This window comes from Pinus tabuliformis, chromosome 5_2, assembly GCF_031772625.1.
Source record: "Pinus tabuliformis cultivar Carrire ecotype Pingquan chromosome 5_2, CPIR1, whole genome shotgun sequence".
NCBI classification, from domain to species: Eukaryota; Viridiplantae; Streptophyta; class Pinopsida; order Pinales; family Pinaceae; genus Pinus; species Pinus tabuliformis.
The window spans coordinates 99,985,892-100,130,070 of NC_142306.1; the positions used below are offsets into that span (position 1 = coordinate 99,985,892).

General features: G+C 38.7%; 1 long non-coding RNA gene and 1 pseudogene across 2 annotated transcripts; both read right to left on the bottom strand.

Moving 5' to 3' along the window:
* Positions 1-38,598: 38,598 nt before the first annotated feature.
* Positions 38,599-104,551, bottom strand: LOC149157707 (uncharacterized). The gene is made up of 3 exons (XR_016262004.1): positions 104,321-104,551; positions 104,124-104,202; positions 38,599-38,954 (listed from the first exon to the last, which is right to left on the bottom strand). It is a non-coding gene; the product is annotated as an uncharacterized LOC149157707 (long non-coding RNA).
* Positions 104,552-104,998: 447 nt separating this feature from the next.
* On the bottom strand, positions 104,999-108,865 carry LOC149157708 (uncharacterized; annotated as a pseudogene). Its single transcript, XR_016261633.1, has 2 exons — positions 105,251-108,865; positions 104,999-105,053 (listed from the first exon to the last, which is right to left on the bottom strand). The product of XR_016261633.1 is annotated as an uncharacterized LOC149157708 (transcript).
* Between the last annotated feature and the right edge of the window lie 35,314 nt (positions 108,866-144,179).

Consider the following 144,179-nt stretch of genomic DNA (forward strand, 5'->3'; position numbering starts at 1 on the left):
TCAATTTTACTTTGAAGATGGAAAATTGTCCACATGTTGAGTTGACATCAATTTTGCTAGAACAATGGAGGCTAGAGAGAGCAATTCATATAGAGACCAATACACTATTTTGGGGAAGAAATAAAAATGCAATGACTTCATAATTTTTTTTGTAAGTTGTATTTCCTAACACGAAAAAGTAGACAATGTTGTAACTATGAAAACATAATAAAAATAACTAGCACAAAATAGTCATTTCAACTCTAAAGTTTCCCCATAAGGGTTTCTCTAGATTATTTCTTTTGTTATTTGTATATGTGCAAATGAGTATTTAATTCTATTGGAAAAAACTTGTTGAACAAATCATAGTGGCTATAAGGTAAAATTTATTCTAGATTAGATTTTATAGTCGTTAATATTCTACATTTTAGCATTTTTGTTGGTGAGTCATTTTAGCCATGGGCCACATGATTACAAATAATTTAAGAAGTTTAAAACTAAAGTAGAAATCCATTCAAGGAGAAAATTAATAGTTCTTGGAATTAACGGAGTTAGTGAATACATCATCCACGATTTTCCCTGACACTACAAAGTGCATGGTGTAATAAAAAAACAAATTGTTGCCTATAATTCACACAAAATTGAGTTGTTGAATAGAGGAAATCAGACCATCCAAACTAGTTAGGTGCACGCTAAAAGAAAAAGGGTTGCCCAATAACTTTTAGGTTGAGGTTGTCAACCCAACTATTCATGTATTTCCCAAGCCAAATTGATCAAAGGAAAAAACCTGAAAAGTTATAATCAAGGGAAAACTCGATGTTCAACACTTTGGAGTGTTTAATTCTAACGTCGATGTGAATGGTAAAAATTCTTTTTATTAGTCATGCAATATATCAAAAGCTTTAAATTGTATGATCTTGTTGGGTAGTAGTTGGTAGGGATATGAAATTTGATGAACTCATGATTGTAGTGAAAAAGATGAAAGTTGTTAACTACAAAAGCAATGAAAGTATTGGAACTAATATTCCTCTAGAATCGTCAAAGTGTAGCAAGAAATCCAGTTTTTACCTACAATAGGATGAATAAATGGACAAGGGAAGAACAACAAGAAGAGAAACTAGATAAAGGAAGAGTGAAACATCAAGAACAAGAAGTAGACAAGGAAGGCCCAAAACAACTACTATAGCAATGAGAAGAGTAACAAGAAGAAAAAAAAAGTTACAATACAAAAACAACAAGAAGTAGAGAAAGAAAGCCAAGAACAAGAATATGAAGAAAATGAAGATGCTAGGACAAAGAAGGAAGTCCAGTGCCAAGAAGGCTAGCGTGAATAGAAACAATGGACAAACAAAAAGAAGGAAATGGTGTTTATTTTTCTCATATGAGTATGGTAGTCCTCCATTGCAAAAAAACAAGGAGCCGAAATCTATCAAGAACAATGACTCCAACTTGATGGGGTCATTTATTTGATCTACACTTGACCAATAGCTAGTGGAAAATCCACTTTAGGTAAAACCTTTGAAGATGAAAAAGGTCAACAGGTTTGTATTGGAATTCAATAGGTTGGAGTGACCCCTTGGTGAAAAAATCAATCTCCTTCTCAACTAGATGATATATTGATTAATCTATTATTCAATGACAAAATTTTAAAACTTAGACACAAAAATGGTGTAAAAGTTAACACGATGGTCATTAATGGAGAGTGTTAGATTTACGACACACGTTAGTAACTTTATGTAATAAAATAAATATAATGGATTGTTGAGATGTCATTGATGGCCATATGCATTGAATATAGCATAAGAACTATATATATATATACAGATAGACAAAATCCCAAGAAGCATTGGACCCAAGGAGCAATCCCAAGGAGCAAGAGGAGCAGTGCCAAAGAGAAGAGTGGGCACAGTTCAAAGAGAAGCCATTGAAAGCCAAAAGAAAGCCATCGGAAGCCAAGAGTAGGAGCCAAGACAAGCCAAGGAGGATCAAATCCAAGAGAAGACCACATATTCCCAAGAGAAAGAGCCAAAAACGAAAAAGCAGTGATATCAGCGTTTTGGAGCCCAAGAAAAGAACGAAAAGAAAAATCGGGAGGTTTATAATTGATAACACAACTGATGACATTTATCATATTAAACCAAAGATAAATTAGAGAAATATCATATCAGTGTTATATCATATCATCATTTTTATTGTGTGTCACAACTCCGATCTCTGATCTCCGACTCTGATCTCCAGTCTCCGACTCCGATCTCTGATCTCCAACTGCGATCCCTGATCTTCGATTTCTGATTTCCGATCTGCGACCTGATCTCCAATCTCCGATCCCGATCTCTGATATCCGATCTATGACCCGATCTTTGATCTCCGATTTCCAATTTTCTCTGACTTCTGATATGCAGACCCCACTTGATTTAAGTTAACGATTTAATTATTAAATCGCATCTGCCATTTTATCAGAAATTTGGCATGTGCACAACCTAAAAATCCCCGATATCCATGTGGTCCCGATGTACGGGAATAAAGTGATGATGTGGCATGTGGGACCTCCCAGCATCCATTATAATATGGTTTCGCATTGTTTAAATGTATTTGGTTGATTAAAAGTTATGGCCCCTCCTATCTTGCTATTATAATATGGTTTCCGTAACAATGAAACTATGTTATATTTGGTCGATTATTAACAAAGACCCCTTCCGACAGCTATTTAATATATTTTCAATGTTCCACCTCATGCACAAGTCGGCCTCTCCTCTAATAAATGTGTATTTTTGTTTATTGGTGAAACTCGTATAAACACAAGTCAAATACTTCATTTCAAGTATCGATCTTGGTCATCCATCATAGAGATAAATACACAGTTCACAACTCGTGAACTTAGAAGCAACAAGGAGAGGAAGCTTAAGGCTGAGGAGCTTGAAAATAATATTTTGAGAAAATTCTTTTGAGGACAATCTTGTGTTAAGGGGTCATATTTCTTGCACAAAACCACAAGCATAATCGGCAAGCTTAAGCTATGGGCAGTAGAACTCGGACAGATCTGAAGTATACATTTGTTGTAGATTATAGCTCGGTTCTTCAATTTGTGAAGGAACAATGAATAATTAAGCCTCGGTGCTCAGCCTCAGGGGTATAATCTCATACCAATTCTCACCTACAGTTCGGTGAGTGGACAGTTGTGTTGATTTGGCTTAAAATTGCTTATACACCTCGACTTAAGGTTGGACAGTGATCAAGTCTCTTGGAGTCACAGTTTTGGAGCTCACATCGTACCTACTACTACACGTTGTTGTAATACACTTGAAGAACAGTCTCATCTTGGAGAGACACACCTATAGTCACACTTGTACAGACATGTGTTTTTTGGGGGCTCGAACTATACTACAGCGAATAGAGAGCTCGAACTTGTGTAGACCCTAGACCAGTAAAAAGTTTGAAAGACTCGGATTAACAGTGACAATTATGGAGGGCTCAGACAAACATCCTTTGGAGTTAACTTAATACATTCATATTGAAAGAAGGCTCAGACTTGTTTCTTTGAAGAAACTCATAGTACAGTAGTATCATTTAGAAATATCTTTTTGTTGAAGCATTCGGAAGACTCCCTTAGAGAGTTCTTGAAGAAGCCCTTGAAGAGGCTTAGAGCAGGTGCAGAACTTGGGCTGCCTATTGAAGACATCTTGAAGGCCTTGGAGATATTATTGGAGACTATGATGTGTTGAAGAAATCATGAGGTGACTTTGGAGATATTTGTTTGGGTGACATGAAGAGCAATGGTGACACCTTCTAAGAAGACAAGGTTGGCATTGATAAAGTGATTTGGAGGAGGCATTGTTGAAGATAGATAGGGCTCGTTGAAGAGGTTATTGGGAGCCATGAACAATCATCAAACTTATTTTGACAAATTGAAGCTGAGGGTTTGAGCCTCACAGGGACAAGGTTGGTGCCTTAGAAGATAAGGGTTGGAGCCCTACAGGATAGGATTCCTCAAGAGATCAGGTTGGAGCCTGTACCAGAGATAGGGTTGAAGCCCTAAAGGTCAATGCCTCAAACTGGCAAGGTTGGAGCCTTGGGAAGTCCAAGTCAATGCTTGGCATAATACAAGTTGGAGCCTGGGAAATTGAAGATTGGTGTTTTCATCTAGGGGTGGATCCCTACACTATTATTGTACTCAATATATCTTATTAATAGAATTATTTATTCTATCATTGTTCATTTTGTGTTCTAATTATAAGTTATCTAACTAGTAAAAAATCAGAATTGAAAAGAAATATTGATTAACCCCCCTCTCAGTATTTCCAACAATTGGAATCGGAGCTAGTACCTTCTCTTAAAGACTAACAGCTTGAAATTTGATCCTTAGAACACAAATGGAAAATAAAAGGAAGAAAACCTACAATCCTTCTAAAAATGTCTCTTCCTCAACTGTGAAAACTGAAGAGAATCAAATTGGGAAAGTTGCATTGTTCAATGGAAACTTTGATGTATGGAAGGTAAGGATGAGAAATTTATTAATGGCTCAAGGCATTGAAGTCTGGGGATCAGTGATTACTGAAAGCATGATGGAAGGATAATCCAAGGAATATAATACAAAAGTGATGAAGGCAGTCTTGAATGGGCTATCGGATGCTATAAAGACCAAAGTGGAGAAATGTTCATCATAAAAAGGTATGTGAGAAAAACTTCAATATCTTCACTCAAGAGAAGCATTAACCTTGACTGCTAGACAAGAATATGATGGAAAGAAATAAGGAAATCCATTATCCATTAAGGAAGTTGAAAACACGAGTAAAGACATCAAGGCCAAGGAAGACCTAGAAGATGAATAGAGTAAAGATGACTTCGAAAAAGATCTCATGGTGAAGCTTGTAGTTGCCCTAGAAGAGATAAGCAGATTGACAAAGGAGAATGAGGAGCTCAAGAAGAAATCACAAGGTGGTGACCATGACCTTGACAAGAAAAGGAAGGAAATTAACGTATTCAAGCTTCAAGTTCAAGAAAGAGATGAGGAGCTCACCAAGCTTAAGGAAGAATTTCATCAAAACAAGAGAGAGCATCATGAAGAAGTCATGTCCATGACAAATCAATTGGATAAGGCAAAGAAAAGGGAAGAAACTTTGTCAAGCCATCTTAAACAAAGACATGAATACTTGAACAAACTTAAAGCAGAAATTGATCAATACAAGGAAGAGGTATCCTCCCTCAGACCTCAACTAGAAGAAGAGAAGAAACAAGCACAAGGATTTAAGAAGGTGATGGAAGCTTTGGCACTTATAAAAGGACAAGTTGATGAAGCAAAAAAGGAAATAAATACCATGACATGCCAACTAGAAGAAAAGGATGAAGAGATCTTCAAATTAAAATCAAATATCACCTCTCTCAAGGCCAAAACATGTGAAGCAACTAGGTTGAAGGAAGAAATGGAGATCATTCTAGAAAAGAAGGATGATGAATGCAAGAAAATAAAAGAAGAAATTGATATCCTAAAAAAGGAAGTTGATCATCTGAATAAGATTCTAAAGAGCTCCCAAACCCTAGATGACATCCTAAGTCATCAAAGATCTCCTCTTGATAAATCAGGTCTTGGTTATGCAAGTGAACCCTCAAACAAGAATGATGCAAACCCTAATGCTTCAAACAACAAGGATGTGGAGAAGATTGGAAGAAATATCGATGCTCCAAGTTCCAGCAAAGGCAAGGAGAAGAGTCAAGATGACATTGGAAGAAATCCTACTCCAAGAAGACTTGTAGATGGTGTCAAGACTACAAGAGGCAATAAATCTGATTAAAGGCTTCCAAGACAGAATAAAGTTAGAAGTACATTGAGACAAAATTGTGCTGAAAGTGTCAAGGATGCAAGAGGAAATGGATATCATCAAATAATTCTAAGGCAGAATGCTTTCAAAAGTGCATCAAGGAAATCATCATTTCCCAGGTACCAAAATTTATTTCATGGTTATTGTTATTCCTGCTCAAATTTTGGACACATGGCTAAGCACTGCAAAGCATATGAAGATCCCTATTAGTTCTCCAGAACAAGATTTACAAAAAGAAACTATGCTCTCTCTTTCATGTTTAAGACTGAGTGCTTCAAATGTCATAACATTGGACATGTGGCTCGTGATTGTAACTTATCTTGGGTTCCTAAACAAGCTCAAAGCATAACTACCAAGCCAGAAAAGAAAGTCACACAAGTCTGGAGAAAGAAGAAGATTGGATCAGAAATCCTCTTGAACACTCAAGCCAACAACACATGTTGTTGATCTGATGAATACATCTTTGAAAAAATTTGATAATGAGATTCTACTAAGAAGAGACCGTCCATACTGTCAAGGGGAGTTGATTGATCATCTACAATAGAATTGTAGATAGTCACTAGTGTTGGAAAATTACGAGCTACTTGTGTTGAGATCAGACTGATAGCAGAAGGCAGTAAATGCTTGGTAAAGACAGAAAAATGAAGTTGATCTCAAAAGATTCTGAACAGAGCTAAAATCTGGAAATGACATTTGTGGAAGCAGACAGCAGTTGAATCAGAAGGATATACAAACAACTACAAAGTATTCGAACTGGTATTTGAGTCTCTGCAAAGAAGAATATACAACAAAATATTATAATACTTGATGGATGGAGTAAAATAGACCCAGATTAGTATAACACCATTGGAGAACTATAGAACAGAATGATAGAGGTGACTGAGCAGCATGATGATGACAGAAAAGGGAGCACATGTTCAGGGGGAGTTGTACAAGCAACTGTGTAAGAAACAGCAGAAGAAGCAACATGATAAGAAAGAGTAGCAGGTTGAGGAAACACAACTATTATTGATATCTCCATCAAATAGGCAGTAAAACTCGTTAAGAAATTGTTGAGTGCCCCATTTTCCATTGATGCCAAAGGGGGAGAGAACACAAAAAGGAGAGGATCCACGAAAAGGAGTATATTTCCATCAATGACAAAGGGGGAGATTGTTGAGATGTCAGTGTTGTCATTGATGGCCATATGTATTGAATATAGCATAAGCACTAAATATATATATACAGACATAATCCTAAGAAGCGTGGACCCAAGGAGCGGTCCCAAGGAGCAAGAGGAGAAATACCAAAGAGAAGAGCGAAAAGCAGTTCAAAGAGAATCCATCAGGAGCCAAAGGAAATCCATCCAAAGCCAAGAGTAGGAGCCAAGACAAGCCAAAGAGGAGTATATCCAAGAGAAGACCACATATGCCCAAGAGAAAGAGCCAAAAAGGAAAAAGCAGTGATATTCGAGTTTTGGAGCCCAAGAAAAGAACAAAAAGAAAAATCAGGAGGTTTATAATTGATAACACACATGATGACATATATCATATTAAACCAAAGCTAAATCAGAGAAATACAATATCCGTGTTTTTATTGTGTGTCACAACTCCAATCCCTGATCTCTAACTCCAATCTCTGGTCTCCAATATCTGATCTGAAACTCGATCTCTGATCTCCCATTTTCAATTTCCGATCTCCGATCCTTGATCTGCAACCAAATCTTCGATCTCTGATTTCTGATTTGCTTTAACTTCCGATATGCGGACCCGACTTGATTTAAGTTAATGATTTAATTATGAAATCACATATGCCACTTTATCGGAACTTTGGCATGTGCACACCCTAAAAATCCTCAATATCCATGTGGTTCTGATGTACGGGAGTAAAGTGATGATGTGGCATGTGGGTCCTCCCAGCATCCATTATAATATGGTTTCGCATTGTTTAAATGTATTCATTTGATTAAAAATTATGGCCCCTCCTATCTTGTTATTATAGTATGGTTTCCATAACAATGAAACTATGTTATATTTGGTCGATTATTAACCCCTTCCGACAGCTATTTAATATATTTTCAATGTGCCACCTCATGCACAAGTTGGCCTCTCCTCTAATAAATGTGTATCTTCGCTTATTGGCGGAACTCATATAAACACAAGTCAAATACTTAATTTCAAGTATCGATCTTGGTCATCCATCACAAAGATAAATGCACAGTTCACAACTCGTGAACTTAGAAGCACTGAGGAGAGGAATCTTAAGGCCGAGGAGCAGGAAAATATTATTTTGGGAAAATTATTTTGAGGACAATGTTGTGTTAAGGGGTCATATTTCTTACACATAATCACGGGCATACTCGGAAAGCTTAAGCTACGGGTAGCAGAACTCAGACAGATCTAAAGTATACACTTGTTGCAGATTACAGCTCAGTGCTTTGATTTGTGAAGGAACAATGAATAATTAAGCCTCGGTGCTCAGCCTCAAGGGTATAACCTCAGGCCTGTCCTCACCTACAGCTCGATGAGTGGACAGTTGTACTGTTTTGGCTCGAACCTTGCTTATACACATCAGACTTAAGGTTGGACAGTGATCAAGTCTCTTGGAGGCACAATTTTGGAGCTCACCTCATACCTATTGCTACACGGTGTTGTAATACGCTTGAAGAACAGTCTCATCTTGGAGAGACACACCTACAATCACACTTGTACAGGCATGTGTCTATTGGGAGCTTGGACTATACTACAGCAAATAGAGAGCTCGAACTTGTACAGACCCCGGACCAGTAAACAGTTTGAAAGACTCAGATTAATAGTGACAATTGTGGAGGGCTCGAATAGACGTCTTTTGGAGTTAACTCAAGACAATCATCTTGAAAGAAGGCTCAGACCTGTTGCTTTGAAGAAACTCAAATTACAGTAGTAGCATTTAGAAATATCTTGTTGTTGAAGCATTGTGAAGACTCCCTTGGAGAGTTCTTAAAGAAGCCCTTGAAGAGGCTTATGTTGAAGTTTCTAAGTTTACTTAATTTAGAAATCTTTCATGCAATTTTCATGATTTATTCCAACCTACTTGTTAATTTTTCATTAACAAGTTATTTACAAAGTAAATACTAAAAATAAACACCAATGCATGCTCAACATATCACAGATCAACAATTAAAAGAAACAAGAACAAACACACCACATGACACCATTATTTTTAGACCAATGTCCTCGGAAAAACCCAATGTGGGAAAACCGGTGCAGCTATCTGAGAGTTTTCTTATTAGGAAATATAAGAGTACAATCTGGGTGCCAAAACTGGCCTACCCAATAGAGAATTTCCTTAGCAGCTATACCTCACAGTTTGAGAAAAATATCCTGGCTGAAACCCCGGAAAATCCTTCCGGCAGCTCCTCAGCATAAAACTGCTTTGCAACCCCAGCGTCTGCCCAAACTAGACTGCATCAACCCCTCTCTATCTCACGTTGGCCTTGCGTCAGCCTTTCTAGGCCTGTGTCAGCCCCAGGAGGCCCTGCGTCAGCTCTGGGAGCCTCTGCGTCATCTGCGCTGGCCCCTCTGGTGCTCTGTGCAGCACTTCGCTGCCTTTGTGTGGCCCTGCATGAGCCCTCTCTGGCTCTGCGTCACCCTCCTTGGCTACTACGCTGCTCTCTCAGCACAATCTCTGCTTTCTCTGTTTCTCTGTACTCAATGCCCCTCGGCTGCTCTCCCGATCACTGATTCTATCTCTCTTAGAAAACCACGATTTACAGAATAGAATGACTAATCACTCTGGTGTATTCTCCAAGTGACCCTCAAGCCTCCTCTTATACTTTTCATGTTGACATCTCAACATCCGAGATTAAGTCCCTATTCAATGGCTAAGATTATATCTGGATTGATCCATGTCTTTTGGACCATTCTAACACAGATTCCTATTAATACACATTAATATTTTATTTTCCCTAAGTTTAGACTTAGGGACTTAAAAATATTAATTATTTTAATATATCCTAATCTATTTAGAATCTGCCCAAACCCTTTCTGGGTATTGAAGATCTCATGTGCCCTAACCTCTCAACCAAATTTCATGGCTAGAGAACATCCGATGCTACCACAAATCAACACTTCCTCTTAGCGAGGACTGTGCTCTAGCAATATTCCTCACTGAGTATTACTTTGATCATCTGGCATCGGTACCTGTGTTGATGCTAGGCCTTCTTGCCCAACATCCTCTGCACTGTTGCCTCTTGTACTGCTTCCCATGGTTCTACCACTGCCATTGTTGCATCTGTACGACAGCTCCCTCTGCATCCGTGTTGTTGTTGGTCCTTTCTCCTAGCACTGCATCCGCACTGCACCTCCTCTCATCAAGTTGCATCGTGTTGCCCACTGTTGCACTGAAACTCAGTTACTGAGAAATAAGTAACTGATCTCCCAACTGACCTCCCTGTTGAGCTAGAAACACCCACTGATGTTGAAGCTCCCTTTGCCGCTGACAAGTGCTCCCTCTCTAACCTCTACGCTTCTGAAACAACTCTCCTGCATCTCGCACCATTGCACACCTCTCTGTGTCGTCCTGCACTGGTGAAACACTCTTGTGCCTCTCGCACTACTGCAACCTGCTAGATCTGCGCTATCTCGGGACTCCTGCACTGTAGCTCTCTTTGTCACTCCATCCGCATCCGTCTCTACCCACTCAGCCAGTCCTGCTACTCCTCATTGGGGCTCTCGTAACAAGGTCTAATCCAAGAGGCTGGGTACCTCAAGGATCCTGCCCCTCATCACCTGTAGTTTGCTTGACTACAGCTCGATTTCTCCCCACTTCTGCTGAAGTGGCATGTGTTCACTCATGGCACATTCATCGTCTATATCCACCTCCTTCTCTGCCCTTGTTGGCGCTGCCTTAGTCTCGCAAGACTCTCCCTTACTCTTCTTCCTTGGGCACTGGGTCCCATAATGACCCATATCCCCACAGTGGAAGCACTTGATCTTGGAGAGATCTTTCTTCTTCCACTTCTCTTGCTTTCCCTCAGATTCCAGGGCCACATCCTCCTCCTCCTGCTTGACTTTGATCCCTTTGCTGCTGCTACTCGTCTTCGACTGTCGTCTGATCTCTTCCTAGCGAAGAGTTGCCCACATCTCATCCCAAGGTGGGAGAGTCCCTCTGCCCAGGATACTCTGGACAAACACTTCCCAATATTCTGAGACAACATTCAAGGTTGTCCTCACCATAAGCTCTTGATCTGGTGTCGCTCCTATAGCAGTCAACTGGTCTCGGATCTCATTCAGTCCTTCGAGGAAGGTGTCAATTGATTGACCCTTCTTCATCTGATATGACCTCATCTGGTTCTCGAGCAGCATTCTTCTCTGCACAAAAGTACGCTGGTACAGGTTCTTGAGAGCCTCCCACACCTCAACTGATGTTTCCTTCTCGGCTATACATGGTACCACATGATCCTTGACCCCGTCAAGGATAATGCACTTGGCCCTCGCCATTGCCTCTTTATACTTGTTGTTATCATTGGGGTCGACTGAGATAGCTATAACCTTGAAGGCGAAGTTCTTGACATGATTCCTATCAAGCACTAATAAGATTCTAGCCTTCCAAACTGCGAAGTTCGATGCTCCATCCAGTCTATCCTGGTCTCTTACCCCATGAAGTGCCATGACGCTCCTCTACTCCCCTCCTGGAAGTTCTATGTTCAACTGCTCTGAGTCTCTACTTCCCGTCTAGAAGTTCTCTTCTGGACTCCCTCTGAGTCCTGATTTCCCTCCTGGAAATCCTTCTGCCGCTTGTCGAGATGTCCCCTACTCTGATCGTCTTGTGCAACTACATTGTTGATCCAGGTTCCTCAGCTAGAAACCCTCAGTAACAACTCCTCTAGCCCTGTTATGTCGGGTATTGTTATGACTACAGTACCTCACCAGCTCCACTCTGCAATATTCCTACAGCCTTCTAGACCCCAGCAACTACCTCTCTGTGAACTGCGTCAACCCCTCTCTACCTCACGTTGTCTCTGCATCACCCTAGATGGGTCTGCGTCAGCCCTGGGATGCCCTGCGTCAGCCCTGGGATGCCCTGTGTCAGCCCTCTGGCCCTGTGTATCAGCAACGCTGGCCTCTCTGAGGCTCTCCGCATTTCTCGGCTTCTTCTGCGTGGCTCTGGCTAGCTCTACGTCACACTTCCTAGGCTTCTGCGCTCCTAGAAACAGCTTCTGTCACCTCGAGACAGTTGTTTTCTGCTGATATTGCTCTGCTCGGCCGATGTATTTTAGTCCTCTGGTGATCTACAATTACTCTCCAATACCACGTTGAAGTTTCTAAGTTTACTTAATTTAGAAACCCTTCATGCACTTTTCCTGATTTATTCCTACCTACTTGTTAATTTTTCTTTAAAAAGTCATTTACAAAGTAAATACTAAAAATAAACACCAGTGCATGTTCAACATATTACAGATCAGCAATTAAAAGAAACAAGAACAAACACACCACATGACACCATTATTTTTGGACCAATGTCCCCAGAAAAAACCCTATGCAGGAAAATCGGTGCAGCTATCTGAGGGTTTTCTTATTAAGCAATATCAGAGTACAATCTCGGTGCAAAACTGGCCTACCCAACAGAGAATTTCCTTAGCAGCTATACCTCACAGTTTGAGAAAAATCTCCTGGCTAAAACCCCAGAAAATCCTTCCGGAAACTCCTCAGCACAAAACTGCTCTGCAACCCCAGCATCTGCCCAAATTGCACTGCGTCAGCCCCTCTCTGTCTCACGTTGCCCCTCTGTCAGCTTTTCTAGGCCTCCGTCAGCCCCAGGAGGCCCTGCGTCAGCACTGGGAGCCTTTGTGTCAGTTGTGCTGGCCCCTCTAGTGCTTTGCGCAGCACTTGGCTGCCTCTGCGTGGCCCTGCATGAGCCCTTGCTAGCTCTATGTCACCCTCCTTGGTTGATGTGCTACTCTCTCGGCACAATCTCTGCCTTCTTTGTTTCTATGTACTCAATTCCCCTCCGATTCTCTCCCGATCACTGGTTTTATATCTCTTAGCAAACCCCACTCTAGAGAATAGAATGACTGATCACTCTGGTGTATTCTCCAAGTGACCCTCAAGCCTCCTCTTATACTTTTCCATTTGACATCTCAACGACCGAGATTAAGTTCCTAATCAACAGCAAAGATTAGATCTGGCTTGATCCATATCTTTTGGACCATTCTAACACAGATTCATATTAATACACATTAATATTTTACTTTCCCTAAGTTTAGACTTAGAGACTCCATTAAAAATATTAATTATTTTAATATCTCCTGATTTGTTTAGAATCTGCCCAAACCCTTACTGGGTATTGGATATCTCATGTGCCCTTACCTCTCCACCAAATTTCGTGGCTAGAGCACATCCGATGCTACCACAAATCAACAGCTTAGAGTAGGTGCAAAACTTGGGTTGCCTATTGAAGACATCTTGAAGGTCTTGGAGATATTCTTGGAGACTATGATGCGTTGAAGCAATAATGAGGTGACTTTGGAGATATTTGTTTGGGTGACATGAAGAGTAATGGTGACACCTTCTAAGAAGACAAGGTTGTCATTGATAAAGTGATTTGGAGGAGGCATTGTTGAAGATAGAGAGGGCTCGTTGAAGAGGATATTGGGAGCTGTGAACAATCATCAAACTTATTCTGAAGAATTGAAGCTGGGGGTTGGAGCCCTAAAGGTTGGAGCCTCATAGAGATAAAGTTGGTGCCTTGGAAGATAAGGGTTGGAGCCCTAGAGGATAGGATTCCTCAAGAGACCAGGTTGGAGCTTGTACCAGAGATAAGGTTAGAGCCCTAAAGGTTGGTGCCTCAAACTGACAAGGTTGGAGTCTTAGGAAGTCCAAGTCGGTGCTTGGTATAATATAGGTTGGAGTCTAGGAAATTGAAGATTGGTGTCTTCATCTAGGGTTGGAGCCATACACTATTATTGTACTCAATATATCTGATTAATAAAATTATTTATTATATCATTGTTCATTTTGTGTTCTAACTATATGTGATCTAACTGGTAAAAAATAACAATTGAAAAGAAATATTGATTCACCCCCCTCTTAGTATTTCCAACAGGGATAGTAAAAAATGTAACTTAGGCAACGGTAAATTTCCATGGTTAAGAGAAAAAATTGGGCTCAGGAGAGATTCGAGCGAATGGAGCTCCTCTTGGCTCCTCTGTGGCTAAGGTTTCCCTAGCTGCCTAGGTCTTTTTGCATAGGTGAGCCCCCTCGTTTAATAGGTCCATGCAGCCATTTTTGGTGCCTTGAAGGATTTCCCACTTGGTTGACAACTCGATAGATATGAATTTGTTCAGCACCTGTTTCCACAACTTGAGAAAATTTCGTTGCCACCTTGATATCAGATTTAAACTTTTTTAACCTTTCACTGCCCGTGGTTGCAGGGGAGTTTATATTTGTCGTGTTGAAGGGTAGATCGGATGCAGTATGTGCACAAATTCATGCCTTTTGCTACTAGAAGTTTCTTTCCTAGGCTCTCTCCTTGTGGAAGCACAATGAGTGTCCTAAATAAATTTGTAAAAATGGAAACTATTCCTTCTTTGAATATGTGGTTTTCCTCCCCAACAAAACAAAATGTATCCTTTTGAAGGAAAAATGGTTATTGGGAAAGTTTATTGGCCTATGGCCAAGCTATGAAGTCGTTAAAGATTGGGTTTTTAACAATTGGAAAATTCATGAACCCTTAAGTATTCTCTATTGTGGAAATGGGTATTGTGCATTTCCTTTTTAGAACCAAGAAGACATATACCAGATCTACAAGTTGGGTCCTTGTTTCATGGGTAACATAGGCGTGTTCCTCACCCATTGGACTTTGTAATTTAATCCCCGGATGGAAATTTCATTTGCACTTGTGGATTAGATTGCCATTTTCCCTTTTTTGTTGGGGTGTTGGTATTTTTAAGGTAAGAGGAGATAAAGTGGGGTGTTTTATTAAGAGTGATACAAACACTCGGGGAAATCTTCCGTGTGCTAAATTTTTTGTTGAAATGGACCTCTCAAAAAGACTTCCAAAGGCGATTCAACTAAACCTGGATGGTTGGTCTCATATCTAGTTTCTTGATTATGAACAGATTCCTTTCAAGTGTAATTTATGTCATGAGTATGGACACTTTGCAAAAAGTTGTCCAAAAGCTCTAGTTTCATGAAGCTCTCCAAATATGAAGCCTCCCGAAGAGCAAGACAAATATAAGCAAGGATTCATTCTAGTTAAAAGAAAGCACAAGAAGCATGGAAATAAGAAGCAGCAACCATATAAGGCATAATCATAGCACCAACCCCTTTCTAAAAATAGCTTTGAAGTCTTGAATTATCTTGAGACAGAAGATGAAAATTATGAGGCCCAAGCATATCATCTAGCTCCCAAGAGAACTCCCATTCCAAAGATACCTCCTAATTAGAAAGATGAAGAAGGCTCAGATCAAAATTCTCCAAAGAAAACTTTTCGGGTGGAAAAATCTTCTCCAAAGGAACCTTCTCCTCTAAAAGATATAGAAGGCGGTATGGTGGATGAGAAGAAGTTCACCTCTATTGCTCCTTCTTATTCAGATGTTCTTAAAAAAAATAGTGTTCTTCCCCGTCAGTAACAAGAAGTAGAAAGAATCATATAAAAAATAACCTTGGTCCTAAGAACTGTCTTGCCTCCCAGGGTCATCTTTTTGCATTTTATAGAAATGTTGTGTTTCTGCATTTTCTTGTGTAAGCAATTCGTTAATATTTACTCTTTCTCCTACGAAGCAGTAGGAAGAGAAATTTGAAGATTTAGTCTTGGAACTTTTTCCTCCCGGCCATATTGGGAGGAGGCTAGTTTTTCAGTTTCTTTTATACAAGTGCCACTAGATGAAGCTAGTCAAAAGGGCTCATTTGAAGAAGACCATATGGTAAAAATCCACATTTATTTGTTGTGAACGACACATATTTTACATAAACTCTATTTATTTTTATTAAAAAATAATAATAATTTAGGCTTAAATCACATACAAAAGTTATTAGATAATGTTGTTTGAGCTTTCTAGAAATAAACTATGTAGAAATTTATGAAACATATGAGATTTCAGCAAACACTAAGCATGGAAATTTTCTACATAGTTTATTTCCAAAAAAGCTAAAGCGATGTTATGACTAATTGTGAAAACTTACACTCTAAGTTATTACAGAGTTAGATATTTATACATGCCCATACCTTTAGGGAGTTAAATATGTTATGTTTGAATTGTGTATTTATTATCCTTCTCATAATGAATCACATTGCCTATGGTGCAATATTTTCTCTTATTCACACTCTTTGATACTATTGTTATAATTTATCATATTTGTGTCGAACCCCTAGACACTTGGAATTAGTTTGTTACCTTCTCAGTTGTACCTAGAAAATAAAGGAATAAGAACCATCAAGTTGGATAAGGCACTTGTCAAATTTGCATATCCAGAAATCCTGTAGGGCAAATTTTCCTCCTCTCTTTCTACAAATTTCGTGCCCCCAAGGGGAACTGTAAAAAATGTCACTAGCATGATGAATTTAATAAAAGACTCAACCCCTTGGAACCTGGTTACTAAGGAAGTCACTCGAGGGTGATTTTTTTACTTAATTAGTTATTTTTTTCTTTTTAGGAATAAAATATTAATTGAGTTTTTTCACTCACATCCACCAAAGATAGAGTGTGTATTAATAACTAGGCCTTGAGCATGTTTTATAAGTCTAGGATCAATGTATTTTACCATGCTAGGAATTATCTTGAGTCTCACAGAAATGCATGGTTTTAGTAGCATCTTTTAATAATTAAAAATTTCTCGCTTTAACGGGAATTTTTAATTAAAAATTATATAACAAATAAAAAAGTGGTACTATGAGACTCATATGGCATATTTCTACTCCTTTTCTATGCTCAGAGTACCAACATTAGCTTAGTACCCACTTTGGGGTGGAAAATATTAATTTTTCCTCATGAAAAAACACTTTTACTTAACCAATGAGGAAAAAGACACAAAAATCAAGATATTAAATAACTAGGAACATGTCGGAAACATGTTTTTAGTCAACTGAGGGTCTCAATCACTTGAGTGGAGTGAGTAAGCACTCAAGATGGAGTTAGAACAAGTTAAGCGATGGAATCAAGCCCCGCGACTTGAGGATGAGTTGGCTGCCAGTTTGAAGGACGAGTTACACTCAAGTGAGGTCGAGTTGAGGTCTAGTTGTCTCACGAGTTGGAAGATGAGTTGGGAGGGAGTAGTGGGAGTTCACTCCCTTTTCTTACATGTTGCCTCCTTGGAAACTCATTTCTCCTTCATGAGCCTATGCATGCCTCCTTGAGGAGATATGCATGGCCACTTGGAGCTCGTACTCTTGCCTTGGGATTATCACTCCTTGGGATCACCAATCTTCTTGGGATGTCCTCCCTTGATTCTTATAAATTGAATTGCTCCCCCATTGTTCAACTTAGTCTTGGAGTGTGGGAGAAATTGGGAAGATTTGCTGCTATTGTATTGCTCTATCATTTTTAATAAAAAATGCTTTGGAGGCTACATGGTGTGTTGTCTTGTGTGGTTGGTTGGATCTCTCATGAGGCAACTTTGTGTTGATTCTATTACATTGATTTGAATTTGTTATTGTAGGCCTTAATAGGGGCATTGTTGTCCAAAGGGGAAGACATACATTCTTGGTTTTTTGTTTGTCTTCTTGATTGGTTTGTATCTTGGAATTGAAATGCACACATGTTTCTAGTTTAATTGATATGTTTATTCAATCTCCATATGCAAATATTCACCTATGATCACTAATATCTTGGCAGGATACTAAGAATTTGCACGTGTCTCAAAGCTTGAAGACTTGGAATCCTCCTTGATTGGAGTATCTATCTTCAACATACAAAAGAAGCTCTATTCCCACTTAGCACCAAGTGTCTCCAATTGATTTGAAGAATCCGTTCTCTCATTTTCTTCTTGCACATTCTCTAAAAAAATTCTCAAAGATTATTTGTTAAATTTTGTGAACTTTCATTGAAAAATGTAGCATATTTGAAGGCTAAGATTATTGTTGTCTTAACAGCAAATAGAAAATCATCCCAAAAAAGCCAAGTTACTTTGGTCTTTCCTTGATTTCCTAAAGAAGGAATTTATATATTTCATGCTAGATTTTTACTTCAAAAAAATTTAGCGTTTTGTACTAGCAATTGTAGGTTTTCGAAAGCAATTTTGGGCATCTTCACCACCTTTTGCTTGTTGGTTTCTAGCACGTCAATGATAATACAAGGGCAGGTGATGTCTATTTTCACCAAATTGGAGCATTCAAGGACCCAAGAAGGAACAAATAACCATCCCTTTGTATCAAATTGATAAAAACATATTTTCCCTTTATTCACAAGGGATATCCATCACCACAAAGTCATTGTAATCTTGAAGGAGCTAGGAGAGTCTCCTAGACATCCCATTCCCCCTTACCCAACAAGGGGCCTCTTTTGTTTTTGTCTCATTTTCCTGGTGTGCTTTTATTGGGCTTAAAATTAACCTTGCACTGCAAAACATTGGATTAGTTTAATTTCATTTTAATAGATTAGATTTAAATTTTGCTTTAGATTAGGTTTCATTGATTGCAAAAGTAACGAACCCCTTCAACTCCTGTTATGCTCTCTACCATTGCAAGCCTAGCTTGATCCTTGCGCATGACCAAAGAGGACTTGTTGGTTGCATAGTTTAATTAGGGAAAACCACTTTTACCATTTATCGTGAGTTTGAGGGAAAGAAAAGGTTGACTTGTGAAATTAGAGGTGGAGCTAGTATATCCTCCTAATGGATCTCCTTGCAACTGGTCGACTTGTGAAATTAGAGGTGGAGATAGTATATCCTCCTAATGGATCTCCTTGCAACTGGTCGACTTGTGAAACCAAGGGAGTACTCATTGATGTGAAGCTCCCTCCCGTTGGATCTCCTTGTGACTTTCGCAAATCCATTCAAAGGATAAAGGTGAAAGAGAAACACACATTAGCATAGTTTTGTTTCTTCTGCAAATCACACGGATCACCACATATGTCATTTCATTAACTAATAAATCCCCATAAATTTAATTTAATAAAATGTATCAATAGCACTCTACAAAACATTATTGTACCATATATCATTCTAGGCTACAATCACATTGTGGGGATTTATTTTCAAGCAACACAAGCATTCATTTCTAGCACTAGTCTTTATCATTATATCATTTGTTTATAAATGGTTATTTGTGCACTTATGATTGTTATATCATTTTCTTATGAATTGTACTTACATGCTTCCAAGTTACATGTTGTGAATTATATGTTGATGGTTGAATGTACTCATGTAATTAAATTAACTCCTAGAACAATTTCTTATTTACTATTGTTTAATCAGCCTTAGTCATTTTTAGGGACTACCACCCTTGGCTTTGTTAAGAGTTAGCCTAGACAAAGGAGCCAAGATTCAGTGACAACTCAATTCGAGACTTGCCCCCAAGGCTACACTAAGTGGATTAAAGATTTCTTCCATGCAGCCCAAAGGTGTGGATTAGTCATCTTTGTGTCGAACCCATAGACACTTGGAACGGTCCAAAGTGCAAGACACTCACAAGAATATGGCACATGCTCCACGTATATTTGAATCACCTATCATGTGTGCTCAACATCAAATGATAATTGTCTCATGTGATGTAATTGGTTGATTATTTTTATAGGATTAATATGTGGATCTTAATGCATCAGCCCTAAAGCCAACCACTTTTTATGATCTTGATCCTCTTAAAGGGTTATCTACCACAACATCAGATGCAACACTTGGACTCAATATGTTGGAGGGATAAGAATGTAATGGAAAGCACAATGAAAGTGGAAGTGGTGGTGATATTGATGATTTCCATTATGAGATCTAAGAGGATGAACTAGGAAATTATTTTGCCTTACTTTGTAATTGTCATTTGCATTCTCAATTATCATCTTACCTATGTAATACATTTTGATGACATCTATATATCGTGGTTCTACGTATATGATAGATGGGGTATTCATGTGTGATTGATGTACTGTAGTTTTATTTTCTAAATGTTCAAACAAAAAATATTTAGATTTTATTATGTAATTTTAATACTTTTAATGTTGTGCATATATAGTCAACCTATCCCAATGAGTTAATTCAAGATGAAGTCCACATAAGGTATCTAATTCTATAACAATATCCTAATGAAGAAGTTTGATTGGCTCTGTTATCACCCCAAGAAACTCTCCTAGGTTGTATCTCAGAGATGCTCAGGAACATTACAAACTCAACAAAATGTTGGAAATGGATGAATGGAAGGAATGATGCTTGTTCAAACCAGATAACCACTTCTACTATGCATAACTCCAGACATGGGTGAACACCCCCAGACTAGAAGGCTTTAGACCACCAATTACTCACAGTTTGAGGATTAGGTGTACATGGAGAACACTGACCACACCAGCAGATGCACAAGACAGTGTGATGGTCGGCTGCAACCAATACAGAGGCCTGCAAATCTATTTCCTAATGCACAGACAGGATAACAGCTCTCTGCCATTAGGTAAACAGAAATCTGCATAACACATTCAATGATACATACTAGACTTCAACACAGAAGTGGGATGACAGCCCCTCTAATGCTAAATATCAAGAGCACATGAACAAATGCATAACAGGCACAGCCTAGAACAGAGTAGAAATGGAAAGTGAGAAATTAACAGCAAAAGAAGCTTGCATTAGCTGAAAATGAAGACCAGATGCTGCAAGTATCAAAGTAGTTACAGTCTCCAGGGGTTGAACCTTACATCAAAACAACAACCATCAACCCATCCCCTAGATTACATCTATTTTCTAGGTATATATAGAGTTTGATTACAAAGATATTCTGTTGCTCTATGCGTGGAGGGGTCATAATGAACCACCAACTGCTTTAACTCTCTGATGGTGTCTCTGCTACAATCTGCTTGCTTTAACGAATTAATTTGACATTCTCTGGTGCTCTGTTGTACTCCTCTAACAGGTGGAGTGTCGTATGAAAGAAGCCCCATAACTGATAAATGCTTTGCTCTGCTCGAGGCTGGTCCTTCTCGTTCTCGGCCATTCTGTTTCTTGAATGCAGTGGTTGGAGATGAAATGCGTCGGGTACTAACACTGGCCCCCTTCTTCCTTCGGATGCATGGGACAGGCTATGGACGCGGACAATATGGCGGAGGCATGAGTATGACGGGAACAAATATCAGCCGTTGGATCGCGCAGATGAACGGCGGATATGACTCGGCAAGAGATATCAAGAGGAAATGGGAGCAGACAAACGTGAGCCGTCAAATCTCTAGCGAACAGATCCGATGGCCATCGGGCAGGAAAGATACATGGGAGATAACGAGCGAGGGCAAGGGAATGGGTGGCAAGCGGTATGTATCGCACCGCTTTTGGAGGGTGAGCGGTAATCGTTCAAGGCAAGCGATGCAAGTTATCGGTCGACGCGTGGCAGACAGAAACGAGCAAAAACCGCTTTATCGCGAGCTAACGCGTGGGCGGTTTGTGAACGTGGGAAAGCGGATGTCGTTGGATCGAATGAATAGACGGCGGAGATCTCTCAGTAGGAGGTATCGGGATATATGAGAGTGAAAAGGGCGTGGGCCGTTGGATCTTGTCGGGACTGATCAGACGGTGGAGGAGCGATTGCAATATCGCATCAGCAGAAGTCAAGGGGTTTGGGCCTTATACACACATGGATGCGATTGCGATCGATAACTAAACCCGGACCCGATGCTACATTACAATATGGCTTAACCTATCATCGCATCCGTCGCAGATCGCAAGCCGAGAAGTCTTGCCATATGAAAGTGCCGATTGCGATTGTGACGTGGCATGTGGGACCTGAGGGAAAGCGGGTTTATCCAAGGTTTTTGGAAGAAAACGGAGATAGCGAGGCTATGGGAGTATAAGGAAAATGAAGGAGGAGAAGGAAATAGACTGCTGCGAGCTCCCTTTTTACATAAACACACGGCCAAACTAGTATTTGGTGCTCCAAATGCTGAAGTACGTAGCAGAGCTAACACTGGCTCCTTCTGGGGATGAGATCCTCCCTGTGAGGTCTCAAGAGCTGCAGACCAATGCCTTCATACAAAACAAGCTTAAAAACATTGCATAGTATTCCATTGGGCATGGAGTCTAAATAAGTCTACACTAAGACTTGTAAAAGAACATGCTTACAATCATTAAGGCTCGAAAACCATAAACAACATAAATCTTCAAAAACTGGCTATCTGCTGGACCATCAAAACTGTTTCTCCTCCTCTCGGCCGGCCTATCAGTTGGCTCATCAAAGATCTGCAAAATTGGGTTGATTTGATCCTCTACCTCAAAGAGTTTAGAGCATTTGATCTTATCAGGTAGAGATAGTTTATACTTCAACCCCTCTTTGTGTGTTCTCATCTGGACTGTATGGGATGCTATCTTTGGACTAAGATCCAAATGGGAACTAACGAGTAAGGAGCTTTATGAATCTCTGCAGTTGATTCTTCACTGGCATCCAACGGCCGTATATCTTCAAATTGTATATTTTCAACTATAACCTTCTCTTGCAGAGATTCATAAGATTTCTTGGGCTTACCTGATCCTGATGCTCCTTTCTGTGATGTTTTCTTCGGATTAACAATCTTCTCAGGTTCAGGTACTGGAACAGCTGGTGATTTCTAAGGATTTCTTTGAGTGTGTCTCACGAACTGAGCCAGGACTGAAATGTGGAGTCGTCAAAGGTTGGTCTTCCTCCAATGGAGTCGCCAGATAGATGATTACAACCAGAAATGTGTCCAGATCTTGTCTATCATCAAAATCTGGAACTGTGTCGTTCTCCCAGGGAAGCTGAGCTTCAATCTCCTCTCCCCAGCAACGACGCCAATTAATGTTATCACCCCAAGAAAATCTCCTAGGTTGTATCTCGGAGATGCTCGGGAACATTACAAACTCAACAAAATGTAGGAAATGGATGAATGGAAGGAATAATGCTTGTTCAAGCCAGATAACCACTTCTACTATGCTTAACTCCAAACATGGGTGAACACCCCCAGACTACAAGGCTTTAGACCACCAATTACTCACAGTTTGAGGATTAGGTGTACATGGATAATACTGACCACACCAGCAGATGCACAAGACCATGTGATGGCCAGCTGTAACCAGTAAAGAGGCCTGCAAATCTATTTCCTAATGCACAGACAGGATGACAGCACTCTGGCATTAAGTAAACAGAAACCTACATAATACATTCAATGATACATACTAGACTTCAACACAGAGGTGGGATGACAGCCCCTCTAATGCTAAATATCAAGAGCATATGAACAAATGCATAACAGGCATAGCCTAGTGTTGTTGGGAAAAGTATATATTCAGAACGCCCCTATCCCACTCTAAGGTGTGACAGTGCCTTAGCAACAAACAAGGAAAACTGCTTGAGTATTCTTCTTTATGAAATGTAGATGAAGAGGAAGGATGTAACTAACCTGTGTCTTTCGCTAGTTTGTTGATCCAATCGCTCTTCCCTTTGTTCGCTTCCCGCTGCCTGCTCCCTTACTGGCCCAGCTTCATTAAATTCCTGCAAGATCACAGAAGAGAGAAACTACACGAAGATATAGATTTACATTCATAAAAAGCTCAGGATCAGATTAAGCTAAACATGCAAATATAACAAAACATCACTGATATACAAGCATGTAGAAGAAACTCAAATAGTTTTATTGATATGATAAGAAATTCCAAGAGGAGATACAACCAAGTGAGTCCCAATCCAGCATCTACCTCCTAGCAAAGGAATCCCTTCCTCACCTCCAACAAAGCATAAATCACCCAATGTACTAATCTCAATCTCAAACCAACAGCAATTCTCTGCAAAGTACAAAATTCCAGCCTCTGGATCTCTGGGATGAGGGATCCATATATAGATGTAAGCAGAGAGGATGAGTCAGCTTATGTTTTGACTTGTGGCTTCTCTCTGTCAGTTCTTGCTTCCACTTGGAGACTGAGAGCCTCTTACTCATCACTGGTCGAATTCAGTGAGGCAAGTGTCATTGGAGAAGATTCTGGAAGCTTCCATTGTCTCTCCACCTCGTTGAATGACTCTGCCACTTGTCCTTTCCCGCTCAACGCACCTGGGTAGTGCATTCAAGTGCGTTGCAACGCACCTAGCCAGTGTATTTGGGTGCTTTGTAACGCAGGTAGCTAGTGGAGCTTCTGAATTGATCCTGATTTGACTAGTTTTGAGCAGTTTCTGGTGGAGAACTTCTGGGAGAAGCTGTCATTGGTTGACCTTGTTCCTTTAGGGGCAGGAACAACACTTTTAGGGACTTTGGATCCCTTGGATTATGGACTTTTCATGCTCAAAGCTGTAAGGCACAAAAATGTCTATAACAGTTGCCCCCTAAAGTATGAGGCCGTTTATCGGGTGAAATGCTTTATTAGGAGGATCCGAAGTTCTTTCAATGCTGGGAGGAGACCTGTAATAAGATACAATACAATACATTATTTTTCATACTGTTTTCATGATCTAGCTGAGGCGGGCATTCCCATGCTCAGCTTTATAAATTCATTTTTATGTACATAGGACAGACCATCGTCTGATGGTAGACTGATGATTCTGATGAAATCATCATCCTTTTGGTAGGATGATTATCTGTTCTGCAATGCTGTACATGTCAATGTCTTTATTTTTCCTGAATATATATTGCAGCCCGGATGGATGAAACTAGATCCGGGGTCTTCAAACTCGTCCGATCTTCACTCTAAGTACAAGTCGATCCATGTGAGAAATGTTCTGAAGTTGAACATGGAAAGACATCGCTTGATTACCAGTCAATGATGTAAATTGTTAACAAGCGCGAGAGGAATCACCGATAATGATAATGACCCTCAAGGTACTGCAGTACAATTCACGTGGTGTGAATAAAGGACTTGGCGTCGAACACCACGCAAAATCTTTCGGTCGAAGGTCATTGATGTATACCTGTCGCCGGAAGTGAGAAACTTGCCATTGAGGCATGCAAGCTTCAAAGTACTGAAGGGGGTGTTCCTAGATCAACTTCTTGGATAATGAGCTGATGTCGACAAGAAGCGATCCGTCAAAGGAGGGCCTTAATGAATCCCACATCAATGACACGGAACGGAGCAAATGATTTTGATGGAGGTGAAAACGATCTGATGATATATGGTTCAGGGTGGCGGTCATGAAAGAATGAAGTATAATGTAAGGTAGTGGATGGGACACGGTTGACTTCTCTGGATGACTTCTCTTGAACATATCGGCGACACTTATATGATGGATTGGTAGCATTTACCCCAAAGGTAGATGGTATGGCGAGACCATGGTGATGTGACCGGTGAATGAAACAACCCAACCCGACTCAGGCACGGAGTGGAAGCGACTTGCTACCAATAAAGGTTCTTTGAGTTTCTTCCCAATTTTTCCCCAGTCATTACTGACCAGTACCTCTTTATTTTTGTCAAGCTTGAGGAGGATAACATATGCTTGTTCTATAATTTGCCCTTCGGGCAAACCCATCGCTATGTTTTAACGAGCCTAGCGATAGTGAAACTCGTTCTCGTCTAAAGACAAGTTTGTCGCTATTAATGTTTTAAACGAGTCTAACGACAAAGATAACTCGATCCTTTTCATTTTTAGAGAGTCTGAAAAGGTACGTAAAGTTAACTCCGGAATTCCTTTTTCGTCATCTAATCCCTTAAGTCCGAAAAAGTATAAAATAATACATAAGGGATGAATTTTCGATAATTTTAACGAGCCGAACAAAACAAGCGCTCGATCTTTTTGTGCAATAATCCCTCAGGTCCAAAAAGATTAAAATCTAGAGGAGGGATAGCTCTTCCGGTCGCTTTAACGAGCTGGAAGGCCAAAACTCAGCAATCTTTTCATATTTTACGAGTCAAATGAAAAGAGCTTAAAGAAGACTCGTCTTTTGAGGAACGAGTGATAAAATGGGTAGCAGCTGATTCCAGGTAAGGGTTGGAATTTTCCAAGCACGGCAGTGTCACACGGATGGCTAGTGAAATCACTCTTCGCAGCTGTTCCTCAAAATGGGTAAACAATCAAATGGAGGTGAATGATCGGCCAATGGAAAAGTGGAGGTGACGGTGCAAACACGACCAAGGCTTTAATGGCTGACAATGTTACATTCATGGTGGTTATTTACCGGAGGATAGTTCATTTTTTAACGAGCTTAAACGCGGGTTGAAACACTTGCTCGATCTTATGTTTATTTTTTAACGAGCATGAACTATGTGCTAAAACTGCTCGATAAGTTTGCATGCCCCCAGCATAATAACGCAAATCGAGGTGCATGCCCCCCAAGCTTCATTGCATTCAACTCGGTGGTTGGAATGAAGGTTTACCTTTGAGATTTGGAAAGGGGATTTGTTTCATTTTTTAATGAGGTTGACACAGTAAAAGAACTATCCTCATGACTCCTTGTTTCATTTTTTAACGAGGTCGACACGAGATAAGAACCATCCTCGAAGTCCAAATCCATCAGATATAGAAGGTTTCATATTCCACTGTGGCCACTTTCGCCAGATTACTCGGAGGCGGTAGGGAAAAAGTACCCATTAAGGCAGGGTCTTTTAGGAGACCTACTCCGATATTTTGGAGCGAATGATTGCTTCCATGGATCATTGGAATGCTTCCAGTAACTTGAGAACCATTGGGGAGGAAGTTTTGTTGATCGACGATTGTAATCCCTCCTTGAGAGGGAAATGCAATCTTTCTGAAATAGGTCGACACAACAGCTGCCATGGCATATATCCATGGTCTTCCTAGTAGGATGTTGTAATCAAGATTCCCATCTATGACTTCAACATCTATTTCTACTATTTTTCCTCCTAGTTCAACTTTCAAGTTATTTAGGATACCATATGGGGTATATGTCCTTCCGTCGAATGCTTTTAACGTCGTCGCAAACCGCGACAAGGTTGGAGATCCTAAAGTTTTCCAGCAACTCATCGACATAATACATGTAGATGCCCCCTCATCAATAATTGTTCGATGAACAGTTTTGTTGAGGGCTTTCACTTGAATAAGGAAAGCTAGTTGGGCTGGTAACTGAGGATCGTATCCTTTGTGGTCGAAGGATACAAGATTGGAATCCTTAGGATCAACCCCACCAATGGCTGATAACAAGGCCTGCATTTGGGATGGACAATTTTGTAGCACCTCAAGAGTCGACATAACGGATGGCGATTGGGCCAAATCTTCCACTATGTTATAATGCTACGCCGCTCTAGCGTGGGGATTAAACGTCGACATGTGTACTACTCCCTTTGGCGGTTTTATTGTTAATTCAGGAATGATGGGTGGTACAACTTCTGTCGAAGTTGTTGTCGAACTACTTGGTTGATCTTTATCCTTGTCGTTCGACAGCTGCGGATTCCCGTAATCTTTGTTCCTTGTCGAAATCAAAGCATCATTTTGCTGTTTCGAAATCGACAGCATTAGCACTCGCGACGGGGAAGCACTTCCACTATCAACCAGATTTGTTCCTGGATTTGGAAACGGATCAGTTAACACAGCTGAGGTTTTTGAACTTTTAAAGAATCTTTTAAGCTCAGCTCTGTACGGACATTCTGCTGTCCGATGATCCTCATCACATATTTGACATGGATATTTCAGTTTCCTATTTCCAGGAGGGTTTGAAGAAGGTTTTTCAGGAGATGACTCATCATGTTTCTTCTTCTTCCCTTTGCTTTGCTTCTTCTTGCTTCCTGGTTGTTTGGTTTCTTTGCCTTTATCTGTCGATACGACATTTACTTCCGAAGCAAGAAGTTCGTCTTTTGCATTTTGATCTGAAATCTTACGGGCTTTCTTGGACGTAGCCTTTGTCGATTTCGCGTTTGTTGTGCCAATCACGCCATCGCTTGCGTGAGAGTCATTGTTTGATTTAGGAGGAGGAGGAATTGAGAATTCCAGTCTAGGGGCGTCAGGTATTTTGTCGTAGAGCGTGCCAGACTGAGTATAGACCAAGTCCAGATATTGCGCACGAGCGATGACTTGCTCTTCCGTTACGACCCCCCCCCTTTGCCACATCTTCTGTGATTGTAGGAAGTAAGGACTTGATAAACCATTCAGCTAATAGCTGATCGGGAACATACGTTTTTACCATCCTAAGACGACGTCGCCACTCATGTATATGATCAGATATGTGAGTGGCCGTTGTCTGTTTGAAGTTGGTTAGGAGTTCCGTTCCCGTTTCATACCTTATCGGTAACTGAAAATGGGTTAAGAAAGTCGTGGCTAAGGTACTGAAGTTGTCGAACGAAGCTCTAGACAATTCAATATACCATTTTGCCGCTGGACCTGTTAACGTCCTCTGAAAAAGGTGAAGCCTTATTGAATCATCGTTTAGGGTGTTTGATGAACACCATAGATGAAATGTCATCACGTGATTCGATGGATCTTCACCTGGATTTCCATTAAATTTAGGAATATCTGATGGAAGTTTATGAGGGATCGCTAGCCACCAAGGGGCGTAAGCAATTGGATCGTTTGTTAACCGGTGTAAATCAAGTAACTCTAAAGTTGCCACGAATGGTAACTGTTGATTCAGGTTAGGTGAATCATACCCAGGATATGATGGAATTGCCTGAGCAGTTGGCCTTTGCATACCAGCATAATGTAGTTGATGCTGGTATGACTGATACGGTTGGTGGACATGACCATTGTAAAGTGGTTGATTTTGACCGTTTTGAATGTACGGTTGTCCACTGTTCGCAAAGATCTGCTGCTCAGAACCTTGGTACACTTGTTGGAATTGTGGTTGCTGGTATTGCACCAGCCACGGTTGTGAAGCCATGTTCTGTTGCGCTATACTAACCGTCGGACCAAGATGTGGGGTAATTGTACCCGTTTGGACCTGTGTCGCCCCACCGGTCGGCGATTGTGGTTGAGTCACAGGGTCAAGGGGCTGTTGCATTACAACTTGAGAAATCTGAGGTTGACATACAACAGGCAGCGTTTGAACTTGTGACACTGTCACAATAGCTGGCGTAGTCAGGATGTTCGACATAGGTACACATTGTTGCATAGAATACACAACTCTTGGTTGTTGGGGTAGTATAGGTACCCAACCACTTGATGTAACTCAAGTATAACCTGAATACTGTTGTGAACTCCCGTATGGATATCCTCCCGGAGGGGGTAATGAAAGGGCATACTGCCCCCCATACGGTGGTAATCCGGAACTCAAGGGGATTGTCTGCCCTTGGGGACTGGATTGCCCAAATTGACCTCCAAATGGATCAATTTGGCGAGGCTCAACATAAGAGTTGTCGGATATTATTCTGGAGGAACAAACAGGAACGGACCATACTGTCGAAATAGCCCCTGGATGGACTCCTTCTAGCGGGTGTGAGCTAGTCGGGACAGATGGTACGCCGGCAAACATTGTAGGAGTGACAGCAGGGAATTCTGTTATCGCTGTGTCAGTCGACACAGTCCTAGATGTTGACGGTTGTTCAGACATTTTGAGTCTATCCAAAAGATTACCTAGCGATTCTACAGGAACTTCCACTGGTGGTAGACTAACTTCTGATGTCGAAGGAAATAGAGTGACCCCGACTCCAAAATGTGTTGGAGTACTTGCTTGCGGATCTTCTACAATTTCTTCTATCGCAATCAAACCAGGTGGAAGGGGAAGACCGTCAGGTCCGTAAAATATTTCTGGTGCCGAAGAAGGGGTTGAATCGACAACGACAGATGTTTGAGGAGCAAGACTCTCCGAACCGGTTGCAGATGGAACTGGTTCAATAACACAAGTGTTTGCTCTCAGACTAGGATCAGTATCACTGTCCCTTTGTGGCTGTTGAACTTCTTCTGTAGAGGCAGGGTTTCCAGAAATGTTTGGAGTAACCGGAATCTCGGATGTTGTTGGAACACTTGTTCTAACTTTAATAGGAGATTTCGAACCGGTTAAACAAGTTCGCTTTGTCCGTACTGTTTTCGATTCCGGAGACAAAGACGGTTGACTCGTAAGCCTCCGCGAACGACGGGGTTTCAATTGACTTTCTTCCACGATTGCGGATTACTCGATCAACTAAAATACAAAAGGGGAAATATGTTTCCGAATTAAATGAATTTTAGACGCTTTAGACACAACTTGTTTTTTCAGTTTTTAAGAGTCGAGAAAAAACAAAAGATGACTCTAGTCTCCTTCGATTTTTAATGAGCCTGAAGTGACAAGTGCTCAGATGGACCTTTTCCGTTAAGGAGTCTGAAAAGGAACGAAAGGGACTGCTCTGGAGTTCTAGGTAGAGGGTGTGCCAAACCAATCGCAAAACCGCAGAATACTTTTTAGGGTACGGGCGGTCAATCTTCCCGAATGTTGTGTTCAGTGCATTGCGATCAATAGGGCGGCCGACACGGCTTCCTATGGATAAAGGTTTTATGCCTATAGGGGTCTCCCAATATATACTCGACGGTACGTGGGAGCACAATCCGTACTGGCACTTATCGTCTCTCAGGAGGAATCACCCAACCATCAGTGAGGCCGACAGTCACCAGGTTTTACGACGCCGGAACACGTCTCTAGCCTAGACCTCTATGTTGTGCGTTAAGTTACAAAGCGTTGTTAAGTTCATTCAATTTATTTTAGGTTGATCTTTCTTAGAAGTTTGCCTTTTTGGATCACCACGAGATGTAGATACAATTCCTAAATGCAGTCTAAAGATGATAAGCAAGTTTTTATCTCTTTTCAACAATGAAAATCCTAGCTACAAGGGGAAAAGAAAGACACAATCTTTTCTCAAAGAGCATAGAGCACATTGTAAATGCACTTTTCCTAAATCAAACCATACAAACTGTCAAAATGCAAATGCACTTGTGCATGTATTTGTTTTCACTTTCTTAATATTGATGCCTAAAAAGAAAGTTGTACAAATTTGAATTCAATTTCAAGTGAAAACACAAACAAGTTTCTTTTTGAAATCAAAAAGACGATTACGACACTTTATGATTTTGAAGTAAACGCTTGTTTCGACACTAGAAATTCACAAATTCAAACCAAAAGACAAAAGTAAAAGCACAATCAACTGTCAACAGCAAACAAATTTACTCCTAAGATCAAAACGACACTTACGACAGGTCTAGATCTAAGGGCGACAGTATGCAAATGATGTAACAAATACACAAAAACAAATACAGTTTCTTTTATACAACTGAGGCGGAATTAAGGCAAAGAAAAGGGGTTTTCAGATAGGTACACACACTGATAACAGGCTGCAAAAATCAGAGATAAAACTGAACAAAATGAAGCAAAGAACCACAGCTGCACAGGGCAAAGGCTGATCAGCGCACCTGTTGCACAGAGAAACTGAATTGCAGCGCAGGTAGCCCTCTCGGGACCTACGTTGAAATGCAGAACCTCTTCACAGAGCCTGCGCTGAAGCAGAAACGAGAATTTTCTCTGGGTTCTGGGTCACGGTTTGCAGTTTAATCTATGGTTTTTGGCCGGATAAAAGCTATCAATAAGGTACAATTAGAAGGATGATTTAAAGGAGGACTAAGAGCTATCACAAAGGGCAGTTAGAACATTTGTGGATCAGCTGTTTAGATCATAAACAGGCCCAGTGAATGGACTAGAGTAGCAGATCTCTACTTTGCATTTGTAAATGGCAAATGCAGTTCGATTCGCCACTCCTAAGTTTATGAGAAGAACAACAATAGAAACACAAATAAACTAACTAGATACGCTCCCCAGCGGAGTCGCCATTCTGTTGTTGGGAAAAGTATCTATTCAGAACGCCCCTATCCCACTCTAAGGTGTGACAGTGCCTTAGCAACAAACAAGGAAAACTGCTTGAGTATTCTTCTTTATGAAATGTAAATGAAGAGGAAGGATGTAACTAACCTGTGTCTTTCGCTAGTTTGTTGATCCAATCGCTCTTCCCTTTGTTCGCTTCCCGCTGCCTGCTCCCTTACTGGCCCAGCTTCACTAAATTCCTGCAAGATCACAGAAGAGAGAAACTACACGAAGATATAGATTTACATTCATAAAAAGCTCAGGATCAGATTAAGCTAAACATGCAAATATAACAAAACATCACTGATATACAAGCATGTAGAAGAAACTCAAATAGTTTTATTGATATGATAAGAAATTCCAAGAGGAGATACAACCAAGTGAGTCCCGATCCAGCATCTACCTCCCAGCAAAGGAATCCCTTCCTCACCTCCAACAAAGCATAAATCACCCAATGTACTAATCTCAATCTCAAACCAACAGCAATTCTCTGCAAAGTACAAAATTCCAGCCTCTGGATCTCTGGGATGAGGGATCCATATATAGATGTAAGCAGAGAGGATGAGTCAGCTTATGTTTTGACTTGTGGCTTCTCTCTGTCATTTCTTGCTTCCACTTGGAGACTGAGAGCCTCTTACTCATCACTGGTCGAATTCAGTGAGGCAAGTGTCATTGGAGAAGATTCTGGAAGCTTCCATTGTCTCTCCACCTCGTTGAATGACTCTGCCACTTGTCCTTTCCCGCTCAACGCACCTGGGTAGTGCATTCAAGTGCGTTGCAACGCACCTAGCCAGTGTATTTGAGTGCTTTGCAACGCAGGTAGCTAGTGGAGCTTCTGAATTGATCCTGATTTGACTAGTTTTGAGCAGTTTCTGGTGGAGAACTTCTGGGAGAAGCTGTCATTGGTTGACCTTGTTCCTTTAGGGGCAGGAACAACACTTTTAGGGACTTTGGATCCCTTGGATTATGGACTTTTCATGCTCAAAGCTGTAAGGCACAAAAATGTCTATAACACCTAGAACAGAGTAGAAATGGAAAGTGAACAATTAACAGCAAAAAAGCTTTTATTAGCTGAAAATGAAGACCAGACGCTGCAAGTATCAAAGTAGTTACAGTCTCCAGAAGTTGAACCTTACATCAAAATAACAACCATCAACCCATCCCCTAGATTACATCTGTTTTCTAGGTATATATAGAGTTTGATTACAAAGATATTCTGCTGCTCTATGCATGGAGGGGTCATAATGAACCACCAACCGCTTTAACTCTCTGATAGCGTCTCTACTACAATCTGCTTGCTTTAACGAATTAATTTGACATTCTCTAGTGCTCTATTGTACTCCTCTAGCAGGTGGAGTGTCGTATGAAAGAAGCCCCATAACTGATAAATGCTCTGCTCTGCTCGAGGCTGGTCCTTCTCGTTCTCGGCCATTCTGTTTCTTGAATGCAGTGGTTGGAGATGAAATGCGTCGGGTACTAACACTGGCCCCCTTCTTCCTTCAGATGCACGGGACAGGCTATGGACACGGACAGTATGGCGGAGGCATGAGTATGACGGGAACAAATATCAGCAGTTGGATCGCGCAGATGAACGGCAGATATGACTCGGCGAGAGATATCAGGAGGAAACGAGAGCGAACAAACGTGAGCCGTCAGATCTCTAGTGGACAGATCCGACGGCCATCGGGCAGGAAAGATACATGGGAGATAACGAGCGGGGGCAGGCGAATGGGCGGTAAGCGGTATGTATCGCACCGCTTTTGGAGGGTGAGCGGTAATCGTTCAAGGGCGAGCGATGCGAGTTATCGGGTGACGCATGGCAGACAGGAACGAGCGAAAACTGCTTTATCACGAGCTAACGCGCGGGCGGTTTGTGAACGCGGGAGGAGCGGATGTCGTTGGATCGAATGAATAGACGGAGAAGATCTCTCGGCAGGAGGTATCGGGATACATGAGAGTGAAAAGGGCATGGGCCATTGGATCTTGTCGGGACTGATCGGATGGCAGAGGAGCAATCGCAATATCGCATCGGCGGAAGTCAAAGGGTTTGGGCCTTATACACACAAGGATGTGACTGCGATCAGCGACTAAACCCAGACCCGATGCTACATTACAATATGGTTTAACATATCATCGCATTTGTCGCAGATCGCAAACCGAGAAGTCTTGCAATATGAAAATGCCGATTGCGATTGCGACGTGGCATGTGGGACCTGAGGGAAAGCAGGTTTATCCAAGGTTTTTGGAAGAAAACGGAGATAACGGGGCTATGGGAGTATAAGGAAAATGAAGGAGAAGAAGGAAATAGACTGCTGCGAGCTCCTTGTTTACATAAACACACGGCCAAACTAGTATTTGGTGCTCCAAATGCTGAAGTACGTAACAGAGCTAACAAGATCTATAAAAATCAGCCTTACATCTCAGCGTAACCTCAATGAATGAATTTTATGCCAATCTATCCCTTCTCAGCTCATCATCACTAGAATATGGCATTATCCATCAAAACCTTAAATCCACAGCAAACAGCGGTCACCCGCAAGTAAAATGATGACAATGTGTTGATTTCAGTTATTAAAATTTGTCAAGACTCATGTTATAGAACCTTGTGCAGAAGAACATAGGAGTCGTAGACAATCCCCCAACTAAATTCAGAGACGTGGTGGAATGTGTGCAAAACCAAGCCTTATGGTCCAAAAGTAACAAGAGACTCTCTGTTTGACATACTCATTTACAAGCCCATATGTACATCATAACTCTAATATAGCATGCACAGCATCATCCAATCTGGATGGAGTCAATGCATGTACAGAAGATTGGGACTACTAGTTCAATCCTGCCTAAGAAAAGTCGAAAATGAATATGGGAACTGCATATGAATTATGTACAACGTATTAAGTTATTAACCAAACGTCCATGGTTTGGACCAAGTCGAATATGCTTTTTGCAGCCAACATGGATTAGTGGACATCAAACTCATCAATCCACCACTCAAATTAATTACATCCTAAGAGGAACATGGAAGAGGTACCTACGAACTTGCTTGCATCGCATATGTTCTCTTTTGGAAGATCTGTTTACATGGACTGAAAACCTGCAAGGAAATAAACACCTTGAAAAAGATTAATTTGCAGATAATATATTTCCACAATTTACACAAGACGAGGCAAAAGACACAAAAATTGAATGAATCAAACTAATGCAAAGTTCGAACACGTTCAAAGCAACTGAATAGTACAGGAAACTCTAAGTCTTCAGTAAAATCAGGAAAACTAAGCACGTATCTGCTAAAGAGATGACACTGAACAAGTTGTGAACAACACTATTCAAATGCCTTTTTCGTCTCTCTTATCAGGTACAAACAATATAGGCAACAAGGCTACAATTGAGCTTCGGACATTTTATGCAAGAAGATCCCCGTAAGAATTAATATCTATGTTGCACGGGTCCCCGCACCCGGGGGTGGGGTTCTCAAACCCGTCCCGGGTTCCCGCACCCAAGTACCGGATTCGGGTACGGGTTCTTCCCAGACGAACCCAGAAGAACCGAGTTCTTCAAAAAAAAAATTGGGTTCTTTTCCTTTAACGGGTTCTTGGGTTCTTCGGGTTGGGTTCTTTGGGTTCTTCATAAAAAAACTATATTAAAAATTTAATTTTCAAATAATTTTTTTATGGAAATTAAAAAATAACTTATAACAAAGGTAAAAAACTTTAAAAACCCTAAATCTTTAAGACTTTAACTCTTTATGAACGCACACAAGCAAATATCTGATACGTGATTACTGATTTCATTTAACTTTTAAGTTTTTTCCATTTGGTTGAGGCTTGAGCCGTCCCCATTTACCATTTCCAGCGGCAGTGGGTAGCTTCAGCGACAGTGGATAGAGCAGCTTCAGCGGCAGTGGTATTTACAAGTTTTCGTTTTCAATTTTATTATTCCATGAAAAAGTTTCACAAGACCCGCGTGTGAAAAATATAGGTGCATTATATTACACATTTGAACAGTGAACACCCACAGGGGCTCAACTACATTAAGCAGAATTGCCGGAATGAATGTCACAATTTCTTGTTGTTTCGGACTGTCTGCAACATGAGCCACAACTGTCAGTCCACTTTTATACACTCAATTTGCCTCCTACAGCTGCGGCATAGTCCCTCCTCCTTGTTGTTGTCAAACGCTGAGCTGTAGGGCTTGATTCATGCCACTGTTTACACAAAACAGCTCACTATTCACTAAGGAACAGACCTCGGCCTCCCTATGCAGAGTCCTGTACCCAATCGAAGCCCTAAACAGAGATGACAATGCCACAAACTTACCTCTACTCAACCCAGACTTGTTAAATTTTTAATTTTTTATACTATATACTATAATATGAGAAGTATACGTTTCAGTTCTTTTAACCTGAAATAGTTGCAATTAGATTAATAAAGCGCAGAAAATCTTCATCATTTTTTGCATTAATGAATGGCATTACATAATTGCATTCATACACTGAATATAGCTATGTGCTATTCTTTACAATATAAACCGTTCAGTGAGAATGTATTTCAAATTTTCAACTCAATCATCTACACAACATTCAAGCCAGTTCATTATCTACCCTCTAACAATGGTGTTGCTTGCCCTTGCAATGTAATTTCACCATGGATCAACAAAATCCAATTAAATGGTTCAGAATTTGTTCAGGAAAAACAGTTCATAGTATATATATTTTAATTTTTGAAAAATTGAATCATTACATTTGTCATTAACATATAAATTTTGTGTTTTTTTTTTAGGCTTGTGGCTATATTAAAGTATAAATTATGGCTGCTGGCAGCATATATTTCATTGCTGTCCCACCAAACACACAAGGCAGCCCAATAAAATAAAGTTTAAAATGTTGAGTCTTTGAGAACTCAGAATACTTTAGGATTTTTGAGCGTACTCCTGAGTTTGTAGGAAACTTGGCTAGTGTATCTCAGTCAACTGTGTGTGACAATATCTATCCCATTTAAAAGATTATCATTAAAGTTTTCTTGTTTAAAGTTTCAAAAATATACAAATTCAAATTTCATATATATTATTAATTATAAATTTATAATTTATAAAATATAATTATTAAAATTTAATATTATTATATTACTTGACGAACCCACGCACCCTGTTTCCAAAAATGCCGTCCCCGTCCCCGTCCCCACGTTTCCTGGCAACATAAATTAATATGTTTTTTCTACAGTATACTGTTTTCTTAGCTGAATCTGATGCCTTTAGTCAAAAGGGTCAGATTTAGTCACATTGTAGGGTGCAGCATGAAATTAGCTTAGAACTCTCAAGATATAATCTGTATATATATCAGAAACACATGCATTATATGTAAAACGTGACTTGAGACTCAATTTATTACCTTCTATCTCTAAGATACTGTATTCGTTACATGACACAGGAGTTCCCAATTAGATCTACACGTCCAGATTGAACACAATAAATTTACAGTGATCTTTAGAATACAGATGTGAATTTGAAGAAAAGTTCTAGCAGACGATTCTGAGCTGCCTTCACAAGTAAAAATTATAGAGGTATCTCTTGTCAACCTGACGTAGGTTCAATTGGTAGTGTTTGCCTGTTTCTTTGGTTCCTTTGCCAACATACTGCTCAAAAGTTTAAGAATTGACAAAAGAGTTGTCCCTTCTTGACCCAATCTCAGAATAGCTGGCTATTTTCCCAGTACATATTCAACAGGGTTCTATCCGTTGTGTGATCTTTTAACTTTTAAGTTGACTATACATTTCAGTCCTCGTAAAGAATTTCTCTTCCGACTTAAGTCATCAAGACATTCACAAACCCCCATTATCCAGATTCGACTGCTCTTCAAGACTTTTAATCTAAAGTGCATGTTAGTTGAAACGTTAAATAGGGCATTCTTACGTGCAGTCATAAAAATCAGGTCATTTTATTCTTCCTAATGAAACTGCTAAAATCTAAAATGTTCCTTTGATAACATAACATGTTTTTATCAGTATTATAATAATGCAATTCATCATATTTGTACTTCTTAATGGTCCTACTCAAAATCTCCAATAGTAATTGTATTGTCACAAAGCATGAATGCTGATTCTTCAATTTTCATCATTAGAACATGGAATTCAGAATGACTAGTTAGGATGCATAAATTCAGTGTGAGAGTTGCACCCATTACCAAATCTCCAATAGTAATTGTACTGTCACAGCATGAATGCTGATTCTTCAATTTTCATCATTAGCACATGGAATTCGGAATCATAAGTTAGGATGCATGAATTCACTGTGGGAGTTGCACCCATTACCAATAAATTATACTAGCAATTTAAAACTTCAACAAACAACTATTCTAGTTAGAAGTTCCGAAATCAAAAAGAATTCTATAAGCCATTGCTAGTCATGCAGGGGTTTCCAGTCACTTTTAGTAGGTTGCAAAGGTAGGGCTTTATTATTCTTCCTAAAGCATTTCTATGACTTGGTAATTTAGTTGATAATTTCATTACAAATAGTTGGACTACAATCCCTCTTCCATGCTTATAAACCAAATGTACCGACATTGATACTTACAGAACATGCTATCCCATGCAGCATTCACGTTCTTGGTCTTAGATTCCTCTCGTCATAGAAATGAACAGATTCAACCTTGAGATACTTTCAAAGTCGCACTTAAGTCATAGATATGTTCAACATTTGCTATGTTGTTCAGATGATGGATCAAATTTTGTTAATATAATTCAAGAAAAGCTTTCATTTTATACCATGCTAGGAAGGTGTATGTAATGCATCTCTTGTGAGACTTTTGCACCATGGCGTGTATTGACTTTAGGTTTGGAGAAAAGATTCTCTCTTAAATTGTAAGAGAGGTTTTTTATCTTTACAAATATAATGGTTCAAAATTGTACAATTTTTAGGAAAAGCTTCCATTTTATCCCATGTTAGGAAGGTGTATGTAATTAAAGCAACTGAGCATCCCTTGTTAGAGATTTGTACCATGGCCTGTATTGACTTCAAATCTTTGAAAAAATATTCACTTAAATTGTGAAAAAGAGTTTTGATCTTTAGAAAAATCACTGATCAAAAAAGGATGTTGCAAGCCATTTTGCGATTTGCTAAACAATTTGGTACCGATGCTCGTGACCAGTGATATTAAACATCCATAAACCAAAAGAATACCATCGTGCAAAAGAAAGAGATAAAATTATGTCCACAAGGTCACATCATGTCTGTTATCACGCAAATCTGTGTCCACATATTTGCATGACACTTTTAGACAGTCAACCTTGTCACAGTTGAAAGTCTCTCTGTTTGGACTGGTGTTTTCCAATCGGAGGAGTCCCTAGATAATGTATGATTTTATCCACTTAATATCCCTGCGCAAAACTTCAATTTGATTAGTATACAACAAAGTGTCACTTTTAACTCCCCAATGAGCAACCAAAAGTAAAGTAATTCTTGAAATAAAATTTGTGATAGTTGAAATCAGATTTCTAGAAGTAATAGTAGCAATGAAATTGAAAGTGACGCAAGAAACGCATGTTCGCATCAAGTCAAATAATTCAAAACAAGTGCACTTCTATATACCATCACACTATATAAAAATTTATTCAATGTTCTCCAATGCATTCAAAGAATCAAACATAATTGAAAAAAATCACAGATTACCCAAGAAGTTGGTTGCACCATAATGAGTACTGAGTGACAAGCTGCCCTGAGTTCCTTCACTTACAGTGGCAGTGGTCTAAGAGACTAGAGCATGGAAAAGTTAGAACTCCGCTGCTGCTAAAGCATCTAAAAAGAATGTCCAAACCTTATACCACTGCTCCAATATGCATAAATGGAAGAAACATTTCCTCCCTCAAACTGGTCCATTTAGTGGGTCAAAGAAAGGAAAAGTTGGAGAGGCCAAAAGCTATGCAAGTACAGCCAACCTACCTTCTTTTTCCCCTGTAGAATTGCTTTGTATTTGTCTGAGTTGCTGTTTCCATTATGACTGCTAGCCTGAAGAATTTTTCCACCTTTTAACTAGCCTTCTCCTCATCCAAAATACATGTTTTCGTTGTTCACCTTTCATCAACAGGTGGTCTTTTCTTTTATGCGCCAAATAACGTCAAATTACCTCTTTATGCCCCCTTTTTCACCATGAAAAATATGTCTTTCAGCTGTTTGCTTTGGCCAAATTTGACTCATTCAACCTGTAGCTTTAGAGGATAGCATCGGACAGGTTTTTTATAACCTTTTCCACCCAAAGAAATAAATGGAATTTCATTGCTGTCTTTACAAAGCAAGCAATCAACCTTTTACTCTTTCAATATTAAGTATTAACAAGGCTATATCTTGACAAAGTCCCCTCTATTATTCCCTTTCCCTTATTCTTTATTTTCTTACTTGAGCAGGCTGGAAAGATGTCTCTCTGTGGGAAAACTGCTAGGTAAGTCATCATTCTACCCTCAACAACAGCATAACTGGTCCTGTAGGTGTGCTCATTATTCTGGGCACAATACTTCAATAAATTTCATTCTTTATAATACCTACTCTCACTCTCTGAATCAGCATTTTCTGTTAGGATATGGGCTGTTTATTCATCGCCCAAATCTAAATTCTGTAGCAGCTCATCAAACTAATAGTATGTGTACCATCCCTTTTATCTGTGCAACAATTTGATAGCATATATCATTAATTTAATGCTAGTTCACTGTGTAAAAACTCCTCTTTCTGACTGTGCTTTCTGTAGCTGGTAATTCTAATTTCGGACTGCTGACCTTCTAAAAAATATCTTATGGCAAGGCTTTTGACAATGGTGATCTTATTTAATTTTTGGTAGCAGTCATCCACATCCATATGCCCTTAATTCTGCTGCAACTCATTCACTGGCATGAATTATTGTACTATATAAAACTCCTCAAGCCTGGACATTGGGTAATTACAGAAATGCAGTGTGATTTCTACACAGGGATGAGGTATACCCACTTTCAAATGAAGAAAAGAAAATTTCTGTTTTGCAAACCACTTATCACACTTGACCTTACAGCACTACACTCAATTTTTCTTCATTCTTTAGGCAGGTTTTATATCCAGGACTTAAGGAAATTACAGTGGTTTCAATTTCCATAGTTATACAAGGGATATGAAACACAACACCTTCCTTTTATCTTGACATTTGTAAGTTTCCAAAATATTGTTGGACCTGCCACATTCAAAATCTTCCATTGCTGATATTGATTAGTATGCTGCTACCTCTCATATACCTAAGGCGTTGATACCTGGGTTGATAATGTGCATAATCTGCTTTTCCTGTCTCCTTCATGAAACGGAAAAATCTAGCTTTACTCATGAAGATATTTAGTAAAAGCTCAGAGTCTCATTAAAACAATTCCACCCCTTTTCCATGTGATTAAATAATTAAAAGAAGATATAATAATTTCACAACTTATGATTTTGAAGTCATAATCCTTAAAAATTTACCCAAATATATGATCCAGATCCCGGCCAAGTGTCAGCTTAACACAGAAACCAATGACAAAGACACCACTCAACTCCTCACCATTCCATGCAACTGAAGCTTAGACCACCCCTTCAATTGCTAGTTAGGGACCATGACCAATACGTACACCTACCAAATATATAAACTTACTAATTATTACCCACAAAGGCAATCTTCCCAAAAAAGCAAAATGAATGAAAGTAGAAATTTTGGCCAAATGACTTATTGGCTCATAATGACGAGAAAGAAAAAAGTTTAAAAGCACAGAAAAAAGTGTTATTTCAAATTTGAGTGAAAAGAGTCCCATTGGACTCGTTTTTTCACCATGATCAAGAAGTAGTCAAATCTGATGTGTGTGTCCCCGATACTCTGAAATTTGAATATCAAAAAAGCAGATCTGCCCATAATAGCAGCTTCTCGAAAACTGACAAAACTGAATATAAAAGGATCTCTAATCGATGGTTATGCCATGAAGCATCTAGAACTAAACCAGTGTGACTGAGTTTCACTAGACCTTAACCTTTCAATTGCTAGAAGTGCTACTGGGGTTAACATTGGCAACTCAAGGGGACAATATCCCTTTGTGGGATGTCGAGAACCATTGAATTTACATACTCTAAAACTGTGCCATTGATCAATGAGAAATGAACTACCAATAAGTGTTTGTCTACTGGTCTACGAAGTTGACTGCATGGAATCTCTGTTCAACTAAAAATATAATAATGACCATGCTTGCCAATTGCAACTCATCCCGATAGTACACTCCTCCCATTAGGAAATGAGCTGAAGTCAATAGTGGGGAGAAAGTTGCATAGTCAAATGCCAAAGATGAAAACATCTATTAGATGTGAAGGAACCCATCAATACGCTTCCAAAAGGAAGATCAACCAGCAAAATAGTATCTTTACCTTCAATGTTGAGCACTAGTGAAAAATCTGAATGATTCCTTTGCTTAACCAGCTAGGGTGGATGATTTCACCTCCGAAACTAGTCTTAGAATCAGCTAGGGTGGATGTCTCACAACCGAAGACCAATCCTTACTTGGGTTCTCACCCTTACACTCAAGCTCCAAGTGCTCTCAAATCAATTATCAAATACAATAACCAATGTATAGTCAAAGGGGAGCTTCAATTCTCTTTTTATAACTTTATCATTAAAATATCATGGGTCATTAGAATACCATGGGTCTCTTTTATAACCATTTTTAATTTAATTATTCAATGTCACTTTTATATGTTGCTTTTGTAAAGAAGATGTTGTGTATGAGATTGTCTTTCAGAATAATACATCATTGAGATTTGGTCTACGTTTCGAACCATCTAATGTGGTTCATCCTCAAGACAAAGGTGAAAAAATCAATCTTCCCAAATGTTTAAATAGCAGAGATGCATCCTGGTCCAGAATTAGCCATTATGAACTAGCTGTTAGGAATTGGTTGTTATGAATTAGTCGTTGGGAATTAGTTGTTAAGAATAAGCAGAAAAAAGGATTTATTATTTATTTATTTTTATTTTTTATTCTTTTAATTAGTAAATTAATATTAAATAGAATAAAAATTAATTAATTAAAATAGAATAAAGTAATATTAATTATAGAAAAAAGAAAAAGCCATTGGGTGAACCCAGTGTTTGAATTAGCCATTAGGAAATAGAATTTTAGAAGAAAATTTAATTAATTAATTAATTATTATTATTATTATTATTATTTTAAATTAAATTAAATTAATATTTAATAGAAGAAAAAGAAAAAGAAACCCAAAAAAGATTCTAATATTATTATTAAATATTAAACTATAAGGGAATAATTATTTAAGAAAACTAAAAAGGATTAAAAGAACTTGGTCAAATAATTAAATAAATCAATAAAAATAAAATAGAATAAAGTAAGATAAAATGAAATAGAAATAACAATAAAATAATAAAAGGCCATCAAAAGGAGAGGGAAGGAACCCAGCTCCTGCTTAATTTCCAACGATGAATAAGGGAATGATTATTTAAGAAAGCTAAAAAGGATTAAAAGAACCTAGTCAAATAAATAAATCAATAAAAATAAAATAGAATAAAGTAAGATAAATGAAATAGAAATAAGAATAAAATAATAAGAGGACATCAAGAGGAGCTGGTTATTGATTTATTTATTTGACTTAGTTCTTTTAATCCTTTTTAGCTTTCTTAAATAATCATTCCCTTATAGTTTAATATTTAATAATAATATTAAAATCTTTTTTTGGATTTATTTTTCTTCTATTAAATATTAATTTAATTTAATTTAAAATAATAATAATAATAATAATTAATTAAATTTTCTTCTAAAATTCTAATTCCCAACGGCTAATTCCTAACAAACAATGGGTTCACCAAACGGCTTTTTTTTTCTATAATTAAATATTACTTTATTCTATTTTAATTAATTTACTTTTTATTCTATTTAATATTGATTTAAGAAAAAAAAATTAATAAATAAATAATAAATCCTATTTTCTACTTATTCCTAACAACTAATTCTCAACAGCTAATTCATAGCAACCAATTCCTAACAGCTAGTTCATAACGACTAGCTCTGGACCAGGATGCATCTCTGCTATTTAAACATTTGGGAAGATTGCTTTTTTCACCTTTGTCCTGAGGATAAACCACATTAGATGGTTCGAAACGTCGACCAAATCTCAATGATGTGATTATTCCGAAAGACAATCTCATTATCAATATGGATCGTCTAAGATCTAGCAAGATGTTGTGTATTATGTCAAGTCCTGGTAGCCACTGACCACTATAATACATTGCTCAAGCTACTCACTGCACAATACTTCCCAAACTAATCACTGCACAATATCTCACATCAAACCCTGACTACCAATGTTGCCAAGTCAACTAACCACTACACAATATCGCACATCAAACCCTGACTGCCAATGCTACCAAGCCAACTAACCACTACACAATATCGCACATCAAACCCTGACTGCCAATGCTGCCAAGTCAACTAACCACTGCACATGCTGACCACTGCTCATCACTGTACAACCTGTTACCACTGAACACTACCATTGTTCAACTCCACATCACTATCACTGCTCAACTGCACATCATTGTCATTGCACATATGATCAATGCTCAACATCAAGATCTCACAACACAAGCTACCACCACCATACCAAACTGCCTGTACTACTACAAATACTAAACCCAAATGTCTGATAATGACATACTCCAAGATGCCTCAGGTCATCCCTATGACCTACTACCAATGCTCTCAAAACTCTATCCACAGAGAGCTACTAGCATATGCCAATTGCACTATTGATCACTACTCATACATTGTTATCCATTTTCACGTCAATAAACCGTACAACAATGATGCAGGGGCATTCGTAATTCTCTTTGACCGAGAGGTCAAAATTATTTACCAAAGGAGTTGGTTCCTCAAAGTGTGGTTTGTTAGATTAGGATTATTTAAAATTGCCATGTAATTTATTAAAATTAGACAATTTGTTGCAATGGTTGTAGTTTGTTTAATTTTCCCCAAATTGGTCTTCATATCCTATCTTCAATGATCTGAACCGAATTGATGTAATTCTTATATTTCTTTGATTAATGAGAAAGCCAGAGTGTGTGAGAGGAAATTTGCCTACGAGAGCTCTCTATTCGCATATCGGTCCTTCTGCAATTTTATTTTCTCACAGTCTGTAAACCCTGTGTTTCCAATTATAGAGCCCGAGCTTTTTGATCGCCCAATACTAGCATCAGACTGGTTGCAAGAATAGGGAGTAGAGAGAGGAGTTGCCTTAGAGGAGTCACAGAGCCAAATAGAGAGGCCCAAAGAGCACAGACTCGAGAGGAGCCAGAGTATCAAAACCAGTTTTAACACTGGAGAGACCAACACTTGTTTGTTTTTTTCGCTTTTGGAAGAGTCTGTGAATTGTCGAAGCCTGGAACCGTCTATCGACGAAATCCCGTGACAAAGATTTAGCCAGAAAACCCGGAAAGCCCAGACCCCATAACTTATTTTAATTGAGTGTCGAGGAGTCAATCAAGTGACAAACCAGGGATGTCAACTAACAGATTCCCGTAACAGAGTTTTAGCCTGGAAACCCAGAAAATCTGGAATCCTGGAATCTCATAAGTTATTTAAATTAAGCATCGGGGACCAAGGGACCAAGGATCGTCCAGTGACGACAGAAATATTTTTCGTTCCCTGGATCCATTAAGTGACGGGGTTGTGGGGGGCTCGTAAGGAAGTGAGCATGTTGGTGACATTTTCCCTTTGTAAAAGGTTAAGTGGGCAATCGGGCGAGCCAGAAGCCCATAACTAATTATAATTGCATTACTAAAGGGTTCCAAGGACCCAGGGTCACGGGATTTGTACAAAACAGAGAGCACATGGAATTGTTTTGCACCTATTTCCTTTATAATTTCTCCATTGTATTGAAGTATCCTGACTATGATTTTTAACAGGAATTTGACTTTGGGGTTTCAAGGAAGTGCATTTTCAAGGGACCAGTCCTAGAGGGACCAATTTAAGCAAATCTTTGCTGAGATTTGCATCAAGTGGTATCAAAGTAGACCCCATGTCTACTTCCAGAACAGGAGAAGGAATCAAGTTGCCCAGAGTTCAGATAGGCGTTGCACAAGGCACAAGAGAACAAGGACAAAGATCGGTCGCCAATAGAGAAGTGTTGAAAGCGATGTAGCGGCTGGAGGAAAGAATGGCATCAATGGAGACTGGTCGACACCAGGAACCAGAGCTTGAAGATGAGAGTTCAGAGGAGGAAGAAACTGCAAAAGAGGAAGTAGTAGAAGAACCAGAAAAGGCCAAGGTTCTAAGAGCAGTTTTGGGTTTTGTCAAGAAACCAAAACCAAATCTATCTTCCTACACAGGCGGTATGAATTCGGAGTTGATCGACTGGATCACAGAGATGGACAAGTTCTTTGAATGAGGAAATGGATGAAGAGAAGAAGGTCTAGTTTGCAGTGACAAGATTGAAAGGGCATGCAGCTCTCTGATGGAAAGGTGTGCAGACAAAGAGGAGAAGAAAGAATACGCAAAAGATCAAGAGTTGGGATAAGATGGGGGCAACGGTAAGAGGTAAGCTTTTGCCAAAGGATTACCAATTGACTTTGTTTAAAAGTATGCAGAACCTTAGACAAAGAGGCATGACAGTCAGTGAATACATAGAGGAGTTTTACAGAGTGAACATTAGAGCTGGATATGTGGAAGAGTCTGCAAAGAAGATTGCAAGGTATATCAATGGGCTCAGACTAGACATTCAAGATGAGATAAGCGTATTGTCTCTGAGGACAATAGAGGAGGCATACCAATTGGCTCTGAAAGCAGAGGAGAAGCTTGCAAGGAAATAAGCAGGCAGAGGTAAAGGTGTTCCTAGAAGCAAAGGACAGCAGCAAAGCAAAGGAAGATCTACTGCACCAAAAGATAGGCCTAGTAGCTCTAGTCCAGAAGCTGAATATCCTTTTCCAGAGGACGAGGAAGAGGCAGGAGAGAGGTTTGTTGCTATAGGTGTGGCAAGCTTGGACACATGGCGTATGATTGTCCAGAGAATAGAGAACCAGGCCAAAGGAATGTTGTTGTAGCTCCAGTAGAAGAGGTGGAGGCAGAGGTGCAAGAAGCAGAGAATGTGCCAAAGACAGGAGAAGCCCTGATGATGAAGAAGGTGTTGATCAAGCAAGAGAAGGAAGTTGTTGAGCCAGCTCATAGGAGAGCCTTGTTCTAGATTGTTTGCAAGGTTAAGTGTTGTAAAGTTGTGATTGATAGTGGTAGTATAGACAACCTAGTGTCCACAGAGGTTGTAGAGAAGTTGAAATTGAAGAAACATAAGCATCCAATACCCTACAAGGTGTCTTGGCTACAGAAGGGACATCAAATTTTAGTGAATGAATAGTGTGAGATAGAGCTACAAATTGGTAGCTACAAAGACAAGATTTTGTGTGATGTGATGTCGATGGATGTGTGTCACATTTTGCTTGGAAGACCATGGCAGTTTGACAGAAGTGTGGTGCATGATGGCAAGAGGAACACTTATAAGTTCCAGAAGGATGGCATCAAGCATACTTTGTTGCCATTGTAGGAAGAAGGGACTTCTGAAAGCAGTGATTCAAAGGCATTATTGATGAGTGACAAGGAGTTTCTACAGCAGATGAAGCCAAAAGAGGTAAATTTTGCTATTGTTTGTAAGCCTAGAGTAGTTCTTACTTCTAGTACTATCTTTGATTTTCCTATAGAAATTCAAGACATGCTGGAGGAGTATCATGATATTGTGGTGGATGATTTGCCAAGTGAGTTGCCACCAGTAAGGAGTATCAGTCATCACATTGACTTGATACTAGGAGCTAGTTTGCCTAATAAAGCTGCCTATTGCATGACACCTAAGGAGAATGAGGAGATCAGAAAGCAAGTGCAAGAGTTGTTGGATAAGGGACTGATTAGAGAGTCTTAGTTTATGTGTTGTACCCACAGTGTTGACTCCAAAGAAGGATGTAGTATGGTGCCAATTGGTTTTCTAAAATTGATTTGAAGAGTGGATACCATCAAATCAGAATTAGAGAGGGAGATGAGTGGAAGACTGCATTTAAAACTAGTGAAGGTTTGTATGAATGGATGGTCATGCCATTTGGACTATCTAATGCACCCAGTACATTCATGAGGTTGATGAATGAAGTACTGAAAGAATTCATAGGGAAGTTTGTGATTGTTTACCTAGATGACATTTTAGTGTACAGTTAAACAAAGGAGGAGCATCTGAGGCATTTGAGGTATGTGATGAAGAAATTGTAGCAAGAGAGGTTACTAGTCGATTTGAAGAAATGTTCCTTTTTTAAGTCACAATTGGTATATCTGGGATTTGTAATTTCCAGAGAAGGATTGAAGATGGATCCAGGTAAGGTGAAAGCTATCCTTGAATGGCCCTCTCCTAAAAGTGTTTTTGAAGTTAGAAGTTTTCATGGTTTGGCAAGTTTTTACAGGAAGTTTATTAAAAATTTCAGCAAGATGAGCACACCAATTGTAGAGACAGTGAAGAAAAATCAACAGTCGTTTAGGTGGACTAAAGAAGCTAAAAAAGGGTTCCAAATGTTGAAGAGGAAGATCACAAAGAAACCAGTATTTGCTCTTCCATATTTTAATAAGCCTTTTCAAGTAAAGACTGATGCCAGCAATGATGCAATTGGAGCAGTACTTAGCTAGGAGGACAGACCTATAGCCTATTACAGTGAGAAGTTGAACGAGGCCAGGAGAAAGTACACAGCCTATGACAAAGAGTTTTATGTAGTGGTTCAAGCTCTTAATAAATGGAGGCATTATTTGTTGTCCAAAGAATTTCTTTTATACACTAATAATAATGCTCTACAGTAATGCCGCAGCCTAAGTTGAACCAGAAACATATTAAGTGGGTTGAGTACTTGCAGAGTTTTACATTTGTTTTAAAGCACATCAGTGGTCAATCTAATAAAATTGCAAATGCTTTGAGTAGGAGACAACTTTTATTGCAAGAGAGTCAAATTCAAGTGTTGGGATTCAACTTTATAAAGGAGTTATATGAGGAGGATGCAGACTTCAAGGAGGCTTTTGAAGCTAGTAAGATTCAAGCTTCCCAAGATAGGAGTCCATGGCTTAATTACATGATTCAAGATGGACTGCTTTTCAAGAAAAACCAGTTGTGCATTCCAAATTGTTCCATGAGGGAGAACCTGATCAAGGAGAAACACAGTGGAGGCCTTGGAGGACATTTTGGGCAAGACAAGACTTATGACTTGCTGAGGAGACACTACTATTGGCCAAAGCTAAGGTCTGATGTGCAGAAATTTGTAAAGAAATGCAGAATCTACCACTATGCCAAAGGAAGAAGCCAGAACACTGGATTGTATACCCCATTGCCAATTCCAGAGAGGCCTTGGGATTCAGTAAGTATGGATTTTGTTTTGGGATTGCCTAAAACATAGAAAGGTAATGATTTTGTCTTTGTGGTTGTAGATAGATTTTCAAAAATGGCTCATTTTATTCCTTGTGCTAAGACTAGTGATGCTAGCCATATTGTTGATATGTTCTTTAAAGAAGTAGTAAGATTGCATGGAATTCCCAAGAGCATTGTTTCAGACAGAGATACTAAATTCTTGGGACATTTCTAGAGAACCTTGTGGAAGAAATTTGGCACAAAACTGCAGTATAGTTCAGTGTATCACCCACAAACTAATGGCCAGACTAAAGTTGTGAACAAAATCTTAGGAAACATTTTGCGCAGTTTAATTGGAGACCACCCTAAACAGTGGGACCAAATTCTAGCACAGGCTGAATATGCTTACAATGATACTTCCAATAGAAGCACTAGACAAAGCCCTTTCCAGATTGTGTATGGGATGAACCCAAGAGGAGTACATGAACTTAGAAATTTGGGAAGAACAAAGCAGAGGAGTGCAGCAAGAGAAGATTTTGCTACAACTATAAAGGAGATCCATGACCAAGTGAAGCAAAAATTGTATGACAGCAATTTAAAGTATAAAAGCAGGGCAAACCTTAGTAGAAGAGAGCATAATTTTGAGGTTGGAGATCTGGTACTTGCACATTTGAGGAAGGAGAGATTCCCCAAGGGCGAGTACAACAAACTAAAGTTTAAAAAGATAGGACCCTACAAAATTCTGAAGAAATTTTCTGCTAATGCTTATGAACTTGAACTTCCACCTGGAGTTGAAATTTCACCTATTTTTAATGTGATAGACCTATACAGGTGTGAGCCTAAGAAAGAATAGCCAACCAGTGACCAAAAACAGCAACCAGTACAATGGAAAAGCAGTTTCCAGCAGTAGAACCTTTGTAGCTATGAAAATCACTGATTCTAACACATCAGAAACCCCTACCTCAATTACTGGTTTACAATCTCCTACTTGTTCTTTACATTAACAAGTTATTTAATTGCATAAACATCGAAGTAAACACTATTGCAGCCTTCACAGATATACAGATCATGCACTAAATAAACAGAAACAATAACACAAGGGACACTGTTATTTTTGGACAATAGTCCCCAGAAAAACCCAATTCAGGAAAACCAGTGCAGCATATAGAGGATTTGTATTATTAAGCATATTTCGTGAATACAACGAGGGTGCCAGAAATGGCTCACCCAACAAAGAATATCCTTGGCAATAGTACCTCTATCCGGAGACAAATATTCCGGCAAATCAGCAACCGGATGATCAAACCCCACAATGACTCTGGTTGTTCCTTATGCTAGACAACGAAAGCTGCTCCAAGCACTGCTCTAGAACTGCGTCACTCCTCCAGGAGTTGCGTCACCCTATCCCGACTCAGAATCTACTGATCTACTCCCAGTCTGCCCAACAGAAACTCCCCAGCACTACCTCTTGGGCCAGCGTCAGCCTCTGCAGCTTCTGAGTCTCACTGCCTTTGCGTCCTCTGCGTCGACTTTACAGCCTCTGCGTCAGCCCTTCTAGGGTCTGCGTTGTCTCTCTCGTCACTACACTGCCTCTTTGCTATGTATTCTTCAGCCTCGGATGAAAATCCCTTGTTGCACTGCCCCTCACTGCAACTCTGATCACTAACTCAATTTCCTCAACGAACTTCGCCCCAGAAAATCAAATTCTTTGATCACTTGGTGTATCTCCAATTGACCCTCAAGCCTTCTCTTATACTTTTCCTGTTGAATCTTCAACGACCGAGATTAAGTCCTTAATCAACGGCTAAGATTAGAATTGGCTTGATCCTCGTCACTTAGAACTTTCTCACCCATATTTTATTAATACAAATTAATATTTTTATTTTCCTAAGTTTAGACTTAGAAATCCATCAAAAATATTAATTAATTTAATAACTCTTCATCCGGGTGGAATTTCTCCAAACGATTTCTGGGTCTTGGAGATCTCATGTGCCTTAGCCTCTCCACCAATTTTCAAGGCTAGAGCACATCTGATGCTACCCAAAATCAACACTCCCTCTTAGCGAGGAATGTGCTCTAGCAATGCTTCATCATAGAAGCATCACACTGATCCTCTGCATCGGTCCTTTGTGCTAATGCTTGGCTTGCTGCCCCGCATCCATTGCACTGTTGCTTCCTGTACTATTGCCCATGACACTGCCACTACCACTGCCACTGCTACATCTATATTGCAGCTCCCTCTCAACATGCTGCATCACACTGCCCATAGCACTGCCACTACTAACTACTGCATTGCAACTCAGTTACCGAGAAGTAAGTAATTGACTTCACCCAAACACTGACATCTTGGTCAATCTGGAAGCCTTGTGACGCTGAAGCCACCTCTGCTGCTATCATGTGCTCCCTCTGCTGCCACTATGCTGCTACAACTTCTCTTGTGCCCATATTATATCAGTCTTTGAACAATGCAAACTTAACTCAGTGATCATTACTGTTATTTGTAAGTTCTTTTTAAATTTAAGGCAATATGCTAGCTCAACAGAGACATGATTCTAAGATGGAACTTGAAAGGTCCCTAGACACTCCCAAGAGCCTCCTCAATGGATTAAATCAACATTAGTTCAAGTCCCCAAGCAGCAATGCTTCATTAGACCAGCAGAACAGCAAACCATTCTCAAGAGGGGTTTATGCCCTTCTTTAGCAAGAGCAGCTCAAGGATGTGCATAAGGGGCAGGACATAAGAGACAAAATCCTTGCACTTGGGACAGATTTAAAACGTAAGAGGGTCACATGGAAAGTCCTTTTCAAACTGGATGAACTCCTTTCCAGGATAGACCAGTTGGAGGGGAAGAAGTTGATGTGGGCTTTGAAACCTGCCATGCTAGCTTTAATACAACCCAAATTTTTGGAGTACCCTTGTGAATGTTGAAATATGTAACTAGGTTCAGTCTTCATAAATGTATTTGAGTCACAATGAAATGTATTTATCAAAAGGATAAAGACAATAATTTTATTATTATTATTATGACTTATTAAAGCATGGGTTTCATGCTTGGGTCATCATGTTTTAGGTCAAAGTCCATGTTGGCGACTTCTAGGATTTATTCTGAGTCATTAGAGTCATTGTCCATTAAAAGAGACCCTTTTTGGGCTTTTGAATCATGTAAAAAGAATTAATATTGAGTCAAATATGTTATTTGTCCCCTCCACACCAAGTCCGCTTCAAGAAGGACAATTTGACCTCACTGGAAGGCTATATATACAAGGCAGTTCGAATTGATTTGGAGGAATTCACTCTCTCTCATATAGTTCGATATCCAAAAGAAAGTGTTGGGAAGTGCGAAGTAAGAAAAGGAAGACAAAAGAAGTGTGAAATTAGAGAAAGAAGAAGAAAAAGGAAAAATTATAATTTTGGTCTCTCTCTCTCTCTCGTAGGTGGATTCCTCTAGGAGATCGGAGTCTTTCTTGTCAAGTCGAAGTTTTTGTTGCTGCCAGTTGTTGGTCGAAGTTGCCACTGCACGTTGATGCTGCTAGGTCGAAGTCACTATTGAAGGGTTATCATCTGCAAGAAGGAAGAAAGGGTTGACTTGGTGTGGAGGAAGTCTTTGTCTAGGTCGAGAGTCTTGGATTATCTCGTGAAACTATTGAAGGAAGAATTGTTGACTGGGTTTTCCCTAGATAGGGTTTTTTCCCTAGCAGAGTGCCTACATCTTGTGTCTTGTGTTTTTGTGATCTTCATACACACATCATTTGGTAATTGCATAATGAAAGATAATATAACAAAGAAGTAAAAGGAAGCGAACATAATTCACAAGTAATTATCAAAAAAGAGAAAGCTAACCCTAATTCTACTAGCATTGATTTTTCAACATGGTATCAGCGCTAAGGTCAAAGAACATTGAAAATTGTTGACACCTAATCATCAGGATTGGGTGAATGTAATTAATGTAAATAAATAATAAGAAATATGAACAGTCATCGAGAGATGAAGTAAATAGTCTCTCCCTCATGTATATAATAAAGACCAACCTGAAGGAATAAAATATGAATTGAATTTTGTGGAGTTACTACCTAGCCTAACATGGTATCAGAGCCAGCTCCATTTTTGGCATCTCCTTCTAGTTTTGTAACTCCCTTCTGCCATTTTCTTGCAGTCTGTCCACTGCCCCCTGTGGAGTCTATCTACTGCCCTCTCCACAGTCGCAGCTGCAAATCTCTGACATTATCTGCGCCCTCTACACTCCTTTCTACACTCTCTGGGATCTCTACCATCATCATTGGAAGGATTGCTCCAATGTGAGGCCGATGACTGATCTCTCGGCAATTCATTTTCGCTGAGCAGTGGAGGGAGGATGGCAGCTTATGCGGGAGCGTTTTTGAATCCTTATGTGCCTGTTTCGAAGATTTCTCTTCTTTGGCTTTCAATTCGAACCTGTCTTTGAAGCGATCCGAGAAAGGCTCAGTCAGAAGCGGTCTCTCAGTCATTGGAGAAAACATAAGTTCATTCTATGCGTGGAATGTTGCGCATGGCATCTGGTGCATGGTTGTGCGTTGAACTGTGGTCGTTGAACTCTACAAAGTTTGATAGTTTCTTGAACGCTGGTATCATACGCTGCCCCATCCATATATATATCTTGAACGTTGATAGTTTCTTGAACGCTAGTTCCATTGAAGGTTGGTTCCATTAAAGTTTGAATAGTTTCTTGAACGCTGATAGTTTCTTGAATGGTGATAGTTTCTTTTATGTTGCCTTAATACACAGTCTTGTATCAACCTTACTACGTTGGTTCCATTGAAGTTTGAATAGTTTCTTGAACGCTGATAGTTTCTTGAACGATGATAGTTTCTTTTACGCTGCCTTAATACACAGTCTTGTATCATACTTACTACGCAGCATATATTGAACGCTGCCCCACTCGTGTATGCGTTGAAGTTTTTTTTGGCATATAAAAATCGTTGAATGCCATGTGTTGAATAGAGTTTTTTAAAACAAGGTCGTGGGTCAAAGCACTGTGGCATGAAGCGTTGTGAACGCTATAGTATCACGCTGTATGGTATATACCTCTGATACGATACCTCTGTTGAATGGGCTGTACAGTTTTTTAGTGTATTGAAGTTGCCCCACAATATATTTAGGCTTAATTATATTTTTCCCATTAAGAGTAAAAAAACAAAATTGCAGCAGAAGTTTTTGTTACAGTATGCATTCAATCATATCCATTGTCGGAATAGTTCTCACTAGCAAGGAGAACTATCCTGAGTGGTCTGGGATGATAAAACATGTTAAACACACATGGACAGCACAAAATGTGAAAGATAAATCATGTGAGTTCATTTTTTTATTAACAGGAGATGTACATTTATAATACAATGTTGTGACTCTTGGGTTTCAGATCCCAAGGTCTCTTGGACTGCTTAGTCTTTTCGGCTTCCACACTAACCCTTTAGGATTAGGTGTCCAACATTCCCCCCCTTAATCCGAAGGGTTATGTATGAGTCCAAGAAGAGAGCTGTAATACAAAATGTGCAAAAATGCATGGCAGCACTAGGCTGAATGTGCTCTATGAAATGTTGGTAAAAAAGGGTGGTGGTTTAAGGATGACCACCAACACTGGAACGCTTAGTGCAGTTCCCGGAACTCTTCCAAAACTGGCAAGAAACTGAAGTTTTCTGCTAGAGGAAGTGATCCTATTGTTTTAAAGAGGGAAACCTTCAACCATAAAAGGGAGGCCTCACCTCGCATAAAAGGTAAAACTTCAACCTGAAAAGGGAAGTCTCAACCTGTGATGGTTTAAGGATAACCAACAACTCTGGAATGCTTAATGCAATTCCTGAACTCTTCCAAAACTGGCAAGAAGCTGGTGTCTTCTGCTAGAGGAAGTGTTCTCAATCTGTGATGGTTTAAGGATGACCAACAACTCTGTAATTCCTGGAACTCTTCCAAAACTGGCAAGAAGCTGGAGTCTTCTGCTATAGGAAGTGTCCCAAATTGCCAACTGAAGGCATGTTCAGGCATCTTTGTCACTGGCTACAACTCTGAAACTGGTGTGGCAGGTTGTGGCTCAGGCTCGCTTGATGTGACTTTGAAGCTTGTAGATGACCATCATTTTCCCCCCTGTCAGGTACAAGGTGAGAAGATGGAGAAAACTCAACTGCAAGATTGTTCAATACTCTGGAACAAGTTCTGACATGTGTTTGGAATATCTTCTTGGCTGTTGATGCCCATTGCCAAGAAGCGATCCATCCAAGATGAATCTTTGTTCTTGCAGGACGTTTGTTTTTGAAGCATCTGTGTGAAGAATGGCTGGTTTTATGACAGTGCTTACATGGATGAAGATCAAAACAGTGATCTTTCAAATGGCCAACTCGGTCACAGTGTTGGCATTTTACAATCTGTTGTTGTTGTTGTTGTTGTTGTTGTTGTTGTTGTTGTAGAAGAGGGGCGGAATCTGGAACAGCTGGAGGTGAACTGTCATGAGGAGCACCTGAACTATCATGAATGAATCCAGCACTTTGAAATTGAATGGGCTTTGAGTAGTCTGGAATATGAAAGGACAAGTCCTTGTCATATCTAAGACCTGTTTTGTGCTTGTTGTGGACAAGCTGTTCCCAAGGTCTGATGATGGGCTTGGGAAGTGCAGTCTTAGTTTCTGCATCTACATGTACAACTGCTGCTTTATTGGGCACTGAATGAACTTGAACAATATTAACTTGCTGTTTATGGGAGTCTGCTTCATTGTTCTGAACAGAAACAGGTTCAGAATGATGACTCCATTTGTGTAATTCTTCCTGCTGTAGCTTTGTCTCAAGCTGCAAAAACTCTATCTTTTCTTGTGCATATTGCAGACATGTTTGAATGTCTGAAAGAGAGGCTTTGTTAATTTTGACTGTGCTGTTAGCAGTGGACATGATTAGAGTTCTCAATAACTCTAATATTCTTTCAAGCTTAGCCATTTTTCTACACCTTAAAAAACCTCCAAATCCCACAGAAAAATGTAAGCTGCTAAATATCTTCAAGTTGCACAAGAAAGCCCTATAGCTTAAAGGGAAAAATCAACCAGAGATATCTTGAAACTGTCAAAATTATACAAATATCACCGAGTACTTCTATATTTAGCCAACAGTTACCCAAATCCTCTAATATTTTGAAGAAATCCTTCGACTTCTAGATGCAAGCGGCAGGCATAAAAATTTGTTATGGCCAACCAGATTCAACTAAGTGGCATAGAAAAAATCATTAGTGATTTTGCACTCTGCACGACTCCATGGTTGCATACAGAAGCAATGCCTTTCACCAACTCGTACAAAATTATCAATAAAATATCACACTGTTAACCCTCATAACCACAGTTCAGTTAAAGTTCTAAATCTCCATGCAGAAATCAACAAAATTGCCTCAGCGCACCTTGATAACCAAAATATCTGTTGGAAATTCAACTAGAAGAACAAAAAGTACAAATAGAGAAACAAATCCAGGTCACATGGACAGTCAAAGTTCAGTTCTGAAACTTGAGTTTGCACCACAGGAAATACTCACACCTGTAGCATGGTCTCCTTCCTTAACCACAAACTGAAACACATTCAATACACTGGCCTTTGAAACACGCTGACTACACTCAGAAATGGCCCAAAAAAACATGCATAACAGGCCCGAGAAACATGCAGAACAGCCCTGAAAAATTCGGGTTTGGTTGTGGCTGACTGAAGAAGGGTTTCCAGCTGTGCATACGCTGATTCTGCTGAGTTTCAGAGCTGAAACTAACTCGACCTGTGAGCAGATAATTACTTGACTGTTCTCCTTGAAAATCGACCTCTAACTCGGCCTCCAAGAGCATCGATCTACCATTCCTTCACCGCAAGCCCGGTCTCCTCCATGAGGATCTCAAAACAATATCAATAAAGACAATAAAGACTCCAAACAATATCGCTATCAATTACTCTTGTTACTCAACCCTCCAATTGTTTGAGACGCATGGAAAGTCGATAAGCATAAAATGATTCGACTATGGAAATGGTTATTGAAAAGGCAATACCCTTGACTGAGCTCCAAAAGCCGAATTTTGACCAAAAAGAGATGGAGTGCTTCCAAATGTTGTGCTGCTCCCAAATGCTGGAGTAGATGCAGCACCAAATGCTGGAGTCGATGAGGTGCCAAACGCTGGAGAAAAGGTGTCAAACGCTGGAGCGGAAGAAGCCAGTGGACTCAGCAACAGTTCCAAAATATATATCCCATTAAACAGTGGACTGCTATAGGCTATTGCCCCAGTAATTTGAAGTGTTGCGAATCAGATTCCGATGGAAATTTTGCATTTGCAGATAGCTTGGGAAAACACGGAACCAGAATGATTCGGCATCATTCATAATAAGAGAATTTTTCTTATCAGTGTATACGCTGGCGGCCAAGTAAAATCATAATGTTTACCAATCAACCGCCTTCAATTTGCAAATTGACCCTGCAATTTTCAATTTGATGCAAATACTACTGGGAAATATCGAAAACAGAGATTAGATTTCAGATCACATAATTTAAAATAAAGTCTGAACACGCTGACTATGATAACGAGCAGAGTCGTAACCGTGGCGATGGACGCAGAGTGAATTGGGGTGAGAGATGTTCATCGTCGTGATTAGAAGCTATGGCTTCGCCCATAAACCCAAGGAAGCCATGAAAACCTACTTCAGAATGCAAGAATTTCGATGTAATTCGTCTGTGAAATCCTTCAACACTCTTCTCAATGCCATGGTTCAAACCAAGCGCTTTAACCTGGTGCAGTCGCTGTATCTCAGCTGTAGAAAAATCGGTGTGGTGCCCAATGTCTTTACCTGTAATATTGTCCTCAAAGCCCTTTGTCAAATGGGCGCAAATGGGCGATTTAGAGGCTGCATACAAATTGTTTGATGAAAAATATACGGCCGAGTATTCAAAGAAATGCAAAGAATAACGCACACAACATTTCGCTGAGACCACAATTCACTGAAAAATGCAGAGGATAGAGGCGTTGATGACAGATGCGTCAGAACAGTTAGCGCAGAGTGACCAGCGGAACCGATGGGGAGAGCGACAGGGTGAGCGTTAGACTGAGAATGGCAGAATATATAAAACGCATAGATGCCGAGCGCAGAGAATTGTCAGACAGTAGAGGCGCAGGAAGGCAAGGTGCTCATTAGTGTCAAGTATGCGTGGAACGTTACAGATAATGAATACCAGGCCAGCGCTATTCAAGGCAGCTCAGACACAGGATTATGGGCAGAGGTGCAGGACTGACATGCACATAACAGGCCACAGAAAAACACCCTGGCTCCGATACCATGTTAAACACACATGGACAGCACAAAATGTGAAAGATAAATCATGTGAGTTCATTTTTTATTAACAATAGATATACATGTATAATACAATGTTGTGACTCTTGGGTTTCAGATCCCAAGGTCTCTTGGACTGCTTAGTCTTTTCGGCTTCCACACTAACCCTTTAGGATTAGGTGTCCAACAAAACACACCCTCATTTTCAATGAGTTGTGGAAAGGAGTGTGTATTGGAGACGGAGACAAATAACCAGAACAGCCTACCTCAGACAAAGAGCTCGCCATTTGGGAAAATAAGAACAGCAAAGCTTATGCATTAATCGCAGCATTTGTAAATGAAGAGGTGAGTCGTCATATTTTGCCATTTTCAACTGCTTTCGAAGCCTTACAAAAGCTGAAAGAACTCTATGACTCACATTCTGCACTTGAAGTTGTTCAACTCATGATTAAACTCTTCACTCTTGAATTACAAAATAATGATCCTCTTGCTCTTGCATCCGAAGTAAAATCTATAATGCATGATATCAAATCCACTAAGGTTGAATTGGATATTCCTCTTATCGCTTTTCTCAAGGCACTTTATCCTACTTACTCCAATTATCTTGAGTCATTACAAGCAAACGGAAATCTCAAAGATATTATCTTTGACTCTCTTGTGAAAAAATTTACTGAAAGAGAGAAAGCTTTTGGAAAGAAGACAGCCCCTGAATCTTCTGAAGAGGTTGTGTGCCTTGCTCATAAAGAAAAGAATCCTACTCAAGATTCTTCCAGAGGAAGAGGTGGTCGAAGTGGAAGAGGAAGATATTTGAGAGGCAGGGGGGGCAAACATTCTCAAGGAGAAAAGGCAGATTTGCATTGCATACGCTGCAAAAGAAATGGATCACATGATGCCTCTACAAGCAAGTTACCATGGGATAAAATTGAGCAGCAAAGAAACCAATAGAAAGGTAAAACTAATGACACAAACAAAGGTAAAGCACTTGAATTTGCTCATTATGTGGTGGCACAATGTAATATTGGAGTAAATGAAGATTTACTCAATGCTTCACTTGCTTCTTGGAAAAATGATTGGTTGCTTGATTCAGGAGCAACTTGCCACATGACTCATAGAAAAGATTTTTTTGGAGAATTCACTGACAATGTTGATGGAGCAGTATACTTTGCAGACCAATCAAAAATCAAGCCATCAGGGCTTGGCACAATTAGGCTTAAATTCCCTGATCTTCCAGACTTCCTTCTATTCATGTTCTATATCTCCCACAGCTGAAGAGAAACTTGTTGTCCTTGGCCCACATCTGCCAACAAGGTCACTCCATTCATATGTTTGATGGCAAGCTTGAGGTGAGAAAAGCATCTGACCACTCACTTGTCATGAGGGAAATAGAAGAAGAAAGGCTTCTCAAGCTGCAAGGTACCTCTGCTCATGCACAACATTTCTCATACAATTCTCATTATGAAGAAGGTACACTTCCATCAAGTTTACTATGGCATGCTAGATTTGGACATTTGAACTATGACAGCCTCCGCTTGTTAAAGAAAAATGGTGTTGTTGGTTTGCCTACAATTCCTAGGAAATTTAAGCAATGTGATGCTTGCATTCTAGGAGAGCATAGCAAACAGTCTTTTCATGATTCACATTCAAAAGCACATAGAAAACTTGAACTCATTCATTCAGATTTATGTGGTCCAATGCATGTTCCTTCTGCAAATGGAAATAAATATATGATGACATTTATTGATGACTACACCAGAATGTGTTGGGTTTACTTATTGAAGAACAAATCTGATGCTTTTCAAACATTCAAGAACTTTCATAAATGGATTGAAAATGATGCACAATCTCATATTGGGTCTATTCGCACTGATAATGGAAAAGAATACACATCAAATGAATTTGAAAACTATCTACGCGAACATGGGATCAAACATCAAACAACTGTACCTTATAATCCCCAACAAAATGGTGTAGCCAAAAGAATGAATAGGACAATCTTAAATATGGTACGCTCCATGCTCTTCTTCAAAAATGTAAAAATAATGTTTTGGGTTGATGTTGTTCTATGTGCTGAACATATAAAGAATAGATGTCCATCTAATGCTATCAGAAACAAAACTCCATATGAAATGTGGTATAGGCACGTTCCTTCGGTAAAGCATCTCAGGGTCTTTGGTTTCACCTGTTATGCCTTGATACCAAAAGTACATAGAAACAAACTTGGTGCAAGAAGTCATAAGTGTATCTTCCTGGGGTATTCAAACACCTCCAAAGCATATTGTCTCTATGATGAAGTTTATAAAAAGTTTGTTGTATCTAGAGATGTAATTTTTCTTGAATCATCCAAAACTGACAATGTTGTTGAGCAGCAACTTGATCGCTTGGATAAATTTGCAAATGCAAAATCATTTCAAGAATTTGATAATCAAATTCCATATCTTGAAGGGGGGATTCCTATACTAGATCAACATGTGGAATATTCTTCTGAAGAACTCTCCCCCCCTCATGAAACTCCAACAACGGATGATGCTTTAAGTGATGTGATTGATAGAATTGGGAGACTCAATCTTGATTCAGTCCCAACTCAATCAACGAAGCAGCCTGGACCATTTGAGAAAGGTCTCCCAAAGTGGCTGACAAAGACACTTGAAAGTGTTCATCATGATGAGGTTGGAAAGACAGGAACTAGAAATTCAAACCGGCAAAATGGAGGTGATGTAGATGACTCTAATTCACCTGTTGATATGGATGTTTCTTATGATTGTGAATTGAACTTGTCTATAGATTTTGAACCAACTTCCTTCAAAGAAGTTGCTTCTAATGATGAATGGAAAGAAGTGATGCAAAAGGAGTATGATGCCCTCATAAAGAATGGCACTTGGAAGCTGGTTGATCCTCCATTAGGAACCAAACCAATTGGCTGCAAATGGGTCTACAAAAACAAGTATAAAGTTGATGGCTCACTTGACAAGAACAAAGTTAGGCTTGTGGCAAAAGGTTTTGCACAGAAGAAAGGGGTCGATTATGAGGAGACTTTTTCCCCCACAACAAAATGGGCTACCATCCGGACACTCTTTGCCCTAGCAGCTCATAACGATTGGAAAGTCCATCAAATGGATGTAAAAACTGCTTTCTTGAATGGAGATCTAAAAGAGAATGTTTTTATGTCCCAGCCTCAAGGATTTGTTGTGAAAGGACATGAACAAAAAGTATGCCAACTTGTGAAATCCTTATATGGCCTCAAACAAGCACCGCGAGCTTGGTATGAAAAACTAACCTAGCATCTTCTGAAACTCAATTTCAAACATTATGATCTTGATGATGCAACTTTATTTGTCAAGAAAGTTGCCAAAACAGTTGTATATCTTGTGGTATATGTAGATGATCTTTTGATGACAGGGAACAATGAAAGCTACATTGCATCCATAAAGAAGGAATTGGGGAAATGTTTTGAAATGACTGATTTGGGCTATGTTCATTACTATCTTGGTATTATAGTAACTCAACATCCAAAGTCCATATTTCTTTCTCAAAATAAGTACATTGGAGATCTGTTGAACAGGTTTGGCATGACAGAATGCAATCCTCTTACTACTCCAATGGAACAAAACTTAAAGCTCACATCTATTGAAGGAAAAGAATTTGAGGATGCAACAAAGTATAGACAGCTTGTAGGAAGTCTCAACTACCTAGCTACTACCAGACCAGACATTTCGTTTGTTGTTGGAATCCTCTCCAGGTTTACGCAAAAGCCTTGTGAGGGACATTGGTCTGCTGCAAAAAAAGTTCTAAGGTATTTGAAGGAAACTCAAGACTTTGGAATCAAGTATACACGGGTGGACGACTTCAGCTTGATTGGATACTCTGATTCAGACTTCGATGGAGACAAAGAAACTGGGGCATCTACTTCAGGATATGCTATGAGTCTTGGATCAGGAGCTGTCTCCTGGAGATCACGCAAACAATCAGTTCCAGCAGATTCCACAACAGAAGCAGAATACATAGCAGCAGCGGAGGCAGCAAAAGAAATTGTGTGGCTCAGGAAAAGTCTTGAAGATTTGCAGGTAAAACAAGTACAATCAACTCCACTCATGATTGACAATACCTCTGAAATAAAGTTGGCCAATAACCCAAAGTTCCATGATTAAACGAAGCACATCAATACTAAATATCCTCTGATTCGACATCATGTTGAGGCCAAAACAATCCATCCCCATCATTGTTCCACTAATGAGCAAATTGCAGACATCTTCACCAAAGCGCTTGGAAGAGAAAAGCTTGAACGATTCAGAATGATGCTTGGACTCACCAACATCCCTTCAGATTAAGGGGGGGAATGTTGACACCTAATCATCAGGATTGGGTGAATGTAATTAATGTAAATAAATAATAAGAAATATGAACAGTCATTGGGAGATGAAGTGAACAGTCTCTCCCTCATGTATATAATAAAGACCAACCTAAAGGAATAAAATATGAATTGAATTTTATGGAGTTACTACCTGGCCTGACAAAAATCACTTTGTTGGCTTGAAGGAAATGATTACTCCCTCTATGATAAGAATGGGATTCAATACTGTAAGAAGTTGTATCAAGAAGATCTTCTACTACTTATTCAACAAAGTCAAAAGTCAAGGGTTCTTGGTTGCACTTACAGGTTCACTTAATGATGATAATGCATGGATTATTGACAGTGAATTATCTAGGCATATGACAAGGAAGAGTAAACAACTTCACACTCTATCAAAGGAATCATCTTCTCATGCAATGGAATTGGGAGACAACAAAAGCTATGCTATTAGAGGCCTGGGATCAACATCATTGAAGCTGGAGAATGGAGCTAAGGTGAAGAAGGAGGAAAAAGACAGTTTAAGGATCTATTGAAAGGAATCTAAGGAACCTCAAGAAGTTGATTAAAGGATCATATAAGGAGACCTTATAAGGAAAGAAGCTTACTATCTTCAAGGACAATGTCTAACACAATAAAGGGAGAGAACAAATTAGAAGGAGCATCCAATTACAATGCTTGGAACAAGACGATAGATCTCATCCTCGAAAATAATAAAGTCTTGGATCCAGTAAAAGAAAAAGTGAAGAAGTCTACAAAGAAATCAAGTCTAAAAGGCCAAGAAGGGACAAGGATCAAGCAACCTTTGCCAAAGAAGTTTCACCAAAGAAGAACATGATGGAAGGATCCAAACTTAAAGACCTATTTGTGAGGAACTCTTAGGGGCTCTATACCTTGCATATCCTTCTACTCTAAGTTTTGAATTGCTTTCTGTTATGAAACCAGCTCAAGAAAAAAAAAAAAGATAGATCAACGCCTTAGAATTCAGCCTCTTCGAGGGGGCAACCTCCTTTACATTACATAAATGAACAATTCTTCAATGATACAAATGACAAAACCTCCTTTCTATATATAGGAGTCTAAGGAGTCACAATATAATCCAGCCGACCTAACAATAATAATATAAAGCCACAAAAATAACAATAGAGGGATTCTATGGGGCACAGAAATAACAATATGGGGGTAATAGGGGCACAACAATATAAATAAGGGGTATAACTACAAAAGTAATGGGGTAATCACTAGTATTATAGGGACCCAACACTTTCCTTTATGTTTTGATTTATAGGTTTAACATATTTTGAAAAACATTTTTGAATTATTGTTATAAGGCTATAGGTATCCCTCAAGCATGGAGGGAGCCCTTACCAACTTCCAAAGATAAGTATCTTATTACCTTTTCATTTTTTAGTTTTCCTTACTTATCTAAGTTTGTTTGCATTATATACTAATCACATTTATATTCATATTTTCCTTGTTTAGGAAAGACTTGCTGAATACTCAAGGAACATGGAAGAAGGCTTCACAAGACAAAGCAGTGGAATTACAAGGTTTGTTAAGAAACAAAGGTATGTCTTAAACTATAAGTTTTTGCTCCCTTCATGATATTCATTCTTGATAAACTATTACTAACACCATCGTATCTAGCTCTTTTGAATCATAAAGATTCTTGATTGGGTGATTCATCATTAGATAAACCTACCCTCACTCATATCTTTGGTTACTCTTGTGGAACCCTAAAAAGGTTCTTTGTAAAAACCCTAACTTAAGGGTGTGTCGATGATGATGTATGAAACCCTAGCCTACTTAGGGTTATTAGTGAACTCTAAGATAATGCTATTCTTGATATTTGAAGTTTTAACGATGTCATGTTTGAGGTTTTGGTATGAAAACCCTAATTTGTTAGGGTTGAATGGTGTTGTTTGAAATCCCAAACCTTTGAAGTATTGATAAATTAGGGTTTTCTATATTTAGTATTGAAACCCTAGATCATTAGGGTTTGGTAAGGTGTATAAGCAAGGCCCTTATAATGTCCTACAAATGAAATCCTTGGTATATGTGTGTTTTGCCGATCAATTTGTATATGTCTAACTTTTATTGATATTTGTGTCATTGGGTTCAACTAACACATATTACGATATGCTTGTGCATGATGATGAAATCCTAGAGATGTGTGTTGACCTAATTGTTGATGGTCATAAGTCCTAGGGTTTGGAACTAAGCCCTAGTCAAAGTTTGATTCTCTAGGATGATAGTATTTGTGAATTCTAGGGTTTTGTAACTAAACCTTAGTAAAAGTTCAATTCTGTAATATGTGATGACAAGTGTGATAATCTGAGATTTATGAAAGATTGGTGAAATCTGAGTTGTGATTAGTTTTGATTGTTGGAGCTTAATGGCTTATGTATGAAATCTAGGATCTTGCACTAAATCCTAGTGGAAGTCTAACATATGGGTTCTAAAGTTGCTAAGATGCATTGTAGAACTATATTTTGAATTGCTTCTAGGGTTTGAAATATTTTGTGTCATACCTCTGGAAGAAATATTGAAGCCCTAGATCTGATGAAGGTTGTTCTCTTGATTGAGGTGCTCAAGTCTTGATGAAATCTAGGGTTTATGACAAAAACCCTAGCATATAGTTGAAGTATAAAAGCAGTGTAGCGAATATCGCGATTTTTTGCCTTAAATGATTAAATCGGCGATTTTTTCCGAAAAAAATCTTGATTTTTGTATTTTTTTTTATTGTTTTGTATTTTTTTAAATTTTTCCAATTTTTACCGATTTTTACAATTTTTTCCAATTTCGGACCCTCGTCGATTTAATCTCGATCGCGATGTTTCCTACATTGTATAAATGTATGTGTTTCTTATTGTTTGTGAACCTAACTAAGTTTAGATGTTTCATGTCTAATGTTGAATGCTTCCATTATTATATGATTCTGATATGGTTAACTTCATGCTTCTATAGATTTAGTTGTACTTGCTATCTAAGTTGTAAAGGTACATAATCTTCAAGATGGTGAAAATGTTCATTTGATAAGCATGATGAAGAAAGTTATATGGATGATGATGGTGATGATAACTCTGATGAGAAGGATGGAAGCCATGAAATATTCTCCGATGTCATAGAAAAGAATTTGATCTCCCTAAGTTAAGAAGGATCTTGGGTATATTCATTGTATAGGAATGATTAGATCTTCCCTGGTTAAGAGGGAGTGATAGATATGGTTCTCTACTTCATGTGTCATGCACTAAATCAGGACTAACAGCCGTAAGTCTTAGTGAAGGCCATGAGTGAGAGAAGGACACATCACTCTTGTCTTCATGGAAACAAGTCCCGACTTGAGAGGGAGGGCATATCATAGTCATGATGGACACCTTGAAAGAAGAAATTGGAGAATGCATTTTGAGGAGTTAAGGAAAGCATGATCTATTTGTAAGAATACGTTGTTGCATGTGAAGTAGGACAGGAAGATGTATGATTAAGGAATCTTTTGTCGATTCGTTTGGAAGTCCTACTATGATAAAATTGAGAAGCAACATCAGTTGTCTAGAAGACCCCAGAGGTTTGTGTTTACTTATGTACATTTGAATGTTTGTTACTGATTGGGGTTGTGTTTGTACAGGTAAATCTCTCTGAGGTTTGATAGCCTGTTGGCTACACCAGAGAGATTTGTTACCGATCTGTTTGATCGGGGAGGTTTTGCTACCGATTGAAATAATCAGGAGTGTTGAGGCTTTGTGTGTAAGACACATTTCCTAGGAGGACATCTGGTTGGCACTATGTGCTGATGTCTAGATCCCGAAGTAGGGAGAGTGGCGTTGGTCTTCGAGCTCTGACCTCAGATACGCACCTAGATCCCTGGGTTGATGGTTAGCAAGTAAGCCTGATGGTACCTAGGCTGGTTGAAAGCTTTAGTCCGTCTTAGTCCCACTTGGATAGATTTCCCTGTTCAGGAATCTAGTCCATGGCATTGTGAGTGCCTAAACTGTTGGAGGACCTTGGATAAATTGTCTTGATCAAGAATCTAATCCATGGCATAGGTCAAAGTCCCCATTGATGACTTCTAGGATTTATTCTGAGTCATTAGAGTCATTGTCCATTAAAAGAGACCCTTCTTGGGCTTTTGAATCATGTAAAAAGAATAAATATTGAGTCAAATATGCTATTTGTCCCCTCCACACCAACTCAGCCTCAAGGAGATCAAATCGGCTTCAAGAAGGAAAATTTGACCTCACTGGAAGGCTATATATCAATGTTGCATTAATCCTTATCGGGATAATATCGGCGCCAGGGAAAAATCGGAAAAAATCGGAATTATCGGGAAATAATCGGAAATAATCAGGAAAAAATCGTTTGGTACAAAAATATTCATTTTTTCATTTTTTTTCATTATTTTTAATATCTAAACCATCTACAACATAAAATAAATACATTGACACATAAATATGATAAAAGAACTAATATATAAGATGTTTAATATCATTTCTAGTGCTAAAATCACACATAACATTGAATCATGTCCTGAATAGTAAGTCCTGACTCCTGAGTCCCAACTCAGCCTCAAAATATCAACAAAAAATATAATAATGTATCTCATCATGTCATAATGTCATATACAATAAAATGAAGAAAATAACTAAAGTCTAATCCTATTGATTTCCTCTGCCCCTCTTGCGAGAAAATGCCACAACTTTCCCTTTCCCTCTAGATGTAGATGCTGGTGTTGGTGGAGTTGGCAGTGGAGTCTGCTATGCTCTAGAAGCTGAAGAACTAGAAGTAGGAGCTATAGGAGGTAGACCACATCCTCTACTGGTGGCAGGGGTAGCCCGAGCAGGTGGTGTCACCTAGAAACATTACAATCTCCCAATCCTGAAATCCTGAAAAACTGATAAGTCTGCTGCATTTTGAATGAAATCTAAAATTCTACTTTCTCCATATGAAATCCAATGAAGCCGGAACCACTTTCAAACATCCTGAGTCATTTCATGGTAATGTTAAAAATTTAAGTAAAAGGATGAAAATGAAAATTAAGGAGAATGTCACTTTTACTTTAAGAATTTAACATTACCATGAATAGCATATCAATACTAGGGCCTAGACTTGATCATTAAGTTGCCCCACTCAAAAATTATTTGTTTCTTTCAAAAAAAATTGCATTTCGAAAATTTAGCATCCCTTATAAAACCTCGCTGCCCGACTGTGCAAATGATTTCATAAAAAAACCAAAAAAAAAAACATTATAAAACCTCGCTGCCGGAGACCCCCACGATAATTTCGATTGTTATCGCGATAATTTCATAAAAATCGTGCAAAAAAAATTACCCGCGATAAATTCGCATAAAAATCGCGATAAAATCGTTTTATCGAAAAAATTGCGATAAAATCGCGATTTTCACAACACTACTATATATACAAGGCAGTTTGAATTCATTCGAAGGAATTCACTCTCTCATATAATTCGATATCCAGAAGAAAGTGCTAGGAAGTGCAAAGTAAGAAAAGGAAGACAAAAGAAGTGTGAAATTGGAGAAAGAAGAAGAAAAAGGAAAAATCGAAATTTTGGGCTACCTCTCTCTCTCTCAGGTGGATTCCTCTAGGAGATCGAAGTCTCTCTTGTCAGGTCGAAGTTTCTGTTGCTGCCAATTGTTGGGTCGAAGCTACTACTACAAGTTGATGCTGCTAGGTCGAAGTCACTATTGAATGGTTATCATCTGCAAGAAGGAAGAGAGGGTTGACTTGGTGTGGAGGAAGTCTTTGTCTAGGTCAAGAGTCTTGGACTATCTCGTGAAACTATTGAAGGAAGAATTGTTGACTTGATTTTACCCTAGATAGGGGTTTTTCCCTGGTAAAGTGCCTACATCTTGTGTCTTGTGTTTCTGTGATCTTCATACACACATAATTTGGTAATTGTTTGATGAAAGATAATATAACAAAGAAGTAAAAGGAAGCCAATATAATTCACAAGAAATTATTAAGAAAGAGAGATCTAACCCTAATTCTACTAGCATTGATTTCTCAACAGTGAAGGAGTCACACTTCTAGTTGCCTCTTGTCTTAGTAGCATCATGATGCTAACCACCCCTATAGCTCCTTACAATGATGATGTTATGAGGAATGTCTTCAAGCTGATGATAGAAACCTTGCGAGACTTGGATAACTCCTTGGGTCCTGTTGCACAAATTTTGTCAAAGTTCCAAGAAAGTGGAAGTACCAATTTTTTCAACGGGATCGGATCATCTATCAGCAGTTTATGTGTCATTGTGAACCCATTCCACAAGTTATGTAATGTAAATGATACTAGTAAGACCATGAACATATGTAACAATCTAGGTATGCCTATTATTTGGCGAGAGTTTCATCTTAGGAGGTTTTTCGTCTCACTAACTCATTTTTGTTTCTAAACATGGATGGTCAACAGACTTTTTCCCTCCAACCTCACCCCAAAGCTAGGGTGGAATTCTTTGTCAAAACCTTGAGTAAGACCTAGTGTTCTAGTCGAGTCTTATGTAAAAGTGGTTTGGGAATAATTTAAGCTAGTTGGTTAAATTATTTTATTACAAATCATTTGGTCTACTAGATCATATTGTATCACAGAATTGGGTATGTAATTTTAGGGTCTAAGTCGAACAGGTATTCCCCCTTTGAGGGTTGAAATGGTAAATTTAAGGCATGGTCCCTCATACTTAGACACCATGGTTAAAATGACAAAGAGCAGGAAAAATAATTAATCCCCTCATGTGTCAATTAATTAAATTTTCTGGCAAAATTAAATTAAAATCTTAAGCCAGAAATTTAATTAATTAGAGTCAAATTAAAATGTCTTAGGAAAATTAAATTCTCCAAGTGGAAAATTCGTGGATATCAAAAGAATTAAGTTTTGGAGATCCTCCACTAAGGGAATATTGGATATCTCAAGAAAAATTGGACCCTTGGACCTTGATGGTTAAGTCAAAGTCAAATTTTTGAGGAAATTAGCTCACAGTAATTAATTTTGAGCTAATAAAAATGGAATTAAATGATAAATTCGAAAATTTCTCAAAAATAAAAATTCAACGGCTAAGATTAAAAGATGATCAAGTATTTTTCAACGGCCGAGATTATTTTGACGAGGATCAAGCAAACTAATCATTATTTTTCCACTTGGAGGATTTATCTATAAATAAAAGAGTCATTTGAGTCTCTAGCCATCTGATTTTTTACTAAGAAATTGTTGTTGAAGCATTGATGTAACACCATTGTCCCGCTGGGAACTTTTATTCCTATCATAATAAAAACCTTGGGTTGCAATTCAAGGTGTTCCATGTTCGTTGATTTGTAGTATGTATTGACTACGAGCTTTCATATGTTGTGCTGGTAAATCTTTAGATTTGTTTTTCATTAGATGGAGATAAAGTCATGTTATTGATAGTTTTGGACAAATCTTAGATGATTTGATTCGCCATATGATTAACGGATTTTCTTGAAATAAATACATAGTGTTTGCAGGTACTTCAGTCCTTGGTCTCCAAGTTCACAAAGTATGGGCAAGAACCAATTCTGCTTAGATCCTAAATATTTATGTGGTGGATTTAATCTTCGCTAAGGCTATAGTGTGCATTGGGTTTCTAAAATATATTTTAGCCATTTATCAAAAAAAATATCCATAAAATTAATAATAATAATAAAATTAAAAAAAATTTAAAAAAAAAAATATATTATTTCTCAAAAATTTATTTTTCAAAACCCTTGTGTATTTGTATATTTGTAAAATTATTTTCACTAATTGGGGTTTTGGGGTTTTGTATATACTTGGGGTTTGGGTGTTTTATTTCCATTTTTGCAGGTGAATTCAAGAGAAGAGGCTGAAGTAGAGCTAGATCTAGACCCTTGAGAGTAAAATCTAGTCTCTAGAAATTTTTGCAAGGCCAGCCATTAAAAATTTTGCAACAAATTTCAGATCTTAAGGAGGAAAAAAATTTGAAGTCGGGTTTTCGAATTTTAAGCCTCCTAGGCCTAGCCCCTCCAAGGCCAGCATTCCCCTCCTCAACCTCTACATCAACCTAAAAAGGCCCAGCGTCAGCCTTTTAGCCCTATTCACGGTTGGCCGTGAGCCCTAGTGCCTTCGGTCTTCCCTCCTTAGCCCTGCGCTAACGGTTTTAGGCCATTTTTGGCCTAGTCGTGGCCTTGAAAGGCCTTGACCTCCCTCAGAAGCCCTAGACGGTTGTCCTTAGGGCTATTAGTGGGCCTTTAGGCCCCTAAACCCTAGCCATTAGCCCTCAAACCCTAGCCATCTAACCTTGTAGGCCTTTCTCCCTCCAACATTGACTCTTCTTGGCCTTCTCCTTCTTCATTTGCCTTTCCTCAACCTCCTAGCCCCCTTAGCCCTCAACGCTAGCCCTATTAGGCCTAACGTTGACCCTCCTTTGCCCTAATCTGCCCTAAATTCATCATTGATTTTTTTTGGACTGGATATTTAGTGATTTTGCAAGCTTTGGGCATCAAAGAATCTATTTTTCAGGTGGCAACTTGATCCCAAAGTTTCAACAAATTTTGACCAAGGGATCTTCAAGGCCTTGGGCCTAGGGTTTTCTCTCTAAACCCTAATTTTCATTGTTTTATTACTGCTGTAATTTTCAGTTTATAACAGTGATATCATAAGCCCTAAAATCACATTTAAATTGGTCAAAATAACTCAAAATTGCAAAATTTGAATTTTCCTAAATTTTGGCCACTTGGGCATCAAGGATCTAGCCTATAGATCTAAAGTTTTGTTTGTTGAAATTTTCTGCATAAATCACTGAAGCAGATCTGAATTTTTTTTAATAACACACTCTAAAGGGCCTAAAAACTTGATTTTTCAATTTTTGGTAAATTTTTCTAAGTTTTGGGTCAAATTTGGCATTGGTTCAAGCATTAATAGCTCATTGTTCATGCACTTTTCTTACTGTTGTAATTAACATTTCAGATCTGATATAACAGTGGCAAAATACATCTTAAGAGGGCTAATACATCTGATTCTTGAGTTGGCTAAGTTTATTTGGTAGTTGGGTTTCTCTTTATGACATTGGGCAAGCATATACACTTTGAATTTGATATCTAAAGCAAATTTACTTCTTGTTGTCATAAGTCTCTTACTGTTGTCATAATAGTCACTTATTGCTCATAAAAAGATCATTGGAACATAAAGTGCATAAGTGTTTTCATAGTTCTATATTTTTGTTGTTACTTGTTCCTAGCATTTACATTGTGGAAGTGGCTAACATTGTGTTTTTCTTGTGAGTTTATGTAAGAATTCATATTTCACATCTAATTGGCTCACTCACTAAAACACTTAAATCATAAATCATCTTGGTGATAAGTCTCTTGGGTATATTGGGATCTTGTGAATCTGATTGAGCTTCTCTTAATAATTGGCATTGAGTAATAAGATCACACATAATCTTGTTTGGAATCATCTTGGGTAATTATGATTGGCATCTTATAACTTTTTGGCTAATTGATAAGTGGATAAATTGCTCTAAAGAGTTGGGTAACATTTTGTGGATCAATCTATAGTTGAAGCTTGCACTTGTATCTTTAAATACTTATCTTGTTTTAAGATTGTTATCTAATCATTGTTAAGTACTCTTGCTATAAGGAAATTCACATTAAGTACTTAAATAACATAAATTAAGCTTAACTCAAGATAATCTAACTCATCTATCTTGCATAAGCATTCTAGTCTTAGCTTTGCACTTAATAACTTACCTCCAAGCATAAGCTTGGTTGATAGACTCCTAGGACAACCCTCTTTCATCTAGCTTGAAAGATTTAACCCTTCTTAGTGGTTAACATAGTGATCTTGCAGTTGTCGGAGCCACAGTCTCTGCAACGTCGGAGGCATTGGGTGATTGGAAAACAGGGGGAGGTATCATTAATCAGGCCACTGCCTGCTTCCCGTTGGCTTCCATCTCACAACCTACTCTAAAGACTGTTTCTCAAAATAGTTAAGGGAAAGGTTCAACTTAGATTAGGCATTTAATCTAAAATTAACCAACATCCCTGCATCACAACTAGTTCTTAGGAGTTGCATCGTCATATAGGTTAGTTCATCATATTAACAGCAATTGTCCACCCGGTTACTTGGCTATAATTTCTAATACACAAGAAGTTTTGACTCCATCAGCCACTGGTCTTAACATTAAATCTAATCAAATTCTTAATCTTGCTAAATTCTACCAAGTAGCTAAGCCAATCAATTGTCTCCCGAACAAGTTGGTCCCCAACTTGTTTTCCTCCACCTCATTTCCATAGGTACTATCCCCCATAGTCTATTGTTGGGAGACAACTAGAACGGAGTGGGTGGAGATCAAAGTGACAACCCCTGCCCTGAGCAGTTGTCACGGTGTCTATACAATCTGAGCGACAATAGGTCCTACATTTGAGAAAAAGCTTCAGGTTTTGGAAGTTATGGCTATGACTAGGACTTATGAAATCATGTTTGATCTAGAGTGTGATGGCTTGATCCTACAAATGTTCCAAAGCTTTTTCAGCATTAAGAGACATCACCCTGATTCATTGAAAACACACATGCAGTCCATCTTGTCATCATGTATGAGAGGTCGGGATGCGATTTGTCAGGAGTTGCAGTCTCGATTGTTGTCCATTTGGAGGAAAGAACAGTTGGTCTCACCTGCTGCTTATGAGCTAGTTGGAAGGTTGGTTAAGCAGAACATAAATCTGCTTAAGAGGCAATTGACCAGGGAGGAGAAGCTGAGAATTGGGGGGGCATGCAGCAAAAACGAGTTAAGGAGAAAGGGTCTTTGCTTCATCTGCAAGGAAACTTGGGGACTTGACCACTCATGCTCGAGTGACACAGAGGGAATGATAGAGGTAGATCAGGGGGAGACTCATTTTGACCATTCAGATGAGGATTCTTCTAAAGAACATCAGCAGGCAGGTGCGGATGATGGAAGCGGTCGTGGTATGCATAACTATCTAGTGGATCGATTTGATGAACAACAGATTATTCCCATGAGGAAAGGAGACCAGAGAGGTGAGCTAACAGTGGCGATCCAGCATGGTGAACACATAGGGGAGCTTAAGCAGACCTGTAGTGTTGCCGAAGGTAGCTCAGATATACAACCATGTTCGATGAGTCAGCGTGTGCATCACACAGTGGAGCATCGTAGTCGTGATGGGCCATTTTCGGAGATTCAGCTAGTGGCGCTTGTTGAGCCCATGATGGAGGAGCATAGCAGCAGTCCCTAGGGCCAGCCATTGATGAGGGACATACAAATGTGCAAACAGCGAGCAGGGTTATAGTTCTAGCAGACACTTGTCGTCAAGGGGTGCTAGAGTTTGTTTTGCAGGAGGCTAGTAGACCCGAGGGGCATGGAGCTTCCAAACATAAGAGAGAGGATCTTCTAGAGATGGTGGTGCACCCATCCTTGGGCCTACCCACTAATGAGGTGCAAATAGGTGCAGTGGCCGCCAGCGGAGCTACAGTGTTTCCAAGCAGCAGCCCTCTACAGGAGTACATAGACAGGGATTGCAACATAGTTTGGCCACTCGTACCCATTGTAGGGAGAGAGGTAGGGTTCTCTCAGTGGATATTGCCAATAGACCAAATAGAGCAGCATGAGTTGAACGTGGACCAGCATCAACATAGCATATTTGTTCCTTACACCGATGTCCATGCCTTAGATTGGCAGGACATCATGCGCTGGTATCCTATTGATGGAGTGTCATTCTTAGCCAGGAGGGTGGTACAGCAGGGGCCCTTAGAGATAGGGGACACTACATGGGCCAAGTGGCAGCAAAGCATAGGTTGGTCGTCCATCAGTGTTCCATCACAGCATGAGCATAGTGGGGTTGACCTTGGTCTATCCCAGAGGTTGGATTCAAGAGAGGTTATGATTTGGTACGTGGTTGATGGAGCAGCAGTCAGAGCAATAGCACAGCAGGAGCATGGAACCTTGATACTTGTTCTTGGTGGCAATTGGATCTAGGAGGATCCATTGATGACAGGTTTAGTCAAAGATTGGTCTGGGATCCGGGCATTGAGGGGTTCGTTCATGGTGGGTTGACAAGAGACATAGTATCACCTAGTGGTTTTTATGGGATCTAATGGCATTCGCTTGGCGTATTCCATCATTTGCACAGCTTGCCTTTCGTTCCGTTGCATTTCGACAACTTTCGAAAAACAAGGTTATTATTGGGCCTAACTCAATTAATTACCCTTAATGTGGCATTCCAAGAGGAATACTTGACAGAACATCTTAGTGTAATAGCTCGTTGGAACCAGAACGAGAAGATCTACAAGATGGGATGGTTAGAAGTGGTTTTCAGCGATCCGAGGAGGCATGGTGGCCAATTTACCCTTTTCCCACATTAAAAAGAATATTTTAAATGGAATAAAAGAGGGAAAAGTGCTCAATGATTAAAATAATAATAAAATGGGAGGTTCTAGAGGGATCCATCAGATCTATAAAAATAGGAGGAGAAGGCCATTAGAGGACATCTTGGATTTAATATTCTTCTTGTATGGGAGGTTTGAGAACCTGGTTCTCGTGTAGCCCTAGGACGGAAACCATCGGTTGATTGAGTGAGATTGGGTGAGTACCCATCTCAACTTGGTGAATTCATCCAGAATTCACATGAGAGCTCAACAGTGACATTCTAGATCAGTTTTGGAGGGCCAACACAGCATTGGAGCAGATTCTTGAGGCCAGTTTTCCACCTCAGTTGTTTTATTGTATCGGCACATAAACCCCAATTTATATTATAATAAAAGTTGAGATTATTTCTGCTTATCATATTATTGAATTGCATGCACTCTATTTGTTATATTTTACATGGGAATCTTCTGTTAGTTGAATGGTAATTTTATGGAGAAATTTTGGTTGAGTTAGATTTCTGCAAAATATCCCATTTGAGATATTACAGGTGGGCTTTCCTGGCCTCAGACTTTAGATTTATTGTCACCAATGCCTCTGCAAATTCCAAACTTTAACCCTCAAGGGACTCAACTGCCCAAAATTTTGAAAGAATGCTTCAAACTTCGGATAACCTCATCACCTGTGTTCAAAGCTTCAGATGCCAATCTTAAGACTCGAAAATCTCAAACAAGAGTGATCTTTGTTGTGCCAAAACAAAGACAAAATTGATGTTTATCAACTAGCGTGGAATCTTTCACCCCCAGAACTGATAGTTGAAAACCTGGTTCTCGTGTAGCCCTAGGACGGAAACCATCGGTTGATTGAGTGAGATTGGGTGAGTACCCATCTCACCTTGGTGAATTCATCCAGAATTCACATGAGAGCTCAACAGTGACATTCTAGATCAGTTTTGGAGGGCCAACACAGCATTGGAGCAGATTCTTGAGGCCAGTTTTCCACCTCAGTTGTTTTATTGTATCGGCACATAAACCCCAATTTATATTATAATAAAAGTTGAGATTATTTCTGCTTATCATATTATTGAATTGCATGCACTCTATTTGTTATATTTTACATGGAAATCTTCTGTTAATTGAATGGTAATTTTATGGAGAAATTTTGGTTGAGTTAGATTTCTGCAAAATATCCCATTTGAGATATTACAGGTGGGCTTTCCTGGCCTCAGACTTTAGATTTATTGTCACCAATGCCTCTGCAAATTCCAAACTTTAACCCTCAAGGGACTCAACTGCCCAAAATTTTGAAAGAATGCTTCAAACTTCGGATAACCTCATCACCTGTGTTCAAAGCTTCAGATGCCAATCTTAAGACTCGAAAATCTCAAACAAGAGTGATCTTTGTTGTGCCAAAACAAAGACAAAATTGATGTTTATCAACTAGCGTGGAATCTTTCACCCCCAGAACTGATAGTTGAAAAAGGGGTCTCAAAACCCTCAAAGCTGAAGCTCAATAAACAAATGATCTAATCAACAATGATCATTCTCATTTGATCTCAACCTTGTTCTATTTATAAATATTCCATGGGCTCCAAAAAAGTGACGAGTTATGCGTGCAACCCCTAATTTAGCCCTGACTGACCCAATTTTTACCCAATATTGCCCCAACATAGGAAAAATTAGGTTTTTACCCCTTTAACAAGGTTATAGCCTACGATGTTGGACATGTTATTACATCCTCCATAAGCCCTCAATTTGGAGAGGACATTACAGTCCCCCTTTCACAAAATTGCTTGCCCTCAAGCAATTGCAAACTGGGGTGCTATAAAATTTGTCCCCCTTCCCAAGTGGCATCCTCCTCTGGTAAATTCTTCCATTTAATAAGATATTCTGGAATTACTTGTCTTGTATAAAAAAAATTCGGAAGAAGTCACATTGAGGATTTTGGTCAACACGTTTCAAACCAACAAGTGTGGTTCATCATCAGGACACGATGAAGAAACAAATATAGGAAAAAGGTTAAATAGGGAAACAGGTCAAACCTAACAGCTAGAAAGAAATGGCTATATTTGACTAGGGGAGGAAAAGGAATAGTTTAATATTATTTAATTTAATTAATATATATAAATATATATTTTTATTAACTTATTAACTAAATGGTTATAACATTAATAGTTGATTTAATCAATATATATATATATACATTTTCATTTAACTTATTAATTAAGTGGTTATATTTGAGTAGGGTTTTATTTTATAGTTAAAATATTTTATCTTATTTTATCTTATTATCTTATATTTGACTTGTCTTCTTAACTTCTTTTCTCGTACGACCATGATTGTTTCTGGAATGAATTCTAGATGTCCTTCTTCATATAATGGAGGCAATTCAATAGAGGTGGTGATATGTCATCCTGCAACCTTCTTGAGACATGACAAATGGTGATAACTCATACGCTACTTCGCCAATCCTTCAAAGAACTTTGTAAGGCCCATAAAACCTTGGTTTTAGCTTTGTTGCACCGCTTTTCTTGAGTGTAGATTGCCTATAGGGCTGCAATCTCAAGAAAACGATGTCTCCTACCTCAAAACTACATTTTGTTCGATGTTGGTCCATGTACATCTTTTGCCAACTTTGAGCAGTGTACATGTTTTCCCTGAGTACCTTGAGAATGTCCTAACTCTCCTATATCCAATCTTTAGCAACGGGTGCCTTGCTATCCCCAAAAATCCTGTCAATAAAGGATGGTGCATCATATCCATATAGCGCTCTGAAAGGTGTCATCCTAATGGATAAACGGTGAGTGGTAATGTAGCAATGCTCCCCAAGGTACAACCATTTGATCCATGCTTTTTGTTGACCTGTCACATAATTACATAAGTATCCTTCAATCCACTTATTCACGATTTTTGTCTGCCCATCTGTTTGTGGGTGATAACTAGTGTTAGGGGTTAATTTTGTCCCCACTAGCTTGAAGAGCTCCTGCCAAAATGCACCCATAAACCTGTTGTCCCAATTGTTGACTATATTTTTAGGCAGTCCATGGAGTTTGAAGACTTCTTTGAAGAAGAGTTATGCTACTTGTTTGGCCAAATAGTCAGTTGAGATTGCAAATAAGTGCGTGAATTTCGTCAATCTGTCCACCACGATATAGATACAATCTTTGCCTTGCGTTTTGGGCAGCCCTGTGATGAAGTCCATTGAGATGCTCTCCCATTTTTGTTCTAGAATTGGTAGAGGTTGGAGAAGACCTCCCGAATATGTATGCTCGACCTTATTCTATTGGCATGTCATGTATTCTGTAACATATTTCATCACATCATCCTTGAGACCTTTCCATGAAAATCGTTCCCTAATCTGTCAGTAGGTTTTGAAGAACCCCTGGTGTCCAGCTGATGGATTGTCATGTGTACCCTTCAAAATCTTCTCCTTGAGTGTGGATTCAACAACCAAGTATATCCAGTCTTTATAATAATGACTATTCTGTACTTTTTGGCATATTCTGCTGAGAGGTGCGCCTTCTAGTCTTTTGCAAGCTCCATGAGGGAACATGTCGATTTCCTAGAGAGTGCATCAACCACAATATTCTTCTTTCCCTTCACATACTCACTATCAAAGTCATAAGCTTGGACCTTACTTACCCATTTTTGTTGTCGTTCATTCAAGTCCTTTCGTTCTAAGAAATTATGCAGGCTGTTGTGGTATGTCCTAACTATGAACCTGTTTCCCACCAAATATTGTCTGAACTTTGCCAAGGCACGCATGATAGCCAACATCTCCTTATCATATATGGAGTAAAGTCTCTTCGTATCCTAGAGCTCCCGACTTTCGAATGCACTGGTGTGACCCTTTTGCATAAGGACTAAAGTTAGGGAGGGCCAAGACAGGACACAATCTCATCACTTCTTTGAGCTTGTTGAATGTTTGGTCTGATCCTCCCGTCCACCAAAAACTCAAAATGTCCATAGTGGCATCAGAAAGTTGTTTTTGGCATGTCTTGCTCTTGAACTTGAATTTGATGATACCCTAATCGTAGGTCAATCTTTGAAAAGTATATCACTCCATATATCTCATCTAGTAACCCATCGATCTTGGGAATAGGGTATCTATTCTTGATGGTTTTTTTGTTGAGAGCTCAGTAATCAATACATATTCTCCATGTGCCACCCTTCTTTTTCACCAAAACCACTAACGAGGCGAACGAACTCGAGTTGGGTCTGATGTGTCCAATCGCTAAAATTCCCGTATGGTCTTTTCTATCTCATCCCTAAATTTCTTTGGTTGTCGATATGGGGTGGTGATTATTGGCTTGGCCCCTTCTTCCACTTCTATAGTATGTTTAAATCCTCTTTTTGGAGGCAATCCTGGGGGAATATCACCAAATACGTGAGCATGCTTGTCCAGAACTTGTTGAATGTCGACTTTGTACTGTGGTTTGTCATTGTTGGGCATCTTTTGGCTTGTAATCCCGCATTTTGTAGCATATGCTACATCTCCATGCCAAAATATGGCCTTCATTCTTCTGATAGAAACGATTTATGGACACCCATTAGTCATGCCCCTTGAAACTACCATACTGCCATTAGGGGCTTTAAATTCCATTCCAATGCTTGGTAATCCCCCAACGAATACAACCATTGAATCCCCAATACCATATTAACATCTGCAAGATTTATTATGTAAAAGTCACTAGTGAAAGTATAATTACCAAGTGTTACACTCAAACCTAGGATCATCCATGTGCAATCCAAGTTGTATACATTCGCTACTATCACATCAAGGCCCTCGAATTCATCGGTGGGAAGTCCTCTCCTTGCTACTAATGTTGCATCAATGAAGTTGTGTGTAGCTCCCCCATCAATTTATGTTGTGATGCATTGTCCTTTGACGACTCCCCTAATCCTGAAGGTGTAGTAGCTAGGGGTTCCTAAAAGAGTAGTCTGGTGTTCTTCTCTCCATTAGGCTTCTCTTTTTTAGCTTCCTCTTGTAGGGGTTCTTCCTTTGGACTACGAGGCTCAACATTAGAAGCAGGTTTTTTATCATTTGAAGTGGGTTCTCCTTCATCCTCGTCATCAGAGACCACTTCGATGTAGTGAATCTTTCCCTTGCCTAAGCAATGATGTCCTGGTTCCCATGGTTCCTTGCAATTGAAGCATAGCTTCTTCCACCTTAGTTCACTTCAAGTTTCCTCATCCAACTTGTCTCTTCTAGGCCAATCTCTTTGAAAGGGTTTCTTCTCCTTATCTTTTTGAGGGATGGGAGGCTTGGACGGAGCCTTAGCTTTAGTTGCCACATTTCCCATGTCTCGAGTCTTCTTGATGGCATCTTGAAGGGTTGCGGGATTGAACACTTTGACCCAACCTTGTAGGGGCTCAGTTAATGCCTCTATAAAGAGCATGACTAATCATTCTATCGATATGTTTGTCATTGTGATTGTGATTCGTTCAAATTTTGCAATAAGTTCTTCGTGCAATCCGATTTGTTTGAGTTGTGCCAATTCTCTGAAGTATATGTCTGGGTTCTTCTGATCAAATCTATCTATCAACCTCTGCGTAAAGTCTACATAAGAAGTGATGTTTGCATGTTCCAAAGTGACCAGTCCATGATACCACAAATCATGTGTCTCCTTCTAGGTGTAGTGTCGCGAATTGGATGGCGTTCACTTCTAACATAGGGTTAAGTCTGAAGTAGGTGTCCAATTTTTGCACCCAAGCCCTTGTTGAACATTTAGATGATCCATCAAATGAGGGGAGAGAAAGTTTACTTACCTTGCGCATTAGATCAAAATTTCATTGCTCCTAGGTCTATTTTGGAATCTGATATTGCTATACTCCCAAAAAGTTAGGGTTGCTTGAGTGTTCTCTTCCAATGTTGCATACTCTTGAAAATAGTCATCAAAGAGTCCATTTGGTCTGCTGCTTCTGGGGTTGTCATTGCCTGATTATTTATAAATTGAGGAAGTAACAGTCTGGAATTTCTATTGTTGGTTTCTTTGGCATTAGTGTGTACAGGAGGACCAGGATTATGGTTACTGCTACCTTTAGTGGTGGTCCTATTGTTGCCAGCAATGTTTTGGTTACCTAGAAGTTGGGCCATTAGTTGATTGAACTGTTGTTGTCCTTGAGCTAATACCCGAGCTATCTCCTGTTGGCCTTGAATCAATTGTTGTCCTTGTTGTTGTCCTTGCATTAATATGCTTGTCATTTGTTGCTACCCCTGGAGTATTGCATTTAACAAGATGCCAAGATCCTGTTCTCCTTGCCCTGCTCTTTCCCCCATGGTTGAACATTGTGTGTTCCTTTTTTTCCTTACTATGACGTTGTTGGTGTTTGTTGGAAGCATACAAGGCTCATGAACTCACAAGTTGGCAAGATGCTTGTGCTTTGATACCACTGTAATGACCTAGGTTAATTATGCCCTAGGCTTCTTCGAGCACTAGAGTTTTAGGAATCCTTTCCTTCATCTATTACCATTAAAGTATTCTTTATTTGAAAACACACTTTCTCAATAATGTAGTAAATAATCAAAATTTCATTCAATAAACAATGTAATGTAGATGTTCAGCAAAAATCAAATTCTGTCACATAATAAGCTCAGTTCTCAAACAAGTCGTAAACCCACAATATAGTAAATCCACATTGTAAATATCCATTGATATACAAGCAATATAGTTTGTATGCAACAATGAAAACCAAAGTTAATTCAACATACAAGATATCCTAACTAGATAATTTGTCCACAGTTAGGAGACCCTATGCGATGTTTTGTATGAAATGGACCACCTTAGATGCTACCCTCAGAAGGACCTGTTTCACTTTTGTGATGACCTCGGATCTATTGTGAGGATTCGCACTTATTTTTGTAGCAAGGCCCAAGCTTCAAAGGAAGTTCAGAATCTCAGAGAGACTCCCGCATATGCTCCACACTTGCACAGAAGACGTTCCTTCCACAAAAGGGTAACTGACTTGCATAGAAGATTATACTTCACTTCGGGTGGACCTTCTCTTGACCTCACATTTAACACAGAAGTTGCACAGGAAGACAGTAGCTCCATAGGATGATATTCGACCCTACACAGAATATTGTCTCTCTACTTCAGGTGGCCTTTCTTGCCCTCAGACTTTAGATTTCTTGTCACCAATGCCTATGCGGATTCCAAACTTTAACCCTCAAGGGACTCAACTGCCCAAAAGTTTGATAAAATGCTTCATATTTCAAATACCCTCCTCGCTAATCTCCAAAACTTCAAATGCCAATCTTAGGACTCGAAAACCTCAGACAGAAGTGATCTTTGTTGTGCCAAAACAAAGACAAATGAAAATCAAAAATAAAACCGATGTTTATCAACTAGGGTGGAATCTTTCACTGCCGAAATTGATATGAGAGAAAGGGGTCTTAAAACCCTTAGAGCTAAAGCTCAAGAAATAAATGATTTGATCCACAATGATCATCCTCATTTGATCTCAACCCTCTTCCATTTATGGATTTTCAATGGTCTCCAACAAAGTGAGGAGTTGTGTGTGCAACCCCTAATTTAACCCCGCTGACCCAATTTTTACCCAATATTGCCCCAACATCAGAAAAATTGGGTTTTTACCCCTTTAACAAGACTATAGCCAACAAGGTCAAATAGGTTATTATGTCCTCCATAAGTCCTCAATTTGGAGAGGCAAGTACTTCTACATAGGCCTAAGTGTCTATGCGTGCAAAAGTCGCACAAGATCTAGTTAGACACTTGCCCTAATGTGAGCAAGTTGTTTTTTTAACTTAGACTAAGTTAGACTTTGACAAAACACATAATTACTATATCGGCTTATTGAACGAAAGTAAACTTAGGAAAAGTGAAGTAAATTACTTTAATAAATATGTTGTAATCTCAACCATTAATCTCAAGTGAGGTGAGATCTAATCTCAGCCATCAATCCCTTTGGAGATTAGAGTTCGGGATTTAGCTCAATGTAAATTTATAAAAGCGGGGCTAGGGAGAAGGAGAAGACACATCATACAACCGCACAAGATTTGAGAGAAGCATCTAAGTGAGTGTGTTGAGTCCGAGAAAGGGGCAGCAAGGAAATCCAAATCAGCCAAGGAGGGCTTGATCAACTAGATCATAATCATCATATCCAGTGTTGTATGTATTTCCTCAGTTGGGACATTTTCCCAATAAGGGAGCCCAAGTAAGTTCTGAAGAATTTAATGAACTCTGATTGAGTAGAATCTGTGTCATTATCCGTGATTGAAATTGGTAAATTTTGCTTCCACTAAATTTTTATGTTAATGAACCTATATGTACATTTAATCCGCAAATAGTTAATCTGCTAGGATTTAAGTATCAGGTGTTTGTTTTACAAGAATTTTAACATGGTATTAGAGCGTAAATTCTGGGGTACCGATTTCTTAATCATGGGAAGGCAGGTTCGTACATGATAGTAAATGCCAGTTTTAGCTGCGATTGTATGAGGCGAAAAAAATTTAGAAGGGGTTGAGATCATACGACGTATGGTGTGGTCGTATAGCAACTAAAGCTTAAAAAATGATTTTGTGTGAGGTTGAGTTTAAGGTTAAATTAAACAAACAAAATAAATAAATAAATAAGGAGGGGCTAGCGGTTGTAGTGGCTAACAAGCTAGAACCGACTAACCAAACTGTTGTCGCCCAGCAAAAAAACAAAGGCCAGAAAAAGAGTGGGCAGGCAGCGAACGTAGTCAACAGTCAATTGTAGGAAATCATGGACCAACAATAGGCAAGGAAACTTGAGTCCCATGTGCACAAGAACCTGCCAACAGACATCACACAGCGGGTCATTGCAATGCACAAACATGGGAAAAGCATTGTGCACCCCGGCATCAAGGAAAACACAGTCATGTAGCGAGGTGAACAGCGTCATCAGTAGGACGTAGGTGCAAGATCCTGCCACAGGTGAAAAGTGTGGATATCAGCATTAAAGTAGTCGTCAACAACGAATGAAGCAGCTACAAAGGATAGAAGCCACCGAGGTAGCCGCCAACTGCCAAGGAAACGTAAACTGGAAGCTAGGGAATCGTCATAGGGCCAAGGAAGAGCTCGAACTACAAGAGCAGTCAGGGGCAGAGAACAGTAATTGTAGAGGTAGCTAGCACAAAAACATGGTGGCTAGGTGTGGATCAAGGCACATTGTGAACAACAATAAGGGCAGCAGCGTAAAGAACAACACCAGCACGAAACAAGCAAGAGAGAGGAAAAACTCACAAAGTGTAGAGGCCCAGTTAGAAATCGACCATAGAGAAACATCAGCGTCAGCATGGGACATGGCGCAGGTAACAGTTGGATTGGGTTGGAATAACAGCATGAAGTGACGAGGACAGCAAAGTATGGGCTCCAAGACAACCATGGGATCAAAGTCCAAACATCATTCAATAAGGAATAAGTTGCAAAAAAAAGCTAGCGACTATGGTGTTGGTCGCGTAAACATTGAGGGGTTGTCAATTTGCAGCAGACAAAGGCCCGAGTCAACTGAGGGTTTGCAAGGAGACATAAACATCACCCTAGAGCAACACAACCAAACTAGTCGGCAAGGAATAGTCATGTCAAGGGAAGTGCAAACAAAGTGCACCAATGGAAGGTTAAAGAATAAACTGTCAAGGGGGATGGTAGAATGCGATGTGTTGAAATTTAGCAGCTGAGGGATGAATTTCCTTGTATAAAATCTCATTTTTGACTATTCTAGAGTGATTTTCTGAAAATAGAAAGTCATGTCTATCTTTTCAAGCTTGACTTTCAAAAAATAGTAAATCACCTTGCTTCAATTGGTAATCAAGTATAGATGATGGAAAATCACTTAACTTATCCTTAATCAATCTTAATTGCACAATTTTTATTCAATCATCAATATTATCATTAATATTATTATTATTATTATCCTTATGATACTATAATATTATTATTAAAAGGGAATTACATGTCACCTTTCCTACTTGGCACTCAATCATGCCACTTCACACCTCTCTCTCTCCTTGATGGCACTTGTTACCCTCTCTCTCTCTCTCTCAATGGATTCGTTGCACTCCTCTTACGCTCTCTTACGCACATTAAAGTCTTGCCATAAAAGATTCCACTTACGCACTCTTCAATGCATATGCTACACTCTCTCCTTCAAGGCATGCGTACTCCTCTTTATGGCACGAGTTACAAAGAGATGACACTTGTCAACATTTGGTTGGTTCTCTGCTCATCTTTTGGACAGTTGTTGGTTGGGTTTTTGTGCACCGATTAACAGTAAAAGGCTTGACTTTGACTTCGTCATAATTGTACATTATTGGATTCTCTCCCTACTGAACATTTGATATTTCATAATGAGGATTACTTAAGGGTTTTCCCCATTTTGGGGTTTTTCCCTGGCTTGAGCCAATATTGATGTTCTCTTGTCTTGACTTGTCTTCTACATTTATTGTTTATGTTCTATCTATAGTTATTGTCAATGTGAATTAATGGTTTAGGTGATTGCTATTGGAAATTAAAGTGGAATTGACATTGGGCTAATAAAAGAACATTGAAGTAATTATTGCAAGCATAGAACATACCATTGTTATCTAAAATTAACATGGGGTCAGAGTTAAGGTGAGGACAAGCCTAAGCAAGTAATCACCAAGATATTTGTTGACAAGGACTGGTCTCCATGGATTTTACTTCATATTTCAAGATTGAGGATAAGCTCAATGACAAGTCTGACTATCATGCATGGAAGATGACTTTGGACCTAACTTTGGAGGAGCATGAAGTATTGGATTATGTGCAAGGGAAAGTGGTAGAGCCTCCTTCAAATGCAACTGTTGCTGCTAGAACAAGGTATAGAAAAGGTGAGGTCAAAGCTAAGAAAAAATTGATTGACTCCATTCAAAAGCATTTGGTTGCCTATATTTCTGGTTTGGGAACTTCTAAGGAGATGTATAATAAGTTGGTTGGGATGTTCAAAGTGAACAATGCAAATCAAATCCTCTTTCTCAAAAACAAGTTGAAGGATATCAAGATGAAAAAGGGGAGTCTATTCAATCTTATTTTATGAGAATAACTCAAGTCAAGAATGACCTTCTATCTATTGGAGAAGTTACTGCTGACAGGGAACTCACTCTCATTGCTCTTGGAGGTCTTTCAAGACCATGGGATACATTTGTCACCACCATTCTCAATAATGACAAGATACCTAGTTTTGATGAGCTATTGGCTAGATGCACTCAAGAGGAAACAAGAATGATGGAGAGAGATAAATCCTCCAATGGAAATGAACCTACTTCTTTCTCTGCACATGCTAAAAGGAGGAATGATACAAGGAAACAAGGTCAAGGATCTAAGAAGGTGTTAGCCCTTACCATCTCCTAGGCTAGAAAGGAAATCGAGAAGGGTAACCTCAGACCACTTCAGCTTAGTAGCTAGCCCTACTAGGCATTAGAGGGATCTCTCTAAGTCTCTTATCAGTGATATTGCTTTAAAGCAAATGGATTTTAGACTAGATATGAGTATTTGTTTGTTTGTTTGTGAAAAATTGGTTTTTTAAGGATTTGCTGAACTTAGGGTTTGGAGCCACAAGTAGGTCTACGCTGTGGGAATGCAGGAGCAAACATAAGAAGGAGCTAGATATCAGAAGCCATGGTGTAATTTGAGTATTTGTCAGTGTAGTATAGAGGATATAGTGTGGAAGAAACTAATGAACATAAATAAACATGATTTCATTAGCTTAGGAAGACAAAACACATAACTATGAAACTAGATAACAAAGCTTGAAAAACAAGAATTCTAAGTATTTTATCACAAGGCATTCATAAAAAGAAGAGATATAATGTATATAAAGATGTTTAGACCATGAGAAAACAAAAAGAATGAAGTACAAGCACCATGAACTCACTGGGCTAGAGTTCCTTGAAAATAGCAGCAACCTGTCTCTGTATTAGCTGAAAGATGATCACATGCAAGCCTCCTTCAGAAAAAGTTCAACACTCTTCTAAGGAGAAATGATACATATAGACTCTCCTAGACCACTTGCCCACCTTCAGGAGTCGAATTCCTTAGTGGAGGAACTAACTCCAAGATTCTCTCAACCAACAGGTGAGAGTGAGAAGGTGAAACTCAAACACTTCATGAAGAGTTTGTTTAGGAGTTTGCTTCTTTTATGAGGCCTAATAAACATCAAAAAAAACCTATGATGTACATTTATTCATGCCTACATCACCTAGCCTCGTAACTAGTGCCATTACATAGAGAATCTTGACTTTGACTAAGTCAGACTAGAAATTTACACAGTGAATTTTACAATTTGAAACACAGAAAAGTGCAGAAGCGCAGCGCTGACTTTGAGCTGATTTTTAGGTGCCTTCCAGGGGTCAAAATGCAAATCTGAGAGAACGGTCAACTAGCCCTTCAAGTCTAGTTTCCAGAACAGTTTGAATTTCTAAATTTGGAGCATGGGAAGACCTTCAAAAATCCATTCTCCCAAGGTCACTCCAGAAGCGCAACGCCTGTCAAAAAATGGTCCAGAATGCTAGTTTTTTGCCACTTTTTTGCATTTTTCTCCAAAACTAAGCCACCTCTGCAAAATCTGGGCAAATGGGTTTTTAGAGGATGGCAAGACCTTTCCAAAAATGTAGACCTTTCCTCAAATGGAGGCCTAAGGAAAAAGCGCAGCGCCAAGGCACTGCACTTCTGGAGCAGTTGAATTTCTGAACTTAGACCAAAAATTCTCAAAAAACTCAAAATGCTCAGAATTTGCTCAAAATTGGAGGGAAGGTGTAAAAATAGGTTTGTTATAGCTTCATGGATGCTTCAGCAAGCATCTCCAAGTTTCCCTCATCCTTTTGGTCTTTTTTGGCCTCCTTGAGCTTGTTTTCAAGTTGTTTACCTTGACATTGGCAATCATGTTTTGAGCTTGGTAGTGGTGTGCCATGTGTCTAAGCAACTGATTGTCTCTGTTTGCCTTCTCAAGGAGCTTCTCCAAATGTTCATTCACCCTATTTAGCCAATATTCCTTATCTTGATGAACCTCTAGGGCAATCTTATCTTCTAGGTCAAGGTCCTCATTCAGCAGAATTTGTTCTTGCTCCTCTTGCAAAGCTTTCTTGAGGCCTCTTGTCCTTGGTCTTTTCCTTTTCCCTCTCACCTCTGATGCTTCAGGCTCGCTTGATTTCATGATCTCCTTACCTTTGCCAACTTGCTGCATTAACTTGGCTTTTTCCTTTTCTAGGATCAACTCCTTTACTTTGAGTTGATTGTTTTCTTGTTCAAGGAATGATATAACATACTTTGCCCTTTCCAAATTGATTGCTAGCTTCTTGATTTGGTAATCCTTTTCCCTAATAGTCTGTCTCATGTTTGTAGTCTGATCCTCAGTCACTAGATCAATTAGTTCAAACTCATGTTCAATTGTGTCTTTATCCTTTGTTGTTGATTCCTGCTTTGTCAATGAAGAAGGTTTGGCCCCTTTCTCTCTGTGAGAAGAAAACACAAGCCTCTGCCCCTTCTTATACACTTTAGTCACCTCAGGTTTGGATAGCTGAGTCTTCTCCACTGTTTTGCTAGATGACCCCACCTCTGTTTGTTGTTTTGGTGCACTAGGAGATTGAGATGTTGCATTTTCCTCATGCCATTTCAAGGTTGCTTCCAAAAAGGCTTCCCAAGCCATACCTCTCTTTGCCAGCTGGTGAAGGACAATGGTTTTGATGAGACTGTGATGGAACAAGCTTGGGGAGTGCTCTTTGTCCTTTAATTGTATTTTTTCAAACATTTTGGAAATGCTCCTGAATAGATAATTACACATGTTGAGTGGCTTTTGAGAGGTGAAATGCATCAGGAGGTGAATATGATAGGCATACAACCTGGAGAATCTACCTTCACAAGTGAAGAACCTCATGACAGTTTTCATCAAAGGGGCATATTTCTCCAATAAATATCTGAAAGGCATGAGGTGAGTATGTGTATCTCTGTATGGCGTCTTCAAGAAAGGCTTGTAGTTTTCAAGATCTAGGCTCATTCCTTTGAACCAATATTCACCATTGTCTGGTAACCCAGTTGCAATTGAGATAGAGGCCACTAAGAAACTGAACTCAACACCAGCAATGACAGCAGTTTCTCCTTTCAGTTATATTGCTACCCAATTTGTTAGTTATGTTGCTACCCAATTTGTTAGTTGCTCATGAAATCCCACCTCGCTCACCCTTTTGCAAAATTCCAAGCAATGGACATCCTCAAAGCATTGTTTGATGAAAGGATAGGAGTTGATTGTGTTGCAGTCTGATGGTTCATATCTGAGGATCCTCCCTCCTTTATGTTGTCTCTTTCTTTTTGGCGAAGATTCTGCCTCCATGATGACACAAAGCCCTAGCAGCAAGAAGCGAAAATAAGATGTGAGGTGTGAATGGAAATGAAGTGATATGTAGGTGATTTTTGACAAAATGATGGGAGGGGTCTTGGGAAAGGTGAGAGGGCTTTGAAAGCTGATTAAAATGAGTGGAGAAATAATGGAAAGATGGTTTGCTTGCAGGTGGGAATAACAAGGTTTATGATGAAACTTGCCCAAAAACCTCTAGGAATGAGCTAGGGTTTTGCTTTTTGAGTGTTTAAACTTTGTTTTGAGGTGGGTAAAATGGTCAAAATGGCTCATTAAACATGTATGCAGGTGTAGGATATCATTTTACATGTTTTGGAAATTAAAAATAATGATGGCCATTTTCACCCTAACATTTCCCATGCAAATTTTGCTACAAACCCTAACTTGAAGAATCATTGACATGAGATGAAATTGGGAAAGCAAAAGATGGAGGATGATGGTGTACTTACTTGTTCCTTAGCTTGGAAGTCAGTGAAATCAAGCTTGCAAGTGAAAAAATGAAGTTTGGGAGAGTTTTGATGAATTTTGGGGCACTCTGTCCTACGCGCAGCGCCAAAGCACAACGCAGTTCTTCTACGCACAGTGCCTGTCTCCTAAGCGCAGCGCAGTGCTTCTACGCACAGCGCCTGCAAATTTTTGCTAATTTCTCCTAGGAAAACAAATTTTTTGCTTTTTTGGGTGAGATAGCTTGATGATAAAGAGTGAATAGGATGTGAATGAAGGAGTTATGGGGATTTTGAGTTTATATAGGGAAAGTTTCCTCACTTTTTCAAAAAGAAATGGGACCCACCCTCCTTTAGAAACTGATTTTCACTTTATGAAAACAGAGTTACCTTTACCATTGCAAACCTGAGATGTCCTTTGCTTTCCTGAGTGTTGGAGCTTCTTTTTCTGGAACCTTTGATAACATGAGAGTATGAGGAGTGTGTGAAAAATCAAGATCAATTCTCCAAAAGTTGCTTTGTCATGTTTTACTCACTGCTGATTTTATTCATGGAAATGATGGACCTTGGAAACCCTGGCGACCTAATGGAATGATGATGATGACTGACCCATTTTCATTGTGACACCTTCATAAAGTGTGATACACGACCAGCATGAGTGAATTTTCAAACAATGACTTCATCTTTACCCTAACCATACAATGACCAAATTTTTTATGTAAACCTAGTAACAGAAAAAATTAATTTTGAAAGCCTGAAAAAACATAGTAAAATCATTTTTGATCCAAGTGACAGGCTAACAAGATTGACACTAACAGAAGGGATTCAAAGGCAGAGGAAAAGTAAGATGCTACAATTGCAACAAGTTCGGCCACTATGCTAGAGAGTGTCCTCACAAGAAAAATCCTCCAAGGGATGACAACAACAACAACAATTACAAAAGCAATAACAATCAAATAAACAACAGGTATAATAATAATGGAAAGGGGAACGCTCCCACTACCCGAGAAGGAAATAATCGACGACCTCCCAATAAGATGAGGAATGCCAGGTATGATGAAAATAATGTTGCAGAAAAACAAGATGAGTTCTATCTTATTTCTTCTCTATCTACTACCTCTCCTCCGTGTTAGAAAATCAGAAAGGCAGAAAGATTTTCTTATACTTGATAATTACTTGTGATGTTCTTGACTTCTTATTAGGTTTCTTTATATCTTCTTTCTTTTAGTTCATCAAGCAGTTACCAAAGCAATAGCACATAAAACAATGGACACCAAATATAGGCTTACAGCCAGGGAAAAACCCCTCTCCAGGGGAAAACCCAGTCAGTAATTCTTCCTTCACACCAAGTCAACCTTCCTCTTTTCTTGCAGATGATCCTACTTGACCTAGCAACAGCAGCAGCAGTAGCAGCTCTTTCTACAACCCAGCAACTTCGACTATGCGTTGGAATTTGGAGACTTCGATATTCATTGAAAGACTTTGATCTTCACATAGGAATTTCGATCTTGGCCCAATACAACTTCCTGAGGCAGCAGCACCCAGCACCAGCAACTTCGACCTATACTTTGATCTGGCAGTAGCAACATGCGGCAACTGGCTACGGCATCAACAAGAGAACTTTGATCTTCCAAACGATGGCATGAGAGAGAGAGATACGAGCACCAAAATTTCTATCTTCCTCTTTTCCTTCAACTAGACCAAACTCGCACTTCCTTTTCTTCCTTCCTCTATTTCGCACTTTTTCCAGCTTCAAGAGATATCGAACTAGCTTGTTGAGTGAGTGCTTCAAATGGAATTCGAACTGCTTCATTTATAGTCCTTTGGTGAGGTCGAATAGCCTTCTTTGAGGCCGACTTGATCATCTTAAGACCGACATGGTGTGGAGGCAACATAATTCATCTTTGACTCAACACTTAACCTATTTACATGATTCAAAAGCCCAAGAAGGATCTATTTAAAAGTACAATGACTCTATTAACTCGGAATAAATCCTAGAAGTCCTCGATGGGGACTTTGACCTAAAGCATGATGACCCAAGCATGAAACCCATGCTTTAATAAGTCATAACAATAATAATAAAAAGTATTTTCTTTGTTCTTTTGACAAGATGACTCAAATACATTTAATGAAGACCAAACCCAATTACATTATTCAACACTCCCTTTTAACTAGGGAGGTGTTCATCATAAACAAGTACAAGGAAGATCTCAACTATATGAACCATGAAAAACTTTAGGCACCGAAATGCCATGGACTAGATTCTGACCAAGGCAATCTATCCATTGGTCTCTCAACAGTTTAGGCACTGCAATGCCATGGACTAGATTCCTTACCAGGGCAATCTATCCATGTGGGACTAAGATGGACTCAAGCTTTCAACCTCTCTAGGTACCATCAAGATTACTTACTAACCATCAACCCAGGGATCCGGGTGTGTATCCAAAAACAGAGCTCAACACTACCTTTCCAACTTCGGGACCTAGACATCAACACAAAGTGTCGGCTAGATGTCCTCCCAAGAAATGCTTCACTCAGAAAGCCTCAACACTCCTTGATCCAACATATCAAGAATAAACAATCTCTCCCAATCAAACTGATTGGTAACCAGCATGCTATCAAAACCTTCGAGAGATTCACCTGTACAAACACAATCCAAATCAATAATATACTTTCACATGTACATAATCAAATACAAACCTTCGGGGTCTTTCAGACAACTGATGTTGCTCCTCAACACAGTAGGACTATCAACCAAATCTTTGAGATACACTTTCCTTCCTACTTCATATATAGCAATATACCTTTCAAAAAGCATTTTCCAATTAAAAATATGATATGCCCTCCCTCTTAACTAGGGAGCTTCCCTTTATCCAAGCTCCCTCTTAATCTCAGGGAGATCAACTTCTTTTCTTTGACATTGGAGAATCGTTTGTGGCTTCCAACCAGTTCATCAGGTTTATCATCATCCACATCATGCTTATCACATCAACGAACATCTTCACCATATTGAAGATTGTGTGCCTACACAACTTAGATAGCAAGTACAACCAAATCTATAGAAGCATGAAGTTAGCCATATCAAAATTACGAAAGCATTTCAACCTTATATATATCAAATACCCAAACTTAATTACAAACAAGAGACACATACTCTTCAACATCTTGCTAGGGACTTTGTCATAAACCCTAGACTACTTCATAACAACTTTCATTACATCTAGGGTTTCAATGTTTCTTCCAAAGGTATAACATATAGCAAACCCTAGAAACAATTCAAACAAATATAGATCTACAAAGCATCTAACAACTTTCAGAATTCATATGTTAGACTTCCCACTAGGGTTTCATACAAATCCTAGATTTCATACATGAGAATTAATCAATCAAAACCAATCACAACTTAGTCATCAACATGACCAGCTTCCACTAGGGTTAGTTGCAAACCCAAGAAAACGTCAATCACAACTAAAACTCAGATTTCAACAATCTTACACAAATCTCAAATTATCACTTTGTCATCATACATCAAAGATTTTCACTTTTACTAAGGTTTAACTCCAAAACCCTAGAATTTCACAAATATTATCATCCTAGAGAAACAAACTTTGACTAGGGCTTAGTTCCAAACCCTAGGATTCATGATCACCGATAAACAGGTCAACTCATACATCTAGGACTTCATCATCATGCATAGGCATTTCATATCATGTGTTAGTCAAACCCAACTTCACAAATATCAATAAGAGTTAGACAAACAACAAACTTGATTAGACTAGGGTTTGATTGGACAAACACACATTCCAAGGAAATCATTTCTAAGACATTATAAGGGTCTTGCTTACACATTCCACCAAACCCTAATGAGTTAGGGTTTCAATATATAGCAACCCCAAAATTACTAATACTTCAAAGGTTTGGGATTTTAGACTTTATCATTCAACCCTAACAAGTTAGGTTTTCCTGATCATACCAAAATCCTAAACATGACATCATCAACAAAAAACTTCAAATAGCATTTCTCAATAACCCTAAGTAGTTTAGGGTTTTAGACATTAACATTAGCATACCCTTAGGTTAGGGTTTTCTAGAGAACCTATCTAGGGTTCTATAAAATCAGTTAAGAATATGAGTGGGGTAGATTTATCAAGTGATGAATCACCCAAAACAAGAATCATTATGATTCAATATAGCTAGACATAACAATGTTAGTAATAGATTATCAAATGAATAAACATTTATTATAAAGAAATCAATGTTTTGTAGTTTAAGGCATACCTTTGTTTCTTGACAAACCTTGTCTTGGGTGGCTCTCTTCCATACTCCTTGAGGATATAGCAGATGTTTTCCTAATCAAGACAATAGAGGGAGAATGGTGATTAGTATTTAATATAATCAAAACTTAAATAAGTACATGAAACCAAAAACTGAAAGGAAATGAGATACTTATCTTTGGGAGATGTTGGGGGCTCCCTCCAAAGCTTGAGGGATACCTATAAACTTATAAAAACAAAAATACAAAATAAGATATCCAAGACTTAAAAGCAAAGGACTTAGTAGTGTAAGTCCCTTATGTCAGATTCTTCGAGCTTGGGTTTCTTTGGTTCTTCTTCTTCAGCAATGTTAGCATGATCTCTTTCTCTCTTCTTATTTCTTGGATTGTCGGGACAGTCACTCCTGTAGTGACCCTTCTTATGACATTGATAACATTCTACCTTGGACATGTCTACTTTCTTCCTTGGTCCTTTCGATTTCTTTCCTTTGTGTTGAGCAGTGTAGGCATTTGAAACTTCTTCGCATTGGCAACTAGTGATATCCTTAATTCTTCTTGACTGCAGGCAGTCCACAGTTCTTCAAAAGTAGGATCTTCCTTCCAACTGTTAAGTCCTACAACAAATGCACCCCAAGAAGGTGGCAATCCTAATAGAGCAGTGATCACAAGTTCTTTGTCTGGAAGCCAAAAGATCATCTTTGATTCTTGCTATCTTCACAAAGAAGGAGGCCACTGTATCTTCTTTAGTCATCTTTGTGGTCCTTAGTTCATTCTTCAAGCTTGCTACTTGACCAATGTTCTTAATAGTGAATAACTTTGACAGGGCCTCATACATTTCTTGAGCATGATTAATGTTGGCTATAAATGGGACAAGGTTGTCCTTTATTCCTTCTACCATTAGGGTCATGGCCACTAATTCTAATTCTCTGAACTTCACTTTATCAGCATCACTAGAGTCATCTGTAGGCTTCTTTACTTTTCCTTTGACCAAGTCTAGAACCTTGTTCTTTTCAAGGATGAGGTCAATCCTCTTCTTCCAAGACCTGTAGTTTGAGGCTCCTTCAAGTTTGTTCTCTCCCTTGATTGTGTTAGACATTGTCTTTGAAGATAGTAGACTTCTTCCCTTGAATAATCCTTTTGAATGATTCCTTGATCAAGTGCTTGAGACTGCCTTTTTCTTCTTTCTTCACCAAAGCTCTGATACCATGTTAGAAAATCAAAAAGGCAAAAAGATTTTCTTATACTTGATAATTACTTGTGATGTTCTTGACTTCTTATTAGGTTTCTTTATATCTTCTTTCTTTTAGTTCATCAAGCAATTACCAAAGCAATAACACATAAAACAATGGACACCAGATAAGGCTTACAGCCAGGGCAAACCCCTCTCTTGGAGAAAACCCAGTCAGTAATTCTACCTTCAATAGTTTTTCGGAGATATTCCAAGACTCTAGACTTTGACACAAACTTTCCTCCACACCAAGTTAGCCTTCCTCTTTTCTTGCAGATGATCCTACTTGTCATGGCAACAGCAGTAATAGTAGCAGCACTTTCTACAACCCAACAACTTCGACCATGCTTTGGAGACTTCAATCTTCACTGAAAGACTTCGATCTTCACATAGGAATTTCGTTGTTGGCCCAATACAACTTCCTGAGGTAGCAGCACCCAGCTCCAGCAACTTTGACCTATACTTTGATCTGGCTGCAACAACATGCGGCAACTGGCTACGGCATCAACAAGAGAACTTCGATCTTCCAAACCAGGGCACAAGAGAGAGAGATAGAAGCACCAAAATTTCGATCTTCCTCTTTTCCTTCTCCTAGACCAAACTCGCACTTCCTTTTCTTCCTTCCTCTATTTCGCACTTTTTCCAGCTTCAAGAGATATCAAACTAGCTTGTTGAGTGAGTGCTTCAAATGGAATTTGAACTGCTTCATTTATAGTCCTTTGGTGAGGTCGAATAGCCTTCTTTGAGGCTGACTTGATCATCTTAAGGCCGACTTGGTGTGGAGGCAACATAATTCATATTTGACTCAATACTTAACCTTTTTACATGATTCAAAAGCCCAAGAAGGGTCTCTTTAAAAGTACAATGACTCTATTAACTCATAATAAATCCTAGAAGTCCTCAATGGGGACTTTGACCTAAAACATGATGGCCCAAGCATGAAACCCATGCTTTAATAAGTCATAACAATAATAATAAAAAATATTTTCTTTATTATTTTGACAAGATGACTCAAATACATTTAATGAAGACCGAACCTAGTTACATTTTCCAACACTCTGGATACCTTGGATCATCGGTTAATTGATAGTGGAGCCTCAAGGCATTTCACTAGATATAAAGAGGCCCTCTCAAATTTAGTTGAAAGGAAACCTAATCTAAAGATTATACTTGGAGATAATTCCACCTACCCCGTAAAAGGGACAGGAATTGTCACTCTTCACTTGAACTATGGTCAAACCATACATCTTCAAGAAGTCTTGTATATCCCTGATTTGAAGAAGAATTTGGTGTATATTTCTGCGATGGAAGACAAAGGCTTCAAAGTAGCATTCATTGATGGAAAGGTACATGTATGGAATAGAAACTTCAAAGATGCTTTATTCTTGGATTTAGGGTTGATGGTCTTTATCAAGTTCATGGAAGTCCTTTGGGAGCATTGGCAAGTGATACCTCTATTCAATTTGAGCTATGGCACCGAAGATTTGGCCGCTTACATTATAAAGCCTTACCCGGGATAAGGAAGATATGAATCATGAAGGAGTATGTCAAGGTTGTACAGCTGGGAAACATACAAAGAGAACATTCCCTTCTAGTTAAAACAAGATAACTTATATTCTTCAATTGATACATTCTAATTTGTCTGGTATCTTGCTCGTAACTTCATTAGGAGGATACTCATACTATGCAATTTTTATGGATGACTTCTCACATAAAACATGGATTTATTTCTTGAAGAGGAAGGATGAAGGTTCAAGTGGTTTCGTTCTTTCAAAGCGTTGGTGGAGAATTGAACAAGAAAGAAGATCAAGACATGAGGACTGACAATGGAACTGAATATGAAACCAATGAATTCAATGACTTTTACAAAGAGGTTAGCATTAAGAGGGAGACAATTGTTCCATATACTCCAGAGCAAAATGGTGTTGCTAAAAGAAAGAATTGAACCATTATGGAAGCCACCCATGCCATGATCTATGATCAAGGTCTACCAAAATTCTTGTGGGGAGAAGCTGCTAACACTATTGTATATGTTCAAAATAGAAGCCCTCATCAAGCTTTGGATTTCAAGACACCTGAAGAAGTTTTCACTAGTAAGAAACCTGATGTTTCTCATTTTAGAATCTTTGGTTGTCCTATGTATTTTCATGTGCCTAAAGAGAAAAGGAATAAGTTGGAAGCTTCTGGGAAGAAAGGTGTATTTGTTGGATACAGTGAAAATTCAAAGGCATATAGAATCTATGTTCCTGGTCAAAGAGAGGTAGAAGTAAGTAGAGATGTTACCTTTGATGAAGACACTACCCTCGAGGAAGCCAAAGATCTCTCCATTTCAAGAAAGGATGATCATGTTGCTAAAAAACAAGAAGAACCTCTAATGGATGAGCCTATGCCCGATGTTGATGGCCCAATGGATCCTCTTAATCCACCTCCTTGTGATCCCTCTACCTCAAGGAAAATACCATTATGGCTCAAAGATACTCTTGAAGATGCTGAAAAACATGTTGCTCCAAGAGGAACATTTTGGGAAAGTAAGAAGCCAAACAAGTATCAATGATACTTGGTTGCCATGAGTACTATTATTCAAACTGAACCTTGCACCTTCGAAGAAGCTGTAAAGCACCAGGTATGGAAAGATGCTATGTCTGAGGAATATGAATCGATCATGAAGAATGATGTTTGGGAAGTGGTTCCTAGACCCAAGGACAAGTCTATGGTAACTTTAAAATGGATTTACAAAATCAAACATGGAGCTGATGGAAGATTGGAAAAATATAAGGCAAGGTTCATGGCTCGTGGTTTCTCTCAAAAGGAAGGAGTGGACTGTGATGAAATATTTGCACCAATTGCTTGATATACCACTATCTAGTCCATAATTGCTCTTGCTGCCAATCAAAGGTGGACCCTACATCAAATGGACGTCAAGATTGCTTTCTTGCATGGCTCACTTAAGGAGGAAGTCTACTTGGAACAACCTTGGAGATTGGAAGTACAAGATCGAAGGACACATGTATGCAGGTTGAAGAAAGCCCTCTATGGGTTGAAGCAAGCCCCTAGGGCTTGGTATGAGAGGATTGATAGCTATCTTATGAAGCTAGGATTTACAAGGAGCTATGCTGATCCAAACCTATACTTCAAGGTTGAAAAAGACATGCCACTTATCTTGGTCTTGTATGTCGATGATTTTATTTATGACTAGTGTTGACCCTCTCATTTATTAATGCAAGAGGGAGTTGACTTCTGAATTCGAGATGAAGGACCTAGGACTAATGCATTACTTCCTAGGCTTGGAGGTCTGGCAAAATCCAGGCGAGATTTTCCTTTCTCAAGGGAAATACATTGTGAAGTTGTTAGAAAGATGTGGGATGGTGGAATGCAAGTTTGTGTCTACTCCGATGGAACTAAACTTCAAGAAGTTATGCGAAAGTGTTGTTGGTCCCAAATTGGCAAATCCTTCTGAATATAGACAACTTGTGGGGGCCCTGATGTTCTTGGTAAACTCCCAACCAGACATATGCTTCGTTGTAAATACTTTGAGTCAATTTATGGTTGAGCCTCATCACATACATTGGGTTGCTGCTAAGAATCTCTTAAGATATCTTCGTGGCACTATCAACTATGGTCTAAGATACACTGCCAGGAATTTGAGGCTACATGGATATTTTAATGCTGACTAGGCTGGCAATGTGGTGGATAGAAAAAGCACGTCAGGATGTTGCTTCTCTTTGGGATCTGCTTCAATTTCTTGGATGAGCAGGAAGCAGAAATTGGTTGCTCTAAGCACCACCGAGGCCAAATATATTGCAACTAGTATGGCCTGTTGTGAAGTTGTTTGGTTGAGGAAACTCTTCAGTGAGCTATTTGAGCATGTGTTGGATACCACCGTCATTTATTGTGATAACCAAAGTGGGATTTGCCTTTCAGAGAATCCCGTGTTCCACGACCACTCCAAGCATATTGATATCAAGTACCACTTTATCCGGGATATGGTACAACGGGGAGCAATAAGGATCCAACACATCAAGACTGATGAACAGGTTGCTGACATCCTCACGAAGCCTTTGGGGAAGGCCAAGTTCTTAGCCTTCCAAGAGAGACTTGGAGTCGTGGAAAGACCCTCCCATGAGCGTCTTGCTTGAGTTGGACATTGAGCTCTGGGAGCTCCTGGGGGCCTGGGGTACTTCTTGGAGCTATATGAGCACAAAGTGAGTGTTCACCTTCCCCTATGGAGTATATACGCCAGTTGTTTGAGCACAGGGTGAGTGGTTCACCTTCCCCTGTGGAGGACACTATTTGGGAATAGGGTAAGTGGTTCACCTTCCCCTATGGTTGATGACATATGCATAGGTTGAGTGGTTCACTTTCTCCTATAGCATATGAGTAGGATGAGTGGTTCACCTTCTCTGCGGATGCCCCAGCATACATCCTACCCTTGCAGTCTGGGACTCTTGGGAAGTATCTCTCATTTAACCAATGAGTTGGGAAAAGAGGTTAGGGACCACAGCACTACAGATGGACGCATCGTGTACTATCGTACTCCCTATGTCTAAGATGCATGATGTTCAACAACTTGATCACTCTAGATCAAGCCTGATTGGGGTTCTACCCCTGGTTATGTGGACTGATTTTTGTCAATGGAGAGTGGTAATTTCTCTCACTCTCAATCGATCCTTCTTATTGTCTATATCAATCTTCAACAGAGATGAGACGAGATGTAGAGATAGTACATGATGATCTTGATGGCATAGTTATGGATGGACATTGACAGGTGGAATTACTCCCTAGTTGAGAGAGAGTGTTAAAGATGGCAACTAGGGATCAATTCCCTCATTTGGAAGGCTCCTCTTAATGACACACTTCACCCTTGAAGAGCTCTTGATGGCATCATTCATCATTGAGAATTTTGGAATTTTTGTCTTCCTACAAATGCTTCATTTTCAGGTCGGCTCAAGTCGGCTCCTCTTCATGTCGGCTCATGGATGAAAAGACATGTCTCTTCACCCCACTCCAACCACTATAAATAGGGCTATTTGTTCACCTCATTTGGCTCATTCTCATCACAAAAAGCTTGGTTTTGAGGCAAAAGAAGATGATCATGTGTGTAGGGTTTCTCTCTCTGTTGACCAACATTCTCTCTCCATTGACTCTAATTGACCGATCTCTCTTTCTCACTGTTTGACCGAGTTCAGGAAGGCTGTTCTGGAAGACTCCTTTGACCGAGCTCTTGGGCACAATCACCGAGATTCTGGGCATCTTCTCACAGGTTTGGACACCCCTGTTGACCTGCGTTGACCGCAGGTCAACTCTGCAACAGTTGACCAAATTTCAAAGACTTATAACAGTCTGAAGTTCAAACTTCCTAAGGCATTTCAGAGGTGACACTTGGCAGCATTTAGCTGGTTCTCTGCTCATCTTTTGGACAGTAGTTGGTTGGGTTTTTGTGTACTATTTGACAGTCAAAGGCTCGACTTTGACTTCATCATCATTGCACATTATTATATTCTCTCTCTACTGAACATTTGATATTTGATAATAAGAAGGATTGATTAGGAGTTTTTCCCTTGCTTGAGCTAGTATTGGTGTTCTCTTGTCTTGACTTGTCTTGACTTGTCTTTTGCATTTATTGTTTATGTTCTATCTAAAGTTACTGGCAATGTGAATTAATTGTTTACGTGATTGCTATTGGAAATTAAAGTGGAATTGACATTGAGCTACTAAAAGAACATTGAAGTAATTGTTGCAAGCATAGAACATACCATTGTTATCTAAAATTAACACAATGTAAACAATACTAGAGATAGCACCTGCGGGATCTGCGTAGGTGGTGTCAAGGCCATGCAAGAGGAGCCATCGAGAAAGGCTTTTGTGTAGCCAATGATAGGTACATCAGAGCAATGTGTAGTCAGGCTATGGATGGGCCAATTGCAGAGAGAGTGGCAGGGTCCAATACAGGTGGTGCGACACAGTGGAGACAGCACAGACGATCATGCCACGAATAGAGCATTGCGCTAGACATGATCAACTAGCTGCAAGATACAATGACCACCAAGAAGTCATTGGGCAGGGGATTTACAACGACAAGCATGAGTCGATAGTGGTCAGAAAAGCATGGTATGAAGGATAGTACCAACAAGGTTTGCTAGCAAGATTGGTCGAGGTCATCCCTCAAAGGGAGAGAGGGAGACTGTAAAAGTTGAGAGATTGGCAACACATTATTTTTAGTGGATTTCTCAAAGGACTAAGCAAATCCACGAAGATATTTGCAGATCTATAAACCAACATGTTTCTTATGGGTGCTAGAAGGACTTATAGCACCAGTGGCCACAAGTAGAAGCATAGGAGTGACAGAGGACAAGGAGCGGGAAGCTCCAAAGGTTGAACAACTCGGAGGGAGTCAACCTTCAAGTTCAAGAGGGGAATTCCTCCAGATTTGTCAAGGTGATCTCTTCATATGAAATGACCTTACAAGATGTTCAGGATTGGGAGCTGTCTAGGAACCAAGCTGAGGACAACAAGATTTTGAGGATGTTTCCAGATTAGATGGCAGGAAAGGCCTACAATTCAAAGGGAGGAACCAAGGCAACGAATGCAATTCCAGGACCGAATTCAGTTCCAAGTGGCAAAAGTACCTCCCTCACTTTGGGGTGAGATCTAACCTCAGCCAATAATCACTTTGGAGATTAAGGCTAGGGATTTAGCTCAATGTAAAATTATAAAAGCAAGGCTAGGGAGAAGGAGAAGACACGCCATACATCAGCACAAGATTTAAGAGAGGCGTATCAGTGAGTATATTGGGTCCGAGGAAGCAGCGGCAAGGAGATCCAAAACAGCAGAGGGATTGATCAACTAGATCAAAATCCTCAAATCCAGTGTTGTATGTATTTCCTCATTTAGGTCATTTTCCTAGGAAGGGAGCCCAAGTTAGTTCTGAAGAATTCAATGAACTCTCATTGGGTAAAATGTGTGTCATTTTTCGTGATTGAGATTGGTAAATTTTGCTTCTGCTGAATTTTTGCATTAATGAACCTAGCTGTGCATTTAATCAGTGGATAGTTAATCTACTAAGATCTAAGTGCCAGGTGCTAGGTTTGCAGGAATTCTAACAACTTTCATAAAAATCTGTCTTCAGAACACAATTGTCAAAGTGAGGTGGCCTCGAGGGTTAGCTCAAGTGGTCATGAGCCAGATGCGAGATCTCTTCCCCAAAGTTGGGGAAGTCACAGGTTTGACTCTCTTGATCCCCTAGGGGTTAGGCTCCATAATCAGGGCTACCGGTTTACCCCAGTTACCATCCATGGATTATAGGGAAGTACTCGGAGGGAAGTACTCGGAGGGTTTTCCATGTTTTACATGGGAAAAATAGTAGAAGTGAGCATAGGCACTCATTGTGAAGAAAGGTTGTATTACCTTGTCCGATAATGAAGAAATGAAAAGGAATCCATAATTTTATATTATTCTGATTCCTGAAGATCTTGTGCTAATGTAAGCATCAAAACTTCTTAGCTGCAGAAAGAGACTAATTTTCAGCATCTACCACCATCTAAACAAGTATTGTCTGCATCACTCACTAAATTTAAACTGGCTTTTATGCTTGCTCTGTACATAAGTCAAACTACTCTGTTGGAACTTGGAAGATAACGAATAATTTCTCATCCCAAGAAAGCTGAGCTACAATTTAATGTGGCAACAACTCCATATTTGGGAAATGATCCAATATCGAAGGTTGAACTGAACTGAAAAGATCTTGAATACGTGCACCTCTGAGTCAAATTGGATGCACACCAAAAAGCTTTCAAGCATGGTCATAAGGCCCTGTATCCAAACCAGATTTATCTCATATACAGATACAACAGTGACCAATATGGCAGCAATCTTCATATCAACAATAGAAAATACAGGTACCCAAGCTATAATCTAGCAAAAATATGGCTATATCCACCTTTTAACTACTAAGTTGAAACTAGGTGAATAACACTTATCTCACACTAACACCTCACACATCTACACCACTTCATTGATATACATGGTTTTGCTTTTCCCACTTGCACTGGTTATTTGTTTGAACGCAAGTTTTCCATAATAAGTAGTTTGAGGAAGATATTTTCCAGCAGGAAAGAAGTTAAAAAAGTAAGAAGGAAAATTTTCGCAAATTTTTTAAGGAAGATCAAGATGGACAAACGGGATAAAACGTCCAAGACCACTTGTTCTTGAAAGGCTTGTGATATTTTGCCTTCAAAGTCTTTTTAAATTTTCAATATAAAATTAGATATATATTTATAAAAAAACTACGATTGGAGTCCCTAATCCCTGATTCCTAATTTCAGGATGAGTGTCAACCCACACCGGATCATTCAGCAAATTCATATTGCACCCACAGTTTGTGTAACATCAGTACTAGCTGATCTTTCTGTAATTTTCAACTCATGTCCATTCATGTGGAGCTTGGGCGAAGCATGCCTATCTCTATGATTTTCCCTTTTCAATCCAACCAGCAATGTAGCCATTGCTTGGCAAACAGAAATCTTAACATAAACTAATATCTTATGAAATCATAGAACATATAGTAAGATGAAGAAACAATGTCCTTACCCCTGCAAGGTTAGTTGGACTGTCCTCGTGGAAAATAATTGAAGGCTCCCACTCTAAATCTTGTATTCGTACCATATTGTCTGAGTCATCAGACTTGTTACACATGATAGTTGTGTCCCTAGTGGATACATCTTCACTAGATGTACCGCTGCTTAACTATAGAAAGGATGATAACCGAAATAAAATAAAGCAAGGAACTTGGAAGCTAGAAAAGAGTCCCCTCTGCTTCACTACAATATAAAATATATTAGACAAAGAAGCATACCAGAGAGGAAATTTGATCGGTCAAAACTGAGGCTGTCTGGCATCCTCTTGGAGAGCAAACAGTCACCGTGGTGCCATAACTGCTAACAAATAATTTCTCTACACTTAAAAGTATTCAACCAGACAAAATTCTACTCAGTAAACCTATTGTAAACATGGATTATTCCACTTGAATGAAAAAATCAAAAGACCACTTACAACCTCCAAAGAGAAAGCTCCCCTTTCTCCTTGCATTCCAGGAACCTTCTGCACGATCAACTTTTATAGATGTTTGTTGTGACACATTTGAACAGTCTGGTTAAAGGTTCCATCGAACTTTCTTTCTCTATTGCCAAAAAGAAATGGAGGCTTTACTGCACTGTGAACCAACCCCATACCAAGGCTTCCTGTGGTACTAAAATCCCAGCTGACATTTCTTTGACAGTTTCCATGACTACAAAATAATGAAATATGGGATTAGTAAAACTCTGAACCTCAGCAAGGTAAAGAAAATGCTTACAAGACAAAACTAGATGACACACCTGAAAAGCAAAGGTTAATCTTCTTTTACCTCTAAGGGCTCTCATTGTTTCATTACTACCTTCCAGAAACGTGTGATCCAGCTTCTGTGTCTCTTTACCTTGCCTTATTTGAATATTTGGGCAGTCTCTGTGAATTCCGTTAAGTGCATGTGAGATTCAATTGCAAGTTGAAATACTTACGACACAAGACCAAAAGAGATTATATTTCTGGACAGTTATATATAAATAGATTGATTGAATCTCTACATAATGAATAAGGATTAAGAAATAAGAAAAAGCAATATAATATGGGGAACTCGTTCATTACAAGAGTAATATAGGCCCGTCTGAAAGCAATTTGAAGATTCTTGGCTCCTACCGAAGAGTTGCCATCCACCAGCAGATTGCCCACTCTGTTGAAAAGCCATTGTCTGCTTCACCAAAACTGTATAGAAAATTGAGCGACAAACAACATGGCAACAAGTTTATTTTCTTTCTTTCTATCAACCATTATTCTCTTATATGTCATTGTCATCATATGCAGAATAAAAGATCTAAAGTCAAAATCAATTCATATACAATTCACAATCAAAGGCAAAAATGAAATGCACAAGATTAGAAAAACTACCAATCATTTGCAGCTCTTAAATATTCTTAGGACGGCAATAATGATAAAAGCCATCAAATGATCTTCTCCCGCTTTTATTAGAATTGTTTTGCTTGTAAGTTCCATATCATTTGAGCATGAAAGCACCCAATTTTGATCCATCTGCATCCCCTTTGCCACGGAAATACAGTTTAAACACACCGATTCAACATTTCCGAGAAGATCAGGAAAGCAATTTCCCCCCTCCATCCATCAAGATACATTCTTATGGTCTACAGGAACTCAATTCACCCCCAGATGTTTGACAATATGCATTATCGTGTCACATAAGAACTGAATTGCTGCATCTTCCTTTCACGAAAATATAAATTTAAAAATGTGTCAAAATCAACACAAAAAAGCTTCTTCGAGAACAAATCCTTTCTCCCTCATCCTGTTGACAAGTAATTTTGCTTCCAATGGTTTGTCTTCTTTCCAAAGTTCTTTGATTAATGCAGAATATGTTTGAACAGTAGGTTCACAACCTCTCTCCTCCATCCTGTGGAGGAGCTTAAGACATGCATCAAATTCGCCTTCTTTGCAAAAGCCATCAATGAGTATGGTCCAAGTAATTTCTTGTGGACTAAAAGAGCTAGAAATAGCATTATCGAACAATCTGTTTGCCTCTTTTGTCCTGCCTTCTCTATAAAGACCACGAATTATTGCATTATATATCGATAAAGTAGGTTCAAAGCCATTTTCGCTCATTGAATTTAAAATCTCTAGGGCATGCTCATATTTTCCTTGTTTGCAATATCCCATAGTAAGAGAGGTGTATATGCCTTTATGAGGAAGCAAGCCTCTCGCTGACATATTTTTTACCAACTGATCTGCCTCCTGCACCCTGCCTCCATTGCATAGTCCAGCTATTAGTGCACTATAAGTATCCACAGTAGGTTGGCAATCCTTTTCTACCATTTTGTCCAGAAGCTTCAAAGCAATATCAATATTGAAAGCATTTTATTCAGGATCTGAATCACCAATTGCCCCTTTGAAAGCAGTCAGTTTTACTTTCTGCATCTTGCTTTCATGAAGTAGCCCGTTCATAAGTACACTATAAGTTCGATAATTAGGTTGGCATTCATTCTTTATCATTTTTCTCAGAATATCAAAACCATGGTCAACTCTATCTAATTTGATACTGCCATCAATAAGAGAGGTGTATGTCACCTGATCAGGTTTCAGGCCTTTTTCCTCAATTTTTTCAAGAAGTAATTCTGCTTGCTCTAACTTCCCTTGTCTGCAAAGGCCATGAATCAGTGCACTATAAGTGTGAACATCTGGCTCACAACCCTGACACACCATTTCGTCAAGCACTTTAAGTGCACGATCCACTGCACCTGCTCTGCAAATTCCATCAATCAGGATAGTGCAAGTAAATGGAATTTGAACAAGGCCCCTTTTTAGCATTTTTCCAAACACTTTTTCTGCGAGTGATATCTGATTATCCTTGAAAAGTCCATTAATCAGCACATTGTAAGTATAAGCGTTTGGCTCACAACCGTCTTCCTTCATCCGGTCCACTAGTGCAAGAGCAATGTCAATTTTGCCTCCTTTGCAATGTCCATCAATCAAAGTAGTATATGTTACTTCATTTGGGGTCAGGCCTTTCTCATGGAGATTACTGAATAAATCACAAGCTTGTTCCAGCTTCCCCTCTTTACAAAGTCCATTAATCAATTCACTATAAGTGTGCAGGTCAGGTTCACAGCCATTTTTCTCCATCATGTCAAGAAGCCTAAAAGCATTATTAGTTTTACCCTCTTTACAATAACCATCAATCAAAGTGTTATATGTTATTCGAGTGGGGGTCAGACCACTTTTAAGCATTCCATCAAAAAGCAGCATTGCCTTATGCAACTTCCGCTCTTTGCAGAGTCCATTTATCAGTTCATTTTGGGTACGAGCATTTGGTTTACAGCTAGTCTTTTCCATCTTTTCAAGAATCTCAAAAGCAGCATCCACTTTCCCCTCTCTACACAGGCCGTCAATGAGGGCATTGTAAGTGACCACATTAGGAACAAGACCTTGTTCCAGTACTTTATTGAATAATTCGCTTGCCTCTTCCAGCCTGCTTTCTTTGCAGAACCCATTGATTAATGCAGTATAATTATGAATGTTTGGTTGAAAGCCCCCTTCCACCATTTTATGAACCAGATCGAACGCCTCTTGTAACCTGCCAGCATCACAAAGAAGAGCAATGGGCATCGTATAAGTATGAACAGTAGCCTTGCAACCATTGTCCACCATCTCAACGAGCATTCGAAAGGCCTCCTCTATTCTTCCTTCAGTGCATAGACCATTAATAAGCGTTGTATAAGTCATTGAATTTGGAGCACAGCCTTCTTCCTGCATCTGTTGAAATACCTTGAACGCTTCGGCCAAATTCCGGTTCCTGCAGTACCCGAGAATGAAGGACGTGTACGTGAATGTATTGGGATACCAACCTTCTTCATAAATTTGACTCAAGAACTGCTTAGCATTCTGCACCTTCCCCTGCTTGCAGAGCGTACCAATCATAGTATTGTATGTCAAATTGTTTGGCTTAATCCCACTGCTCAACATCTCCCTATAAACGCTCTCTGCAGTGTCGGGCATATTGAGCCTTGCTAAGGCTATTAACAAAGAATTATAATCTTGGAGTTTGAGCTTGAAACCCTTATAATGCAATGTTTTAAGGAATTCCATTACCTTGTCTATCTCTTCAACGCGGGCACAGACCTTGATCATAAGTGTTCGAATATGCTCTGCTGGCCAGAAAAGCTGGGCCCGGAGGAGCAAATTTATCAGCATCGCATGGCAGTCAAAGCTGTGCCTATAGCCAGGGCGCTGCCTCATCCAATGAAAGAATTGCATAGCAGTTTTGGCATCGGTGAGAAGTTCTAAAACCTTCTCAACGTGTTCTGGGGTCAACTTAGCCGATAACTTCTTAAGCGAAGGATTTTTTGCCAGTCAGATTGGTGGATTACTTCATGAACTCGGTGGACCAATTCCCAAAACTCATTGGATGCAGCAGACGATCTTGCATCAATGGAAGCATTTCTCTCAACGGACGCTTGGGCTGAAATAAAATCGGATGCAGTTAAACTATGGCACTTGCGACATAAATCACGCCCATTCACAAATTGGGAAGAAGGTAAAAAAACCCGTAAACTGGGGAACTGCAGAGAATTTAATTTGGAGGTTGTTGCGGAAAATATTAGTTCTATGAAGATCGTCTTCCTCCTCATTTCTGTGTCTGTGCCTGCCCTCCTTCGGCTGAATGGAGATCTCTGTCTGTGTCTGTCCTTGTGAACGAATAATGATAAACCTTGTATCTGGTTCTAGGGTTCTAGCATTTGGACAAATATGTCTTATACACGCAAATGCGACTAGCAGAGTTTCAGATGATCGGATGCGATCTTCAAGTCTCTCTGGAGAGGATTTATTCATTAGATAAGTAAAATCAGTAGTAGATTCAATGAGAGTAATAAACGAAATTCCATTATAATTAATGGAAGATAGTGACAAAGTTAGAAAGGGTAACCAGCTTCACTAAGGAACAGTCTTTCGGAGAAGGCTTTTCTTTCGGGTGCTCCTTTCCTCCCTCGTTTTGATTACAAGGCTGAGTTAGCCTACCATGCGACATGGTAATGCTTTTAAATTTAAAATAAAGTTATTGTCGTATTAATTAAATATTTAGTTGATATATATTGATTTACATTAATATAAATATAAAAATTTATTTTAAATTATTATTATTAGTTATAAAAAAAATTAATATATGTAATATATATATTTAAAAAATGCAATAAAATAATATGAATTTAATGTGGATATAATATTTTAATTAAATTAAAAATTATATAGCTATTTTTGAAATAAATCTCAATTTTTTATTTCTTATTATTATTACAAAAATATTTTGTAGAGATTAAATTTTTTACTATCTACTTAATATTTTTTTATAATTAAATTAAAATTTTGGAAGCCTTATTTCTAAATGGACAAGGTCTATAATTTAATACAAATTATTTTATTTGCATTTATTTTTCTTGTTCCATATTTTTTTAAAATTTATAAGTTATATGGTATTATAGTTGTTTTCCCCCTTTTGAATTTTAGTAATGGTGGTGACATTATTCACCTCTATCTCAATAGCAATGATAATATTTACATTTTTCTCTTGGAGAATCTAGTGACTACTTGGTAATGATGATTTGCTAAGTTATATTGGTGTTGTATAATGCTTCAAAGTAGTGCAGCGATTAAGAAAATGCATGTCACAGGTGAATCCTTTGGTGAGATAACTTAGCTCGAGGTTTTATTTCCATACTTATTTTCATTTTTAAAGCCTACCCCTCACAAATGAAGGTTTTTTATAAAGGAACAATTAAGCATTCTAATGGCACTCAAATGTGGCTTCAACCAACAAGGAAGGCATGTATTAACACTCAATGAAAATGTCCAACAACTTTAGTTTCCCTCCTCTCTCTGCTACTCGACTTTGGCAGTTATCTAGGGAGTATGGTGGCCAGACTTCTTCAATAACTTTTTGGTTTGCTTGGTGTCAACAAGAAAGTGTTACCCCCCATTTTTTTGTCAAAAACCCTAGATGATGTTGTAACATCCCTGGTTAAAAATCCATGTAATAAAGTTAATAAAGGCAAAAAATAAGACCAAACTCATGGGACATGTATTACAAGCTGAATGTTGGAAAAAACATAGTGATGAGGATCATTGGTGATTAATAAATGGCTATGGAAATTGTGAAAGGCAAAGAGGCATTAATTGGCATTTTATTTATGAAAATAATGGAAAATAGGAGAAAAGGAAGGTGAAAGATCACATATTTGCATGAGGAGGAAATTGAAGGAGAATTAAGGAAAAATGAAGAAAATAGAGGCCTTAATGCTAAAAAGACTTCTAAGGATCAGTTCATGGTTTTTTATCAGTTTTAACTTGGACCCTTCTCTCTATTCTCTCTCTCTCACTCTTGCACACTTGAGTTTTCTTGGAGCATTCTTGGAGCACATTGGAGTTGAAGAAAGAAGGCAAGGAAAGTAGGAAAGCGCAAGGGGATATCGGGATCAGCAGCTACAGCTAGATTGCTTTGCAGGTACTGAGTTGCATATATGATTTACTTGCTAGTTTTGGCATGCATGGTGTATGCATGTGGTTATTTGGTTATGATTTGTCATTGGCATAGAGGATTGCCTGGATTGACAATGGTTTTGCCTAGCCTTGTCATTTCCTGGATAACCATGGTGTTGTGGGTTTTTCCCTTTTGTTTTTTGGTTGGTGCTCATGTTCCTCATGGTTGTGGGTTGAGTTATTAGTTCATGGAGCCTTGGTTGGACAAACGCTCTGGAAGCCCTAGAACAGCTTGGGTTGAGTTACTAGTCCTAGAAGCCTTCGTTGGACAAATGCTCTAGAAGCCTTGGAATAACTTGGGTTGAGTTACTAGTCCTGAAAGCCTTGGTTCAACAAACGCAATGGAGCCCTTAGCGGGTCGAGTTGCTAGTCTTGGAGCCTTGGTTGGACAAACACTCTAGAGCCTTGCGACAGCTGTGGGTTGAGTTACTAGTCCTGGAGCCAGGTTGGAACAAACGCTTTGGAGCCCTGGACAGCGTGGGTAGAGAATGATCTGGTGATGGTTAGTGATGTCTAATTGTGAGGTGGAATCACCAGTTGAGGGTTGAGGCGGTTTTGCCTCTAGAAGCCCTGGTTTGGTTTTGTTTGGTTATTCCATGAGATCCCACATTCATGCTTGGAATATGGCACGGGGGTGATTGGCTGAAGAGAGATTTAGTTCAACCCAAACTATGGTCGAGTGGTACGTGGAAGTGTCTGACTTGCTTGTATTTTGCATATTTTAATAAGAGCTCTTTTCCTCTTTTATTTTATGATTAAATGTACTTGTTATGGGTTGGCTTTGATGGTTGTTCTATCAGTGTTATTATTATGGTTATATGTTGGTTATAAGCATGGTTTTATGATAGATTTTATTTATGGCTTTCATCATGTTTTGATTGGTAAATGAATGGTTATTGAATGCATTATCTAAGAGATGTTATTGAAACTATTATGAGAGGGAAACATACCTTCTTGATGGTTTTCAAATAAGTATGAGACCCTTGTATTCAGATATGCATTTATATCTTGTAGTTTACATGTTTGCCATGTGTTTGACGAAATGTCTAGTATGTTCCATTCAGTCTAGGTCAAGTTTTGAGTTGAGAGTGAATGTCTAGCTTCGTCATTGTGTCAATTACGATTCTCAGGTGAGCTTATTGAATTAATGAACATATATATACTTATAACCTACATGTACTATGTACACAAAGTGTTTGTATAAATGAGTAATTCGGACCTCCAACTTCCTGGGGTCATAACTTTGGCATATGTCTCAGTTTGACTATCATAATACCTAGTTTCAAAAATCTCCATGAGGCCAAAAACAAATTAGTAAATTGGTCTTTTACTTTTTCGGTCTCTCTGTTTTCCTGAAAACATCGTTTAGGCCCTCAAAACGGCCCCAGAAGTTTAGAACCCGAAAAAACAGCCAAAGATAGAAAGCTTTGTTAAATTCAAGGATACGAAACTGAAAAGAAATAGTGTTAGGTCAAATTAGGATGATAACAATGTGATCATGTGTCACTGGGTGTTGCAATGAGTTATGGACATGTGGGCCCCATTTTCCATAAGTGGATCTTGGAAATCGGGTCTCACACAGTGACTAACATCTCATGTTTAACATGGCTCGCTCGTGGATTTGGGTAAATGTGGGAGGGGTGGTTACAGATGTCTTCATCTGGGAGGGATTGTCGCACAGGTCTCGTCATTATCGTTGCAAAGTGTATCTTTAGTGTCGCACTTGTCGTAAGTTGTCGCGAAGGTTGTCACAGTAAGGGAAGTATGTGTTAATGTGTTCTAGATGATCTATGTTGAGTCGTCAAGTGTTTAAGTGTGTGATCACAATGTTAGGTCCCTATAATACTAGTGTATCCCCCTTATTATTGTTGTTGTGCCCATGTAGCACCCATATTGTTATTGTTATGCCCCATAAAAGTCCACTAATGTTATTGATGTGCCCTTACATTATTATTGTTGTGTAGGCTATGATTATATTGTGACCCCTTAGATACCTATATATACAAAGGAGGTATTGTCATTTGTATCATCCAAGAATTTTTCATATATGTAACGTAAAGGAGCTTTACCCCTCGAAGAGGATAATTTTTGAGTCGTTGATCTATCTATTTGTGAGTTGTTTGCATAACATTTGGTATTAGAGTTGTGGATTCCAGGGTTTCTCTTCTTCAAACATGTCATCTTGGCATTTTCGCTATAACTTTTTTCTATGAGGCTTCAAAAGCTAAAAAAATTACCACGTGGAGCTGAAATTGTGGTGAACTTTGTGTAAAAATTTCAGAGCTTGGTTCGCTATATTTTCGTAGATATGATTTGTGGAAGTTAGGGTTTTTGCAGGCTCCATAATTCTGTCTCAAACATGTGACCTAGGGAAAATCATCATAAATTTTGTTTTAGGCATCGGATTTGAATTCTGTAAACATGGTTGAAAGTGCATGAACTTAAGTTTTTCGTTTAACAATATTAGGGTCGAAGGTTGAAACAGTGACACGTGGCATCTCGTACAACTTCGATCTACTGAACCAATCCATAATCAAGTCATTGTGTGATATTTGGCATAACTCTTTCTTGAAGAATCCAATCGCGATCAGACTTGTGGTGTTGGACAGAAGACTCGTAGAACTACCACAGGAAGAAATTTCATAACTTGGAGATCTGAAATTGCAAAGATACAACAATTGCAATATCGAGCTCCAAAAAAGCAAGAAAAAGGTGTGTATTTTTTAAATTTTGTCATAACTTTTATTTGAAAAATCAATTTGAAGTGATTCAAAGGGAATATTGAAGCATAGATATAAGTATTTGGTTCTAAAATGCCTCCAAAACAAAATAATTCTACACCCATTAAGCCCTCAGAAAGATCTATTATGACGCATGAAGAGGAAGAATTGTAGCATGATATATCAAAATTACGGGACCAAGTGCAACAAATTTCGCTCTCACAAAGAGCAACCAAAGATGACATGGATGGTTTAAAAGCAGACATGGAAGGTTTGAAGGATGGCATGGAAGCTAAGATGGATGGTTTGAAAGTAGACATGGAAGGTTTGAAGGAAGGTTTGACAAAGTTGTTGCAAGAAAGGCTTCCCGGTGGTGACAAGGTAATCCATGAAAATCATGATGAGGAAAAAAGGAATATGAATTATGATTTTAGAGACTCCAATGTGGGGTTTAAGAACCACCACATTCCAAATATAGATATGAGGAAGTTTGATGGCAAGGATCCGGTAACATGGATACTACAGATGGAGCAATATTTTGATCTACAGGATGTGCAACCCTCACAAAAGGTACGTATTGCATCTTTATATTTAGAACCCAATCAGTTTGTATGGTATAGATGGATTTGTTCTCGTAAACCACTTTTCACTTGGTCAATTTTTATGGAGGAAATGATAGCACATTATGAAGATACAAAGAGCAACACCTTCTTTAGCCAATTGATAAATCTCAAACAAAAGGGTTCAATGGCAGAGCACATTGAAGACTTCCAAAAATTGAATATTAGGGTAACCGATATTCTAGAGGAGCATAGGATTGATGTCTTCATAGGGACTTTAAAAGATAACATCCAACATGAGGTTCGCCTTTGGGAACATGATTCATTAGGGAAGGCATTAAGGGGTGGAAAGAAAAGTTGAAAATAAAATTATGGCAACAAGGAAGTCTACCACTCACAACTATAAAGATGGAAGTGTTAGTCTTCCACAACCTACAAGATCAACAACACAACAATTGGAGGAAAAAGGAGAAAAAGGGATTTTTTGCAGTTGTGATAGAAAATACACTAAAGGTCATAAGTGTGTAGATAAGAAATTATTTTACGTAGATTGTGAAAAGGAGGAAGAAAAGGAAAAGGAAACATCAAAAGAGGAGGATATACACCAAGAACCAACCCCAGAGAAAGAATCTGACCATATCTTGTAATGCATTGGTTGGAATTACCACTCCTCAAACTCTCAAGATAAAAGGATATATCAAGAAGAAAAAGGTAATAGTGTTGATTGATTCAGGTAGTACCCATAATTTTATTAATTGTAAGATAGCCAAGGAATTGAATTGCTCTGGAAACTGCCATAATATAAAGCTAACCAATGGGTGGTGTTGATGTTGTATTGGGATTCCAAATATTACAAAGGCTTTGGAGATGATAGCTTTCAATTTTCAAGAAATTCCTTGAAATTTTTTTCGAAGGAAAGGAAGTTGAATTAAGGGGTATCGCAAGGAAACCAGGAAAGATATTTAGCTCTAATGGCATGACAAAGTTTCTAAAGAAAGAACAACGGCGTGTAACTAAACAATTATTCTCACTAGGGGTTCAAACATCAAAATCATCTATTTCTCCAAATCTCCAAAAAGTCTTGGACAAACATTCCAAGGTGTTTGAGACTACCAAAGGCCTCCTACATATTCATGATCATGATCATGTGATTCACTTGATTCCAAGAAGTGTTTCTCCAAACATCGGGCCTTATAGATATCCTTATGCCCAAAAGAGTGAAATTGAATGTATGGTTTCAAAAATGCTAGAGGTTGGTATAATTCAATCTAGTCAAAGTTCTTTCTCTGCTCCAATAGTATTAGTGTACAAGAAGGATGGATCATGGTGTACGTGTCTAGATTATAGGAAGCTCAAAAAGCTCACTATTAAAGACAAATTTCCCATTCATGTCATTGATGAATTGTTAGATGAATTACATGGAGCAATTTACTTCACCAAGTTAGGTCTTCATTTAGGATATCATCAAATTAGAATGAAGATTGAAGACATTCTGAAAACATCATTTAGAACTAGTGAAGGTCATTATGAATTTTTGGTCATGCCTTTTGGCATTACTAATGCACCTTCCACATTTGAAGGTTTGATGAATTCCATTTTCAAACCCTTCCTTACAAAATTTGTGTTAGTATGATATGAAATTGGATTAGGTGATTTCTTCCTCTTCTCCAAAATCAAATGAAACAAAACTTAGGATCATGTCGACACTTCGCAAGCATAAAAATGGGTCTTGAAACAACAGGTTTATCCAATGTCTCTTCAAACATCAATTAGTCTTCATATGTAACTAATTATAATGAACATAACACACATAATCCATGAAGACATAGCGAAGAGCAAGACTAAGGTTTGTTGACAGAGTTCACCCCTCCTGGGCTCCATCTCTGGGCCTGTCAACATGAATAGACCACTCATGTATTCAGTATCAATGAAGTACATAAACATTTGTTGCAGGTAAATAAGTGGCTATTACCCCTACAAGGTAATGTTCTCCTACAAATAACTCACACAATGGCAGCAACTCAAAACATCTCCTTCAAAGATAACATACTTCAACTGAAATGAGCTAAAAACAACATGTGCATGCTTCAATCCCAAATTGAAACATATAATCAAAACATCATGATAAGAGAAGTTGAACCTGGGTTGAACCCTGCTAGTTATGGCTGTTGCAGTAGCCTTGTAGAAGTGAGAATACCCCTACAAGGTCTTCTCCATGCCCAAAAACTTCCCAGAACAACTTCCAAACCCTTACTAATCCACACCTTTAGTATCAAACCTAAAAAAAATACCATGTATATGTGCTCAAATCAGAAAATAGAGGTTACCAATGGATTCAGAACATCCAAAAACCCCTAAGCAGCCTCTTTCTGAGCTCAATTTGGATTAAAAAATCCAAAAATTATGAGTTATCCAAGCTCTGTCATGAACTTCTATGTTAACCATCCTACAATTCGACCTAAACCTGGCTTCAACGCCCCAAAACCGAAACCGACACGCAAAACTAGCCTACAATCATGCCCAAAAGACAAATTTGTCAGGCAATTTAAATGTTCTCTAACCCCCAAAATTCCGAAAATTGTGGTCATATGGGGGCCACATGTGGAGGGGTTGGGGCTAACCGCCCGCCCTCGTCGGCCGACCCCCAACGAATATGGTAACGTTCATGTTATGGCATGTTTAGCACTCGAAACTCAAGGCTAAAGGCTTAAAACCCGTGTGCCCAAACTGTTGGAGGGATCAGCTATATAGTGGACCATGTGCCCTGGGGTTGGCCTCCATCTCTAGTGCCTTTGCGTTAAGCGCCTTTTTCATCTGCCTGTGGTTGTATTGGGTCGCATATGGCCTACGATGGGGGCTCATCGGAGTGCCTTCTAGCCTAGCTCTTTATCCCTCTATGTTGTGGTCATGTGAGGCCCATATGGCCCAACGTTGGCCCCCATACATAGCTCCAACATGTGGTTCCATTGCGCTATATTTGTGTGGGTTGTGACCTTGGGGTTGGGGTTAAGCCCTAACCCACAGTCTCACCCCTTGGTTCTGAGGGCACGGGGACTGGGCCCCAGCCCAACCCAAAACATGTTTTGCGCGCCCATTTAAATATAAGTTGTGACTTATATGGTTAAGGGTCTTGTTGCTAGGTGATAGGTTTCGTGTTCGAATCTTATGGGGTGCCCTTGGCCCTTAACCAAATTTTTCCATGCCATGAGGAGGCCACATGGCAGCCAACCATTGGCCCACGTGGCCTCCAACCATTGGAGCCACCAAATTACAAAGTTAGCCATAAATTTAATAAAAAATTGAACCCATGAAATTCCAATATTTTTTTACCAATATGGAGAGGCAAAGTGGAAGCCTGCCACTAGCCCAAAAATGCACAGTCAACTTATCACCTGCAATTTGTTTACATATTTGAGAAAATTGTCAGCGAACGATAACTTGAGCTTCCAATGTCAGATTGAGGTGAAATGAATGTCGTTGGATTCAGAACGATGAGCACTTCGATTTGGCATTGGTTTCAACAAGTTCTAGTCACTTTCATTTTTTAGCATAAATTTGATCACCTGATCATAGTATTTTTTTTATGATATACTAATATACAACATGTCTTGGAAGGATCATGTTCAACATGTTGACAGGGTGCTCAAACTATTGGAGGAGAAACAATTATATGCAAAAACCTCCAAATGTTTCTTTGGAGTACAAGAGGTGGAATATTTGGGTCATATTGTATCCCACGAGTGTGTTAAGGTAGACCCTAACAAAATTAAAGCCATTAAGGAATGGAAAATCCCCACAACCATAAAGCATCTTCGAGGATTTCTCGAGTTGACAGGGTATTATCGTAAGTTTGTTAAGAATTATGGGAGAATAGTGGCACCTCCAATATCATTACTGAAGAAAGATGCATTTTCTTAGACTCCAAAAGCAACAAAGACCTTTGAACATCTTAAAGAGGCAATGTGCCAAGCATCGATCTTAGCGACGCCAGACTTCACAATTTTTTTTATTATGGAATGTGATGCTTCAAGAAATGGAATTGGTGTTGTTTTAATGCAAGAAGGAAGACCCATTTCTCTTAAAAGTCGTGCAATCAAAGGAAAGTATTTACACAAACCTATTTATGAGAAGGAAATGTTGGCAATACTACATGCACTAAAGCAATGTCAACCTTACCTAATGGGAAGACACTTAAAGGTAAAAAAATATCATGATAGTCTTAAATACTTTTTGGAACAAAGATTATCTTCAGAAGAGCAACAAAAATGGGTGACAAAGATGTTGGGTTATGACTTTGAATTCATCTACATAAAAGGGAAGCAAAATGTTGTTGTAAATGCACTCTCAAGAAAGGATGAGGATGTGGAAACATTGCTTTTTGCCATTTCTATTGTCCAACCTGAGTGGATAACCGAAGTAAGGGATGAATGGAAGAATGATGAAGAGATGTGGTCACTCATTCAAAAGTTGCAACAAGATCCCATTACTTCTTATACATTTAGCTGGAAAAATGATTCATTATGGTACAAAGATTGCTTTTATCTTTGTAAGAATTCCCAACTCAAACAAAAGATTATTTTCGAATTCCACACCTCTCCCTTAAGAGGGCACTCAGGATTTTTAAAAACTTACCATAGGGTCAAGAAGGATTTTTTTTGGGATGGCCTTAAAATGGATATTCAAAAGTTTGTGGAAGAATGTTTAGTTTGCCAACAAAATAAAGTTGAGACAATTAAGACCCTAAGTCTGTTACAACCTTTATCCATTCCAAGTCAGCGTTGGGAGGAGGTCTTAATGGATTTTATCACAGGTTTACCCAAGTCTGAAGGAAAGAATGTCATCATGGTGGTAGTTGACAGACTTTCCAAGAATGCACACTTTTGTGCATTAGATCATCCTTTTAAATCTAGTACAATTGCTATTGCATTTATGGAAACAATTCAAGAGCTTCATGGAAATCCAAATATTATAGTAAGTGACGGAGATCCCATTTTCACTGGAAAATTTTGGACAAAATTATTTTATTATCTTGGTACTCAATTAGCTCATGGATCGTCTTATCATCCTCAATCTAATGGGAAAACGGAGATTGTGAACAACTGTTTGGAAGGATATCTTCGTTGCTTTGTATCAAATAAACAAACACAATAGATGAAGTGGTTATCTCTAGTTGAATGGTGGTATAACACTTTCTTCCATACTACAGCAAAAATGACGCCATTTATGACACTTTATGGATATCATCCACCATCCATCACATCATCTTTAAGAGAAAATTCTTAGGTTAAAGTTATGGAAGATCACATCGAGCATCAACAAGAAGTTATCCAACTCTTAAAGGATAACCTCACTCTAGTGTAGAATCGAATGAAACAATAAGCATATCAACATCACAATGAAAGAAGTTTTGATGTAGGTGACTGGGTATTTTTACACCTACAACCATATAAAAAAATGTCTCTCAAGCAAGCTAAGAAGAATAATAAATTATCACCCAAGTACTACGGTCCTTACAAGGTATTGTAAAAGATTGATACTATGGCATACAAATTGGAGTTTCCTGCATCATCCTGAGTACACCTAGTTTTCCATGTTTCATACTTAAAGAAGGTTATCAGTGACAAGCTTCTAGTTCAAGCAATGTTTCCAAAACTTGACGAAGAAAGAAAAATCATATTTGAGCCTGAAGCAGTCACGGAAATAAGAACCTGACAACTACATAATCGATCAATTTCAGATTATCTCATTAAGTGGAAGAGATTACCCACAAAAGATTCCACATGGGAGGATGAGAATTTTATACAAAAGCATCCATAACTACTCAAGAATTGAGGACAACACTTTTTTGAAGGAGAGGGGCATGTTAGGTCCCTATAATACTAGTGTATCCCCCTTATTGTTATTGTTGTGCCCATGTAGCCCCCATATTGTTATTGTTGTGCCCCATAGAAGCCCACTATTGTTATTGTCACACCCTTACATTATTATTGTTATGTAGGCTCTGATTATATTATGACCCCTTAGACTCGTATATATACAAAGGAGGTCTTGTCATTTATATCATCCAAGAATTTTTCAATTATGAAATTTAAAGGAGGTTCCCCCCTCAAAGAGGATAATTTTTAAGTAGTTGATCTATCTATTTGTGAGATGGTTGCATAATACATAGTCAAGTCCTACCATTGTTCACATCAGTTTCACTAACCCCACACTTAGCCAAATTTCTGAAAAATTCCTAGCAACTTAGCCTCATCCAGCCTTCCTGAACAACACATTGCACAGTCCCAGCCCTTAAGCTGCAACCTTGCCTCTTGACATTGCGCAATGCACAATTCCTGCCCCCTAGGATTTGCACTATGCAGTTTCAGTGCTCAAGCCCGAACCTTGGCCTCCAAAATTGTGCAATTCATCCCGCCACCGTGGCCCCAACTACACACTATGCAAGCTTTGAGCTCAAGCTCAAACCCTAAGCTCTTGAACTGCATAATCACCAGGCCTACTTTGCCTCCTAGAACTACGCAGTTGGCTGAAACAATGAAAAATCCCTTCAGCCTGACTCACTGACTCCCAAAATTGCGCAATTTCTCTCTGATGCCGAGACAATATTGTGTATTGCGTAGTCTCAAGGCTCAAGCCTCAACCCTTAGCTATTAAACTGTGTCATTACGCAATCACCTAGGCTCTTCTGTCCTCCAGAACTACGCAATAGGCTAATCCAGTGCTCATCTCCTCAGCCTGTCACACTGAGCTCCCAGATTGCGTAGTTTTCTTCCTCAATCCAACCTGAATGGCGAATTGTGCAGTCTCTAGGCTCAAGCTTCACCTTGACTGCATGAGCTGTGCAATTGCGCAGTTGTTGAGCCTCTTTCCCATCCTGTCATCTGGTTTTGGCTTAGTTAGTGAATCAATATCCACCGTCATAGACTAAGGGTTATCAAACTAATGTCATCTTGTCATGAGTGGATTGCAGATGCAGGTACTCTATCATGCTATGGCAAGATGATGAAGAAGGAGATGGAGAAGTAGGACATCTAGAAGACACATATGGAGATGAAGAGATAAGATGTTCACCAAGCGAGAAGATGAAGGAACACCAGACTATAATAGAATATGAAAGATCAACACCACATGGAAGACTCCTCATATTCAAGTCATAAGGAGGAGGAGGAAGGAGAACATGCACCATATTTTCAATAAGACACAAAGAAAGTAGCAGCAAAGAGTGTCTTGACATTTCCATGTCAACATGTAGTCCTCGACATCAGTGTCATGTCATGTCGTGTCATGAGTCATCATGTGCCACATCATTTTGTGGAATATGTAATTCAATATTGGAGAAATGTGTTGTAAAGTGGAAATCCAAGGGACATGTGCAAAATATGAAGAGTCATGTAAAGTTGAAAAGTCATGGGAAGTAAAACGGTCATGAGGGTAATCAAAGAGTCACAAGGAAGGTGAAGCATCACCTCCCCATTGGTTATACACCCTCATTATATGAACAAGGGACTTTTCACCTTGGCTCCTCCCGCAAGGCATTAGAGAGACAAACTAGTTCTTTTGAGGAGCAAGGAGTGGCTCCAATGCTCCATTACTGGAGCTAGTGGTGTTCATTTTATACATGTGCCTTGGAAAGTTTGCTTGATATCAGAAGCCTTATGACCAACACATTCTTCATGCATGGATTATGGATATTTGTAAGACTATTATGTGAAAGTTTTTAATTTGTGTTTGCTTTCATAAGTGCTAGAGTAGTTGAATTATTTCGGTTATTTTGGTACTTATCATATTGAGAATGTGTTGTAATGGTTATTATCGTTGTCGCATCCTCATGGACTATTCCACTGGATATTAGACAAATCTTCCTTGTTGTATTGGTTGTAATGACTGTTGCATCTATGTGGACTATTATGCTTGATGTTGAATAGATTCTTCTCGTCTCTACTAGGGTGGTACTATTACCTCTCTCTTAGAGGCTCACTTCTCCTCCCCTTCTGCAATAAAAGAACTTTTACACACATACAACCGGACACTCACCAAGCACACCTCCCTCGCTTTTCGAAGGCACATTTGCACTCCTCTCTCTTGATGACAGTTAGATCCAAGGCATATTTTTAAGATAATCGACAACCAGGTCATATCACTGATAGGGATCCTACCCCAAACGGTGTGAGGTATAATTGGGCTTCACAATGGGGAGACCCCTTGATTGACAAATTTACAACACCGTCAACAATGATGCTAGAAGGAGTGCCAAATGACATGCTGTGCCCGTTGAGTCTGTTTTGAACCTCTTATCTAAAGTAGATCATCCTCAAATCTTACTACCAGGGTGTTTCTCCAATTTATCCATTGTCAATTTTCAATCCTCGATGATCCTCTCTATCACTTTTCTCAGTTAAATTTTGATGGTGAGGATGGAACATCCATAACCAAGCACATTTCTAATTTTCTTAAATTTTTTGAATCTTACAAACTCAATGATGAAGAGTTTGCTTGTGTGCTTTTCTTCGTCACCCTTGAAGGTCATGTTAATCAATGATGCCATACCTTTCCACCTACTTCCATCCATTCTTTTCATCATTTCCTCGGGGAGCTTCATCAAGCCTTTGATAGGTATGGTTACTGAGATGTTTGTAAAAGAATCAGTCACTTAAGAATGAAGCCTAATGAATCAGTTGAGGATTTTTCTTATTGATTCCTTCACCTTTGTTATGAATTTCCTGAAGAAGATATGGATCGAGATTTCTTGAAACAAGATTTTGAGCACTTGGTTCATATCTCTTTGCACGATGAATCCAGACCACTTGATGTTTCTTTGTCCCCAACTCTTGTAAACCAAGAGACACCCCTAATTTTAGAGGAGGAGCCTGTTATTCCTTTTGTTCCTTGTCCTCCTCCCTTTTCAGTTCTGAAGTGGGTGCCTCCTTGCAATGATCATAAAGTTGGGAAATTTGCATATCAAATTCCTAATCCATATTCTCATCCTCCTTCCACTTTTCATGATTCAAATCCAATAGAGGAAATCCTAGAATGGCTCATGAAGCCTATGGTGAAAACCAAATTTTCTATTCCTCAAGATGGTATTAACACTCATAACTATAATCTTGAATTTGATTCAGATTTCTGTCACCATCTATCATCTACATGTCATGGCTCTTTGTATTGTGATATGTTTGATCAATTTGCTCCATCAAATAGTTTTCCACACTCTCCTAATTTTCAAGTTGTTGGCCCAAAGTGTGATTAGGTTCAAGATAGTCACATTACACAGGAAGGTGAAGACATTCAATCTTTCTTCTCTTTTTCAAAATCCTTCGTGCGAAGACGATGCTTCCTCATTCTTAGCTAATATTGAGTCTATTAATCTCGGTAATGAATCAAATGAAACTAGTTTGTTTAGATCCACAGAATTGGGCAGCAATCATTTTGATGATGATAATTTTGTTGATGTATGCTATGATGAATGCCCAAGTGCACCAGTTGATATTTCGATTTCTCATGATAAATTTAATTTGAAATATTCATATGTGGAATATGTTTCTGTCAAAGAAAATGATCTTATCAAAACTTCCTCTTTGTCTCACTATTCCTTGTGCTTCCTTATTTGTGATGCATCTACATGCAATGAAGATACTCCATGCTCTTCAAGTTCTTCATCGCATGAGTTCACTTCTAAATTAACACAAGGTTGTGAGGTTGTCCATGATGAAAGAGTAAATAATCAGATCACTGAGTATCCTTTCCACCTCGTATCATCCTTGTCTTGCATGAAGGCAACTCTTCAAATCAGTGTGCTCACGAAATTTCTCCATCTCTAGATTTGTGATGAGAAGAATCTTTCGGCTTGAGTAATCTGGTTGTTGAAGTTATAAAATCTGATCAAATAAGTGACAGAGATGGCTTCCATCTGTTTAATAGTGATCTCATTGAAATCAGTGAAAGCAACTATCCTCACACCATACATGATCTAGTTCAATTTTTGGAATTCGATTTTAAAATCTTTGAAAGTTTCGGGACTTGCCAGAGAGTTGAGGAACTTCCACTTCCGTTGATGGTTATGTCAGGATCTCACAACTCTGGTAAGACCCCCGAACTAAGTCAAGTCTGGTTTTCTTCACAAAACTCTTCTTTTTGCATGGTTTCACTCAATGTAAATTCTTTCTTGAAATATATTTGGCATTGCGGAAATGATATTTCGAACCTTCAAGATTCGATTTTTGATCGGATTCAAGATGATTCATATTCATGCAAATATCATGTATCAAACTCGGGTTTGGAATGTGCATCTCTCATAGAATCATGGAACTGCGAAGTTGATTATTCTAAAGATTATATTTGGCCAAAGGATTCATACTTGTCACACTCTTTTGAAAATAATCAACTCTTGATCCTTCTTGTGAATATTCTGATGCTAATATTTTTCTTCATCGCACCTGAAATCCTCTTGAGTGTTAGTAAATGCATGGATTGTTTGACAAATCAAATTCTTCTTCACTTGTTTTACCCTGACTGGTTTCATGTGTTTGTTATACTAGCATTCCTTTTTACTTCTTTTGATGATTACGATGCTAGTGCAGTGTGTAACTAGTCACAAGAAAATGGTTTGTTACACTCGTCACGTGAGGAAGATGATTCTATTATGCAGATCATTTGCAAAAATATTCAATTTGATTTATCTTTGGTAATTAAAAACTGGGAATCTCATGCTTTAATCAACCCATCTGATCATGATTATGTTTTTGATGATTGTCGTTCAACTTACTATTTTCCCATCAACACATCCAATGATAGTCATTTTACATCCTTTGATTTTTATGGTTTAACATCTCACTATCTGGGTACTTTTCAAGCAGTTGAGGCACTTCCGCACTCGCAGATGGTTATGTCAAGTCCTCCATGTCTTGACAGGCCAGTTGAATATGATTGGATCTATTTCTCCTCACAAGATTCTCATCCTAATCCTATTCCTTTGATTGAAAGGTCATCCTTTCAAAGATTTTAGGGTTTTCAAGAGGATTTTCACAAATTTTACGATCCAATCGTTGAATGGTTGGAGCAATCTTACTTGGCAAGCTTTGTCGCAAATAAAAAGTTTCGATATTTCTGTGTGCTTGTTAAGGAGTTTGGTGTAGTTGAAGACACATTCACAAGAATCTTCCGAGGTTTGTTGAATGATGGTTCTTATCGAAAAGGTAATGATATAAACTGGTTAGAAGTAGTGGTTATGGCCTATCTTTCTACTGACATGAAAGACCCTCAAATTTTTGTGCAAGTTATACTTGTTCTATTGTGCATTGCTTTATATATGTTTTAATTGCTTATACCTTTGTGAATGCAGGTCGGAAGTAGTTACAGTGGCTTCATTCATTATATGTGACCCCGACCTTCTAGATGATTAGTTTAGGAGTAGGTTTTGTTGCATATTAGTTTACCTACACATTCACCCTGCATTTGTTTCCTGTGGTTTGTCTTGTGTTTTCTGGCTTTGGTTTCGCATCATGTTTTGGTTTAGCCACTTTCTATTCTTTTTCCTTGAGACCTTGCATAAATACGTTTTGTTGGCTTAGAAGGGAATGTGGAAAAATAGAAAAGGACTTTATGACACTGCAACATTTGGCTAACGCTCTATCCCTCTTCCTTGTCTTGGTTACATATTTTGGTTGATGATGTTTTGACGGAAAATACGACCCTTGCATTAAGAAATCCTTGTGTTGAACCATGATCTCCATGTTTATTATGGAAAAGTCAATTTTTTTGTTTTGGTGTTTTTAGGCTGATCCAATCAAGTAGAGAAGGATAAGGAGAAAATCTAAACGAGCAAACCAATATAAGAGGTTTTATATATGCTTCTCTGAAGGGACAACCTATTCTACTCTCAATAATTCAAGATCCCTCTTCTACCTATAAATAAATAAGTGTCAATGCAAAGTCCTATTTAAATAAATAAATAAAGGTGAAAGAAGAGAAAGGCTTCCTGTGCAGAGAGGTGAAGCAAGCAACTCCGCTGGGGTATTGTCTAGGCTCACTAGCAACGACGCAATGTTTGTGTTTCGAAGTGACTCTGTTGGGGTACTATCTAGGCCTGCTGGCAGCATAGTAATATCAGAGATGAAAAATTATACTCTGAAAATATAAAGCTTGAGAAATTCATTACTCTATACTAATTCGAAACATAGTGTGATCACTTATCTTATGTTTGTGTTTGACCAAGCAAAGGAATGAAGATGACTAGGTTTATGCATGGGGTAACTGGGAAAGCCATGGTAATATGAACGATGAATCAATATTTCCTAAAGAACTAGGCCCTACATGAAAGAATTGACCAAGGGAGAGAAGATGGAGCTTAACCAGTGTGTCACCAAGTGTTGTCACTACAACAAACACCCTCCAAAATTTTCCTAAGCTCGAATTTTGGAGCCCACTGTGAATATTGTGATCAGTCGTTCTATTGTCACTTCTTAGTCATTGATGCTTTTGGGCTCCTTTCTTGGATTGTAAGTGTCAAAGTCACTCGCTCACACATGCTCAGTCTGCAACAAGTGCATGAGAGCATTATTTTATGCAATCTTGAATGAGCATAACACGGTCCATCAAGATTATTTATGTGCAATGTCCAATCCATGTTGAGTGTCAGTGCGCACTGACATCAATAGTTTCTCACTTCTAACTATGTTTGTATTTCTATTTGATTGAGGTTTGCAAACTTTCGCTTTCACGCACCTTTGTTTTCGTGAATGTCATTTTCATGTTTTCGCTTTTTGATTTTGCTTGCTTTCACTCTAATTAGTGTCGTTTTCATGTTATCTTTACTCTGGCATGTGTTACTTTCATTGTCATTGACATATCGCAAGTGTCGTTCGCATTGTAGCAATTGTCGTCTTTTTGCATGTTAAGTGTTGCACGATGTACATGAGCTTGTTTTGGTGGTTTAAAAAGGTTAACTTTATGCAAATGAGTTGATCTTACCATGTAGACATCCATCACACTCATTTCCAAAGTTTTAACCATTGTCGCACAAGTGTCGTCATTATCGTTGCAAAGTGTACCTTTAGTGTGGCACTTGTCGTAAGTTGTCGCAAAGGTTTTCGCACTAAGGGAAGTATGTGTTCATGTGTTCAAGTATCATTGAATTGTTCAATTTGAGTCATCCAAGTGTCTAAGTGTGTGATTTTTAATTTTTTTTTCACGTGTGGTTCACGGACACCCGTGGTCACTGGGTGGTCGCTACGTCCACAGAAATATTTGAGCTTGATCAAGGGTATCAAGCTCCGCGGCCAATAGCTAGGCCTAACCCCAAGGGCTTCGGGGAGAATTGACCATGTGACCTCCCGAACGGCGGGGCACTTATTTGACCAGTTGAGCTAACCCTTGGGGCTAGTCTAATTGTGTGATCACAGTCAAGTCCTATCACTATTCACATCAGTTTCACTAACCCCACACTTAGCCAAATTTCTGAAATATTCCTAGCAATTTAGCCTCATCCGACCTTCTTGAACTGCGCATTTCGTAGTCCCAGCCCTCAATATTCAACCTTGCTTCTTGACACTGCGCAATGTGCATTTCCTTCCCCCCAGGACTGTGCACTATGTAGTTTCATTGCTTAAGCCCGAGCCTTGGCCTCCAAAATTGCACAATTCAACCCTCCAGCCTGGCCCCAACTACATACCGTGCAATCTCTGAGCTCAAGCTCAAACCTTGAGCTCTTGAACTGTGCAATCACCAAGCCTTATTTGCCTCCCAGAACTAAGTAGTTGGCTCAAACAATGCAAAATCCCTTCAGCCTGGCTCACTGAATCCCAAAATTGTGCAATTTCTCTCTCCTACCCTATAAGTGTTGTGCATTACATAGTCTCAAGGCTAAATCCTTAGTCTTGAGCTCTTGAACTATGCAATTGTGCAATCACCTGGGCTCCTCTGTCCTCCAGAACTGTGCAATAGGCTGATCTAGTGCCCATCCCCTCAACCTGTCACACTGAGCTCCCAGATTGCGCAGTTTTCTTCCTCAGTCCAGCCTGAACTACGCATTGCACAGTCTCAAGGCTCAAGCTTCACCCTTGACTGCTTGAGCTATGCAATTGCGTAGTTGTTGAGCCTTTTTCCCAGCATGTCACTCAATTCCGGCTCAATGAGTGAATCAATATCCACCATCGTAGACTAGGGGTTTATCATACTGATGTCATCTTGTCATGAGTGGATTGCAGATGCAGGTACTCTATCATGCTATGGAAAGATGATGAAGAAGGAGATGGAGAAGGAGGACATGCTAGAAGACACATATGGAGCTGAAGAGATAAGATGATCACCAGTTGAGAAGACAAAGGAACACTGAACTATAACAGAAGATGAGATATCAAGATCAAATGAAAGACTCCTCATCTTCAAGTCATAAGGAGGAGGAAGAAGGAGAACATGCACCATCTTTTCGAGAAGACACAAAGAAAGCAGTAGCAAAGAATGGCTTGATATTTCCATGTCATCAGTGTCATGTCATGTCATGTCATGAGTCATCATGTGCCACATCATTTTGTGGAATATGTAATTCAATATTGGAGAAATATATTGTAAAGTGGAAGTCCAAAGGACATGTAAAAAATATGAAGATTTATGTAAAGTCGAAAAATCATGGGAAGTCAAACAGTCATGAGGGTAGTCAAACAGTCACAAGGAAGGTGAAGCATCACCTCCCCATTGGTTATATATACACCCTCATTGTATGAGCAAGAGAATTTTCACCTTGGCTCCTCTCGTAAGGCATTAGAGAGACAAACTAGTTCTTTTGAGGAGTAAGGAGTAGCTCCAAAATGCTCCACTAATGGAGCTAGTGGTGTTCATTGTACACATGGGTCTTGGAACCTTTTCTTAATATCAGAAGTCTTATGGCCAATGTGTTCTTCATGCATGGATTATGGATATTTGTAAGACTATTTTGTGAATGTTTGTAATTCATGTTTGCTTTCATAAGTGCTAGAGTAGTTCAACTATTTCAGTCATTTTGGTACTTATCATATTGAGAATGTGTTGTAATGGTTATTATCATTGTCGCATCCTTGTGGACTATTTTGTTGGATATTATACAAATATTCCTTGTTGTATTGGTTGTACTGACTGTTGCATCTTTGTGGACTATTCCTCTTGATGTTGAACAAATTCTTCTTGTTTATGTGTGTCTCTTAGACACTCACTTATCCTCCCCTTCTGCAGTAAAAGAACTTTGACACACATACGACCGAACACTCACCAGGCACACCTCCCTTACTTTTCGAAGGCACTTTTGCGCTCCTCTCTCTTGTTGACAGCTAGAGCCAGGCATATCTTTTAGATAACTGAAAAATGAGCCATATTCCAGATGTGGCTCCTATCCCAACTAGTGTGAGATATAATTGGGACTTCACATCAAGGAGATCCCTTAGTTGATGGATTTCCAGCACCATCAACAAGCTCTCATCATGTTTTGATTGGTAAATGAATGGTTATTGAATGCATTACCTAAGAGATGTTATTGCAACTATTATGAGAGGGCAACATACCTTCTTGATGGTTTTCAGATAAGTATGAGACCCCTGTATTCAGATATGCATTTATAACCTGTAATTTACATGTTTGCCATGTGTTTGAAGAAATGCCTAGTATGTTCTAGTTAGCCTAGGTCAAGTTTTGGGTTGAGAGTGAATGTTTAGCTTCATCATTGTGTCAATTATGATTATCTGGTGAGCTTATTTAATTAATGAACAAATATTTACTTGTAACCTACAAGTATTATGTACACAAATTGTTTGTATAAATGAGTAATTTAGACCTCCAACTTATCAGGGTCATAACTTTTGCATATGATCTCAGTTTGACTATCATAATAGATCGTTTTGAAGATCTCCACGAGGAGTCTGAAAACAACTTCATAAATTGGTCTCTCACTTTTCCAGTATCTCTGTTTTCCTTGAAAACGTTGTTTAGGCCCTCAAAACAAGCTAAGAAGTTTAGAACCCAAAACACTTGCCAAAAATAGAAAGTTTTGTTAAATTCAAGGAGACGAAACTTAAAAGAAATAGTGTTAGGTAAAATTAGTATGATAACAGTGTGATCATGTGTCACTAGGTGTTGCAATTAGTTATGGACATGTGGACCCCATTTTCCATAAGTGAATCTTGGAAAACGAGTCTCGCACAATAACTCTCATCTAATGTTTACTTTGGTTAGATCATGGATTTGGGTAAATGTGGGAGGGGTGGTTACAGATGTCTTCGTCTATGAGGGGAATTTCACAATTTCAGTGAAGCCCTTTTATGGGAGAATGCTCCTTTTATGAGTGGGGTTTAATCTAGGATTTGAACTTGGATGGAGGAGGCTTATGGATCCTACTTAGAGGATATAATGGTTATCCATCCATTCTCTTAGGGTTTCTTCATCTAGAGTTTATGATTGACATAGATGAAGTATACTAATGGAAGGCCTCGATTCATGGAAGGCATAAACATATTTATGAAGCCACATTGCCATATGTTTAATCCATATATTGATTCTCTATCATAGGTCATGTTATGAACTACATTCCTATTCTTCCCTTGGAATACATTATTCTACAAACCTTTGGTGATACTTTGGATAAATTTATTATCATTGTTCTAGATACTAATAACTTGACTTCCAATACCTATGCCCAAACTTGTATTAATGTTGATTTAAATAAAGCCCTTCATAGCTAAATTATGTTTGAAAGCAAGGAGTGAAGACATAAGCAACTTATAGACTATGAACACATTTCTTTTCGATAGAGATTATGTTTTGGTCATGGGAATATCAAAATTTATGTCCAAAGGCAAAGTCCTCACAAATTACTAAAGGATAATTTAGGAAGCCTTCCTAGTTGAAAGACTCAAACATGGACCATCATTGGAGTATAGAGCAAGACCTTGTAGAAAAATACACCTATAGATCTAACAAATTTTGATGTTTTATTTCCCAAAGGGTGCAACAAAGTCTAAGTTACAGTGCTGAATCTAGAGTCAACTACACTCCCACTAGTTTCTTTCCATGAAAACTCTTTTGATGGGAAAGGAGGCAAGGTCAAAGTCTCGGATTGGGATAGGGACCAAAATCATGTTTCCATTTAACGAGGAACCATAATTGTTGATGATACAAGTCACATACACCCCAATCATGTCATCAAGAAGACCAAAATCGGAGGAAAGCAAGAGGAAAATGTAACAACCCCGGGTTAAAAATCCATGTAATAAAGTTAATAAAGGAAAAATAAGACCAAGGTCATGGGACACGTATTCCAAATAGAATGTTGGACAAAGCATCCTAGCGGGTGTTGATTTGGTTTATTATGGCTAAGGGGAAATTGGCAAAGGCAATGGCAATGGCTTTGAAAAGGCAAGAGGCATTAATTGGAATTTTATTTATGAAAATAAAGGAAATTAGGAGAAAATGAAGGTGAAAGGTCACAAGTTGCATGTGAGGATGAAAATGAAGGAAAATAATGGAAATTGAAGAAAATAGAGGGCTAAATGATAAAAAGGTTTTTGAGGATCATTTCACATCTTTTTTCAGTTCAATTTTGGAGCTCTCTCTCTATTCTCTCTATCCTTTCATACTCTTGCACACTTAGAGCATTCTTGGAGCACTAAAGAATTGGAGAAAGGAAAGCAAAGGAAGGAAAATGAAGGCAAAGGAAAGCAAAAGATCAAGCAAGGAAGGGTTATATCAAGCGACTATAGCGAGATTACTTGTAGGTATCGAGGTGCATGTATGATTTCCTTGGGAGTTTTGGCATGCATGTGTGTATTTAGTTCTCTTATTGTCATTGGCATGGGTTTTTCCAGGTGTGATAGTGGTTTCAACCTTACCTTTCCATTTCCGGATAGACATGGTGTGATGGTGTTCTTTTACTTGGTTGAGTTGGATTGTCAAATGGTTTCAAAACTAAGTGGGGTGGTCTCAGGAAAATTCCTAAAGGCCTAGGAATCCATTGACCTATAAATGTTGGGATACACGGTAAAGCCTAAGGGTGGAGACAGGTAAATTCCTCACAGTTTAGGTGGAGAGATTCAGAGGCATCTATGCTTGTTTAGGGCCTAGTGATCCCTTGGCCGTATATGGTGGAACTGTGATAAATATGTTGTGTGTGTTATTTGTTTGGGCCTAGGAATCCCTTGACTGGTATATGGAGGGATACATGGTAAACCCATGTTGTATAGATGAGGATTTCAGGCCTAGGAATCTCTTGACCACTAATGGCAAGATACACGGTAAAGCCTAAGGAATCCCTTGTTGGTTTTGTTGTGAGTCCCACATTCATGCTTGGAATATGGCTCGAGGGTGATTGGTTGAAAGAGAGATTTGGTTAAGCCCAATCTATGTTCGGGTGGTATGTGGAAGTCCCTGCCTTGGTTGGATTTTGCATATGTCAATAAGAGTTATTTTTCCTTTGTATTACATGAGTAAATGTACTTGCTATTATGTGGCTTTGATGGTTGTTCTATCATTGTTATTCTACTGGTTATAAGAATGGTTTTATGACAAACTTTGGTTATGGCTCTCATCATGTTTTGATTAGTTAATAAAATGTAAATGGACATTTAACCTAATAGATGATATTGCAGATATGGTGAGAAGGCATCAAACATTCTTGATGATTCTCAGATGAGTATGAAATCCCTATGTTTAGATGTGTATTTATGACTTGTACATTACATGTTCATGGTGTGTTTGACAGAATATCTATCATGGTTAGGATGAGTCAGGTCAGGTCCTTGTTCAAGATTTGCATTAGATGCATTGTCTTCTTGTTATTTATCACTTATGAGTGTTTCATCAAGTTCTAGGCAAAGGCTTGGAACCTAGCCCTAAAAATGTGGCTCAGAATTCGGGGTCATTGGCACAAAATTGCCTGAAAAAGACTACAGTCGCATGGAGACCTTGTTGTGGGAATGATTGGAGGCTTACAGTTGCAAGGAGGTCTTTTAATGAGAGCGATTAAGGGTCTAGTTTAGCTAAAAAGCAAGTTAACTTAGGGGTTGGGCACCTGGAGTGGTTGGTTAGCCCCTAGGGGTCTCGTAGCTCCCGAGGAAGGTCAATTTGGTTTTGGTTTGTCAATTCCACTTCATTAACTATACTTGGGGAGTTGAATCATATCATAGTAACTTGTCATCACATGTTTACCTTAGTAGGCTGGTTAGCTTGGGTAAATGTGGGCGGAGGATGTTACAAATTGGTATTAGAGCATGGTTCACCCCTTAGACTGGATGGGTAGAATGTGGTTTTCATGCATGCAGGTAGATTGTATATGTGCTTGATGATGGCCATTGTTGCAAATGTTTTGTCATGTGAAATTTGATGATGTTGTTGTTGGAGTGTGTTTTTCATGAATGCATGTCGGTTGAATATGCATTTGTTGTGCATGACTGGTGTCTATATGTTGTTGTGCAAGCATTGTCATGGCTATGGTTGTCGTACATGAGGTCATGGTATGTAGTTCGAATTGTCATGCATGGTAACTAGATAATGATGGAGATGATGTTGGTATATTGTTATGATTATGCCTATACATGTATTATGTTAATCTGGATTGATCTTGCAGACGAGATATCCTCCCCTGAACTATATTGAGGTATGTTGGTTATGTTTATATTTTGGTTTAGCTGACATGATATAATTGTAGGGAGAAGAAGATCAAATATGACTAGCAAAATGGTGGATTGTAATTCACAAGACTCTCCCTACAATCAGATGAGCAACACGGTGATGGGTACTCCTCTCACATAACATACACTTTTGAGAAGTTTGAAGGAAAAAATAAGGAATTGTAAAGAAGACAATGACAGAATCATTCAGTCACAAGAGAGACTCGCCATGGCACAAGAGAAACAAGCAGAGGTTAATACAGTTATCCTTCAGATTTTGTCATACTTATAGAGACAGGGACCACTTAGGATCAGTCATGGATAGGAGGATAGGACTAATGGAGCCTATGGTAGCAGATCTCATGATGGACACAGGTCGGATAGGGATGATACCGTCAGGGATGGAAGATTATTGGACACACCTGATAGGAGAGGTAGTGGACATGGGCATTACTCTAGTTCTAATTCAGACATGTATCATGGTCATCATCGCTATCATCCTTACAAGAGGAGTGACAGGGGATATTTGTCGGATGAGTTAAAGAAATCCAAGACACCTACATTTGATGGAGAAATGAAGAAGTCATAGGATGCAAAAGCTTGGTTGCTTGGGATGAATAAGCTTTTCAGATTGCGTGATTACTTTGAGAACATGAAGGCCAGGATAACTACGCTCAGTCTTAAAGGTAAAGCAGACATTTGATGGGAAGACGTGAAAAATGCCAGAGATATTTAGGAAGAAGATTTGACTTGGAGGGAGTTTGAAAGACTTTCCAAGAAGAAGTGTCTATATGAGAGATACTATGATGACATGGCAAAAAAATTCTATGAGTTGAAGATGGAATCCATGACCGATGAGCAATATACTAGCAGATTCTTGGATTTGTTGAGGTATGTGCCTTATTTGAAGGAGGAGAAGGCGAATATTTAAAGATTCATCACTGGGTTGTCGATAACGTTCAGGGACAAGATCGAGTTTGATGAGCCTAGATCGTTGCAGGAAGCCATCAGCAAGTTGAAATAAGGGGAAATTTTAAGAAACCCCCAAACTTATATGTATAATAAATGGGTAAATCCCCATGGTATATAGAAAAATGTATAGGCTAAGTTTTCATTGATATAATATACCTAGATAATTTTTTGGTGAATCTTTCACTAAATTATAAAATTTTGTTAAATCTTGGCGAAATTTTTAGTAGGTTATACGATATTGCAAATTCTTGGCTAATCTTCTAAAAAAATAGAAAACATTATAAAATATTGGTGATTCCTTGATAATGTATAAAAATATAAATAATAATAAGAAAACTATTTAGTTAAATTATAATATACTAATTTTCCATGTTTGGGAAAAGAAAATTCACGAGTAATGTTTCTCTAGGTTCTTATTATACACTATTGCAAATATTTTTGCATGTTTTTATCATGTTTTATCACAAATGTCCTATCACATCCCAAGGGGAAACTAGTTGGAAAGGCACCCCCAAAGGCGTGTGATGTTGAACTAAAGAAGTTATTTTTCTCAAACTTGGTCTTGATGCATCTAGATAAATCAATCATATTTAATGTAATACATATTTTGTAGGCTTCACATGAAATAAGGTCTATGAACATATATATTCAAATCAAGAATATTTACATCAAATTCTTTTGTTTTCTCATACATCGCTTTTCTAAAAGGTAGATACTTCTCCAATTCTTTGAGTTCAAATAAACCAACAACTTTAAAATATGGTGCTTCCTCGTCATATGTAGGTTTTTCACCTAATTTTTAGATCATAACTATTGTAGTAGTTGTTGCACTTTATTATACAATTGACAACTCTAATAATGTTGAATTGGTAAACAATTATTTGAAATCGCACAAAATGAAAAATGAAAATGAATGGAAGATAAATATGTATTGAAACTTAATTTCCTACACGATGAAAAAAGAAAGAAGGTAATAACAAAAACTCATTAAAAGACTACAGTTGGTGAGTTAAAAAATATAACACAAATATAAACAATAGTCTTTGCATGTTCATTACTTGGAAAAATATGTCACAAAACAATCATCATCAAGGGATTTTTCACTTCAAGAATGGTAGTGCACTAAACAGTCTATCGTTCTCATCTAATAACATGTGATGTTTTTTTTTTATTGGTATCAAAGTATAATTGCATTAGATGAATGCTAGTCTCATGATAATAAGACTCCTATGATGAACACATAGGATCCTAGTGCATAAAGCATTTTTCTCTTTAGTTAAATAAGCATATCTCATTTTCCTTTCTTAACAAACAATAAGTATTTTCAAAGAAAATATAAAATAAACATAGTATATTCTAAAAGACAAAGATTCTTTTGTGACACCACAAAGTGAAAGGAAAAAAAATTCCTTAAATAATCAAATATATAAAGAAAATAATTTATCTTTTATGGCTCAAATTTCTCGTAATGTCTACATTATTCTTTATATGATTTAAATATCTTTTCCATTCCTTGGAACCCATTTTCTTCTTTCATGGTTAACTCCTTTCTGTTACCTTTATATTCTCTTTTCATTACTTAACTCCATATTTTATTTCTTTCTGTTTCCTTGATGATGGGTGGAGTGCCCACTGGAATATTGGGCATTTCAAATATTGACACAATTTATTCCAAAAAAAATATCAACAATGGTTGAACATTTTGATGATGAAGTGGCCTAGGATTCTTGTCAATAAGTTGATTAAGGGATAATGTGAGTTCCCATGAGACATCAACATATCAAGTAACGTCATGATTGTTGAAGGAAACTATCCAAGTATGAAAATTAATCATGCCAATATATATGACTTGAAATGATTGGAGTAAGGATTCCTTTAGGCATACTTTATATATTCATTTATTTATTTATTATGGAATTCATGTATGGTAATGATACCTAGGTGGGAAATAATGAAGGAAGAATATTTTTGTATGGCAAGATTGTTATAATCCTTTTGATTCAACCATGAATTAGTATCTCATTATTGAGTCACATGACAATGAGTGAATGGGTAACATAATCATGTTATGGATTTGTATAGCACATTAAAGTTAATGCCAATAGAGCTAATGTGTGAGAGCATATTGTTGATGGATATGGAAGGATATAATACTGCACAAGTGTCCAATTGTCTCCCTGCTTATATTGGTGTTGTAGACTTTAACCTTCTTGCAAATAGTGAGGAGCACCTATAGAGGAGAGGGTTCCTAAGGTAATATAGAGTAGAGAAGGGAAGTTCCTTGTAGTATTCCTAAGGTATAGATGGGAGGTGACTAGATGATGTGTTGAGGTGTTGGCTAGACCTTCCAACTGATGATGGTGGAATACATGGTATAGAAATGTAGTATTTTGATATCAAGCGACAAAGATAGATTGAGTAGATGTGATCATGAGTATTGGCACATTTTCTTATTGGAATAAATATTTAGTTTCATCTTGTAATGGTAGGTATGTTAAGTAACCCATGTACATTGAATCATAGTTCCATTTCATTGAGTATGATTAAAAACTAAAAATGATTGAATTATTAGTTTGTTAATATTATTTTGAGAACACCTCATGGATGGTAGTAAATATTGAAAGAAAGGATTATATGCATAGATACTCACTTTTATTTGGTTGATTGAAAAGTTTAGGTTGTAGGTAGAATGGTCTCAAATATGAAAATGAGTGTAATTTTGTAAGAAATATTAGGTGCTACAACACACAAGAGCCAAACACTATGAGAAGGAATCTCATACTTATGAAATATGATATTCTTTATGAATTAGACTTGGAATTTATAAGTTGCACTATTATGAATATAGCTATGGTAACTGTATGTGTATGACACGTGGCAGATGATGACTATTGAGATGGAAATGCTCAAAGAAATGCCATTGTTAGGACAAAGGAACCCTGTGATTTCCACACATTATATACTACTAGTGGATGTCTAGTAGTAAGTTAGTGCTTTCCTTACATGAGAAATCCATGACAAGATGGACCTCCTAAGGGATTATTTAGTAGAGAAGGGTTATCTAAGCCTAGAGGGTGAGTGTATCAAGGAGGAGGAAACTTAAAAGTTCATGTGGGATAGTGGCTAGAATCTTGTGGGCGAGTTAGAAGGGATTATGAAATTAATTATTTGCTATGGAATCCATTATATGGGATAAATGCATATCCATAGAGATAAGTATTAAATAAAAAATACATACGTATATTTGAATAGATGCTTACATCATGGAATTGAGAAATCTTGTGCATAAGATAAGTGTTTCTTGATAATTGCTATAATATGTATGCTTACTTGATTACTAATTAGGCATATGTTGGAATGTTGAAGTCTGGTGGTATACCAAGATAACGAATAGGATGGCACTGCAAATACAATTGAAGAATGAGGAAAATAAGTGTTGTTAATGAGAAGAGAATATTGATTGTGTTATTCGAAGGGGGATATGACAAAATGTCCTAGTATTGAATCCCATTGATTAACTATAGTTAAATATGATTAAATGTTCGATTTTGTTTAGCATTTATATTTTAATTACCATGCTTTATTTACACCACGAGAAATAAATCTTATGGTACATTGAATAATGTAGGTATTGTCTTTCTTGAATTTAATAAAATAATAGAGCTACTTGAGATAGGAGAAAAGTGGTTATGATAGCAGGAGATGGGAAAGGTGAGAGGGTACTAGTGGGTTCTACATGCCAAATAATCCTTAGTTTTCCATTTTTCCAAACTTTACTTTGTTTCCTTCATCACCATGTTCCTTACTAAAAATCTAGAAACCTTAACTACCAATCATGGAACGCATGTGGTGGTTGTGGAGATGTACACCTTCCACAATTACGAAATCAAGGCGATAAGTACCTTCATCATGGGAATTGTGAGAGGAGTGGTAAAACCTAGATTTTCTCACATTTTCTTTGAAAAAAATCATGTCTGCAAAATAAGGGGGAAAATGAGGTCTCATGGGGTGTCGGACACAAGATGATTTTTTGATTGATAGATTCGTCATTATACCCCCCACACGTGTTATTGATGGGGAGGGAACAAAATCATGATTGGATGTAGGAAATTGACTGTAGAGAGGCAATGATTCATGTAGTCTTAGAGGCATGTATGTGAATAGTTGTAGAGAAGAAGGAATGATTCATTATTGGACTAATACAAGCAACATAGTACAATACAATGATCACCTAAATGACATAATTAATTTTGGTTCTAAGGTGAATGGTGGAGGCCATTTCACATTCACATGAATGGTGTGTGACCATTATGAACTCATGCAAAGAATATTGAAGAGAGATGCATGGGGCTTGACACAAGAGAGAAGGAAAATCATATGGAAGAGAAGTAGGTTATAAGAGAGAAAGAAATAGAGGGAGAGGTAAATTCATTCTCTCTTGGTTGATGCTAACATCCATGAAAGTAGTTTTAGAGGTATTGATTCATGATAGGAGGCTGAACAAGGAATGATAGAGACAATTTTGAATTCATGTGATGAGAACTACATAAACATGTATAGATTATGAAAATAGATAAGGAAGATATTCAAATGGTTAGAAGTTAATTCCTTGGAAAAGAAGTGAATTATAGAGAGGGAGAACATAGAGAGATTAAAAAATTAGGTTGGAAAGGGATCCAAGAAAGATATCAAGCTACGTGATGGAGAAGCCATAGATAGAATCTAAGGAGGAAACCATAGTGTGGGTTGAATGACCAAGCAAGTAAGCCTTTAAAACTTGAAAAAGGTCAAGAACTAAGTAAATGTTGTTCGAGTTAATGGATAATATCTATACCCTCTATGCACACATAGAAGGAGAGCTCAAAGACTTTTGAGGGAATATTGAGTAAATAAGGAAGGTATTCTCCTTTTTCTATGTAAGGAAAGCAACATGTCACCAAAATAGTTGTGTTGTTCCAAGAAAAAAATTAGTGGTGAGATAATGTGATAGGTAATTTTTTGTCCTAAGATAGAATGATTTCCATAAAAATGTTCTAATTTTCCTTAGCGGTATCATAACCTCAATTGGGGTGGCCTAGTATAAAATGAATAAATGCAATAGAGTGTATGGTTGGGTGGAACATTTATCTACCTAAGTTAATGTTGGCCTTCAACTTTCAAATAGATAAGTTTTTCCTTTAGTTTGTTTATTCAATTGATTAATATAATGCACTTTGCTGGAGTATTTTAGTATTTGAATGTTGAATGTTGAATATTGTTATAGGTTTACTATTTCTTCATAATGGGAAATCAATGTTATATGTGTCAATTAATTCTTGTAAATGGATTTTTACATGATGGTACAACAATTTTTTTTTTGTTAAGCTTGGTAGATCCTTATTTTGCATTATAAAAATAAGTAGGCAAGTTACACATATATAAAAATCCTGGTTAGGTGGTATCAACTTGCTTAGCGGGAAACCAAGTCTGTTGACCACCTAACCGCATCATAAGTTGTCCAAAAGCAAAAAATTCTTAGTCTACCTATCCAAGCTATATAAACTTGATTATCATGTCCACACCCATATTTTAGTTGTCTATACATATATATGACTACATATTGAAAATTAAAAGCTATCCACATGAAACAAATCAAGGCAAAAAGATTAAGAGTCAACATTATAATCCTCTTATTCGGTTGAAGCTGAAGCCATCGGGGATGGATCCTTCGCGCTGGAGCCAGGCAGCTCTTTTGGCACAAACAGGCAAGGGAAATGTTTTTCTATCCAATCGAGACGACCATCCAACTTTTGCAATTGAAATTGCAGTTTTTAAAAGTCTTGTTTATAATTTGGCAATTCTTGTATAATAGTCGTCCAGATTTTCTCCATGGCCTTTGCCCGGGAGGCATTTCATGAGCTAATACATATAAATGGATTGTTTTTATTGCGTCTCTCGGCCTCTGGTGTGTCCCCGGTCTAGAATCAGGATCATCCAATACTTTGTGTTTTTTGCCTCCACACTTGCATGTCAATTTATATTTTCCTCCCATTTAGCTATGAACCGTTTGATTTCCCCTTTAGTTCCCCCCAAATATGTAGCCATCGATTCCTATATTAGGTTGGCCACAGGTTTCCTACCTCGACATTTTCCAGCAGTGCTCGCCTCAGCCTCGACCTCGCTTCCCCGCAGTCTCTTCCCACGACCCTTGGTAGTGGCTGATCGACCCATAGCCTCAATTCCCCTGTTCCTTCTGGTCACCCTCAAACGTTGTTCGGGACCAAACCTCTGTGTTTTTCTTGGACGAGGATATTTACCTCCCGACTAACCTGTTGTGTGAGCAAGAAACCATAATTCCCAAAAAGTTAAATTCTGAATTTCCTTTATCCCATGGTTCTGACAATGCAACAAATCCATCACCCATGATTTATGCGTATAACCCCCGAGCATAAGGGACCTCCACCCGAGACTCCTGAGACGCCCCTGCATGCCCCTTGCCTTACTCGTGTTGCTACCGTGGTCTTGCGACCACGATGCATGGCCACCCACCCATCTTATACCCTAGAGGTCAAGCCCGCATGTACCGCACTCCTCCTCTCCTTTTCCCCTCGTAAACTGCCTCTACCCCCATTCCCCTCGCCTTAGCCTCTGCTTAGCATGGCTTGGAGCCTCCCACAACTTGACATCTGAACCCCCACACCTACAAGGCACCTTGGCCCTAGCATGCTCACCCTCCCCCTTCCCAGCAACTGGATTAGATTATCCTGGCCACCCTTCCCTACGAGCCAATTCCCCCAGTCCAAAGGATGACCTGCGATAGCCTTCCCCCTCCTACCGCTCCTTAGGGGCTTGGCTTTAGGGCCATTTCGGAGTCGGGTGGGCCGACCACAACAATAATTATTGCTTTCTTCCCCACGACTCCCGAGTTTGGCAAGCATATTAGAAACAATAGTTCCCTCAATCTGACTCCCTCCCATCCCATCCCTATAATCCCCATGCGAGCCAACATAATGCCCTACTAGAGAGACACCCAAACAAACCCCCCGGACCTGGGATTGTTCTCACAGACTGCCTCTAACAGGCTAATTTCCCCATCCTAGATATGCACCCATACAAACCTCGTGCCCCCATGCAAGCCCCAGCTACTAGGCTAGACTTAGGGAAGCATAATAGAATGAAGGCAGAGCCAGTTAACATACCCGGTTATTCGCGTTTGAAGACATCATCTCTCTTCGCCTTCTCGACATCGTCACTCCTCTTTCATCGTCGTCACCTCTGTGTTGACACTCTCCACCCTGTTCTCTCTCTTTGCAATAAATAAACTCCATTGCATGCAAATGCCACCTTCCATTCTCCTGCTCGCCTTAAGCTTGTCGCTGACCACCCCGTCCTACATGTCAAGCATGTGGGAGGTGGTGGCACCATCCCTTCTTGTCCTTATCATTATGACAACCTTAATGGCTCTACCCGCCAGCGCACACCCCGATCAGGGGGATGGTACAACACTTTTACTAAGTATCATTTCCTCTATTTATTTTTGGATGTGAGTGTGCCAGTAAACATCAATAATGTTATATCTTGTGATGAACATGCTATGTGAATCAATATTATGGTTATAGGATACCATTAGGGAATAATGAACTGTGGATGGAACACATGTTTTCTTTGTTAATGTTATGCATGAAACTAGAGGTATATATCTTGTCTCGTATACTTAATCATACTCATTAACCTTGTCATACTTTTTTATTAAAATAAGAACTGACGTGTTATGTACCAAACTAGAGGTAAAACAAATATATATTATTTTCAATATTTTTTTTTGATTAAAATTAATGTAACAAAGATTTAGATATGAAATATAATTGTGTAAGGGAAAATTCCAAAAGACATAGTTCCTCTATATCCCAGGGTTTTGAAAACCAGGCTATCCATGAAGATTTTGCTTTCTCCAAGTGCTTCTTGAGCATTTTAGATAAAAATCCATATGTACAATGCCTCAAATTCTTATTGAGAGTGATCATGGTGATTTTTTTGTTTGCATGTATGTTTTCATTCGTGGGATATGAGGATCAACTCTTTAATTAGAAACTTAACTGCAGTACTTGGAACTAACAACAAATTTTTGCACACATGATCAAATCAGCGTACACATACATGTTTTTATTGGTTTAGATTGGATTTCAATCTTGGAGAGAGAGTATATAGGATTTTTTCGGGGGAGCAAGACAATCTTGTAGCTCCAAGGAAAACCTCTTTTACAGTGAAAATTTTGACTAAAAAAATTGCACACAACAGATCTGGAAACCTAATAGATTTGTAACACACACACACACACAAACCACCTATAATTTTTCATTGTTTAAATTATATTTTTGAATGTAAAAATTGAGTTCAATGTCTTCAAAAATTACTTGAGAACTTGGATTGTGTAAACTACATAGCTTAAACTTGCAATTCTAACACATCTTTGCTTGATTTCAAACAAAATTGACTAAAAATATTCTTAAAAAATGGCCACAATGAGACTACTTAAAATGTTTTAGCCATAAAAAAATATTTTTTTCAATTGCTTTATATAATGAATATATAGTTTTTTTTAATCATATATAATTTTTCCCCTTGGAAAAATCTAGGCAGATCAACCCCGAAGGGAATCTTTTAAAGCCCGTTGACTAGACTAGCAGGGCCTAACCCCAAGGGTGTTAAGGAGAATTGACCTTGTGACCTGCCAATCGACGAGGTACTTAACAACAGGGACTCGACCAATTGAGCTAACCCTTGGGGATTTTTAATTATATATATTATATACACATTTAAATGTTTTTCTTGAAATGTTTTATCTATTGAATATATTTTTCACATTAAAATGAGTTTTCTGTTATTATTATATATTTTTAATACATTTCAATATTAATTAACCATCCATATTATCAAAGAGATATAGAACAGTCGGTGAAGGAGCGCGCTGTTAAGGCGCTCCGTATGCAAAGGTCACCGGTTCTAGTCTTGCTGATACCAAAAAATCCAGCATGGTTTCCGCTGGTGCGGCTTAGGCCGGGTGCGATCCCCGGGTGACTTTGACGGCTTAGATGCCCCTGAGTCGTGGCCTCTCAGCCATAGGGTAAGAGTGATTTTCAGGATTCACCTACTTATCAACAAAAAAAAAACCATCCATATTAAAATATTTTATTTATTAGTCACATTGAATATTTTATTATTAATTATATATTTTTAAATGTTGCATTTTCATTTGATATTAATAATTAAATAAAATACACATCTCCTTGAACATTTTTACTTTTAATTACTCCTCTTACAACATCAAAATATTTTATTATGATCAACATTAAAATAATTAATCATTTATGCTCTCTCCATATACATATGCTTGAAGTTGAGAACGAAATAAATTATAAGACATGGATATTTAAAAACATTATTTGAGTCATGTACTAAAATATTTTTAAAGAGTTTTTTAAGTTGGTACTGAAATATTTTTAGAAAGTATAAGAATTATACAATTTGTTGTACTCAAAAGTATAACATTTTTTATTATTATTAATTTTAGTTACTTTATTTCTCTATAAAATTGGTATAAGACTATGATAGTTCATATGGACATTGAAATATTTTATTTATGGTTGAGAGTAAGAGCATAACATGTATATTCATTTTTTTTTTATAACCCACAATTATTATTTACACTGAAAATTTGACTAAAAAATTTGCACACAACAGATTTAATCCTTCTAAAAACCTAATATATATATACACACACACACACACCACGTGTAATTTTTCATTGTTTAAATTATATTTTTGAATGAATAAAATGGATTCAATGTCTTCAAAATCTACAGTATACACACACACACCATGTGTAACCATATATATGAATAGGATGTCAATGATTGTTGATGTC